Source organism: Prinia subflava, chromosome 1, assembly GCF_021018805.1.
Source record: "Prinia subflava isolate CZ2003 ecotype Zambia chromosome 1, Cam_Psub_1.2, whole genome shotgun sequence".
Lineage (NCBI taxonomy): Eukaryota > Metazoa > Chordata > Aves > Passeriformes > Cisticolidae > Prinia > Prinia subflava.
In genome coordinates, this window is record NC_086247.1 from 143483892 (window position 1) to 143601750 (window position 117859).

The 117859-nt window shown below is 41.3% G+C and overlaps 3 protein-coding genes and 1 long non-coding RNA gene across 7 annotated transcripts; 2 read left to right on the top strand and 2 right to left on the bottom strand.

Annotated features, from left to right (window-relative positions):
- Window positions 1–4225: 4225 nt before the first annotated feature.
- WDR37 (WD repeat domain 37) lies at window positions 4226–47509 on the bottom strand. Of its 3 annotated transcripts, none has more exons than XM_063415462.1 (15): window positions 47342–47508; window positions 42180–42211; window positions 38175–38352; window positions 35425–35521; window positions 33624–33719; window positions 33397–33461; window positions 28437–28572; window positions 26980–27051; window positions 25057–25101; window positions 23366–23442; window positions 21516–21753; window positions 20871–21012; window positions 9723–9857; window positions 8937–9051; window positions 4226–7361 (listed from the first exon to the last, which is right to left on the bottom strand). In XM_063415462.1, exons 3-15 carry the CDS (start codon window positions 38310–38312, stop codon window positions 7230–7232), a joined length of 1488 nt encoding a protein of 495 aa, XP_063271532.1. In that variant the 5' UTR covers window positions 38313–38352; window positions 42180–42211; window positions 47342–47508; the 3' UTR covers window positions 4226–7229. The 3 variants fall into 3 exon arrangements, with proteins under 3 accessions (XP_063271532.1, XP_063271547.1, XP_063271538.1); XM_063415477.1 differs by lacking the exon at window positions 47342–47508 and adding an exon at window positions 43015–43193; XM_063415468.1 differs by lacking the exon at window positions 42180–42211 and having other exon boundaries at window positions 47342–47509.
- Window positions 47510–53434: 5925 nt separating this feature from the next.
- IDI1 (isopentenyl-diphosphate delta isomerase 1) lies at window positions 53435–59695 on the top strand. Of its 2 annotated transcripts, none has more exons than XM_063415486.1 (5): window positions 53435–53571; window positions 54700–54863; window positions 55868–55960; window positions 57237–57367; window positions 57900–59695. In XM_063415486.1, exons 1-5 carry the CDS (start codon window positions 53477–53479, stop codon window positions 58215–58217), a joined length of 801 nt encoding a protein of 266 aa, XP_063271556.1. In that variant the 5' UTR covers window positions 53435–53476; the 3' UTR covers window positions 58218–59695. The 2 variants fall into 2 exon arrangements, with proteins under 2 accessions (XP_063271556.1, XP_063271564.1); XM_063415494.1 differs by having other exon boundaries at window positions 53442–53571; window positions 54703–54863.
- Window positions 59696–60729: 1034 nt separating this feature from the next.
- Window positions 60730–71449, bottom strand: GTPBP4 (GTP binding protein 4). The gene is made up of 17 exons (XM_063415506.1): window positions 71300–71449; window positions 70493–70663; window positions 69243–69346; window positions 69033–69169; window positions 68352–68452; window positions 67884–67976; window positions 67188–67379; window positions 67038–67103; window positions 66270–66359; window positions 65762–65872; window positions 65426–65503; window positions 65266–65317; window positions 64608–64708; window positions 63565–63762; window positions 62646–62711; window positions 61453–61587; window positions 60730–60957 (listed from the first exon to the last, which is right to left on the bottom strand). The coding sequence occupies exons 1-17, from the start codon at window positions 71345–71347 to the stop codon at window positions 60805–60807; spliced, it is 1896 nt and encodes a 631-aa protein (XP_063271576.1). The 5' UTR covers window positions 71348–71449; the 3' UTR covers window positions 60730–60804.
- A 16804-nt stretch (window positions 71450–88253) lies between these two features.
- LOC134563236 (uncharacterized) lies at window positions 88254–95070 on the top strand. Its single transcript, XR_010083344.1, has 3 exons — window positions 88254–88467; window positions 91168–91396; window positions 94036–95070. It is a non-coding gene; the product is annotated as an uncharacterized LOC134563236 (long non-coding RNA).
- Window positions 95071–117859: the final 22789 nt, after the last annotated feature.

The following is a 117859-nucleotide window of genomic DNA, read 5'->3' on the forward strand; positions in this document are numbered from 1 at the left end:
GCACCTAAAATGAAGTTTCTAGATCCATATTTAGGCTCATGAATCTGATTTTCCGAGCTAGCAACCACCTGCCAGACTGTGCAGAGCACTGACAGGAGCTCAGCACCTCTGAAGGTGGCACCACTCAACAACAGCATCCAACATTCTGACAGCCTTCTGGCAGAGACAGTTTTCACAAGCTTCATAAAACACAAGAGGCCAAAACAACGTCCTGCAATTACCCACACTGAAAAACAATCTTAATTAATAATGATATCATCACTACGCCCTCTACTCTTTAAAGTGCTGATGAAAAGTTTTGCCTTTCCTTCATCTCTCTCCCTTTTAATGCTTAATCCTGTCTGTCAAGTTTTTATCATACCATCAACCTGATTTCAGTGGTGTTTGTTGTGTGGTGTGTCAGATTTTACTCTTTGTTATCGTTAGGGTTACTCACCTTTCTATATGCTCAGACATCACAGCCTCAGAGGACACAGACTGCTCCACAAAATACTCAGGTTTAGGTTTGTGTCTGTACAAGGCTGATCTCAGTGACATGGCAAAGATTTAGATAAGGTTTAAAAAAAAAAAAAAAAAAAAATTGAGATTTCTGCCCTTATCCCAATTAAGCACGTTGAGAAGGAAGATACATTAAAACTATTAAATGCTAAACCCACATAAGTGTATGACATTAACTTGATGAAGTCAGCCAGTAACTCGTTCTCCTTTCTGTCAAAATGCCACCTCTGTATAAGACTGATCCTGTCTGTATTTGAGATTTATACTTTGACCAAAATCATTGGGGCCAACTGGAGTCAGAATTTTGATCACTGAAGCCAAAATCTATACATATTTTTATTTGGATTTGTGAACAAGACTGTCAAATTTTGACAGATCAACAAGGTGAAAATTTGAAGGAAAGGCCAGTTCTGCCTTTCCCAGAACTAAGGCACTACTGAAAACACATCAGTGTCTTCCTGATGGAATCTGTATGTTAGTTAGAGAGATTCCCTAGTCAATTCAGACCATTTGAGCCTAAAATACTGAACCTTCCAGTGCTTGAACGGACCTCTAAGGAAGTTGGAGACAAAATTTTTAGAAGAGCCTGTTGTGGTAGGGCAAGGTGTCAATTAAAAGAGGGTCAACTTAGACTAGATATAAGAAGCTTTTTATAAAACTTCACCTGTGCCAGTGTCTCACCACTGGCACAGGATGCCCAGGGAGGTGTTGGATGCCCCATCTCTGCAAACATTCAAGGTACTTTGGACAGGGCTCTCAGCAACCTGGACTAGCTGGAGATGTCCCTGCTCACTGCAGGATGGTTGGACCGGGTGGCCTTTAAAGGTCCCTTCCAACCAAAACCACTCTGATTCTTTCTGGACTGGCAAAAAATTTTCAAGGGGATTGTGCAAAACATAATCTTCTTCTTTCAAATCAATTATTCATTCAAGTAATTTCCAGTCCGGGCATGACTCCTAATAACCCACATGCCCTGCTGTCATACCTGGGGTTTGTATGCAACATCTGCACTTCTCTGCTAAGATTACAAATCCTTGTCTTTGGTAATCCTAGGAATGCATCAGCTGTTGAGTGATCTCTGCACCATTGCAACACTTGAAATGAAAATTCAATACATACAGTTAAATTTGTCTCTATATATGCTATCAGCTTTTCCCAAAAAATCAAGGACATAGAAACCAATAAGACTGTTTTTAAAAATGCACAGGAATCTTAACTTCCAGTTGTTTCCATTCCAGGCTCTAGCCATAAGCACATCCCAATATCCATGCTTCCCTCTGAGCTCAGTCCTGCTGTTTTCCCCTCTGCAGGCTGGCCCTGCCCTGTCCCATCTCTGCTTTCCTTTCTCCTCACTAAGTCAGGGGATTCACTAGACACTGACTTCCTGGCACTTTAGCCCCAACTGACCAATAAATTCCACCTTTTAGACATGCACTCCTCTGAACCACTTTGCATTTTCTTTCTGCCTGCCTCCCTCAGCTGTCTCAATTTTATTCCAGTTTCTCATTCTCCTTCATTATTCTTCCCCTGTGTTCCTCATCTGCTTTCACCACAGATGTGCCTCTACGTTTCTCAAATGATCTTTATTCCTTCAAAATGCTGGGTCACCACACTTGCATACAGCACAGAAGCTCCAAGCTAAGGAAAAGTCTCCATAACTCTTCTGCAGTACTTGAAATCACTTTAAGCTTCTTTGCAAAGCCTTAAGTCACCTACATCACTGTAAGTCTATTTTCTCTTGTCAGCTAAGGTGCATAGACTTGATTCAGTCTTCACTAACCTCAGACCATTAATGCATACAGCCCTCAGGTCATTTCTATTATTAAAATTTTTTATCAAAACAATTTAAAAAAATCATGAAGATGAAAAAGTGCACACTGAGATCAGTCAGTTCTCTCCTCCCAGCACAGGACTGCTGGATGGTCTTGTTCCATTGGTACAGGGCTTTGAAATAAAGATGTAAGTAAATTTATTCTGCCCTAGGGAGAAGAGAAAGATCACAAATACAAGTGAGAGAGGAACCACACAAAATTAATGTTAAACTCAAACAAATGCCAAGTATGACAAGTTTTGGTGGAAGGAGGCAGAACTGTACAGTAAACGGAAATGAAGCTTCAAGCAGAGTAAAGCAACACAATGAACATGCAGTGGTGTCATTCCACTGCACAGCAGTCACCAGCCAGGCTGAAGCTTCCATTTTCAAAACAACTCAGGCAGAGGCAGAACTGGGTTTCTTTTCTACATTAACTCATTCCATTGTACATCCCACCACTGACACTTTGCACCATTCCCATTTTCCTAAAGTCTGAATGCTTGAATTCCAGCTTCCACATAGCATGCTGAACCGGGCCAGAAACTCCCCAAACCTGTACGAGGCATCCAAGCTGCTTACTCAGGAACTGAAGTTCAATGCTGCAAACCAGCCCCAGCCTGCACCTCTGAGAAACAGCCCCTCGTGGTAGCACTGAAGATTCTCACTTGGAGGACACTGACAAGCAGCACATCTACAAAATCCCACACTGCTCCAGTATAACACCTCTCCCAGTTAATGGTATGTTTTGACCAGGATTTATAGTCTGAATTAAACAGGATTTCCTCTGTAAGCTCCTGCAAATTACTTATGTTCAGAAAACTCTGACCTGTGGGAATTAGAAAAGGTAACAACACTCCTTAAAAATAAAATATCACAAGGCTGAGTAATTTTTCAGTGACATACTCAGGTCTCAACAGAGCATTAAATAAAATTTCTATGATGGCCTAAAGAGCAAACTATGGTGCATGACAGAGTGGTTCTTCTGCAGCTCATCTTCAGTTTAAACACAGACATACTCCTGAAACCACTAGTTGTGCATGATATTTACTCACAGGTTTAAAATAATACTAGAAACACTAAGTTAAGTCAATTGGCAGTACGGCCTGATTTGGAAGCCCTCAGCTAAAATCAACTAAAGCCCAGGGTTTGGCATTCTGTCTCAAGCCAGCCCTTATGTCAGTTGTGCTACCTTGGAACTCCAGTCTCTTATTTTTGGTCCATATCACCAATCTGATTAATTCCAAATGGGCAATGAGGGATCCTAAAGCACATTGAAAGAGAATAAGGTGCACATAAAGCAACATCCTGCACTCAGGTACCAGCCAGGGCTCTGCCTTGGCTTCTGAAACCCAAGGCTTTCTACAACACCAAGTTTGGGTTTTATACCAACACTACGCAGCTTTGGTTTGAACATGGGTGCAACAAACAACCAACCTTTAACCTACAGAAAAACTGAGGGTGTGTTTTCCTCATCAGAGTAGTTTTGCAATACTTTTGTTTAGAATACAAATACTTTTGTATTCTAAATGTAAAAAAATTGTTTAGATTTCATTTTAAAATGTCAGTTTTTAAAGTAGGGTGAAAAGTCACACGGAAACTTTTGCATTACCTGCATAAGAAGATGCAATTACAATTTTTTTCCATACAGAATAAGAGAAGACAATACAAATGGAGTCCTGAACACCCTTTCAATCTAGATACTTTACTGGCAGCGTGACCATTAGTTCTACAGAAGACTTACTGTAATAAACAGATTTGGCCTTCTCTTCCAAACTGTGTTCATCAATGCCTCAGAAACAAACCTTTTGAGTAGAAAAGAGTGGAAAGTGAATAGGAAGATCCTTTGACTACAAAAAATTGAAACATTAACATCATCAGCAACCTTAAGGCAACACAGAAGAACAGCAAATTGCAAAAAAAAAAATCGTTGAATGTTTTAATGCATTCTGAATTGTAATGAAGAAAAACAGTTTACATCTAAAAACAAATCAGCAGAATAATAAAAAGTGGTTCCACATAACTTACAAATTCTTTTCCCGAAAAGGTAGTTTTCACAGATTTAGGCAACAAATAAGATGTTTCATTCCAGATCTTTCTGATTGTAAAGTACACACAAACTTCGTGAAAATTGATGTGCATTGCTTGAGAGAAAGACACAGAAGCTTGGTTTTGCCCATTGATGAGTTTTCTGTGAAATTCTGCACAATACTGAAAATGTAACTGCAACTCTCCTCCATTTAATGAAATGCTGGACATTGTTCAGTGCTGAAAAAACACTCTCTAGAACATTTAGAGTCATGAAATGTTTCCCACATATTTAGTCAATGTAGCATTATTCATTACCCCTGCTCATATGTTTTGCTTCAAGGGGAATGGCAGTTTGGCTTACCCTTCATTACAGTATAGAAAACTAAACTAAGTGATAGCTGTGTTCAGCTGATTTAAGTATTAGCCTGCTCGTATAAGAACGTGGCTCTAGCACCTTGTTTGGTTGATTCTTTTCAAAATGAAACCATGTAATCACCCATCCCTGGTGCCAGAGGATGGCCCCTCTGGTGATATAAAAAGTTTGCAGCAATGATGATTAAACTGCATAGAGTCCAGTGGTTCTGTATTACATATGTATGAGAGAAGCTTAGACACTTTAGTTTAGCAGGACTAAAACCAGTGACCCTCTCCTCTGCCTCAGGTAATAAAGGAGAGCCATTGCTCCAGATCCTACATGCAGGCCATGCTGGAGAAACTGCTTGTACTGGCCAGACATTTTTCTTGTTTTTTAAAAACAGCATAAACCTTTGTAAAGTTACCAACTAAAAGAAAGTGAGTCTTGTTTTCTTAAGGAATAAAACCTGTAACCCAACATCAAATGGCTTTAACCCAGAGTAAAAAACCCAGGAGAAAAAAAAGTGAAAATAAACACTGTCACCATCATTTAACTCTTACCACCAGAAGACTTAAAACTGCAGCTGCTTTCTGCAACCTCATTAGTTCTAGTATTTAAGATTACTCCAGTTGTTCATCTTGTATCTCAAGAAAAAATCCTAAACCCCACAACAGAAAAAAACAAGGGATCAAACTACTCTGATGGCATGTACTATAAAGATACTACATATATTCTCCATTAAATATTTTGGGTTTCCCTAATGTTACAGTCCAAAACTATGTTTAGGAGCCCTGTTTTCCTTGCATTCCTCACTGATGCATTCATTATCCCACCCCATCCCACTGCACTCCCAAGCCACACAAATGTTAGTTAGCAGCAGAACCAGCTAACACATTTAATGTCATTATGGACAGTGCTGTAGAAGACATGAGCACAGCTGTAGTTGCACAGAGTCATGATGATGAGATAAACAGCTCCTAACACTTCTGCCAACAGAGCATGAACCCCCAGATTCCCACAGTCAGAGTGCACCTTCCTTACCCCCACCCTTCATCTTGTGATATGTCAGACAGTCAGGGGCAGCATCTCCCTTTAGCCAAAAACAAGTGTCTGTCTGAAACAGCCTTCCCATTCTTTCCAAGACACCAGCTGCCATCTGCACGTACTGATAGGAACAGCAACACCCCACTGCCAGTGCAAAACCAGCTAAACACAGTGAAGAGCAAAACCAGAGTAAGACCATTTGGGAGAAAGAGGGGACAGCTATGCTAATTACCCCCTTTTGGAACAGGACAGGGACTGCAGCACCCCGTCATGGCTGAGAACAGACTGGTGACATTGACTTAGATGATACTGACTTAGAGTATTGCTCCACTAGCTTTACACGTTAACTACCTAAAGGATCACATGTAGGATGATTGTCTTTCCTCTCCTTCAGAGATAGTACTTCAGCCAGAGACCAAAAGTGCTTTTTTCTAGGCTACAGACAGATTTGATGTATCTTGACCAACATTCATATTTGAGGTAGTACTCATTTACTTTGTATTGCTGGCTCAAAATAAAAATATGGGAAGTGAACACAATTAAAAGTATGCTCACTGTAGGTACATAAACAAAATCATCAACCCCCAAATAAACTATTTCCTTTCTGGGCAGATCACCAAAAGGAATTAATCTTTCTTACAAAGGTTAGCTCACATTCCCTGGTAAAGTCAAACTTTCATAAATGGTTTATAACAATAGCTATAAACTAAAGTGCTTCAGAATTTGCTTGACTAGATTTCAGTGATTAGAATTGTAATATTCTGGATTTTTGCTAATATGAAATGTGATGAGGTTTCAGAATCACTTTATATAAGGGCAGAATGAATATTTTTTTTTCTTCAAAATAAAAAGTACAAAAAAGATAACAAATAAACCTGGCAGTCTACACTCACTACAACTTACTTGCATTTTCCTTCTCAAATCTACTATTTCTCTAGTAACCAGAGTAAAAATGGAGTTGAAGTTGCACTGTATGGCAGCACTAAAAATGTATTCAAATCAGATGCAAACAGGAAAATGTTTACAATCATACAACTAGTGAAATTCACACTTCATTTCAAAGTTTTAGCCCTGCAGATTCCTTTTAACACAAGGCAGATATGTAGAGTCATGGAAAAACATAACAGACTGTATACACTCTCTACAGTAATTACATAAGTTTCACATTTATGTCACAAATGTAATGCCCTACTGTGTAACTATTAAATGCTAAATAACTTATGAACATTTATGTGCTCTACGCAACAGTGAACATATTGACCAGTGGATGCCAAAATATAAAAGTCCATACACAAGACAAACTAATTTTTAAAAAATCACATTTGTCTGTACAACCCATGCAAACTGTGCACAATGTGGTAACAAGAACAACATTTGCTCAAGTCTCCCCTCACGGAAGAGCTCTGACAGCGACAGCAGACCAGTGCTCAGAAAAGTCTGCCCAGGTGTATAAGTCCACAACAACACAAAGGCAGAAACTCCCTCAGCCTTTCACTTCTCCTGTAGCAAAGCAGGGATGTTGATGTTCCAGCCGATGGCCTGGCGGTCGAAGCCGCATGTGAAGAGGTTACAGATGGGGTGGTCCTCACACCAGGCAGTGCAGCAAACCATCCTCCTGTGCCCCTGCCACGAGCGAGAGAGAGAGAGAGAGACAGCAGCGTTACCCACACGGCCTTGGCAACTGCAACAGCTCGCTGCAACAGCTCGCTGCAACTCAAAATGCAACCCTGCAACCCTCAGCCTGCTCCTTGCAAAGAGCCCTTGAGGATCCTAAAGGTCATTGCTACCTGGAATGCAGCAATCCATAAGGACAGATCCTTATGCAATCCATAAGGACAGATGCACACAAAAAGATGCATCGAAACTTTCAAGTTGTCCAAGGTCTGTTTGCTATCTAGTTACATTTTCTTTACAAAAGCAAATCCAATTTTGATTTTAGCATTGTTATTTATAAAAGCAGTCTTAAAATAAGGAACTAGGTGCTAGCAACTACTTTGTAACAAGCCTGTGAGACTAAGTGTCTATATCTCTTATAATTCAGGAGGGATAATACTGCAGCAGGAAAAATGTTATATTGATGAAAATAGTTCAATAGTAACAAAAATGTCCAAAATAGGGTTCTGACCAACATTCGGGTTAAAAAAGAAAATAAAGTCATGATTTTAGTAGTGTCAGCCTGAATGAAACTACTAAAGAAAAAAAAACCACACACACACAAAAAAACCCCTTCAAGACGACAATAAATTAAAAAATCTACCTAAATTGAAAAAAATCTAAAAGAGATTAAGTAAGTCTTTGGACTCCTTCCTAAATTCCATCAAGAAGTGCTGAATCAACCAAAAAAGGCCTATTTATGTGACATAATGCAATTAATTTCACTTAGTCTGATTTGCTCCATTAGTGATGCTTGCCATGCCAAATAGTGCCATAAATGCACAAAACTTGATGGCTGTGGCAAGGATGGTTTATTATGTGGTAGGATGTATCTAGAATGTATCTGAATAAGCACAGAAGAAAAAAAATTTAAATTTATCACCAAATCATATAAAGTGAGCTCACAAAACTGACCCTCACTTTTTCCCTCTGTGTTTCTATGTCATAGAATCACAGAATGGTTTGAGTTGGAAGGGACCTTAAAGATCATCTGGTTCCAACCCTCCTGTCATGGGCAGGGACACTTTCCACTACACCAGGTTACTCAGAGCCCTGTGCAGCTTGGAATATATGTAAACCAATTAGACACTGTGTAATTAAAAACAAAAAACAAAAACCAAAAACAAACAAAAATAAACAAACAAAAAAATCCCCTACACCAACAACAAAAAACCAACAAAAAAAACCCCATGAGAAAATCACCAAATCACTATATTAAACCTCATAGTGACACATTTTTCTGACACAATTCACATCAAGACATTAAAACACATCTGAAATGCTCTTACACACTTCTTCAACGTCATAGAGAAGGCAGACACGTATTTCACTTCAGTAAGGGGAAAAATCATGATGAGATTCACTTGAAACACCATTTCCAACCCCACTAAAAGTTTCATATTGGCATGTTGGTTATTTTCAATAACTAACAGCATGTTTATTCAGACCAGAGCCGTTCAGCATTTGCTCAGCTTTAAGCTAGAGAGCCCAAAGGCCACTTTTATCCCTGCCTGAGGGAGGACAGGCACTCTGGAGGGGCAGTACCTGTCTGTTGCTGCGAGGGAGCCGCGCCAGCCGCACCCCGGACATGTCGAAGAGCCGAACCTGTCGGTTGTCGTGGGGAAGGGCGATGATTCTCTGGCCAACACACACACTGATCCTGCAGAGAGGGGACAAAGGGACGCTGTGTGAGCCTGGCAAATACAAACTGACAGCACAAATTTAAGCTCACGGGAAGGGAGGCAGCAGAATTTTTCCTGGCTAGAATTCACAAATGGAAAAAGAAAAAAATATTGAACCATTAAGGTATTTTCTGTCGTACTGGAGCCTCAAATAGCCTTAACAACTGCATTGTCTTATAGAAAATTTCTTAAAAGTAATGCATTACTAAAAATTAATGTTGATACACCTGCACTTTATAAAACCATTTCAGACCTTTTTCAAATTCTTATATATCTCAAGTTTAATTTCAGGGACAAAAAAATAAACATATATTCAGTAAATATACATTCATTCAGCAATAGAATGGACGATTTCAGTTGAAAGGTCCAACACTCATCCTGTCCAACTATCTGACCAATTCAGGCCTGACCAAACCTTAAAGCATGTTATTAAGGGCATTGTCCAAAAGCCTCTTAAATACTGTGAGGCTTGGGGTATCAACCACCTCTCTAGGAAACCTGTTCCAGGATTTGACCACCCTCTCAGGAAAGAAATGTCTAGTCTAAACCTCTGTGGCACAGCTTTAAACCATTCCCACATGTGAAAAAAATTAAGAATTCACTAAGAAAGCACAAATTAAGCAAAGCAGTAACTCAAAGATCTGCTTACCTGTTGACTGCAGAATCTGTGCGGATGGTGGCAATAGGAGACCTCATGTTTTTCAAATCCCAGACTTTTACTGTACGGTCATCACTACCAGAAACAACATTGTCTCCCACAGTGAAAACTGCAGATGTCACAGTGCTAAACAATCGGGAGTAAAGACAAAGATATCAAACTCTAAACTTCTTCATTAAACCAGCATCTGATTTAAAGTTTTACTTTCTGTTCCTGTGTTCCTTTAGCATATGTAGCTTGCCTTTTTTTTTTTTTTTTTAGCAGAGTAACCTGAAATTTAAAAATTCCCAGCAGTTATTTTTGAATAAAAAAATATTGTTACAAGAAGCTATGACACTTAAGGTGAACAGGGCTTGACTGGCCCAAGTGCTAAGAGAAGCAGCCCAGCAGTGGAGACTCACTTGGGAGGCATCTTCCATATTTCACTGATTCTGACACGATCTAAACAGGCCCTGTATTGAAACCTGTGTTCACTTTTGAAGTCCTGTACTAATGTCCAGCAGGTTTATCACACAATCCAAAATGAATTTGTAGCATGGAGCACAAATCTTCTTAAGTATTTGAGACCAGTAACCAAGCAAAAATTTCTGTAGAACTATCCCAGACATTTTCATTCACTGTACAGACACTGAAGAGATCCCAAACACCTGAGATGTAGCTAAAGCTGTATTTTATTTTCTGTAATTCTGTACACACACAAACGTGCTGTAATCCACACAGAGTCTCCAGTATAGCTCCACTGCCAATAGCTAGAGCAATGTATCAATCTCTAATTGTGATTTCTAGTCCTGTTTTACAAGCACCTAAAGTCTGAGAGTCAGATAAGAAATGGCAAGTAGTAGTAAGAAGCACAAGTATACAATATAAATTTTACCTACTGTGCCTAGAAATACACAAGGGCAGTCAGAGAATGACTCATGAGACTATTTCTAGCAATTGAAAGAGTAACATATTACTTCCAGAAGTTTTTATAAAGAATTTTATTTTAGAATTTTATTATCTTTGTATATCTATGTATAGCAATATATGTATTGCTTCAGATAACAGTATATCATCAATATACTAGGCTCAAACAAACAATTTTCATGATAATTCTATGATTATTTTAAAATATTTTAAAATATTTTACCTTTGTTTCATATTAACCAATTAAAAGCTTTTGTACTACAATTTTCATCATAATTGTGTGAATTCCCAACTCAAAGCCAGTTATTTTCCACCCACATAATGTACTAACAAAGTATTTTTGTCTCTCCTTATAATCATTAGGGAAGGCCTCTCAGTTCTGTTTCTACAGATTTGATTTAATGACCTATCTTGTAACTTGGGTCATGCACATCAATTTCTTAGAATTTAGTAATTTTAATTTAAGTTGTCAGTTGTTACTGTCACTTTAGTTGTTCTCCAGAAATTTGAATTCGTGTCCTATCCAAGCTGCTGATTAAGATTAGCACAAGCCAGGTCACAATGGACCAGTTTATGCAAGCCTCTTAATTTAAATTGACACCAAATTAAGTTTTAATTAGGATGAAGGCCCACTTTATTCATGATACCAAGTTTCCTAACACATTATTAGAGTGCAGCTAAGCCACCAGGGAGATGATTACAGAAAGAATCAAGAGGTCTTTGACTAAACTCCTGGACTTCATGAACAAAAAGTCAAAAAGTTCCAACATACATGAAGGCCACAAATGCTGAGTCTCTTTCATCAGGCACCTTCTTATTTGGGAAGAAAACTCACTCATGCAGTCAAGCTGCTGCACAATACAGCTGGCAGGTTCTTACCACCAAAGTTGTCTCCTACCAGCCCAAACTCCTTTTGATTTACCAATATCTGCACTTCTCACTATGTTCTTTACACAAAGAAGTTCAGAAAAAATTCAGGCTTTCACTAATCTCTATACTGCTGCAATACACTTGAAGCAATGTTTGTAAGTTTAAAATTCTCTATTCAATCTCCATAATTTTCCACACATAATGGGGGACTTCCTAGCACACAACAGCATAAAGAATTCAAGTCATAGAAAATCTGCAGGTGAGTGAATATACTGCTCTTTAGTATTCTGCTGCCAACAAACAAATCTGATCTGTTTTCCCGTCATACATTTTATTCTGAGTACGGCTGGAATACATTGTGAAACTGTCTTAAAATAACTCTCCACTTTTGGGTGCTTTTTTCAAAACTTTAAAGAGCTTTCCAGCTTCTTTGATCTCATATTGGTTTTGCTTTATCATTTATCACTTTCAAACATGGTTAAGTTTCTTTGACCACATAAGGTTCTCTAATCCTTAGATTTATCATTTTTAAATGAAAACATTCCAAACTATTGCCAGGAAAACAGAATACCAACCCCAGGTTAGCTCAATCCTTCCTGCTCCTCCAAAGACTCTCAAAAGATAACAAAATCCTTTCCAGCTTAACTTACTCTTTTCAGCTTAACCGTTCAGATATTACTGGATACACCAAGCAAAAGTTTTTAAAATAAAAATGCAATTAAATTCTACTGTAGCTCTCTGGAAATAGGGCAAGTGATAGAAAGGCAAAGGGAAAGCTGCTGGTCTGTTTTTAGTGACAACTTTAAAGGTGTTTAGTGGTCTTAGCCCTCCATTCACCCTCAGCTCAGCCCTGCAAGGCCCTGCAGGCTGGGATGTGCACTGTTTGCAAGTACATGGGACTATGAAAACAATATTTTACATTAGGAGCTTTGAATTTAATGGCTAAATATAAAAGCACTTCTTGCTGAACCCAGTGTTTATGAACAAGAATTTTGGTCCCACTTCCAAACCAAACAGTATATGGATGTCTGCATAACACTCCCTGTGCTTTTACGAAAATGAAGCATGACTCTTCTAAAGAGAAACACTCAATTCATTTCTCAAAAATACCTCATTTTCAAAATAGGATTGCAAGGCTTGAAGTTTTAAGTAACTTAAAAACAAGTCTAGGAAGGCCAAAACAGTATCATTCTCACAAACCTGACAACTCTGGGGAGGGTTATTAGCACTTCATTCATCTGAGTAAAGACAAAGGGGGGTTTGGGTTTGTTTTTTTTTATTGTAAAGTGGAACATAATGAGTTCATATTTTCAAAAAATCATATGCATCTAAATTCAGAAACATGCTCAACACTACTGACTAGAAACATGAACAAGTGCTGTGCTCACAGATCTTATGCAGTATAAATTACATTCTGTCTCCTCTGATACTCCGGCTGGGGCATCTCTTATTATGAAGACACATCTCAGCAATCTTTTCCTTGTTTTTGTGGGGTTTTTTTTGTCAAATTAAAACAAAATAGTAACAAGAAGAAAGGCCACTTCCTACTTATAAACTAAACCAGGATTTCAGCCCACCTAAAGGAGAATGGTGAGAGGAAAGAAAGGGATGCAAAGTCTGTGGGAAGAAAGAAGATAACAGAAGCAGCCAATAAACAAATAACCTTTCAAAAGCATTGCCTCCATAACCCCATCTATGTCACAAAAATTAAAAGCCTTTTTCCTCTATTTTCATGTAGCTAGACTTAATTTTTGCTTGAATTACTCTCCAGCTTTTTTAACCCAGATAAAACTCTGGTTAAAATCCCCTTGGCTAAATTAACAAAAACTGTCAACAAAAGATCATCAGCCCTCATGTTAATTGAATGCTAGAAGACATTAGATTTTTAATAACTCAAAAAGATGACAGGTATTGTAGCACATTAAAGAAAAGAAAAAAGAAACAAGCAAAGAGGAAGCACTCTTATGACACTTCAAACTGCGGATCCCACAGGGAGTTTGGTGTGCTACAACTATTCTCCAAAAAAGCCTCAGCCTCCGCCAAAGCCCAGCAAAGCTCATTTATCTTGTCACGGGGAGCAGCCGAGCGTGTGCATCCAGCTGACAGCGCGGCGCTTCCTCAGCACACACCGCTGCCCGGCCCGCAGCCCCCGCTCCCTCCGTGCGCCTCAATCACCGGCAAGGCGCGGGGCTCCACTCCTCATTAGGCCCAACAGCTGTCTCCCAGTCACACCGAGACACAGAACTGCTCTGCATAACAATCTGCTGAAATTTCACTCATACGGGAAACCGGGAAAGAAAAAGCCTTGAAAACGTTGGACCGTGAAATGCTGATGCAGAACTCTCTCACTGGCAATGCACCAAAAAAGTTAACGCTGCTCTTTCCTTTTTGATTTGCAATCTAAACTGGGATTTACCATCGAACTGGGAGGCAACACGTTTTCATGGCCTTGAACAGGCATCTACATGCATAAATCTGTGTGTGGGATGAAAATGGACTAAACCAGAGCTTTCAGATAAATTTATTCAAGCTAACTTGAATACATATAACTACCTACAGTTGTATGCAAGCAGGAAAATTTGAGGGCTCAAATTTGTGTCTCATTTTATGCAGTAAAATTGAGAAACAAAACCTAGTTTGGTATCACATTTTCTGCACAAGTTTCCTTTGTTTTAGGGGACAAAGCATATCCCCACATCAAGCAGTCTGGAGCCTGAGGGGAAGGCAGGAACTGTGTTTAAAACCTCCAGATGTGGACAACCCCACTGCCCATCTCAACAGGAGATGGCACCAGCCACAGGAGGCCCAGGTAAGGAGCAACCAGTACCTCCACATTTGAGTGCATTCAGGTTTCAGAATTGCTATTCAGAATTCACTTGATTCCAGGAAAAGCTAAACACAGAATCCCACATAATTCCCAGAGTCTGTCTGTGGATTTATCTCCAAATATCTGCAGAGCTTTTTTCTCCAACTTAAGAAATGGTAAGAACAAACCTTGAAGGAATTACAGAACCTTTAGGCTGGAAAAGACCTCTGAGGTCATCAAGTCCAACCTACGATTGAACACTGAGTGCCACGTCCAGTCTTCCCTTAAAAACCTCCAGGGACCGTGACTCCAGCACCTCCCAGGACAGCCCATTCCAATGTCTAATCACCCTTTCTGTGAAGAAATTCCTCCTAATGTCCAACCTAAACCTCCCCTAGCAGCTTGAGACCATTTCCTCTTGTCCTGTCACTGGCTGCCAGGGAGAAGAGACTGACCTGGCTACAACCTATTCCAGGGAGCTGCACAGAGTGGCACTTTGATAACTCCAGTATCAGGTTGGGGGAATGTTGGAAGAGAAAACTGGGAATTCAAGCTGTGCAGTGGAGCAAGAAGTGGTAACTCGGGTCACATGTAAAAGGTGCTGGCCCTATCTGTCCTGAAACAGATGTATGAAGAAGCACTCAGCATGGGAAGTGAGGCATATTCAAAGCTGGATCCCTGAGTACCAGTTATTAAGGCTGCTAACAAGTCTAAGAAAAGCACTGACTTCTTATCATGCTCTGTTGCATCTACATAGCAAATGTAAACCAAAAGGCTGTGTAAAAATGTTCAGAAGCACTAGAAGCATTTCAAAAAAGCTAACCTTAGAGCTTCAAGCCCAGGCTATAAACTTCATTTAAAGAATATTCAACATGCAAATGTAGGATCAGAACAGTGTGTGAAATGCAAGTTTGGAGCCTTTTTTCAATAAAATGCAAGAGGAAAAAAAGTCCCTCAGGAAACTAAACAAGGAAGGAATATTAACAGCAATATCAGAACCATCTAGTTAATCAGCGAGGTTTGGGGAGAAAACAGAATGTTTCATCACAAAAATTCTGCATTTCTTACAGAAGCTAGATTGAGATATCCACACATGGGGAATGCCTAAGGCATTCTTAGATGAGAAACAAAAGAAAAATGGTAGACAAAGCATCACTAAAGTCATTAATAACTGAAGCAAGAACAGGACTATCTTGAAAAGAATAGATGTGTTAGACTGATCAAACACCACTGATAGCATCCAAGTTGTCACATTTTGTTTGGCACATAAGGTTTTGACTACAGCCCAAGCACAGACTTAGTCAAAAGTGCAAAGCCTGCATTTTTAGGACTACATCTACACATGCTTTAACTTCACCAAGAAAGTGTGGTTGAATAAGAATATGTAGAAGTGACCTTGTAATACTGGGCATATCTAGAATAACACTGCTTCCCAACAGGACTGTCTAAAGACATCGTTGCCTGGAGAAAAGGCACTTCTCCCCCTGCCATGACTGGCTCTTTCAAGAACAATACATTCAAGACAGACACAAATAAGGTATGAGAATTAAATCCTGCAGACCCAACAATCTGAGAAAGCCAGCTGACCTTGGCAAACCCAAATGTCCACAAAAACTAAAGCAATTACTAGTCTCTTGAAACAAAATGCCATTTTGACATTAACTTTCAATTAACTAAATGTCAGAATTCAACCCAGCATCCTAATCAGCAGCTGCTTAGTAATTTCTATATTTTTAATGCAGATTCTTCAGAAAGCATAGGAGCTGGAAAACATAAATTTGAAACAAGACATATTTGAATTCTCTAATTTTGAAATTCTCAGGATGAAGCACAACTCACCATTCAGCTGCACATTCAGAGACATACAGGCAGCAAATGAACAGGAACTTTCCCTTCTGGTCTCTTAGAGCCACACAAGGAGAGTGAAAGGAGATGGAATATGCTGCAGTTCAAAAGAGCTATAAGCTCTTTGTAAGAAATAACATAAGATCCATGATCAGCAATTTTTTTCCTGAGTTTGCCCAGAAAGTAACATACAGATACAGATTCCACAGCTAACACATTCAGGCTTAATGCACTGGCCTAATCTAGCCACAAAGATCAGAAAGTTTGAAAAGTAGTAAACAAACTTCATAATTTTGGGGGGCTAGGACAAAAGTATCCACTCTAACTTATGGGGGTTTTTAAAGCCAAAAATGCATCGAATTGCCATGGCAAGGTGGTGCATAACTATATACTGAACAACCAAAAAACATTAACAAAGGATATTCACTTAAGGACAGCAACCCAAAGGTTCTTCTGAAGACATCACTTTATTCTTTCAAGGATGGTATTTGGAAGTACAGACTTGGAAGCTCTGCATATTTCCTTTCAAGCATTTCAAGAGCAATATCCCCGACCACTGTGTACCCCTGACAGTCACTACAGAAAACAAAACCCTTTATTATTCACCAAGTAATTTTTCAGCTGCATGGAAGTATCAATATACTTCAAATGTATAACAAAAGCTGTAGTTTAAACATTGTATACGAATCCACTAGCTAACAAACATTCTGTTGCCCATAGGGGATTAATTTATTTCCTGTGTTACTAAACTCTCAGAACAAATGCATAAAATCTGTAAAGTACTGGCTAGACCTGTATAGACTAAGATTTTTGGTTTTTAAAGCTACAAATGGTAAATGTTTCCAGCATTAACATTTTACAAGGCTCCACACATCAAGACACACCCCAGAACATACAGGGGGCTTAAAAGGGACAGAAAAACTCATCAAGCAGATATTCAAGAGCATGCCAACACCAGAGTTACCCAACCAGGCCACCACATTGGGGACAGCAAGGCCTTCCCAGCTGGGACAAGATGGGCTGTGCAGGTGTCAGCAAAGAAAGCACAAGTGAAGTGGAATGAACACTGCCAGAACCATTTTGCTCTGCAGAACAAAACCTTAGTTCAGCTTGAAGAGCTCTAATCAATAACCTCTAAATTGAATAATTTCTCAATAGGAGACCTGTTATTATCAGTCATGTATTTCAAAGCAGTAACTGCTGTAAAAAAAGATATTGGAATATGAGTCACCAGGAGGATTTTTGGAGGCTTTAAATCAGGAAATCAATTTCGTTTACAGGCCACAAGTTATAATATTACTATAACAAAATTATAACATACTTATAATTATTGGATCATAACATACATGTAATCTTTTCCCAGGGCTCTGTTAAACTTTTCTTATGGGGATGTTACTGGGGATTCACAGCACTAGTAAGACAAATTCCTATTAATGCACATACAGAACCAGAGAATTAAAAATATTTATATTTAAGCAAACATCAGTCTTATTTCCACATTATTTCATTTTTTTCATCAGTAAAGGATAAGTAAGTGAGATGAACTGGGGGCATGGCAAACTTAAAACAGTAAGTGACAAGATACTTTTACTGTTATGTGAGCAGGGCACAAGCAAATAAGTCATTTATTGAACTGAAACAGTCATATTTATACACACACAGATATATATATATGAAAAATGTAAACGAGCAATGTTTACAGAACTGGAAACTTCAATAGGAAGATACAACTTCAAAAAAGACCCCAGCTGAATGCAGGCTTGAAGGGCAAAAGTGCTATCAATGTACTATATTTAGTCTATAAATGTCTAAATATACTTAGAAACACACTCTGAGGCAAAATAGGTAACTTTTAAATAAGAACAGAAAATAAAGAAGAAAGTACAGGAAATTTCTATAATTAACATAGGGAACAAAGCCTTTGAAGATAAAAAAACAAAAGATGACTCTGAAGCTAGACAGACTAGGGAGGCACAAAAAGTTTAACAGGGAAGTTAATTAACCACTGCAACAAGAAACATCTAGAATTTGCCAAGAGATAAACTGAAACCTTTACCACTGGAACAAGCTAACATACAGTTGGCAATTCTAAAATTACCTCTTAATTCAAAACACTTATGTATGCAAGCAGCTTAAGACAGGTTGATCGCAATGATTCCTCCCAGCCTTACTGGAAGAGAATTTATTTTCCTAAACTGTCTTAGTACTAGATGATAAGAAACATTCTGCTTTTAATAAAACCATGTTCAGGACACCAAAGTGATAGGTGATTTCTCAGTCCACTTAAGATACAAATAATCTCTCACAGATGGTGATATACCATCACTATGACATACAGGACAATGCACTGCATCTCTTCGTTCTTTCACATCAACTAACTCTACAAAAGCTTTATATACTCTGTCTACAACAGGATTCCTTAGTCTCCACCACGCCAGTTTCAGGTTTTACACGCTAATAAGCCGTTCAGAGCACACTCTCGGTGTGGCTCATTAGGGCTAATTAAAGGAAGGCGATGGCTGCGCTGCCGCCGGGCCGGGCCGCGGCGCGGTGCTGCCACCTGCTGGCGAGCGGCGGTGAGCGGAGCGAGGATGGGCGGGAAAGGGATTTGGGGTATGTACGGAACTAACACGGAAAGCTGGCCCTGTGATCGAGATGTTTGGCATATTTGTAATATGCCATATTGTAAAATTGTATAATTGTATAATTATATTGGCACAGCGCTTTGGGAGTTGATCTGGTGAAAAAATAGCTGCTCTGTAAGCGCCAGACTCATCAGGTACTATTGAGGCACAAGGTGTTAAAACTTATGGTTGAGGACTTTAAATCACCAGTGTTAACAACTGGAACATCCAATTTACAGAACTGATGCCAAAGGCCTATCAAAGTATTAAATACTTGGCAAATTATTCAAACAGATATTCAGAAAAGCCAAAAAATCCCCATGGTTTCTTCTATGCTGCTTAATGTGAAGAGATTGTTGCAGTGTTGATGAGAGGGTAATTTAAAAATGTTTTGCCAGTAGGCAGTACAATAAAAGAGCAACAATAAAATTCCTCCAAGTATATCTCAACTGCAAAAATATCAACCCCTCCCATTTCTGTTCTGTCTGCACTCATCAATGAAACAACTGTAACAGAATTAACCCTTCCACAAATGAGAGACTTCGGCAGCCCTGGCCACTGGAAAGTAAAATCAGTTTTGAGACTGTCAGATTTGGTGCATTTGGTGCATTCGGTGCATTCCGTGAAAAAGTCTATGTCAATAGTAAAAACTCATACATTCAAAGTACAAAACACAGACAGTTGATACAGCAGACAAACACAAATATGAAGACCATTAAAAGCTAGAGTAAGAGCAACTGAAAGGTTGTACAAGGTCTATTTCCATTCCTAAAAAATAAACTCTCTGCTAGTTTATAGGTGTCAGCAAAACACCAGCTAACAGTTTTCACAGTATGCACCATCACCTGAGATCAACATCATTTAGTCTCAGCAAATATATGGGAAAACAGAAATGTCAGTCTTGGTCATGTCTCTAAAAAAACATCCTGAGACAAAGCAGTTAATCAGCTTGGGAAAAAGTGCAAGCACCAATGGAAACAAAACCTTCCAACTCTACACGACATTCTAGGAAAAGTGATAGAAGAATACAAAAGTATGATGAGATTAAACAATTCTAGGACGTAGGCCATAAAATCAAACTTACTGCTCTATCAGGAGAGGATGGCCACTTATACAGGATGATTGTGAAACATTAAGTAATTTATCAAGCTCAGGAGTCCAGGGCAGAGGGGGTTAAAGAGGTTTTAGTTTATATATAGGCTAGTCAATAGCTGAGAAAATGAAAAAGAAGGTGCTGAAACTCAGCCATAACGCCAATTGCACATTTGAATTATTAAAAAAAAAAAAAAAAAAGTGAATAAATACTTGGCATTTGTATTTTGAGAAAGGATTAAGAATCATCTTTTCTTCAGAAGAAAAGAGGTGAATTTTTTTCTGAAACAGTCAAGCTCAAATATTCACAAGTCAATGAAAGATTTGCTTCCTTGGGTAAAGTATTTCCAAGTTACACCTGCATTTTCCATGTATCAGAGCTCCAAAAATCAGAAAGTTAACTAAACATGAGAACACAGATTCTCAGGACTACAGTTGTCCATGTTCAATAGTAGTCAGTATAATAACATTAAGCCTAAATTGGTAACTAAAAAAGTTACATCAGAATCACTGTTTTGACAGAACATGGCAATCGGTGCCTGTACTTTTGTTTCTTATTTTATGTAAAAGTTAGAAGCTTTTAAGAGTAAAAATTAATCCTTTTTATCCACTGGTTTCAGAGGAGTAACCTTTACTTCACAGTGAGTATCAAGACAAGCAGAGGCAATCTGCTTGATCCACTGCATCACAGCAATAATCCCAAACTGCAAGCATAACCAATGCCAAAAAGAACCTCATACCTCAAATCACTTCTAATTGTAACAAATTTTATCAAGACTTACCATATGAGCAATAGCACACCAAGAGCCCTGGCTGCTGTTTTGGAAATTACGTACTGCTGTGCTACATTTGAAGGAGGACAACTGGGGGTTTCTGTGAAAATCAGTCTCACAAACCAGGATTGAACTCAGTACCTCAAAAAGCACACAGGAACAGTTCTGGGCAGATTTGCAACTTCTTGAACTTGTGAAAACCTGCGAAGGAGCTGTCACTTACTCTGTGTGGCCCTGGAAGACATTCACAGAATGGATAGAAGGATCTCTGAAGTCCCACAGGCGGAAGGTGGTGTCGCGGGACGACGTCACCACGAGGCGCTGGGTGGGATGCGTGCAGCAGTGCGTGAGCTCCTGGTCGTGCCCTGCAATCACACAGGACATGTGAGGCAAGGAAAATAAAACTTCTCACTTCCCCATACACTAGGAATGAAATGCTGATGGTTGTTTTCCCTTTTTCCCAAACAGAAAGGAGTAACAATCATTCTGAACTTTGTAAAAGTTTGGGAATGCATTTGAAGGCAAAACCCATGCTACTTATTTCACATTCAGTAGTGTAGGTTATTGCTGCTTAACACACCATGAACACAGCAAAAGCCTTTTGCAAGAACTAGAATTTGGATACATTCAATTTAAACAACTATTTTTTCATAGGTTAAATCATAAGCTTAAAAGAAAACAAATTCATGCTCAGGGGATTTACAAGACTGCAATTTTAAAAACTATTACAACACTGAGCAGCAGATGGTACACACTCACATCCTGCTCTAGAGAAACAACTTATTTTCTCAGTGTTTTAATACCTACAAATAAACCCTCATATAAAAACAAACCACCAATTTAATGATTTCTGTGAGTGGACAAATACCTGTAAGAGAATGGACAAGTTCAGAAGTCTCTACATCATAGAGATTTGCTGTCCTGTCCCACGATGCTGTCACAACTTGCTTGCCCCCAACAAGCCAGTCAGCTGCTATGACCACTCCTTGATGGCTTTTCAGTGAAGTTAACGGGGCTCTGACAGTGGGGCAATCACTGGAACCATCTCCATCTCCATCAGGTTCATCTTTATCTGAGATTTCGACTTCATCTTCTCCAGACACTTGCTGTAAAATGCAAGAGAAAAAAAAAAGATTTAGAATAAAAGGGAAGGAATGTCTCCAAGTTACATTTTGAAGTGTAAATGCTTCCCAATCCCCCTAATGTGAATGTGGGTAAATTAATTCTGCTGCACTCAGCCCATTCCAGTACCCACTATCACAAACTTAGTTGAAGGAATATAACCAGTAAGTTAAATGCAGTTTTAATAACTCCTTTTAACAACTTGCTGATGTGCAGCTGAGGGAACTGGAGTTGTTCAGCCTGGAGAAAAGGAGGCTCAGGGGAGACCTCATTGCTCTCTACAACTCCCTGAAAGGAGGGTACAGCCAGGGGGGTGTCAGTCTCTTCTCCCAAGGAACAAGTGATAGGACAAGAGCAAGTGTCCTCAAATTGCACCAGGGGATGTTTAGACTGGATATTAGGAAAAATTTCTTAACCGAAAGGGTTATCAAGCCTTGGAACAGACCACCAGGGAAAGTGGTGAAATGTTTCTACTTCATTTTAAAATCTCCTCCAAACTCCTTAGCTCTGAGTATCAGTCCCCTTCAGTATCTGGTAAGTATCCTACCCTAGAGTTTCATTGTAGCACACTATCAAGGGACTTTTCTCCTTTCAATTTTTAAAGGTAGGAAGCACCTAATAGGACACTGACTGTGTTAATCTTTGGGAAGACAATAATTTCCAGACATATTTTTATCCATTAAAAATCAAATCATTACAGCAATATTTGTCTGTTGGTCAATACACAGTCATCATGCAGTGCTGATGTAAACTGGAGACAAAATAAATTCTTTTGCTCATCATTAAACATCATTCTCTGAATTCCTTTTACACTTACACAAGACAAAAACATCTTTTATGTTACTTGGGATGGAAAAGATAACATTTGTATTTTCTTTCAAAATGGAAATGTCAAATCAAATAAACTGAATCAGACATTTTCCATTCAGAAATCTATCTTGTATTATACAGTCAACTCTTGCCCCTGCTTATCCTACTGAGAAGCTCATGCTATAAACTCTGTTTTCTTCACTATTTAGTAAGGGTGCTTTTAAGTAAAATAAGCATTTGACAGACTAGAGTAAATACTGACTAAATAAAGGCCTGGGGACAACAAAATCAGACAGTGTGATGTGTGCTGGCAAGGGTTGATTAGAAATCAATAGAGACTCAATTAAATAAATGTCAAAATTAGAAGTCTTTACCATCAGTTTTCAATCCACAGCAACTATAGCTAATACAGGTGCCTCAGTAAGTTACCCTACAAAAATTTAACTAGTTTAAAAAGAACTTCATTATTACAAAAAAGAAGTTATTCGACTGTTCATTTACAGTTCATTTACACATTTACTACCTTGAACAAAAAGTCAATTCATCTACTTGAAGCTCTAAATTCTATTCTGCACCAAAAGCCTTTGAAAAAATGAAGGGAGTCTATTTTCAAAGAAAAGTTGACATACAGTTGTTCAACTAAAATCTTAAAATCCCACCTTTGGCAGTCCTGAAATAATGTAATTCTTTAATTATGTGTGAATTTAACATTCAGGCTTATCATAAAACCTGTCTCTGATGAAATTGCTGTGCAATTAGTTTAGTTGCAGCAAGCTGATTGCTTACATTGCAGTCTGCAGTTGGCTGAGGTGTAGGCAACTGTACTATGTATCTCCAGATGTGAGCTGTCTGGTCTCCAGATGCTGCACAGGGGAAGAGAAGCAAAAAAAAAGAGAGAGAGAATAAATAAGAGTATTTCCATGGGCAATAAAAACAAGCTTTAATATTACATTTAGCAATACTAAGTTGCATCCTTTCCTAATAGACACCATGATGAACTTTATGGTAAGCAAGTCTCAACATCTCAAATGTAACTCATTATGCAAGATATAAGCAGCTACCAAATTAATCACTCCTACAGTGTAACATGCACTTGAATACCACACATTACAAGTCTCACCACTGCTCAATATGTAATATTTGAAGAAGGCATTTAATACATCACCAAATACTTGTTTATTTTTTCTTAAAATACTGGGGCTCTTTATTCAATGATTTCTTCCATTAAGTGTTTTTACCATAGTTTTAACGAGAAACCCAAAATAGGAAGTGTGAAGCTATTCCACTTCTGCCAACTCAGCTTAACTAGTAGCAGTTTACAGCTCAGAAGGTACCATGTGATTTTAACTCCATCTGCTTTAAAACAGATTATTCATTATTAACTAAGGACAAACTCAATACAGTCCTTGCTATGGTCAGAACAAACATGATCTAAACCTGCAGGGCTGCTCTCCAGCCACTCCTCTCCCAATTTATGCTCAGCATTACTCTGTTCTAGCTGCAGCATCTGGCATCAGAACTTGTTAAATTTCATCTCATTAAACATCACCCAGTGCTCTCACTTATTTGCATCCCTCTGAAAGGCCTCCTGTCCCTCATGAGAATCAGCAGCACCATCCTATTTGGTATCACCAACAAACTTGCTAATGATGCATCCAGGTCACTGATAAATCTACCGAACAGGGCTGGCCCTAGAATTTACCCAAGGAACACCACTGGTGATCCTTTGCTAGCCAGATGCAGCCCCATTTACTACAACCCTGAGCTCTGCCCTTCAGCCAGCTGCCCACACAGCACACCTTGAACTGGCTGGATAACTTGTCCACAACAACACTGTGAAGGACAGTACCAAAATCCTCACTAAAAACCAGAAAAATTTAATCCACCACATTCCCTTCATCCAGCAGACAGGTGACCTTATCCTAGAAGGATGTCAAGTTATTTAAGCAGGACCTCACCCTTTGTGAACCCATGTTGACAGTGCCTGATCACTGCACTATTCTTTAAATGCCTTTCAGCAGTACCCAGTATAATATTCATAATTTTTTCAGGAACTGAGATTGGATTAACAGGTCTGTAGTTCCATGGGTCTTTCCTCACACCCTTGTAATATTGGTGTAGCAATAGTCAGGAGGGACCTCTCCAGACTCCCAAGAACTTTGGTTGGTAATCAGGAGATATCCTGCCATAGCACCCACTAGTTCTTTGAGTATTCTGAGATGAATTCCAGAACATTAACCTGGTGCATGATTCCAAGTGTCTGGTTTGGAGCAGGCAAGCACAAATGACAACATGGCATGAAAAACACAGATGGCAAGATCTAGCTCTGATTTGTTATGCCTTCAAATATAAAAATAATTCAATCAACAAGGATGCTGACAAAGCAATAGGGAGAGAGGCAACCTGAACAAATTAGCACATTACACTTATTTTCCATCAAGATTAACATACCTAACATACAAAAAAACTTTACATACCTGTAAGAGCCACTTGCTCAGTGGGATGAAACTTTATGGAGTTTACTGTATCAAATAAAGTAAAGTTTTAAGTTAGTATACTAAAATAATTCTTTCACAATATTTTATCATGAAAAGCATTGAAAAATCAAGTTGTCTTAAGTTTTCAGCAATTTTTGGTAGTAATCTTTTAAGTGATATAAAAGTGTAGTATCAAGGAAAGCAGCTACAATTGATTATACAACACATTTTCTAGCAAGTTATTTCCTGAATCTAGTACAAGTGGTTCATGTTAGAGAGGATAAATAAACCACATTCAAATTGTATGTAAGCTGACAGGGAATAACACTCTGGACTTCCATAAGGAGAATTAGTAGCCATAATTATTTCTAACTTAATGAAAATTTGTTATATGTTACCATCAACATTCTGCTTATTACTTAGGATTGCAAGAACAAATGCCTGAAAACCTGATGGAAGTAACACGAATCAGATTTCAGTCCTGCAACCATATGTAATCAAAACATGATGTCCTGCAAGAATTCCATCAAGCAGCAAAGCTCTTCATTTCATTTCAGTGCACAAGATTCAATTCAAGACAGAACTTAGAACCCATTTCCATCCATTATACAAGTAAAATAGATGCATATGTTGTTGGCAGAGCATGGTGTAATGAGTCTAAAAAGATACTCCCTAAACTGAGCTAACTCTATGGGGCACCAGATGCTGGCACACAACACCTTTGCACCATTTCAAATCAACTGTCAAACAAAAAAAAGTTTTATTACATAAAAAATACATTATTTCTATTATAATTTATAGATGTATATAGTTATATAAAATTTATATACAATATAATTTTTGTTGTTGTTGTTATAAACACAGTTGTTTACAAATACAGGTTAGAATTTATTTTCATAGTTATTTAAATAGCAATTTTAAAAGAAAACTACTAGCATGAAGGTTCAAGTGAGTGAAGTTTTCAAACATGAGTTTACAGAACTTAGAGGTCCATGCAGCAAACAGCCTGAGATACCTGAACACATTAACATGTTACCACTTGTTTCTATCTTTGGGCTGTAGGAGCTAGAAGTCATGTAGCAGGAAGAAAAAGTACAAACTCAACAGCTGAAGCAGTTCTAGAGAACTTAATTCTATTTGTACCCTTGCCACAAAGTTTGTGTGACATGCTGAGTTATTTAACCAAACAATCCTGGTCAATAAGTGGATTCCTCACTTTCCCAGGGCATGATAACTAAAGTGCTCAGTTCACAACAGCAAATTAAAGCTATGGAAAACCTCTCCAGTTTTGGTCTAAAAAATCCTGTATTCTAAGTCATTAAGAGGCAGAAGGGGGTTAATCAAGTTCTTGTCAAATTGCACACTAAAAATTAAGATTAACTTGAAAAACACTCACTGCACTACACCTCCTCACCAGAAGAGGGGTTTAAAAAACAGTTTCCACAATATTCATGCTGGTATAAAGAAAAACAACTACATTTAACTGGCTTAATAACAAGATCTTTGTATTATGCAGCAAATTATATACGGGATCTTAAAGCATCTTTAGTTTCTAACTCAAACACAGATCCTGCAAGACAGCTAATTTCTCATTATACAAGCTTCTTTTGTTCTCCACATGCACGAGACCACAATGAGTTCTGACATTTAACTTCTGAGTGTCATGACTGTGCCTGTAAATTTCTTTATATGGATTTGTTTATTCATTTAGCATTTGCAAAACTGTCTTAATGTGCCTCTCCAATAAAGAATCATATTACAAAACGTTCTCTGTATGAAAATTAGTGGAACTTCACAATTGACTTGCTAATGATGTTGGCAAACCTGCAAGGTGAAACCACAATAAACATTTCTGTAGCTGGCCAAAGCACATTTCCCCCTCCCATCTCTGCTCCCAGTTTTCACAACATGCCCTTATCTTACCTGAGCCGACATGCCCTACGTACTTGACAAGGCACTTCCCTGTTTCTATGCTCCACAGCAAAGCAGTGTGATCTATAAAGATTAAAAAGCAGCTGTAAATAGTTAAAAACATATGTTTTTCATTTTTACCCTTTCAACAAACAAGTTATCTTCCACTGAGCACATACCATATGAAATAGATTTTAAATGTAGAACTCCTGACTACCACCTTATATACCAAACATAACATTTTCCTGTCATTGTACATCTCCCCCAAAAAGTAAAGGTGCTGTCCTAATCAGATTAATTTGCAGCAAGTATTGAAAGGCAAATTCTACTTTTGATATTTTTCCTAACTTGGCTATATGCTTCTGTATAAAGCTCCAGCTGTGCATCATGAGACTCAGATAAAAACAGAGAAAGCATTCCATGGTGAAAAAGGCAGTCAGCTACAAACAGGAATTCTAGGCACAATCTATTTACTTCCTGCATGGAAATCCCAAATGCATACAGGTCACTCCAGGGCACTAAAAAAATTAATTTTAAAAGGAAATCACTCCAAATGCCACTCCTTTATCCTCCCACACCCAAAATTAAACAATTAATTTAAGTATTTAAGTGGGTAGTACCTCAAAGCTCAATTGGAGAACAGCTGTTTCCTAGTTAAATCAGGACAAAGACAAGATGTCCCACACAAAGACAAAATGTGCCCCCTCAGCAGGCACATAAAAATTGTAACAGTTCAGTTCAAGAAGCAGAGATTTCTTGTCTGTAAATATTGAAGTCTAGTCAGTACCTTTGGATTCTGTACCAGCTTCAAAAGAATGTCACTTCAAATTGACTGATTCTATCTGGTTATGATTTATTTCCCTAATAATTTTCCAAAACTACACAAGTCTCGACATTGATTTTTGGATTATAATAAATTTAGTGTCTTACTAGTTCATTAGTACTTGTACCCCCTCAAGTGGAAGGAATAAATCTAATAAAGTAAAAAGGACTGAAAATTAAGATCTTTAGCTGTCCCTGTGTTCTGAGGCAAAAGACAGAATACAAGAATACAAGAAGATGCAAACTATAACCACATGTACAGCTCCTATAAACAAAGGGCTAAACAATGCTAGGATATAAAGCCTGCAGGGATCTCTGTACCCAGCCACATGGAATTCTGTGCCAGGGACCTCCCCAAGCAAGCAGCTTCCATCCCACCCAGCCCACCCAACATGCCAGAGCTGACTAAGGACACGGTGACCTGCATGGCAGTGACCTGGCACATACTCCAGAAAGACCAACCAGTATGCTTGAACCTTCGAAGGGAAAGGAAATTCCAATTTTAAGGATTTTTCAGCTACAGAACTTCTTTGAAAGGACTCTTCCAGTGTGGAGCTCAGTTTTCAAGTATGCTTTGTATCTGTATTTGCTATAGCTCAGGGACTTAACCAGAATTTTCTAAATATTCAAGCAACACAAAACTTTACCAGCAGATGCAGTTCCCAACACCACTGGCTGAGTTTTCGCGACACTGACATCCCAAATACCATCCCTGTGGCCAACATATTCCTTTACCAGTTGACAGATTGCCCTTGATGTTGTAGTTTTAAAACTGGATACAATCTGAAATAGCAGAGACACCAACATTTTTTTCCACATCGATCCAAGATTAAGTAATTATCTCACAAATAAAAATAGATATTAACTTTTCCATGATTATTTAATGTTCTGACAAATCATTATTGTCAAAAATTTGACATTTGATGGTGGGAAAGTGAGTTTGGATGCAAATGTACCTCTCATTTCCTTTTTTTTTTCCTTTTTTAATAGCAGGCCTTTTACAGAATGCAAGACAAACTATTCCGTACTACAGTAATGCAATCTTATTGGAGTAATGAGTTGTACAAGTGCAGAGTGCATTTCTCATTCAGTCTGGGTAAGGATTTTAATGGGAAAAAAATATAAAAATAAAAATACCAAACCCAGCAAAAGACCTTAAAACTTTCCTTGCCTATTCCCAAACACGTACATCTGGTAACTTAGTCCCTGCTAGCCAGTGTAATGTGTTTGAAAAAAATGTACTTTTTATATCATTCTAGTAAAACCCAGAAACATTCCAATTTAAAATACTCACTGCTGCTTTTCTTTAAAGCTGCATGAAGCTAATCAAATCAAACATCAACCTGAGAGCATATGCCTGTTTATTTGTGTAATGAAGCTTTTAAAAAAATATGTCAAACTCATTTAAACATTGATAAGCATGCTCCCTCAAAATGAAGCTATTAGGGGAAAAACAGAGAAGACTCATTAAATCCAAATTACTATGTGCATAAGTAATATCAAATTAAAGGAAGGAAAATCTGGTAAAACAGTAAACTACAAGTCACTATAGTGTAGAAATGCTAAAAACACTCAGCAACTACAAAAAGGAAGCAAATTGCAGAAATTCTACATTTTCAGATAAAGTGGAGTACAATATTAAAAAAAAAATGTTTCTCTTGCTGAACACTTCCAGAGACAATTGAAACCAAGAGTCATGAAAGATGGCTTAAGAAAGGAAAGACCACTATTACAAATACCCTATTTTTATCCCACAAGTCTTGAAGCTCATAATTGTTCTTCGAGAAAGACTACCTCAAAAGCTTTGTTAAACTGAAACAAAAAGACAACTTCAATTTATCAGTGTTTTCCTCAGCATGAAATTACGGGCAGGTATCTGACCAGTTAAATCAAAACCTTTAAATACTTCAACACTAATCACATTAAGACTTATCTACAGCTTAGTAAAAGTTAGAAAGTTAATTAAGTCTACATTTCAGATACAATAAACTAAAGTTAAAATCCCATTAGTTTCTGGTATTAAAATAGAAGGTCTTAAGTATGTCATTAAAGCAAATTACTTCAAAAAAGGTTTTTAAAGCTAAAAGAAAATCTGTAAGAGCATTCCAAATCCTGAGCATGTCAGCTCTCCAATGATGAAATGATAATGCCCTATTTGAATTCCAAATTACCAGCAAATATGCATTTTGATTTCACAGCAGCAGAAGGAACATTACAGATGTACTGATAAGAAAATGGGCTCATGGTAAAGATTATTAGTGCAATCATACTGCAGTGTCCTAAATTCTGAACACAATCCTACAGATGCAACTTTCACATTGAATATAGTCCTTAAATTAAATGGACTCGTGTATGAGAAGTAGAACAACTGAATTAAATAGTATCAGGAAAGGACTAAAACAGCACTCAGCTCAAACTCCAAACTTGGTATTTTCCAACTCAGTCTGTGCTTGCATTCTGTCTTTCTAATGTTGAGTCAAACCCTCATGCAAAAGTTTTCTAGGAGAAACTGTCCCTTATCCATCAACAAACACAGAATTTCCAAAACTGTTGGACAGTGGTTTCACTGATCATTTAATGGCAAACTCCTTTTAGGTATTAGCAGTCTTTAATCAACACAAAGAAGACCAGACTTGAAGAACACTATCCAACAGTAAATGTCCTGATTCAGATATTTACTCAACATACATTTTCCACTCTATTTTCCTTTCTTTTTTTGATGCCCTTCACTTCACATACCAGTAATTGAATAAACTAGACAGGCCCTGGACTAGTTCCTGCTTGCTAAACACATATAAACAATGTCCCAAGCCAGGAAAGGAAATATTTACAGAACATGCAACTTGCTAAAAAGACGTCCCTGTATTGCAGAAAATTTCTGTAGTAATTTCTGTAGATCATCATAAACAAATAAATAACCAACCACATCCTGAGTGTTTCACCTTTGTCCGAACTCTCTCCTAAATTGATATAGTTTCATGTATCTCCACAAAATTATTTAATAGGGACACAATTGTTTCCTATGTAAACAAGTCAGAGTGAGGCACCCTGTAACAAAGTTTCTTACACAGACAGGGCACATTGGAAATAAGAATGAAAACTTGATTAACTCAGGCCCAGCTCAGCAGCATTACACCTGTGACCTGTGCCTGATGGACAGAATGTCCTGGGAAACAACTTAAAGCAGTGAGGGTAAAACTACATAGTCCAAAAAGTTTTATTCCTTTTAACTAGTGGATGAATAAATACATTCTTTTAAGAGTCTTTATCCTGATCTAGTTAAATCAGAGATCCTGGAATTTAGTTTGGATGGAGCAAGTTACATCATTGCAGTTTATTTTAGGACTCTGCATAAACAATTGATGCTTCCCTGATGTTGTAACAACTTTCACAAGCCAGGAACCATTAACAGCAGCCATTACATTTTGTTAATATCAAAACATGGATCTCATGTAGTGATCCCTGCATCTAAAACCAACTGCAGTTAACTTACAGAATCTTGTCCATTAACAAAAAAATTAGTTTAAAGAGTACCAAGTCTACCTCTTCAGGATTTAAATACTCGTGGATAACCCTTGCTGCTAAAACCATGCTTTTCTGAAATGAGTTTTGCCAACTTCATAGATAGCTAAGTGATGAAAAGTATTCCAGTATGGAAATTTCATATGAAGGGCTGAAATTAAGAATGTTCACTTCAGCATTTTCCCCAAGAGAATGAACAGATTGCTTTAGTATTTTTGGCCAAGTCCTAGTATTTTTTACCAATATTAAAGCAGTCAAGGATCAGTCTTCTCATTAGATTAAGTAAATAGTGAAAGGTCTTTTCAGGAAAAAAAATTCATTCTATATGCACTGCCAATCTGAAAAAATGTAATGGTGTGCAATTACACCAAACAATTGGTTTGTAAAACTTAAGTCTCTTCTAATTTTCCACAGGCAAAGAAAAATGGTTTGTTAGAAAGTTATACACTTTCCTAACTCTTTGCTATAGTCTCTCTGTGAGTCAAGAGACAAAAGGTTACAGCTTTGACTCTTTGGTGTAGGAAGGAAGGAGAGGTCATAATAAAGCATCTCTGTGAAGTTCATTAAGGTTTCAAAGAACACACTGGACAGAGATGCTCTCAGTGTTGTAACTTCCCTCAGCTCCTGGCTACTGCCCAGTAAATTCTGACTCAAAGCTGTAAAAAGAAATATATCAGCACATGCAGACATCTGTTGGCTACCAATTGATACAAGAGATGTGCATAATGTTCAGGTATTAAATTCTTCACGCTCCACTACTCCTGGCTGCTTTGCTGTGCATGCACATCAGTTCCCCAGGAGTCTCCACCTCATACTTCCCAGCTTCCCATGCTGAAGCTGGGAGCTCTGCCTGTCTCGCCCAGGAAAAAATATGACTGCTACACTGCAAGAAAGTAAAAGAAGACAAGGATTTAACATCTGCCTTAAAAACCCAAACAAACAAACAAAAAAAAGAACCCCACAAACAAAAAAAAAATAAACAAAACCAAACAAAAAAACCCCCACAAAACACAATACTACACTAGAGGGTACTAATTTATAACTATATATAAGTGTATCAAAACTATACATCCCATATTAATATTATGTTGGCACTAAGTTTAAGTGGTCTCATTAAACATTTGTAAGCCATTAAGTCTTAAAAGAGACATCTATATGCATCAAACTGGTAAGAATAAAAGTTTGAAAAACAACAAAATAAAAAGGAGATCAAATAAACAAAAGTAGCTTCAGTCTATTTCACTATCTTATTCTTACTCTCAAACTTTTATACTTAAGAGAATTTATTTCCAAGACACCTACACCACATATCAGCCTGCATTACAGGTCACCACAGAGCTTCCTATACAGCTGGTTCACATACCAGATTCCACTGTGGTTTCCTCACATTTTATTTAACATTTTATTTAATCGTGTATTAATAAATGACTGATATAGAGAAAAAAGAGCAGCAGGTAAACTCTCTGCAAAAAATTGAAAAAGGGGAAAGAGCGAGGAAAACAAAAATATCAGGCTGATGCACATGTACAAAATGAAAAGCATCAGAAAGGTTAACTGGGCCAAAACACCAAACCAAAAAAGATCACTAGCTACTGATAAGCAAGGCTTGCAACCTTGTTGTTCTAATTAATTGTTCTAGTCTAATAGCTAAAAACAAAAATTATTTAAAAAAAGAAATTTGTAAGACTACATATAGAGGCGCCTACTTAAATCCCTATTTTAACTGCAATACCCAAATCCTTATTCAGAAATCCACTAGCAAATTCTCTATTTCCCTCATGAAACAGAATTATTTTTTAGTTTTATTTATAAAACAGCATTCCCACATACACGTGTGCACACCCTCTCCCCTCCAATGTCCCTTCTTCAAAAAAGTGAGCACTTATTGTAACAGTATCAGACAGTATGGTGAAGTAATGGGTCATTGATGAATCCAAGATAAACATTATTAAACATTAAACACTGCTTAGGAGGCAGAGTTACTTACACTACCCAGCTTAAAGAAACCACAATTTACAACTTAAAGACTGTCATGTTAGTCTCACGAGTACACATGGATTAGTAGAGATTTAATTTGTCTCATACCTTGCTAGTAGATGCCTTGTAAGTTGTCTTTAATTTCTGAGAAAGCTGACTGGTACTATGACTGGCTGTTGAAATAAATTCAAAGGGAGATATTTCAAATACAGCATTAGCTTGTTTGTAGAAGTAACTGGAATTAATTCCCTTCAGTAACATTCTAAGTTTTGGTCAATGAAGTATAAAAATTGAATTCAAAAATACTGGTTTAGGATTCTTTGTGGCTCTCTTACCTTTTGTTTTCAGTTGTCCTTTGCTCAGTTCAGCACCATCAATTGTCTGTCCTTCACCCGCTAAGCGCTCGTTCAGTGTATCAATCTCCCTACGCACTAACAAATCCAGAAACTCACATTACCACAAAAAATTACTATTATTAATAACAGCATTAACATACTATTTAAGAACTATTATGGTTAGTAAGTATGCTATTTCATGCTAAGGAGAGGAAAGGAGATCAAGTGGGATTTTATAAAAGCAGGACTCACCAAGACACAAAGCAAGACTCATGCTGAATTTTCCAGAGATCAACCTTGACCCAGATCCCACACAAAGAATTGGTGGCTTCTAATTACTCTTACTAATAAATGAGGCTAAGATTTAACAAAACCATTTCTATGAAATACATGGCCCATCTGCATTGAATTAAAAACAGCAGAAGACAGAAAACTTGTGGCATCATAAATATTTTAGCCACACAATTAGCATATTCCTTCTTAACACAGATTTTATTAACCATAAAACAACATTCTCCCTGAATACGTCTCTACTACTAGAGTCTCACAGGAAAGATAGTGCTGCAAATAACTATATTTTATACTTTAGGATTTTTTTTAAAAAAAAAATCTGCATACAGTAACTCCAGCAATAGTGTAGGAATTAGGCCAAGAACAAAAAATATTAGACTGAGCATGAGAAGAGAAAATTTAGAAATTTTCAAGGGAGTGAAAAAAGACCACAATCATAACCAGAGCTGTGAGGTGAAGAAAGTAGATAAAGAAATGGAAAGGAAGGAAAATAATCATACTCTGGAGGGTACAAATCCACCACTTGTTTTCTGACAAGCATAAGGCTGGGAAGGGAAATTCTACTTTTCTTGCTGCCAGCCAAATTCTCAGCAGGAAGCTGAGAATTCAGTTGTGCAAATTGTCACTAAAAATGCGTACGTTTGATGACAGCCTTCAGCCAACACAATCGCAGGTTTTAAGAGAATAAAACATCCAGAACATGTTAAAAAAGCAGGCTAGGGGTTTGTTTTGGTTTTTGTAACATGACTGTCTGGTTTAACTGTGGGAACTGATTAGGTGTAAGAAAAAAATTGACTTGGACCCAAATCAGATTCCACAATTCAGAATCCAAGCCCATGTAACACAGCTTAAAATTCCAGCAAGGGAGGCTTTACTGTGTTACTGCACAGGCCTGTGTTACTGAACTTTGGGTCCTCTAACATCACCTTGGATCACTTACATTATCAGACAATTGCAGTGTCATCAAACAAATATCTTTTTCAGGACAACACCTGGAATTTTTATCTGAGTGCTTGACTTCAAAACTCCTGAACAGCTGCAGGTACTGGTTATGCAATGTGTAAGATGTTTGATGCAAACCCACCCCATTTTATACTTTTTCAGGCAAGTTGCCTTTCCAATTTTATTTACTAATTTACATAATTAAAATTAAGCCTGTAAATATAAAACAAAGCAAAAAACTTCAAAGGCTGGATGGAGTTTCTGGAGATTAACATAACCAGAGCCTACAATGATAAGGAGACAGCCCCTTCACTGGCTTTGCCTGAGAGTCAAGGGGGGGTGACAGACATCAGCTCTCCCTGCTTGCATCAAAGAGCTGAGAAAGTGCTTTTTCTGAAAAGGTACCAACTCCATCTTTGGCTACAAGTTCAGAACAACTCCTAAACTGCTCACAGAAAAGCTACACTAATTATACCACATTATCCAGTATAAGCATTTTAATCAGTGTTACTGTAACCTAAATATATATGAACAATTCATAAGTTGCCAGAAAAAAATAGACACTCACATTCCAAATTTTCAATATAGAGGTTTTCAAATTCCCGTTCTATTTGTCCAAAAAGTTCAAGGAGTGTATTCCGGACAGCAGATGGTAACTTAGAATCCTAGGAGGCAAAAATTATATTTTTCTTTACATATATTTGATAAAGTCACTCTTCAATCTTGAACTGATTTTAACAGTTATCTCAATGTCCCAGCAAAGAGGGAAATTAAAACTAGTGCTAGTGTAGAACACAAAACAATAGCTCTGCGCATCATAAAGTTATTAATTTTTATATATTCTTTCTCTTTCAGGGGACAGAATTCAAATCAATTATGATATTTGTTTTGGTTTTCTTCAGTAGAGAAAAATTATAAAAATCAAGATACAATTCATTGACAAAACAGAAAGTGAGAAAAAATTTCTTTTTCATATCAATGTTTCCAGTTCAAGAAAAAAGAATATTTTGTTTGATAAAGTAATTCAAAAGTTGACAATGCAATGGGTTAGAAAGTTGTGAACACAATGCATCTGATTACCAAAGCTTAAGACAAACTAAAATTTTAAATGCATTTTTAACATTTACCTACTTTTGTCACTAAGTGTGAAGAAAACTACAGTTTCTAATCCTTCCCTCCCCAGATATTACTTGAGCATTCTATTCTTCAGTTGCTGGTAGACCACAATATGTAAATTGGCCTACTACACTCACTATTTACCTAGGTAGCCAGCTATAAACTGCTTTTTTAAACAGTTTTCACTTAACTGAGTCACCTTCCACCACAGCCCCAGGAATTGTGTGCAGGGACAGCAGGAAAGGGCAGCTGTGACCCTGGCTGTGTAAGTTATTCCCAAAGTTTTAAAGAGAGCAAGAGAAACCACTCATGGCCATGACACAGCACACCTGCTTTGTGCAGTTTTACACAGGTTCACAGCTAGCTTAGGCTGTGGCACTGTGCTGGAAGGAGTGGGACTGTGCTCCTTATCATCATTTCTTTCTTCATCTGCCTCTCCCCTGATGGGATGCTTTGGTTCAGGCATTCACAGACAACCAGAAGCAAAACAGACCCTAATTAAAACCAACCTGAAACAAAACTGATTAAACAAAAATGCTAAATACATTAAACACTATTAAGAGAAACACTGAAGTTAGAAGAATTATTTCTAATTCAACTACCCAAAAATTTCATACAGCAAGTTATGAAAGAAACAAACTTAACCTACAACTTTTGCAACTAAAATGGAGATGTAGAAAAGTTTTTCAAGTAACTTCTCAAAGCCTGAAAGGATAAACAAATCTAAACTTGTAATGAAGTAATCAACATAGTAAAATGCAGTCACTTCCTTTCCTCTCTTTAAACTTGGCATTATTTAAAATAGCTTATTAAAGAAGCATGTAATAATGTTATCTCCTTATCTGCAAAAGTCCTTAGCTAGATGTCATGTGGTTTACAGCTCCACTGTGAAGGGGCATTAACACTCTCTACTTGATAGATTCTGCCACCTAGCTGGTCAAGGTCAACAAAATCAAACAAGATGATAGCTAAAACATTTTAAACATCTATGTATCACAACATAATACACTTAGAGTTTGCTAAGAAATACTAAAACAGCTTAACATTTTGGTTTACTATGCAGGAGTGACAGCATATCTTGACATCTCAGCTGCCCTTCATGCCTTTCCTGAAGGAATGCTGCAGTACTTCCAAATGCATGAAGTTTTCTATCCAAGTACTTGCATTCTCCAACTTCTAGATGACTAGAAACAACAACCTAGGCCCTGTTAGTTCCCAGAAAACTAATGCTTTATTGAAAAATTAGATTAAATTAAAAATTTACTGAAAAAAAGATTAAATTAAAAAAAAAAAAAAAAACCAAAGTCACAACACTGAGAAAACACCAGATTTTCCCTTCAGAGTATCTGTACACTTTGGTGTGAGGTTTCTTGTAGCCAAACTCCATTTGTATTTCAAAACAATTGTCTGATAAAAATCAAGTTTTGCATCATCTTTCCCAGTCCCACACTAACACTGTGTAGTCAATTTGACAATAAATACTTTTTTTAAAACTGGTATTTGCTTATCTTTGCCAATACTGCTTCTGACAGAAGCCTTACCTACAGGTAATCTCAGAATTTTTAGGTGCAACACTCCAAGTGCAGATTGCACCCACTACACTGACGTGATTAAGAAAGCTACAGAAGGAGTGGCTGCTGTTCCTTCCCTTAAATCTAATCCCAGAAGAGCACACCAAACATAAAAAAAACCCACACAAACAAAAATCTGAGTTAGCTCACACTTCTGTCAGGCAGGCAGGCAGTATTTGTTTACTTTACAGGAAGGAATGCAGAACAATGTTCCAACTAATATTTCCCCTATCAGAGTCATCATAAGAAGTATTTGGTTTATTAATTTCTGGGTTGCTACTGTTCCAAATGCAAACTTTTGAAAGCAAGAATCAACTCTGATCTTTTTCTTTTGCAGGCTGTGGGGAGAGGTTGCAGTGAACAAGCAGGCTGGGGTTTACACTGTTTTAGGGCTTTATCATTCATGTAAGACTACACAGAAGTTGATAAACTCCACAGGTCTCAACACAACCTGAACCACTGTCAACATCCACATCAATGATCTCCAAAGGCACTGAGCACTTACAAGCAACAAAATCTGTTGTTTCTGCAGCTTTACTGGACATATTTCAACATTTCAATATTTGTTTACCTTCTCCCCATAGAAAACACACTAAAAAAAGGGGATGCAAGCCCCCAAGCATCACCTTACCTGCCCCTCCAACATGTCTCTCTGCAGCCCCGCCCGCTCCTGCTCGGAGCTGTTGGTTCTTCGAATGGAAAGGCTGTGTGATTTACGTTTCTGCTTTGCCTGGCGAGCAGATGCACAACTTCCACTTTCTATTGGCATTACTTCAAAAAAACAGCTTCACAGAGGCTCCTATGATAAACTAAGGACAAGCGTTACACATTAAAAATTGCTTCACCAAACGAACCACGATTTAAATATTTTTCTCAAAATGGAAGTATTTAGTTCTACTAAACTTTGGAGTTGTTTGGGTTGTCATTAAAAAGAAGAGATCCTTCTTACTTACAGCTGTTCTTCAAACAACATTAATTCAAAACCATATGCATATATGTAAATAGAGTGGAATTGCTTCTGCATTATTTATTCATTAGGTAACAAACCTCCACAAAAGGAAAATAAATTCCACTTCCTTGCTCATTTTGGAGAACACCAGCAGAGACAGCCCCAAAATGCTTCCAGGAAACAACTATTATGCATACTATAGTTCACTGAAATGCATGCAAAATTAAAACCCAGCTGGAAAATGAAAGCAAACATGGTAATTTAGGGACACTGTCAGGTTAAAAATGTATTATTCAACTTTAAGCGTTACTATACAATATTTAACAGATGTCCTGGTTCAGATACAAGCAGAAATTAATTTTCATGACAGAAGTTCTGAAAACTACCTTCCACCATTTTTGGCAGCTCATGGTTTCACTTCCCTTAATAATGAAAGTGCCCATGAACTTATGAGAGTAGTGAAAGTGCAACTGACTTAACAGGCTGGTGGTGATGTGGTTCATTTCTGTCACCTTGATAAAGCCAAATATATGCATTTCAATATGCCTAAAAACCCCTGACAGTATCTCCAAAAAGTATTACCATGTATGAGCTACTGCTTCCCCTGTTTAAAAAATTATGTCTGATTTATTGCATAAATGTGGAGAATATATATGAAAAATCAAATTATGTTTGATTGCATAAATATGGAGAATATGTTCTTCATTGTCAAAATCTTATTTTTACAAACATTTAATTACAGGATTTTTAAAATTTAAACCCGACATTCAACACAAATTATTTTTTGTTTCATGGGGTACCAGTTGTTAAACATTTCAAATGTTTCAGGATTGATTACCCAAAATTTTTCAATCATGCACGACAACAAAATAAAAATTCATTCTCCAGCATAAATCATTTCTGAAACAACAATTACAACTTAAAATAGGTGCAATAGCCTGCAGAGAAATAGGAGAGCAGAGTTGGCAAAGCTAACCAGGCAACTGAGCTTCCTTTTAAATAAGTTGATCAGAGAAAATTTAAACCAAACCCAGGGCCACTTCCAATTTAAGATCCGCCAACACACTGGATCTCACGCTAGGAATGAGCACCATCGCTATTAACAAGATCAGGCATTAACCACTTCAGGGGTTTGACATGGTGTTTTCAGCTCTTTAACAGGTCATAAAGCCAAGGAAAAGCATACCTTACTAAAACCACAGTATGCACCGTGAATAACAAGAGCTCGAAATCTCCTTCAGGTTTTATATCACAAAATGAAAATGAATAAAGATACAGAAATTTGTATCAAAAATGAGACTAGATTTAGTTAAGATTTTAATGACTGTCCATCCCTATTAAAAAAATTGGTATTTTAATTAGCTTTTGGAACAACCGAGTTCCAGTAACCTGACACCAATTCCTTAGTGAATCAAAAATAAAATTTAGGTTGCACCTGTGACCTGTACTGCACTAAAAATTTTTTTTCATATCCTCTGGATTCCACTGAGTCCGCTCCTGCACCTAATCCCACCAGAGCTTTTTATGTGTGATTAATCAGTAGTAACTAAATAGCTATATTCACAAATTAAAGAAGAGACTAGAAAAAAACTGCCATTGGGTAGTTCCTTATTTGCCTAAATTCTGCTATTCACTGTGGCTAGATTCCTCTAAAAATTTTTTTAGAAGTCCATCCCATAAACAGTTATTGTCAATTTTCTGGGCCTTATAAGTATCTTCCTGTTCATGGACATATGGTCAAGAATGAGGAACAGGTTTTCTGTGCTCATCACATTTCTATTTCTTTTCAAAAGAGGATCAGATCCCAAGCACACATATATATATTCTCCCCTCTTCCACCCTGCTTCCTATCTTCCTTGGGAACTACTCGTTCAATGGCTTTCAGTTACCATATTCTGCAGTTTGGGATTACATTTTAAGGCCAGAAGCATCAGTGTGCACACAGGCAGATTTGTTAAGACAGTTTTATTCATACACATAACTACATATAATCCCATAAACCCATTAACATTTCACTTAAGATCAAGGGGCAGAAGGGGGTAAAAAAAAAAAAACAAGAGGCAATTTCTAATCCCTGCCAAATGTGGTTCTTGAACTGTTATACACAAAGCTGTTAATGCAGCTTATGCCTTACCAGCCAATGTTTTAACTATTTCCACTTGCCTTTTCTGCCATGCTACTTCATTTTGGAGGATGTTACTGAGCAATATCCTTTTTTTGAGTGCTTAATAAAATCATAGAATGATTTGCATTGGAAGGGACCTTTAAAGGTCATCTAGTTGCTCCTCTGCAATGGACAGGGACATCTTTATCTGCATCAGGTTGCTCAGAGCCCTGTCCAACCTGACCTTGGATGTTTCCATGGGTGGGGCCATCCTTTGCCTCTCTGGCAACCTGTGCCCACCCTCACTGTAAAAAATTTCACCACCCTCACTGTAAAAAATTCTTCCTTCTATTTAATCTCAATCTATGCTCTTTTAGGTTAAAATCATTATCCTTGTCACATCACTGTAGGCCCTGGTGAAAAGTCTGTCTTTCTCTAAAATGCCCTTTAAGTATTGAAAGACTCTGACAAGGTCTCCCCAGAGAATCCTCTTGGGTTAAAAACCCCATCTATGTCAGCTTTTTTTTTACAGAAGAGGTTCGCAGCACTCTGATAACTTTGTGGTTCTAACAGGTCCACATCTTCTTGTGCCATTCATTGCCTGTCACTGCCTGCATGCACACTTTTCTGCCTCACATCTGTATTTTCATGCCCCAGTACCCCCAGCTCTCTGCTGGACTGCTCTAATCCATTCACCCTCCAGCCTGCACTGATATCAGGGACTGCTCCAGCCCAAGGCACAGGACCTTGCAGTTGGCCCTGTTGAACTTCATGAGGTTTGCATGGCGCCACTCCTGAAGCCTGTCATGGGCTCTCTGGGTGCTATCCCTCCCCTCAAAGGATCACCTGCAGCACTCAGCATCAGTACACACAGATTTGGCAGCTATACACTCTAGCACACAGAATTTAAAGGGACACAGTCAATATGCACGAGATCACATCTTTGCAGAGTGAAATTCTCACGTTCACTACATAGAAGTTTCTACTTTGGCAGCTCGTGAGCAAAGGGAGCAGACTGGGTAGGAAAGTGTCTCTGTTTGGCAGCAGCACTTCACCTGCAGCCAGTGTCACTGCCAGGGACTGCCCTCTCCTCATGCAGCAGCATGACACACCACTCATGCACGTTCTGGAGAGGGCAAACATGCAGCTGTTCCCAGGCTCGGCAGGAGGGTGCACACAGCCACAGCAAAGCTGAAACCAAAAGGCCACAAGCAGGCATGTGCATACAGAGGATGGGAAGGAGAAGCTAAGGGGAATAGCTTCACTGCCTTTAATATTATTGTTCTGAATCCCACCAAACAGCCTTGCAAACTTTGAGTAAGGGAGCGATAATCAGAGTTTTTTCAGATCAAGGATTTAAATTCAGTTTTAAAATAGTGACAGTGTCCCTTTAAATATTAACTTCACTTTGACAATTTCAGAACTCTTCTGATTCTAATTGCAGCACTAAGAAGCTACAGGTTTTTCAAGAGCAGATTTCAAAACAGATCCTTGGCAATATGATGCTAAAAAAATAAGGTGCTCATTTCTAGCAGTTACCTGATTCCCCTTATTATGTAAGGTTTTCAAACAATGAAAATTACCTGTCCAGAATATCAGTGTCATGTTACATATCCTATGAAAACCATATTAAATATTGATTAGTGAAACAGTCAGTAGTACACAAACCACTCAAAGTCTTAAATTTTTGAAACTTTTGTAGTTAGAACACACCAGACAACAGGAAAGGGGTGATGAGGGAAAACATAAACACAAGTCAAGGCTAGGCACCAAATCCCAGTCAAACCAATTAAGAAAAAAGTACTTCAAAACAATCCATTATATATTCTTAGCCAGATACATTTAGTCTTAACTTTCAAGTGTTCCAAATGGGTTCTGAAAAGAAAAACTCACTAAGGTCACTTTCCTTCTAGCCAGTAATGTCCCAAGTAGGATGGAAAAACCACCAAGTATTGGAATCTTGCTTCCTCAATCAAATGAAGCTAAATTCACAGAAGCCAAAAATTAGAAATCAAGCATAAAAAAGGCTGAACAAAAGTACTTTCTGCGAAAAAAGGGAAAGGAGGAGAAGGAGGAAGTGTATTGCATTACTAAACTATTTTCACTAAGGGTGGCAGTTCACAAGTACTGCATTACTAAAAAGTGAGATTAAGAGACATACTGAGCTATTCTGCTCAGTCGTTTTGGAAAACACTAATTTGCATAGACTTCCCACAAAGATCTGTCAAAGCCTCGAGAGAACCTTTCTAACAATGTAAATCTGCAGAAGTAGGGGAGGAAAAGATGTCCCAGAAAACATCTATACCACAGGTGGTTACTACTTGCTGAATGCAAAGATAATCTGGTATTCCATATATGCTGTTTAATTAAACTCGCAGGATATTTTACAGTGTGTTAAATTAAAGTTCTGCCACCTACCTTTCTGTAACAGATGTACTCAGTCACAGGAAATATTTCATCAGAGTTAACAGTAAAGAGCAGATGTGTAACCAATTACTGTTTCAGTAAGCTACAACAGAGAACCAGCACCAACAAAGAGTGCACACTCTGGCCTTACCAGACTTAAAAACTCACTGCAGCAATAACTGGCCGTACTTGCCTACTTCTGCTCTTGAATACAGAACAAGAAGGCTGCTGAAAGCAGAGAATTCCTGGGGTATGCATGTTGCTGAAGCCAGGGAGAAAAGCTGTTTTAAAATGTGTCAGAGCACAGACAGAACGGCTACAGTATTGCATTTCCTTTTTTGTTCATTCAAGACAACACACAAGTCTGTAAAGGGAAAGCATCAGGAAGATTCAGCAATATCTTCCCCAACATCTCCCTGCTCCATTTTCTTTTAGAGTTCAGAAATAGTAAGAGTTACTATTTAAATGATTGTGTCAAATGAAAAAAAAAAAAGTGTATTTGTGTGTACTTAAATCTCTTCATCTCATATCTCCCATTTTCAAACATGGCTTAGTAGAAAAATTCCGTGTATATTACACAAAACACAAAGGCATTTTACAATAGTAATTATTGTCTAGTGCAGCATTAAAACCTTACAATACAAAGATGCCCGTTAATGTAGGGGAGTGTGTGGGTTTGGGGTTTTTTTTCCACAAAGCAGGGAGGGAAAGCAGACAGAGAGGAGAATGATTACAGTTATTAAGTTCTTAATTACATGGAACTCAGTTTGACAGCATTATTCATGAGTTAAGGGAATTTAAGTATCAACATATGCCACTACACTCTTTATTAATATGCAAAGAAATTAAATTTAAAGGAGTAAAACTTCCATTTTGAGGTCTTCAGTGAACAATTTGCTTCAGTGATGCTATACATTCAAGTGCCATTAATTCAATGCAAGCCTCAAGACTACAGCACACCTGAGAAAGATCAGACTACCAAGACTGCTTTGTAAGACTAGTTGTTTTGCCAAAGGTAAATATTTAGGAAACAAAACCATTCCTGATCATCATAGATGATGCTAGAAACATTAATGTGTGCTCAAAATGTGAAATCTACTCAAGCATTACAACATTGATTTTTCTTTTCTAAATTTAGTGTGGCTTTCTTTCAAATGAAACTGGATGTTCCTCGAAATGTAAAAGGGTAAAGCAGGCATCCACCACTGAGAGTGACAACCTCCTTTCAACAGAAAGCAGGGTAAAGAAGCTGCACCAATAAATTTTAAGTATGTTCTACAGCTGAAATCAAGGATAAAACTTTAACACATTAGTGAGTACCTAATATAAGCAAGCTTCTAACACCAACATCCAAATGTAAGCCAGCCCAGTTTTGCTGCTAGCAAGCTTTGATCTTGCTAGTTCTACTGTGTCAGCAAATGCTGCAGTCACACCAAAATGCAGGGCTGACCCAGCCTGCCATACACTCTGCTAAAGCAGGGAATGCTACTCTCACCATACAAGCTTATTTTATCTAATACTAAACAACAATAATTAGCAGACTCAGATTTTTTTTTTTTACTATAGTAGAAACCTTCCTGGGTCCACTAATAATCATCAGACTAAGACCTATTCAGTGAAATTGCTGATGTCCTGAAAGCTTCCCTTTGAGACCAGTGCCACCTGTGCTCACTGAGGATGCTCCTTGTTTCCACTAGTTCAAACGGTGCAAGGTACAATATAATCTTAGGTTATACTAAATTACTAGTTACTAACCTATCAGTATATATTGTAGCTTTTATTTATAGGTATCGATGAACTGATTTTATTGAAGAGTCCAGCAGACAGCATCAGGTCCTGCTAAATTACTAACAGCTGGTTAACTCCTAAAATATGTTTGAAGGGAACTTTATTTCCTCAGCTGTTTTGCAGACACTGCAGCTCCCATTTCTGTATTAGCAAAGCCCTAGCAGCCTAGAGGTAGCCTACAAGCAGGCACAGGAATGCAAATATAAGACCTGAGGGTGAGGAATTCTAAGGAAGTTCAAGAGCAAAGGCCAATTTAACCAGGTGTTTGTTCAAGGAAGTACTGTACCACACTCAGAAGCCAGAATCTTATTCTGCTAGTCTCTAAACAAATAATACTCATGTACTTGTTTTGGATGTATTAGATGAATTGCTATTATGGTCTTATTCAAGCACAGTGGCCACAGTATCACTGCTCTTCATCTGGGAATATATTACTTGCCAGTAATTTAGAATCTTTTAGTTCTTAAGACTTGAGCAGAACCAAGTAATTTTGACTCTAACTGTAATACATCTAGCAAGCTCTTCAGAAGCACCAACAAATAATCTCAGCACATTCTTGAAGCATTACCTCATATGGTGTAGCACAGAGAACGACAGAACCTACCAACAGTCCGTGTATGAGCACTGTGAGCACCCAGCCTGCCACCTTGAACAGCAGGCTTAAAAATACTCAGTGCATATTGCCTTAGGATCAGAAAACACAAATCTGGCTTGCAGGGAGACTATCTGATTCCTATACATTCCTCAGTGGTCATTCACAGAGCAGTGACCAACTCTCCTCAGAGGGCTTTGAAGTGTTTGCCTCCAGAAAAAGCCCCTCACCCTGGCTTTCACCTCACTAGACAACCTACTAGTCTTAGCTCCAAGACTTAAAATTCCATGACATAAAATGATCCTAATCTCATCTCAAATTTATAGAATCCAATACCACTTAATTCCTCCTTACTTGGCACATACTAGTTCTGGCTTGCAATTTCAGGATTTCATAGAGGTAAGATCTTGTAAGACATTATCACCACACTCACAATATTTGTCTTGTGACTGTACCAACAAACTTAAGCATGTCAGTCCATATTAAAGACTGCATGTTTCAAACAAGTCCTAAATTAAATAAATAGATGATGGAAAGGCCTGTCTATATTAAAGAGGCAGCCTCATCTTAGAATCTTTAGATTTAGCATGATAAACCTAGTTCAGGGACATACATACACATAAACAACTGGCATTAAAAAGACAATCAACATTACAGCTGGCCTCTGCCTTGAATTCTAATGTTTGGTGCCAGCACCTTTTCTTAAAATAATTGCCCCAGTCCACAACACACAAAGCTACTAAAGTTATTACAAGACAGGTTAGATCTGACACCATGCACAAAGATTACCTAATCTAAACTACTCATTAGAAAACATTGGGGGTACTTGGGGTTACCAATTCTGTTTCAAATCATCAAGAAACGCCAACAGCAGTCTTGCTAGGAAAGCAGTTTCAGAAATTTGCTTAAGGAGAATGATGCAGTTGTAACATTGTAAAATGGGTGCCTAAACAATAGACATTTGTATCATGTCAAGATGTACTCAATGACACTGAACCACTTCAAAGAAGCTGTTCCACCAGTACCTAACATAAACCTTCCATGACATTACTGTTACAGAAAGCACACTTTAACTGCAATAACAAAATAAATCCGACAAGCTGGACAAGAGAGACAAAAACACACGTACGAAGTTTCTCTTTTCTCACAAACACCAAGATGTCCTTGAGCCACAGATCAACACTTAACTTGAAACAAGTTTTCCTCATCTTTGCATAAGGAATGGAACCTAACATCCACTCAACCTCTGAATACATTAAGCATATCTAGTCTTCCCTCAAACTTATTTTCACAGGGATTTAGCTCAGAAAAAGAGAGAACTACTGAAGATGGCTCTTTACAGACAACTTTTATCCATCCTGGACACTTCCATGTCATCCTCCCACTGCTGAAGGCCAGATTCGCCCCGTGCCACCACAAACGGTGCTCCCCTCATCATTTAGCTGTGCCTCACATCAGAAATTTGGGCGTTTCATTGTTCACTCCGTTTGCACAGATGTCAGAGGACCTGAACTCCACCTGTAAACTACTGGGGCTCTACGCCTGGCCTGTCCTTAGGATACGCAGCAGCACACGAACAAAGTTAGCGCCAGGAGCTCCTCAGCAGCACCCTCGGCTTCCCCACCCGCAGACTGGAACCATCGCTACAGCCGCGGGCTGCAAGCGCTCAGAAACCGCGACACACAGAAGAGGAAGGAGAGCTTATTTTCGGTTATTTCGGGTTTTTATAAGAGAACGTGCAAGTCATTTCACGCGAAAATAAAGCGGAACAGGACGGGCAAGGGAGGGGGTGCCCGGGCAGGAGCCCCGGGTTGCGCCGCGGGCCTGGGCGGCGGCGGCGGCACCGCGCAGGGAGCACGGTGATGGTGCCGCCGCCGCTGCCCGGCCCCGCCCGGAGCCCCCCGCCCGGGCGGCCGCGAACATGGCGGAGGGTCCGCGCCCCGCTGCCCCCGCACTCACCTGTCAGCCACAGCCGCGGCGGCGGGCGGGGAGGGGCAGGGCCGCGGGCGGCGCGGAGAAAGAGGAGGGGAAGGATGAGGACAACGAGGAGGAGGAGAAGGCGGGAGGGGCAGCAGCGGAGGCAGCAGCAGCAGCGACGATCGCGGCGCCGCTCGGGCAGGACGCGCCTCCCCGGTGCCGAGCCCTCACGGCGACATCCGGCGGAAGCGGCGCGGCCCCCGCTCCGAGCCGCGATGGCGACGGCTGGCACCGGGACAGCCTCACGGGCGGCACGGCCCCGGGCTGGGCAATGCCCCGGCCCCCGGGACAGCCTCCCTGCCGGCACGGCCCCGGGCTGGGCAATGCCCCGGCCCCCGGGACAGCCTCCCTGCCGGCACGGCCCCAGGCTGGGCAATGCCCCGGCCCCCGGGACAGCCCGCGGGCTCGGCAAGGCCCCGGGACAGCCCTCCCGGCCCCCGGGACAGCCTCCCGGCCGGCACGGCCCCGGGCTCGGCAGTGCCCCTGCCTTCGGGACAGCCCCGCGGGCTCGGCAGTGCCCCCGCCCCGGGACAGCCTCTCTGCCGGCACGGCCCCGGGCTCGGCAATGCCCCGGCCTTCGGGACAGCCTCCCGGCCGGCACGACCCCGGGCTCGGCAGTGCCCCGGCCCCCGGGACAGCCTCCCGGCCGGCACGGCCCCGGGCTCGGCAGTGCCCCGACCCCCGGGACAGCCCGCGGACTCGGCAGTGCCCTGGCCCCTGGACAGCCCTCCCGGCCACCGGGACAGCCCCGCGGGCTCGGCAATGCCCCGGCCCCGGGACAGCCCTCCCGGTCACCGGGACAGGCCGAGGGCTCGGCGGTGCCGCCGGGCCGGGCAGGAGCTGCCCTCCCACCACCCCACTTCTCGGCCCCGGCGCTCCCCGGGTCACCGTAGTGCCACAGGTTAAACAGCGGAGCTGTGTGTCGGTCCCAGCCATGGGGTAACTGTGTTCCTTTGCCGTTACTGTTACCGAATTAAAACTGCTGCTGCCGTAGTTAGTCAGGTACCTCCAGTACCACTGGGTCAGGTGGAGTGACAGGGGAGATGAAATTTTCCTGAAACACCACTGGAATTCGGTATACTTTTAATACAGAAGGGCTGGGAGATACCGAATGTAGAGTTTTTGTACTGTGACTGCAGAGTGACAGAGGCAGAGGATCAAAGCTAACCACGACGTTCTGCAAGTAGGCTGTTCACTCTGAAGCCTACAACACGTAATTGAAATGTGATTAATTCCTCTGCTGATTAACACTTTGAATAAACCTCCACCTAAAATTCTTATTCATTGTAGCAGATAGTGAAAGTCAAAAGAGGCCTTGACCTAATTATTTTCTCTCTTCCAGCAGATTATCTTAACTGCCTTAGAAGAGGTCTGTAAAAAGGCCAGAAGAACATGTGCCAGTGAGAGCTGGAAAAATTACATTTTCTTTTAATGTGCTTCCCAACTACAAGTCTGCCTGCAGTTCTCATTTGTCTTTTTTCCTTTCTACTCACTTCTGTGCGTGTCTTAAAGCTGTATTAAACAGCAACAAAAATAGTGGTTTACCTATTTACTAGCATATTTCCCATTACTGGAAGTCATTCTCCAAAATCACCAGCCTAACTGGTTGAGAACATTCCATAATTTTAACCTATTCTCTTCTTCAAAGCCACTAATAAGGGGTAAACTAAATAGCTAAATGGCTTTAAGGAGTGGAAAAGAGAGAAGACTGCACAGGCAAAAGGAGAGGGACAAGAGATGGAAGAGAGGTGCCCAGGAGGAAGCCTGAACACAACCTGACCAAATGCCCCAGTTTGAAGCTTTGAATTCTCTGCAGAGTTGGTGCAGTTGTGGGTGGCTCAGCAATCTTAGCAAGTGACAATTCAAGTTCTCAGCTGTTCAGAAAGCTTCATAACTAGAAAGCTTCATAATCCCTACCAAAATTACTTTACCCTAAGATAAAATTTCTGTACTGTAACAATTTTACCTAGATATATATATATAGGAAAAAAAATGTCCAGCAGGAGTACAAAGATCTACATTAGAGATTTCCTGGGGAGAACACCTGGCAGCTTTCTTCTCTGGAGCAGCATACTCCCTCAGAGCAGGGGGCATTACAGATGAACTTTTTTTTTACCTGAAGAAATGCAAAATACTGAAATGAGGAAAAATGGGCTTAAACAACATTTTTCTTGGTACAGGGTGCCTCACCTGAAAATTAACAGGCCCTGTATGGATGCAATTGCTTTTTCATGAGAAGAGAATGACAAATGGCCTGTTGTCACTCTAACTCTGCTACTGGTTTGGTTTTGTCACAGCACTACAAGAGTAGCAGGCACTGTGTAATGTACAGGAGCAAGTACAGAACAAAAGACTGACCTGCTTTTCACAAACTACCTGATACAAAACAAGAGACATAGATAGTAATACAGGAGCCTAGGGAAACAGGTCAGTACCAGTCAGCACCTTTTCAACAGCTAAGATTTTTTTAATAAGCATACAGTAAATAAAGTGGCAAAAGTTAAGTTGTCCTGGACAAATCTACTTCTGCACCCAGGGCTGGACTTGAAAGACAAAATAGAAGGCTTGGGAAATCAGCAACAAAACAGAGTAATAGCTGAACCTCTGAAATCAGCATTTTTCAAACCTGTAAATGTAGCAGGAAAAGGCAAAGCCTTCTGTCCAGAGCTCAAACCAAAAGAAATAAAAACAAAATCAAACCAACCAAAAAAATCTAAGGGAGAAAAGAACTCAAGGATTATTTCTCTATTCATATATGAAACCTCCTAATAACTCCTTCCTAGAAGAGTGGTTTCCTGTACCATTATTCATTCACCTTATGTTGTATAAAAACATTTGGAAGCCATCCATCATAGCACTCTTTCCATCAGCTTGAGATAGCAGAATGAAATGCAAATACAACATCCTACTTATACATTTAGCATATATGTATTACACTCTTACTACAAAGACATCTGTCTTCTCTGAAGCAAGCTGAAGCCAACCCACTTCCCTGAAAGAGGCCTTTTAAGCAGAGTCAAGGGAACAGCAGATTAGTTAAGACTGGGAAGTATTTACCTCTCATTTCAGATAAAACCCAGGTTGTTTTTTACTCAGCACATGAGTGGATCATTTAGACAAATATTTTCTGAAGAGCTATGACTCCAGGCAGGAAAGGACTCACAAGAGGAATTCTCTAGGGAGACCAGGAACAAGGACAGCTCTGTAGCTGAGAAGGGTGAAGTGGAAATCTCACACATCAGAGCAAATTAACAGGAAGCTGAAAAAGAAGAGGTTTGGATGTTAAGGGGGAAGGAGAAGTCCATTAATTTTCCTTGGCAAATCTGAAAACTGAGGACAAGCATTTTTCAGGAGTTTATGCATTCTAGGCTGGGGTCAAATCCCAGGTTCATTCAGCATTTATTTCATCTTGTAGCTTGTCATCATCTTGTTTAACTTGCTGGATAATTAAAAGGTTTTCCTTCAGTTTGGTGGGGGTTGCACTTCATTTGCTCTTAGGAGAGATCAAAAGTCTGTCAGTGGTTTGCAGCTGGTTGGATTTTCAGGTGAATGAAAGACCTTCCAGTCATTACAGGAAACTGTTTTTCCCTTGTTAGCTGAGTGAAAACAGCAGACTTCAGGAGATACAAAAATTAAGACTCAAAAGCATCTGTATGTCACTTCAGGCATTCTGTTTATGCAGGGCGGAGTAGAAGTTCTGAGGTTACAGTGAAGTGCATACCACTACAAAAATTAGCATGCTTTATTTTCAACACAGAGAGCTTTGAAGGTGCAGAGCAAGTCTGGAGGGGAGCAAAAGAAAAGATGATACAGATGACATAAAACACCTGATCCTGAAAGTATCTGATTAAAGGCTTGGGAAGTGTTTCCCTTGTCTGTTTTGTGAAAATTGTTTTTTCTCTGTCATCCTTCATCCCTGCTTCTTTGCCTCTTATTACCCACCCAGACTTGTTGTCACTTCTTGCTGCTCACCAGCGTTGACTCAGGTGAAGTGCTTAGTTTGTCTGTGCAAGACAGGAACTGTAATTCTTTCTGACTTTCAGGTTCTAAAGTGCCTGTATAGAAGTTTTCAGTAGTTATTACTAGGAAGAAAAGCCTCTTTTCTCTGTCATCTATAAGGACATTTTTCCTGGTTTCCCTCTGCTGTGTAGCCTGAAGATCACTGTGTACAGCTGCTAATGTCCCATGCCAGTTGTGCCCCAGGCACAGACACATCTCTGTCTCCCAGAGGAGTAGTTTCTGTTCTAAAAGAGCTTCACTCGCAGCAGAGCTGCTTGTTTAATGCTGATGTCATCATATGGTTTGTATGTCCATCTCAGCAGGGGTTTTTTTGATAGATCTGTCTAACTTGTTAAGTTACTTTAGGAAAATGAAAGAAAAAAAATGGCAGTTTGGGGTTTTTTTTATCTGGAACAATGAAACGAGGAAGTGATCAGTGTGGTGAAGGATGTTCTCAGTATTTCTTCAAAGCTCAGTCTCCAGTTACTGTGGTTTTGTGCCAGTGACTCAGCAATAAGTAATCTGTAAAGTAATGAAAAGTAAACTCAAGGTTCAATAAAAAGCAATCTGTGTACATTTCTGTCCTTTCTGAGTACATATTTATTATCAACATTCTTGTGATAACATTAGATTTGTAGTTTATTAATGAACAACCCAATATTAGCATTAGTTCTAATGTTTTTATGTTATGTTTTATGTAGTTAAAAGGATATGTAGCAGCCAACATATTGCTACAGTAATTTTTTTTCCCCCACTTTTGATGCTCTGCTGGTTTCAAGTGGCTTTCACTCAAATCACCTCCACTTTTCTTTCTTTCTTTAGTAAGCTCTGCTCAGGGGAATGCTGTAAGTAACCCCCCTCCCTGCCCCCATTGTAAAATATTAACTGTCCATTAGAACATTTGTGCTATTTATGATATCTAAGTGACAGGCCATATGTCCTGTTCACAGGAAAAATCAAGCAAACCAGACTGAAATGCTGGAACTTGAACTGAGAGAGAATCAGAGAGAGCCATGCCTCCAAGAGATGTTAAATATCATTTCTAAGCTTTTTATGACATCCAGTCATAAACCCAAATCTGTGGACGAGCAATAAACCAGCAAAAGTCTTGCTGAGAAGGTATTTCACTATGGTGTGAAGTTTCTAGAGGCTGGTATTGAAGTTTTTCTAGTTTATTCTCTGTGCATATCCAAACTCCCCTATGTGACCAGTTCACCTTGCCATCCTGCCTGTGCTCCATTCCTACCCAGAAAGTGTTTCTTTCTCTGCCCCTCAAGAGCTCACTGAGTCAGGCAATTTCAGAGCTTGAGTAGCCCAGAACTGCCTCCCACAGCTGTAGCTGTCAGTGCAGGAGGGGAACCAGCATTCCCCCTCTCCCGGTGCCACAGGCTGAACCGCTTTAGCTCGAAGGATGCTACTGCGGATCAAAGAAAAGCATCCAGGATTAAACGTGCCCAAAGCACACTGCGGTCCCGGGCCTATGGCCCCCATCTGAAACACTCCCAGAAAGGAGCAGAAATTCGGTGCTGGAACTGTTTGCCACAAACATTGGCACACAGTCCTTCGGTTTTCGTGGGTGCGTGAAAAGACAATGAGCAGCGCTGAATGTTAGAAATGTCCAATCTTTAGACATCGGAATGGGCTGCCCAGAGAGGTGGGGGAGTCACAGGCCCTGGAGGGGGTTTAAGCAAAGACTGGACGTGGCACTCAGTGCCATGGTCTGGTTGGCCTGGTGGTGCTCGACTGCAGGTTGGACTCGATGACCTCAGAGGCTTTTTACAGCCTCATTGATTCTGTGATTGCCCGCTACCCTCAGAAGCCAAAGGCTTCTACCTGCTGAGGGAGCCCGACCCCGCTCCGACCCTCCCCTGTGCCGGCTGTGGGCACCGCTGCACGCCCCGCCCGCCGGCCCGCCCCGCTCCCATTGGCCAGCTGGCCGCCGTTCTCTGTCTCTATTGGCCAGCGCCGCTGGGGGCTGTGTCGCGATTGGCCGCGCTCTCCGCCTCTCCCCACCTGTCACTGCTGGCACCGCCCCCCGCGCCGCAGTGGGGCGATCGGGCGATGCGGTGACGTCAGCGCCGGGCGGCGGCGCCATTGGCGGGCGGGGTGTGACGAAGGATGTGGCGCGCGCTGCTCCGGGCCGCGAGCGCGGCCCCTCGGAGCGGCCCCGACGTGAGGGGAGAGCGGCGGGCGCCGAGCGCACGGACAGCGAGGTGAGCGCGGAACGGGCACAGGCACTGCTGCCGAGCGGGCCCAGCGCCGTCACCCTGCCCCCAGCCCTGCCGAGGCGCGGCCGAAGCTCCGTGTCCAGTTCTGGACTCCTCTGTTCCAGAGAGACGCGGAGCTCCTGGAGCGCGTCTGTCGGAAGGCAATGAAGGCGCGTCTCTTAGAAGTAAAGGCTGAGGGAGCTGGGTCTGTTCAGCCTCGAGGAGAGAGAGCATGAGAGGAGACATCATTAATATCTATAAATATCTGTGGGAGGGTGCCAAGGGAATGGTCCTCATTGCTGAGCAATAAGATGAGAGGCAACGGGCAGAAACTGATGTACAGAGATTTGCACCTGAGCGTGAGGATGAGCTCCTTCCGGTGAGGGTGGGCTCCTCTCCCGGTGAGGGTGGGCTCCTGTCCCGGTGAGGGTGGGCTCCTCTCCCGGTGAGGGTGGGCTCCTCTCCCGGTGAGGGTGACCGGGCTCTGGCAGGAAAAGGTGCCCGGAGTCCGTGCGGAGCCTCCCTCCCCGGGATGCTCCAGAATCTGAATGCAGTCTTGTGCCGTGTGCTCTGGCATGACCCAGACAGAGCAGGGAGGGTCTCCCTGTCACCCCTGTGGCCGCTTCCAGCTTGACCCATTCGGGGATTCCTTGGGCAGCCGGGAGCACGCCCGCGGCAGCGGAGGCTCGGGGCAGGGCGGGTGTTGCTTTGGAGGTGCCTCGGGTTGAAACGCTGTTACCGAGCCTTTACAGACGTGTGGAGAGGAGAAATCCTCGTGCACAGGATGCCCGCTGTAAGTGTAGCCAGAGTTAGTGGTGCACAGCTTGAAGTTTGGAACTGGAATTCCAGCCACTGACAGCTGTTAGGCTCGGCATGGCTGTCCTGCAGCATCTGCTGCAAGGGCTTCCTGAGAACTAAAAATGTTACAAGCACCTGCCAAGTGTTGCTGTATTTGTCTTGTATTTTTATTGTGGATAAGAAATTTCAGGAAGCTAAGAACATCTAAACCCTTTAAAAATAAAATTGGTGTGCAATTTACACTATGTCAGAGAAACAAGCCATTGGGTTATTTCTCACACTCTGCCCAGAACCTTGTGGATGCTGTTTTTAGTGAATGATTCTTATTGTCTTCAGTAGAACTTGTGCTACCATCACGATGCCTGAGGTAAACACAGATCACCTGGATGAGCAGCAGGTGCAGCTCTTGGCAGAGATGTGCATCCTTATCGATGAAAATGACAATAAGATTGGAGCAGAGACCAAGAAAAACTGTCACTTGAATGAAAACATCGACAAAGGTACGGCTTGCTTATCTTCTAATTGAACCATTAAGTTGATTAAATATTTTCAGAAGCGTAGTCAGAATGAAATTAAAGCCTTAACCTCAGGTGAGTGTTGGATCAAATGAGAGCAAGCACCCCCCTAGGCCCCTCCTCCTCAGCATAAAATATTTAATGTTAAAATTCTACAGAATGGAGGAACACTCAATTGCCAAGGAGAGAAATGTGTGGTTGCACGTACAAGCTTGATAAATGTTTTTAATCACATTTTGAAGATAAAGTAGTATTTTTTCCTGTTATGGATACCTGATTATATGTAGCTTTTTCTAAAGAATGCTTTTTGCTTCTTTGCTGAGTTCTTTTCAAATAGAAAAGGATTTCATTTTGAAGTAGTTCACCCAGAGTTCTACTTCAAACCCTGCTAATAGGAAATCAGGTTTAACTGATTTGGGGTTTACTTGAGGTTGGTCAGATTCAACAGTCTCTCATGGTGGTATGTGAGAAAAGGTGGTCTCTTTTTATGTACTTGGGGAAAGCATCTTCCTGAAGAGTGAGGAATAACAGACTCAAAAGGTGAAGAAAACAGCAATTATACTGTTTTAAATGGAGCCTGTTTTCCTTCTGCTTTTGCAATTTTTGAAGAGTGATGAAATTCCATACAGTTTTTATGGCATTTTTGAGTAATCTCTTTTTGATTGTAAATTTATGGATGCCAGGCTGTCCTTAGAAGCTTGCCCAAATGTGCACATTCAGAATGCTGAGCTGAATGAGTTTAGAAGAACTCCTCTGTTGCATTTTTGTTCTAGGAACTGTTCTAATCTCATGTTTTGCATAAGCTGTCATAGAAACCTGAATAATAGCTCTTGAGTTACTTATCAAATCCCTGGGGTTTAACATATATTAATTTTAAATTGGACTGTGTAAAAATGAGGCTGCTATATGGCCTTAACTGTCTTCATATGATTTTTTCTCTTCTATTAAATATCTCAGTTTTGTTGATTGTTTGTTTGTTTTATTTTTAGGTTTACTGCACCGAGCTTTCAGTGTTTTCTTATTTAATACGGAAAATAAACTGTTGCTGCAGCAGAGGTCAAATGCAAAAATTACTTTTCCAGGTTAGTACTGAAACGTTGTATTTATATAAATATTTTATTTAGATCAATATTTTTAAAAATGTATCAATCCAATCCTGCAGTGTAACTCATTCTGAGGTTTTAGAATTTAATCCTTTGGAGAGGACATGCTTCCAATACTTCTAAAAGTTCCAGATATCTTGTGGATGAAGTAAGATAATGGGAACACTCATATATTGTTTTATATATATATTTATTTATTGGGAAACAGGTGTTTCCTGACATGTTTGATCCTGTCCATGCAAGGACATGCAAGAGGGTGTGGTGTTTAGCCCCTCTGCTGCCAGACATTTACTGGAGCTGAAGGAATGGCTCTGGTGGCTGTGGAGAGTGTCCCATTGCATGGGTAAAAGCTGATGTGCAGCACAGCCCTGGTGCCTGGGAGATCTGTGCACCTTTGTCTGTGTCTCCACAAACACTTCTTTAACTCTGCCAGGAGTGAGACTGTGTGGCCAAACCGTGCAGTGTGTGACTTTTGAACACTCCTGAACTATTGCTGTCAAATGCAAATGGAGAGGCAGAAAAATAAGGAGTGGAATCAAACAGAAATCGCTTACATGAAACATGCTGGGGAGAGCATGAAGCTGTATGTTGCAGAGTTTTCAATGGAAAACAAAATCAGGTGTTTCTAACTTGAGGAAGGACATCCTTTTTCCTTTTTTCCAAGGCAATCTTTGCTTTAGAGATTGTTTTTAATTTTTTCTTTTTCTGCTAACCAGTCAAAATGCTCAAATGTGGTTTGTAGATATTCTAACTCTATTTTAGATGCTTTTGAGCTTGACTTTTATAGATAAAAGGTTGAAACAGAGTATGGATCAATTGTCCTTTAAACACAGGTATAAACTTGGTATTTAATTCTACTTACTGCCAGCTGTTCTTGAAGCTCTGAGAGTATTTTTCATTATCCTGTTATGTATAAACTCTCAAAAGTAATTTTAATTAGCATTTGAGAGGTAAACAAGGTCTTAGAGACACTGGCTCTCTAAGTAGATGTGTTTGGGATATGAATGCCTGTCCTCATGTGTATCAAAACATCAGCCTGCAAAGCAGAGGCAAATCCCAGTGCAAAATATATAAAGGAAAATAAGAGGTGTTAATATCTCCTTTTGTGACCCTTCTCTGCAGAAGAGAAATGAAACTGTGATGTATTGAATAACTGGTCTTTGTCTCTGGGGGATTTTGGTGTTGTGGATTTTGGGTGGTTTTTTTCCCAGGTTTTTATATGTGTCAAAAATGGACTGATCCAAACTTGTTGCAGATTGTTTTACCAACACTTGCTGCAGCCATCCTCTGAGCCACGCACAAGAACTGGAAGAGAATGATGCCATTGGTGTTCGGAGAGCAGCTCAGAGACGGCTGAAGGCAGAGCTGGGAATTCCCATGGAGCAGGTAAAGGAAGGAGGGAGAAACAGGAGTTCTGGCCAGCATTTGCCAGTTTACAGACTGTGTCTGGCAGACAGAGTCAGCCTCAAACCTCAAAATGAACTTCTCTTTGGAGGTGCAGAGAACTGAGTGAACGTCAGAGATCCCTGAAGGGCAGGGTTAGGTTCTGACCTTGGCTTCAAATCATTGTCAAGTCTTGTCCTTGGGAGGTGAGGGGTAGGTGCAGGTGTTTGTGTTCACCACTGCTCAGTGAGTGTGCAGTAAAGCCTGGTAAACATTATTTAAAACAGACCATATGGGAGAAATACACTCCAAATATTACAGGGTGAGTCTGGCTAGAGAAATGCTGTGCAATTCATGCCATCAAACTGCTTTAAATTATTTTTTCCCTAGTAATTCTTTGTGAAAAAGTGCATTGCAGTTGTACACTTGGGAACAAATGATTTCTAAGGAAGAGGATAATAGCTGATAAATTGTGCTGCAGTGCTCAGCAGTGCAATTCCCCTGGCAGCACTTCTGACAAGTATTTTGGTTGTAGGTAACTCCAGAAGAAATCTTGTACCTGACACGAATTCACTACAAGGCCAAGTCGGATGGGATCTGGGGAGAACATGAGATAGACTATATCCTATTTGTGCAGAAGGATGTGACACTGAACCCCGACCCCAACGAGATCCAGAGCTACTGCTACGTGACACAGAGAGAACTGAAACAGCTCTTGGACAAAGCTGCCAGGAATGAAGTGAAGATTACTCCATGGTTCAAGCTGATAGCAGAGACCTTTCTTTTTAAGTGGTGGGATAACTTGAATAACTTGAACAAATTTGTTGAGCATGAAAAAATACACCGAATGTGAATAGCTGGGATAAAAGGTGCTAAAGGCTAGCAATGATGTGTTGTCTCATTAACACTGATAAATCATGACTTAAGTGCAGAGAATTGGTCCACATGGAGCATGTTTGGTTTATACAGATGTTGTTTTTTCTTCTGTCTCTGTCACCTCGTCTCCCTCATCCTTGGTTCTCTTGGGCTGTTAAGATCTCCTGTAGAATGGGTAACAGCAGCAGCAAACCCCGGGTTCCTCTTCCTCCCTTGGCAGTGAAGGATCCTCAGCCCTGCACCCCTGGGAGGGAGCCCGGGCGCCTCCTGCCCAGCTCAGGCAGGACTGGGGCGTTCCCAGTGACCTTAACCGTGCCTCAGTGATTACACATGGCTGTGGGCTCTGCTGTGATGCTGAGAAGACCAATTGCCAGAAGAGAAAAACAATTCAGAGTAATCAGGATTATTTTTAATTGCAGAAAGCAAATCTCTTCAGCTACTGTACTCTATAATTAACCAAACCCATAAAAGCTTAAGTAATTGGATTGCCTGTGTGGAGTAAGTTTGACTTTGAAGTGCTGACTTATGTGTTAAAGCTTTAGATAATGAACAGTGTTTGGGGTTTTTTGCCCCACAAGGCTTTTTGATTAGTTGATGGCTGAGTACTGCACATCTGGAATTTTTAAAAAGGGTTAATTACAGCAAATGTAAATGGTACCTTCTAATGTCAGTAGTCTGTCTTTGGAGACAGGATGTGCACTAAATGGCTCTTCTCCATTTTCCAGAAAAGAAAGGCATCGTGATACAAGGGCTTTCTTTTCCTGTAATAGTCATTCCCAGATAACTCAAACCCACTCAACCCCAAAATTCAAGACTGACCATTTGTGGGCTTACACTGGGTCTTGATGTCAGTTAATTAGAAATTGTACCAGAGTACCAGAGCCAATCCCTTTTGATCTTGCAGTCAATTGCTAGTAACTTAGGAGGCTTTTTAAATAAGACAAATACTCAAGGGTGCTTCAATTTTAATTATAGACTAGCAGGGAGGGAGGGTCCTCAAAAAAGTTTGTGATTTCTTCTGTTAGCACACTACTCAAACTAGATTTTTTAAATACTCCCAGAGCCTGATGAAATAGGACGTTTGTCATACCACTAATCATTACAAGCAAACATGATTCTGTGTCTGGATTCAGGGTAAAATAAACTTTTTCCAGTGGTCAAGGTTTCTCTTTTTCATCCGTGTGGTGACTGCAGCACTGAAGCTTCCATGTACCAGCATCTCCTGTGGCTCAACACTTTAAGGTTTTAGAGCCAAGTTTGTTGTGTATGGGCCAGAACAGATGTATTGTTTCAAAGCAAATAATACCAGGTGAGGGAACAGTGATGTGATGTAGCAGCTCCCTTAATTCAGTGCAGCCATGTTATCCAGCTGTAGGCTTTGGAAAAGTTCTCAAATATTTTTTAAATCTAACTTTATAAATAAAACGCCTGAACCCTTGGACTGTTGTTTTCTTTTCAGACATGAAGCCACGTGGAGAATAATCTCTGTCATTGCCACACTGCAAGCACCACCCTGCCCATTAAACACCCCTGAAGCAACATGGTGTGGGCAGGGCAGCAGGGCACTCTGTTCTACTGGAAAAAAGTTCTGTTGTTCTAGTTCAGCTTGCAGCAAAAGCTGGCAAAGCAGATCAGGAAGAAATCCTGTGCATACTGAAAGAAAGGTTTTGCTTAACAGTTCCTCAAAGTCCCTTGGAAGTTTTTCTTGACATTGCTGTTCTTTACAGCATTACAGAATGCTTTAATTCTGAATTTATTACACAAAGGAGATGTGAGGAACTCTGTAGATTTACACATGATGCAGAAGCTGACATCTCAACAGTTACTGCTTGTATTTCGAAATGTAGCAATTTGAGGGTTCTTTCTTCCCCCTTATTTTTTAGGGGGGGTGTGTTAGTTTTTGATACAGATTTGAAGTGTGCTGTTCAAGCAACACATTTACAATGCATCATTTCACAAACCTCTATGTAACCATTGACCAAGTAGGGACAAAAAGGAAATATTTCACATTTGACAATATATCTTGTCTTGAGCAGATGCAGAATTTTGTCTATCAGGTCCTGAAGAGAAAATGTCTTGTTAGGCCAAGGAGGACAGTAGCATGTGTTTGGCACAAAATTTCAGTCTGACCCTCATTCTCTACGGATCTGAAATATTAATCTGAAGTATTCCAGGTTGTAAGGTTTTTATTTAATGGGAGTTTAACAAAGTGTTCACATTTCTAGATTTAACCGCATTTAAAGTAAGTTTTGTATAGAAATATAAACACTTTACTGACACATGAAAGTCAGGAGTAAGAATAGGGAAGAAAGTATTTTTTATGTCTGTTTATGAATGGTTTCTGCCACTAGAACTGAGAAATTTCTGATGGTATTGCTTAGAACTGCAACATCAAGGTATTGAAATACTGAACTTGAAGTATCTTAACCACTGACCTAAAACACACACTTAAAGACCAAGTAATATCAAAAGAATGACAGGACTAGAAATTAGTTTTAATAAATTTAATTTTGATTTCAAATTTCATTTTTTGATTAGTTTTTAATTTTGATTCAGAAGACTGCTTATCTTCTCTGTGTTTTACCAGATTTTCTCTTCCCAGCCAGCAGATGTTTTGGCTTCAAGTTAAATATGTGCCTGTCTGCCTCTCCTTTCCTGCCCAGGCGATTCATTTTCTTTTGAGCTTTCTTTGCCATTATCTTGACCTTCTTCACCATCTATTTGAAAACAAACAAACAAACAAACATGCAGAGTGACTCCCTCAGTAACTCAGGTAACAAACTTTACCTCTGAAAAAACCCACTAAGCTGGATGGTTTTATCAAGGACATTAACACCAACTCTGGAGCGGTATCACTGTGACACGATTGAAGTGACAGTGACCCTCCTTGGCAAAACTTTCCAGTACCCTAACGTGGGATCAAGCTATCCCTGGAATTCCTCACTTACTAAAGGTGCAAATCCAGTTTGCAGAATTCTTCCTTCAGACTTGCATTTACAGACAAGAATTAAAATGTACTTCCTTGGTCTGTTAGTTTTAAGAAGGAAGTAGAGAACCACAGAGTCCAAATGAAAAGATGATGAAGCTGCAGGGAGACCAAACAGCAGCTCTGGACAAACGTCCCCAGCCTGCTCTGAGGTTTCCCAGGAGCTGCCCCGGGTACAATGGTGCTGCTTTGGTGCCACAGAGGGAAACTGAGATAAATGACAAACCTTCTCATCCCGGAGGCCGGACACGTCCCGGGGCGTGCGGGAGCAGCTGCGGCTGCGCGACACCGACCTGGGCGGCTCCGACTCGTCCCGCTTGCGTTTCCTCGTGGTGCTGCGCGACCTTCTCACGTAATGAGCCTGGAAATGGAAACAGCATTTAACCTTCAGAGCCAGAAACAACCAGCTCGTTTCTAATCACAGTAATAGGAAACACAGGATTGCTGTGATAAATTGGTTATTCCATAGTAGGTAAAGATCTTGGCAGCTGCTGGTCACTGCCTCTCTGTCCCACAGGAACACTCAAATTTCAGTGAATACCAGCATTTTTTACCCCACAATTACTGACTGGCTTTTTCTTTTTCCTTTGGGTGGAGTAGACTCATATGTAATCAATAAAAAGATACAAATTAATGGATAGCAACACTTGGCAATTTTGCAACAGCAAAATAGTAATGATGAAACCTACCCTGGTTAGTGTCCTGTGTACTAGGCAAAGCCCTACAGAATTTCAGACATGAAGACTGATCATGTTATAGCATAAGTATTGTGTTCCTTCATTGCTCCTATAGCAACACAGCATGGCAGCTCTGAGAACCATCAATGCTTGCTTCACATGTGTAATGCTGACAGTTCTTAACTCCTTGTTTAGCTAAAGAATTGCAGATCTCAAGATCCAGGGAGCTGTAATGCTGCTGGATTTGCTGTACAAAATGTTTTGGCGCTTTTTAATTTCTGTTAAAATAAAATGTCTCCCGAAGGCCAGTCTCTGATGAAGTACTTTATCTGTCTTACATTTAAAGATGCCAGCTGCCCTCAAAAACTTCAATTACAGCTCATGGAATTAATGAACTATAAAAAGATAGGCCTGATCTGTCACTATTACTATTTCTGACATTTCTCATCCAACAAAGCAGACTCGAAAATTAAAAAGTATGCTTAGCCAAGCCTGTTCTTGAATCCTACACAAATCCCAAGAAAGCAGTGCACATGTATATACGATTCTTGATAAATGTTAGTTTTTCAGCTTATCCAACCTGTTTTGATCACATTGCTCAAAACATTCCAGTATCAACTGCCTCATCTGCAGTTCCTAATTCATCTTTAATAGATCCCACCTCTCTCTTGTGACAACTACAATAAGCATTTCAACTATATCTCCTTTAGGTAAGTATTATATTTAATTAGCAAAAACTTACATCATCTTTATTAGTCATGTCAAGTCCAAGATCAGTCATTTCTTTCTCTAACACCTTCCTCTGGACCTGTAAAAACACAGTTAGGAAAACAAATTTCTTTCAAAAAAATCCTTCCACCTGACTTTTTGTCTCAATACACCACCACAAGTCCATTATATTCACTATTATTTCTGGCTTTATCACATCCACAAGCAGGTCATTGACATCCTACCTTCACATTTCACTTTTTGCAACTTATTTTTTGCACCCATAAATTCTGCTTCACAGGACAGCAATGGCCCAGCATTTCCTAAAGATCTGATAATTAGTTTGCCTTTTTGGGGGGAAGCTGATAAGGAGAGGTAATTTTGTCAAAAATGTTTCCTTTTCTCCCAAAAGGCACACACTCTGGAGAAAGTAAGAGATCTTGGGGACAACAGCAGCTAGATTCATTTTATCAAAATGTCTAGTTATCAGTTTATTACTTTGCAATTGTCCTGAACTGGTCAGAAGAGACTCTGCCATCAGAAAGAGTGATACCTGGCTACCAAAAAGACACATCACCTTTTCCAGAATCCATAATAAATTCTACCTGATTATAATTTTAAGTAATTATCTAATTCTTATAATTATTTGAATTTTAAGCAAACAGATTTTAAGAAACAACCCAGTTAAACAAACTGATTTACATTATTAAAAAGCTTTTCTGCAATAAATATGGAGTTTTACATAAGATGCACTTATGTGATACACAAGAAAAGAAGGGCTACTATCCCTCCTCAGCTAAGCAGTGACCAGAACTCCTGGGAGAACAGAAGGAAGCAGTGGAAGAGCCAAGTCTGAGCAAAGGCCATCAGTTCCACTACCTGACAGTGATACATGCTTTCATGATGTTGTTACATAGCAGCAAGATTTTTTACAGAACATGTTCTACACTCACCTTTTTGGCTGTTCTAGGCATCCTTGGACCATGAACGTCTTTTTCCTTCGACTGCAGGATTTTCAGTTTCTTCTTTTCTCGGATCTTTCTTGCCAATCGTCTGATTTCCATCATTTCTTCATCTTCACTTTCTGGTTCACTGTCATATTCTCCAGCAGCTTCTCTCAGCTCCTCTTCCTTCTCCAATTCTTCCAGTTTCTTAGGTTTTGGAGAGGTAAAATGGAGATCAGATCCTTGACTTAGGATCCTCAGCATCACCTTTGTACATGGTCCTGGGCCATGACAGCATTTAGGCCCTTCAAAGAAGGAACTACATTACCTGATAACCCCACTGAGCCACGCCTGATGGAGCTGGTGATACAAGTTACTGTCACCCATGGACACTCTGCTGTGCAGACCAACTCCATCACTGCACATTGGCTAAATCTGTGTGGCTGCCCAAAGCTGCCCAGTGTGTGACAGCAGCTGAACTGTCCTGTGAGCTGTGATTGCTGTGCCATTTCTGGAAACAGACTGAAAACCCTTCTATTCTGACATTCAGCATGAGTCCAGAAGACCAGCAATTCACAGGAGCCCAACTGCATAACTGGCAGGCTCCGTGGGCTGCACTCCTTAACAACCATCAGGAAATCCTAACAGTGATTGTTATTAAATAAAAATGTTATAAATTGAGCATTCAGTCCATATCCTCCATAGACATAAATCTGATTGATGAATTTCATATTATTAAAAATACATAAAGCTTGATGGCTACATTCCTGTAGCTGTAGTCAAAGAATGAAGAAATGTAACTTCTAATGCAAACCTCATATTTTAGAATGGAACAGCTAAGATCACCATCATTCTGACAAGGTGAAGCCATTTTCTATTCCTCTGAAATTCTGTCCTTGATCATTCAAAAAATACTACCTTTTACCATGACAAGTATAGACAATGCAAAAAAGAACAGGTTCTCATGATACACTGTTTTTAATCAACAAATAGTACATTAAACAAGAGGTATAGAGGAAAGGAAAGTGTAAAGCAAAAAATGGAAAACTCACTCTCATTATATCAGGATCAATGTAGTCAAGTATATTATGGCCTTCCCATATCTCTGGAATCTTATCATATTTCTCAGATGAATTCATTAAGTCCCAGTATTCTTAAAAATACAACAAAAGTTGATAGAGACAAAACTTAATTTCAAAGAATGTTCCATGACAAAAGCAACATTCAGAACACACACACAAAAGAAGAGCCCTATCCCTAAGAATTTGGCAGCACCTCTGCTATAATCACCATTTCTGATTTCCATCCCACAGTCAGGGCATGACCCACTGCCCCAAGACACGCCAGGCAACAAATACCCAGCTGAAACACAATATATGCTGTTCTCTCTCATACTGACACTTTCTTAACAAAGAGAACATCAGAAATTAATGAAGTACTACAATACAGAATGGAAAGAAAAAATCACTTGAATCATCAGACCAGCTGTTTCATGTCTGTGACTCCAAAATGGGAAACAACTGAGTGACATCACAAAACACATCAGTAAAGATCACCAGCTCTGGAACAGAAGATAGCATGCAATGAAATGGTGGCCCTGGCAATTAGTTGGAAGGAGTCAGGTTTAGGTATTGCCCCTTAAGGCTGAAATAGCCACACTTTACTGTTTAGTAAGAATAATGGTAATATCAATTCTTATCTAATACTTACTCTGCAGATCCAAAATATAATCATCTCCCATTTCAAGTTCAATATCTCTCTCCTGCAAAGACATACATGGCTTTAGATACCATCTAATTTAGAAGCTATGGACTAACACATCAAATTTAAAATCCAGCTACTGATTTCTTGATTTAGAGATGCCACTTACCAATTTCCTCTTGGGAGTGTCTACCTCCATGCGTTTCTTACGAGCTACTACTCCATCAGGTATAAAAGGCAGTCGCTCCTGGAATAAATACACCCCAGTAAAAAAGGGAAAAGAAGTTCCTATCAATTTTTTTTACAGTGCTATAAATCACCAGCTGCACTGTAATGTATTTCTGCAGAATACAAAATCCCAAGGTCCCACCAGGAAAGGCACTTACAGATAATAAATTAGAAAACTCCATCATATTAATCTGTTCACAGATTAACAATGACAAAATTTTTATCCTGCTTAAGGAGTACTGGGAAATACATTAGATAGTATAAACATGCAGCCTACCTTGTTATCTCTTTTGGTTGGCATGGCCAAATGTAATCTATTCAGCACTTCATTCACTTTGTTTCCTTTCATTTTAGTATCAACACGATGGGCCAACAGCCTGTCACAGGCCTGAAAGGGCACATGGCAATGTGAGGTGAGGAACAAAGATACAGCCAATGACACTGCAGGCACTCAATCCCAAATACCTGGCTTCACAGCTTATTCTCTTTTTATCTTATACCTCTAACTCTCCAGAAAGCGTAAAATTATTTTATATTAAAAGCATCATGGGAAGATGCATATGCAGATATGTATTTTTTAACAGGACTCATTAAAAAAAAAATCACAACTTAAAACCAAAAATATTATGACTTTATTTTCCATTTTCACCCAAGCTCATTGAGGTGCAACAAGGAAAATGTTTTTGAAGTTTATCACTATAATGCAGCATAACTGAGATTAAACTCATAAAAATGAAGCAAAATGTTAGCTGTTCATTTGGGATGGAACTAAGAAACGCACCTACCTCTGTTTTAACTTGGATTACACCTTCTTCAGTCAGCGTACTTGTCTCTATTACAGAAAATCCTTCTGCTTCAAAAGCTTCAAATATTTTCTGAAATTTAAAAATTATCCCAAATAATGACATCCTGTGCATTTCTTAATATACCAATCCATTAAGACCAGAAATCTTAATCCAATACAAATACATACAACGCATTACTATTTTATTAAAAGGTGTTTCTAAAAGGATGACAGAAAGTTTACAATTATAGTTCTATTTGATCTCTTTCTTCTTTTATAAGCAAATAACCACTTTCTAAAAGGAACCTAAAAATTACCCATAAGGGGAAAAAAGAGTGAGAGAAACACAAATTCTATGTGCTTTAACCTGTAGATACAATTGAATTAAGCCTGCAGGACCTTTTATTGCAACTGTTCAGTGACACATCTCAATCTAGTGGTCACAGTGTCTGTCAATGAAAGGATTATTGAGTGAAGCTACTGTCTAACTTCCAATCACAGCAGTAATTGAAAGCTCTCACACCATCAGAGACTTCTGGAGCCATTATGAACCTGCTTTCTGTGTGGCATTTACAATATTCAGGCAAGGACTACACTGATAGTACTAAAGAAAGATGGGGTTGAGGCTGCAAAGCTACCTTCCACTGCAGTTCAATAAAGAAATGATCATGTACAAGTTTTTACCCAATAAAAATTATTACCACCCACAACACACACACAGTATTTTTGTAAACACCAGAAGACAAAGAGGTGAGAGAAGTATCCTAACCTGACTCTCTTCAGGAAGTTCTGAAATCCTCTTCACATCACATTTGTTTGCAACGATTATAAGTGGCTGATAAAAAGACAAAAAAAATCTTAATTCAAGTTATCATTCTGTAAATCCCTGGGGTTTGTTAATAATGCGAACCAAACTCACCTTGTTAGCAAACAATGGCTTAATATTTTTGAAGAGTTCCACCTGCTCCTCCAGGCTGTGGCCACACTGCTCAGACACATCCATCACGTAGAGCACAGCAGCGCGCAAATGTGCCAGGGCAGTGATGGCCTGCATCTCAATGGTGTTCCTGTCCTCCAGGGGGTGATCCAAAATACCAGGAGTGTCTACGACCTAAAATTAAGGTAATTAAGCCAGGTGTTACTGATCAGCCACTGCAGAACTCGTGTTTGATCATCCATATTGTCTTTTTTAAGACAGTGACAGTTTTTCCTTTCAGTCACAAACAGGACTGTGAGCTCTGCCAAAATGAGAATGTGAAAATGCAGAAATGGGAGACAAAATGAGGTTTCATAACCAACACTCCAAGTATTGCAGACAAAGGGAAAATGCTGCTCCAACCTGGCCCAGAATTTGAGAGTGATAAAAAGTGATCTGGCTTTAGTCCATAATTCCATTTCCCATCTTCCTTCCAACTGGAAACAGACCCATGCATGTGCATTTTTAGAAGTGGTTTTGACTGCTGCCCTCACTTGGCACACTGCATCTTGCACAGCAGCTGTCAGACACAGCATGTCTCATTAAGACACAAAAATGCAACTCCCGTGGCAAAAAGGCAAACCAGGCTACAACCAGCTCACTCTTTCAAGAAAATGCAAAATAGTGACAAAATCTTACCTGCCAACGGAGATACTTATAATCCATATGTCCCACAAAGAGAGATTTCGTGGTAAAGGCATAAGGCTGCACTTCTACATCTGCTCTTGTAACCTTAAAACAAGATTTAGTCACACACATTTATTTAATATTTCTTGAAGTTGCAAGCAGTATATCCTAATTATAATACAGTTCCTTTGCTACAGGGGGAAAATTAAAGCTAAAAATTGATTATTCTCTGCAAGTATTTGTCCATCACAAAATATGCTAATGGGATGCTATTTTGGAAAAGATAAAGATTTTTAAGAGTGAAATCTATCATAATTTCCCATTTATTCCTCCAGGAATTTCATTCAACCTCTACTCACACACTTGAACTTGCTACTGCTCACATCAGACACCGCCACAACTATATCAAATTGTTTAGAATTCACCTTATTTTAATTAAATTGTACCTTGATATTATTTATGGAAATACCACTCACATACCTTATTTATAAAGCTGGATTTCCCAACATTTGGGTAGCCACACAGCAGAAGAGTTCGTGTATTGGGATCAATGGTTGGCAAACGAGACAAATGCTGGCGCACTGAAATGTGAAAAAGATTGGTTAAGTATCTGTGATAATTTAAGTTTTATTGAGATGGAATAACAATACATACGCTGAATGGTTTACATAAAAATTAGTAATATTTCTGATACAATATGATAATTTATAAATGTATGTAATAGTTTGCAGACTCCACAAGTCCACAACAAAAATAAAATTTCATAAATATTTAAGAAATGAAGACCACTGTCTTACAGCTAGAATGACTCCACCAAATCATGTGATGTAACCTGAAGGACTAGTAGGTCCAAAGTAAGGAGTAATGTCTGCAAAATCTTAGGCAACATTTTTCACATATGTGTTAGTGAAAAGAATGCCTGTGACTTTGAAACAAAGAGAAAAGTTTTATCATTGTTAGTAACACCATAAAATTTCATATATATTCAAAGAGAAAACCATTTTGTTGGAAAATAAACACTAAGTATCTGGGGATTTTATAACCGTTCCTGCGTTTCCTGGATCTGCAACCTGCACTAAACTCATTCCTCTAACTGCCACTAAGCTTAACAAACTTTCTATCCAATTCACGTGCCTTTTCTAGCCCACATGTGACACCCACCTTGCTCCAGATACTCCAGGCTCTGTTTCTGCCTCTTGATGATGGTGCACATGCGGCCCAGGGCGGCGCGTTTGAGCTGCTTGCAGCGGTACAGGGAGTCCCCGTACTTCATCAGGCGCACGTAGTCCTTGGCAACACTGCGGGCACAGAAAGCAGAGCTCAGCAACAGCCCCAGGCACGGGCACAGCCACAGGAATCAGCAGCCCTTACTTGTCAACCAGATTCTTGGCGATGTTGATCTGCCCCAGAGCCAGCTTGTAGTGATCTTTGTCGTACAGAACGTTCATCAGATCCGCGTAAAACGGGTGAATGTCCTGAAACAGAAGCATACGGTTAAGTCTCGTATTTTCTTACCCTAAGATGATTGTTTCTTGCACACAGTGTAAGTTCTTTCTGTTTTGCTCCAATACAGCAACACAAATGACACTAAAAGCCAAACAATCTCCATTACTATCTAATGTAAGAAAAATAATCTGCTCGGTCATGAAATGCATGAATCTGAATTGCTCTGAATTTCTTCTGCAAACACATCTTTGACTTATTCATACAGAGTTTCCATTTGATCTTTTGCTTTCTAAAATAGTTCAGATTACAACTTCAAAGTCTCCTTTTTTCAAGTAAAAAAACTACAAGAAACCAACAGAAATAGTCTCTAAAAGGAAACTTATATTATAGGAGAAACATAGCAATACTATTAATTGTTTTTTTCTTTCTATGTGTTGCATTAAATTCTATACAAGATTGGACAAAAAGGGTTTTTTTAATGCCCAGATAAATCCTTACCTTTTCAAGGAAGTGGCATCTCTGATACAAACCTTTTAAGCAGAGTATTTCAGCTAGTTATGTATTTACCTGAAGTTATGTATTTATGTCATGTTAAAAAAAACCCCAAAAGATATTTCTGGGAATTCTGGAGCAACACCCACTGGATACGAAATTATCAAGAAAAACAATTTAATAGGTGAATCATTTCAGTCTGAGCAGAAAACTGCCCATAAAAAAGTCTCAATGGCCACATGGATCCAGTTGCAGTTGTTGGAAGTTAATATTGAGTTTCTAATGGAACTCTTTATGGGGCCAAGGACTTTATTGTTGCCAAATTAACTTCTGAGGATGGAAAGCAATATGATGTATTGTATTTCCTGGTATTTCCTAGGGAAGGCTAACCATAAGCAGTTTCCATATGCACACACAAAGAAGAAATAGGAAGACAAAACATACTTTAAAAACCCCGCATTTTGTCTTTATTTAAATGCAGCTTCTGGCAAACATATCTAAGCAGCTAAAAGCTTATAAAATCCAGCCTTTAATGACATTCCATGGGCACAACTAAGACTTCTGTTCTTCATAGAAACATACTACTTTTGCAGTACAGTTTTTGCAAAATACTCACAGTAAAATCTACTTGAAATCAGCAAAATTGTCTACACAGAGAAATCAGCAAATGAGAAAACACTTACATCTAATTTCGGGAAATCTGTTAAGATCTGAGTGAGCCTGTCATGGTAATTTTGTTGAGTATATTTGACTTTTCGCATATAAAAATGTCGAATCCGATGGATTTGATAATGTTTATGAATGACAGTCGGGGTCTTTCGCTGAGTCTTTGACAATGTCAAATCTATGAAGTCCTGCAATCGAGGAAACATGATTAATTACACAAAATGTCAAGTTCTGGTAAAGGCAGCAATTTTCATTCGGTGGAGGAGCATGCTGAGTTAAGTGCACCCACGGTTTGACGGGGATGTTCTAGGGCCGGCAAGAATAAGCAGTTTGTACATTCCCTGCCCAGTTTCTATTTCAATGGGCTGAGGGCTGCCCCTCAGCCGCCCCAGCCAGTCCGAGCCCTGCGGGGAGTTCCCCTCACCCTTAATTAAAACCCCTCCGACTGGCAGAGGGCTTTATCTTGAAACAAGACGCTGCGATGAGTTTCGGTATGACGCAGGTTTGGAAAACAGGAGGGATTTTTTGGGGGCCACCTGGATACCCCCGCAGGGAAAAGCGCGGCCTCAGGATCCTCTCTGACAGCACCCCCCGACTCTGTACATGGTACGGGCCGCCGGGCGCAGCAGCGCCAGTACAGGGCGAGTCCACGGCTCCCGCGGGAGGGGGAGGAGGCGAAGGCCAACACCACGCCGGCACCGCGGAAGGGGCAGGAGGGCAGCGCGGCCCTCGCAAGCCGCCGCTCGGGAGGGACAGGAGGGACAGCCCGGTGCGGAGGGCACGAGGGCAGGGGCCGGGACAGGAACGGGGGAGCGCGGCCGTACCTTGGCGGACGGAACCACCGTGATCTTCTTGAAGTTGTAGAGCGCCATGGCCACCGCCACTGCCGCGCCACGCGCCGGAAAGGGAGAGGAGCCGGGGCTCTCGCGAGAGCTCCGCGCGTCCGGCCCGGGAAGGCGGGGACGGAGGGAGGGAGAGAGGGAGGGAGGGAGAGAGGGAGGGAGAGAGACAGGGAGGGAGAGAGACAGGGAGGGAGACAGGGAGGGAGACAGGGAGGGAGAGAGACAGGGAGGGAGACCGGGGAGACGGAAGGGAGGCAGGCGCTTGGAGTTGAGTCTGGGTCTTGCCAGAGAAGCACCTGACCGCGAGCAGGGTTCTGGCAATGGCTCCCTGATGTGATGATTCGGGGCAGACGTGGCTTGTGTCCCGTAGGGCCGAGAAGGCAAAATACACCGTCACCGTGTTGACCGATGAGTAAAGGCTGATTTCCATTCGCACGAAGGAGCAGAGAATAAGGATGGGGGAAAGGACCCCGAAAGCCTTACCGGGGCCAAGGGGCCCGCGAGGGGCTTCGTGCCCAGGCTGTCACAGCTGGCAGTCAGTGCTGTGGGCCAGGAGAGGAGCGGCTCTGGGTAACCCATGGGATACCTGGAAGAACATCTTGGGATTCTGCAAGAATCACGGAATCACAGAATCAGTTAGGTTGGAAAACACCTCTGAGGTTATTGAGTCCATACACCACCATGTCAACTAAATGCCACTTTGCCACATCCTTCAGTTTTTCCTTAAACACTTCCAGAGACAGAGACTCCACCACCGCACTGTGCAGACTGTTCTACTGTCTGATCATCCTTTCTCTGAAGAAATTCTTCTTAATGTCCAACCTGAACTTCCTCTGGTGCAGATTGAGGCTGTGTCCTGTTGTCCTTTTATTTGTTGCCTGGGATAAGAGGCCGAGCCCCACCTGGCTGCAGCCTCCTTTCAGGGAGTTGTGGAGAGCAATAAGGTCCCCCCACAGAGCCTCCTGTTCTCCAAGCTAAACCCCCAGTTCCCTCAGCTGTTCTTCATGTAACCTGTGCTCCAGACCCTGCCCCAACTCCATAGCCCTTCTCTGGAAACAATTCAGCACCTCAGTGTCTTTACAGAAGGATGTCATGTCTCAGAGAATGTCTTGAAAGACATATGGGGTGTGTAGAGGAAGGATCAAAGCTGTGAAGGGCAAAGGATTAATGTGGATGAGGGAAGGGAAAGTGTGGGGAAATGGAGAGAAAAGGGGATAAAAGAGACTAGTAACACACCACGGTCAGTACAAATATCTGATCATACCCTGCACATCCCATCACTACTGCCTGCCCTTTTTACTCCATTCCTGACCATTTTCCAGATTAAAGGGGGCTTTCTGTTCTGCTCCTTTGAGTCTGAAAGCCAAGTGCCTGCCATAGGAAAAGAAGCAGAGATCCATGGTGGCTGTGTTTCTGGGGTGCCAAGAACTGGAGGGGCCGTGGTGCATGCACACTGTGTGTCAGTGTACGTGTACATGAATAGACACATACTCAACAGGCTGAGAAACTTGGGGCTGTTCAGAGAAGGTTGTGTGGAAACCTCTTAGCAAATTTACAGTGTCTGAAGGGGGCCTACGGCAAAGCCAGAGGGGGACTCTGTCAATGAGTGATATGACAAGGAGAAAAAGGGCACAAACAGAAAGAAGGGGAAATTTAGGTTATAGAGTAGGAAGAAATTGCTCACTGTGAGGGCAATGAGGCTCCAGAATGGATTATCCAGAGAGGCTGTGGATGCCCCATCCCTGGCAGTGTTCAAGGCCAGGTTGGATGGGTCTTTGAACAACCTGGTCTAGTGGAAGGTGTCTCTGCCCATGGCAGGGGTTTGGAACAAGGTGATCTTTGAGGTCCCTTCCAGCCCAAACCACTCCCTATAACTGTGTGAGTGCAACTGGAAGAGCAGGGCCTCCAAGGGGCCAGAATGATCCAAGTCAAGGGTCTGTGCGGGTGGACACATGCACAGGAGTATCTGGACTGGGAGTGTGTGTGCCCACTGCAGGTGCACCCTCAGTCTTCCTTTCAGCTGGGCCTGAGGTCATGGGGCTGCAGCAGCTTCACCTCCATCAGGCTGATGAATTCCTAACCGCAAACACACACTCTCACTTCCCTCTTTATTTTTTTTCCTTAATTTTTTTCATAGTAACTTCCAGTGACTTGTCTCATACTTGATGGTAATCCTTTCAGATAAAGACAAAGCACAAGTGAATTCTGGAGCAGTTTATGAACTTGACTGTACCTTGTGCTCTAGGTTTTTTTTGTTCATTTCAGCAAATAAGAGATACAGATATCTAAGCTACCTGAATGTAGGCACATCCTGCAGTCCGTGTGTCTATCCCTGTTTTCCACTTGACAGTATTAGTAAACTGGCATGCACATCAGTTTTAAATAAATTACAAATTACTTGATACACTTTGGCAGGCAAATTAGATTAAAAATTAGGAATTCCCTTTGCTTCCACACTGGTTTGGGTTTTTTTTTTTTCTCTCCACACAAAACAGAGACATTTTTCACTTGAGAGAATTTAGTTATGTGTTAATCTATGATTACACATTTTGCTGAAGTACTAGAAATTTAAATGCATAACTCCTTTTATACTTCCCTTATTTAACTGTGCTTCTGGTTTTGCCGAAATGCTCCAAACAGCTGTCCAGTGCAGTGGAAATTTGTAAGGTATTTGAAAAGTAAGAATTCATTTTATCAGTCAGATGTTTGTTAATCCTTTCCAGCAATTAACCTCAGTAATGACTGTATGAGCACTATTGGATCATAAACATGCTGTTGGAGCCATTCCTGTCTCCAGTCTCACAGTGGGGCTGCAGCTGCAGCTGAAGGGACGTGCAGCTTCCTAAACATTTTGGTGTGACCATTTCGGTCTGCCTTCTTGAAGCATTCTTGAGCAGTGTGATTTGATTCACACTTTATTTATATTGTTTTTGCCTGCAAATACATCATTTTATGGATCAGAAGGAGCTTTTCTCTAAGTATATTCCCACATTTCCCCAGTTTCTGGAAAGATCCTTCCAGGAGGTGGCCTGGGACACTCAGGCTGCCCAGCAGCTGGGACCAGCAGACCCAGCCTTCCCCAGCATGGCACTTTTGGGTGTGAGCCCCTGAGGCTCATGTGGCCATTGCAGGTACTCCAAACTCACATGCAGACATGCCCTGTGCAACCCCCATGAAACTGATCCTAACATTCAGATTATCCAGGAGCAAGCCTGGCATCCCTGCTCTCACACTGCTTGTGTATTGCTACTTTCTTGGAGAGTTTTCAACAGAACAAGTTCCAAGACAAAATTTGGGTACAGTTCTAGGTATTGTGTGCTCTTGTTTTCAGAAGTCAGGAGAAGTAAAACCATGTCAAGTTATGTTTCTTTTGGACCAGACAATTCCTTATCCCAACTGGTTTTCTACACTCAGACATTCTCACTTGTATTTGTGATAAATTTCTGGCATGTAACCTTATTCTCCATTTCATGTATAAACCACCATTCTAGTAGGCTGTAATTCATATCAATTTGAAATTGAAAGACAGAAAAATATTCTTGTACTTTGTACAGGAGTAACTAATGGCACCAGCAAGGCTCAGACCATGTGCCGTGCCAATCAGCCAGAGAGGAACTTGCAAAAACAGGCACAAGAATGGACAAGGTTCAGGGAGCCAACCTGCATTCCTCTGTAAGAAATGCTTCTGCAGAACACATGCAGGAATTTGTATATGACTAGATGTGGCATTACAGAATCACAGAATCAGGTTGGAAAAGACCTCTGAGACCACTGAGACAAACCTGTGATCCAACATCACCATGTCAACCACACCACTGCACTGAGTGCCACGTCCAGTCTTCCCTTAAACACCTCCAGGGACAGTGACTCCACCACATCCCTGAGCAGCCCATCCCAATGTCTAATCACCCTTTCTGTGAACAAATTCCACCTAATGTCCAGCCAAAACCTCAACGGGCACAGCTTGTGACCATGCCCTCCTCCTCCTGTTACTGATTGTCCGGGATAAGAGTTGCCTACAGCCCACTTTCAGGCAGTTGTAGAGAGTGAGAAGGTCACCCCTGAGTCTCCTTTTGTTCAGGCTGAACACCCCCAGCTCCCTCAGCTGTTCCTCATATGACTTGTGCTCCAGACCCTTCTCCAGCTTCCTTGTTCTCCTTCTCCCATAAGAGAGGAAAGCTTTTCAGAGGGGTTATTTTGATAGCCTGTTGGTCTGGCAGCAATACACAGTCCATTTCACCTTTTGATTTCAGTAGCTTAAAAGCCAACTAATAGGTTAGTCAGAAAATGGTATTCCTGGAAGCGATTTTGCTTCAGTTTAATTTCTTAGTTTTGAAAATCTCCTCCATGTCAGTAGCCAAGTTGGAGAAAAATATCAGTCCCACTCTGGTCATCACAATGAAGAAGCATGGCCCCAAATAGACCTGGCAGCTTCTCTTACCTTTTGCTCTATAAATTGGATGCAAGAGGTCAGGGCCAAGGGTCACTGATAGATGGCAGGTACAAAAAGCTACTGCTTCTTCTCTAGCAACTCCTCCAGGTTTCATCAGAAAACATCAATCTCTGAACTACCAACCCAGAAGTATCACATTAAGTACAGAGAATAAAGCTATAAACAGGCAATGGTGCTTACACTTATCTGCAGTATCTGAAATACCAAGAGCACGATTTTATTTTGAAACGATGCCATTTCATATCAGCACACAAAAGGCACATCACACACAAAGGGGAAGTTCCAAAATTGAATTATTAAGTATCAGACTCTCGTACTAAATTATCAGTACAAAGGGCATGCATGGTGATGGATCAAAGAGCTTTGGAGAGTGACAACACTGCCCCAGAAGAGTAATGCCATCTAATGCCTCTCAGGAACACAGATGAGACACACTGAGGAACACACTCAGGAATGCAATATTAGTAGTTGTAGTTACTGTGTATTGGGAAAACTTTGAAGTTGTTGAATGAAGTACAATAAAGACACACCATGTTTTGTCTTTCCCAGCTGCTCCTTTTTATGGTTGTTGGGGGAGGAGACAGCTTTACCAAAACGGAGATGGGGGAGCATGTCCTTTTGTTCCACGATTTGCCGTGGCAGCATTACAGAGAACAGGAATGGCGAGTGAGAACTTGCTCTGTGTGTGGCAGCCCCTGCTGGAGTCTGCCGGGGGTGGCCTTGTGGAGGCAGCCCCTCATCCCCAGCATTAAACAGGGGCACATGGTGCTGCTGGGTAGGGTCAGAGTCGTGGGCAGCAAAGGGCTCATGGACTGCTGCCTTCTCCTGTGTCCTCCGTGGGCATTCACCCAAGAACACAGGCTGTGAGAGCCCTCTGAAAGCCTTAAAGAGGCCCAGGTGGAGCTTCTGAAGAGTCTTGTCTCACCCTCCCTTCCCTGAGAAGTTGACAGCCAGACTGAAAGTGTGGAGAGCCTCAGCAGATCGTACTGACAGCTGCTACACTATACATTCCTGATGCTAAAAAAAAAATCTCCTGGAACCATCTGAAGTTTGGTGGTTCTTATGGTGGTCAGGAAAGGGTTGCTTTGCTAATCTTTCTGAATATGGACACAGTCTTTGAGCTGGCAGGGTTTTGTCATGCTTTAAGGAATAGGTAATTCTTCTGCAAAAATAGTGCCTCATGTCAGCCTTGTCGATGCTCTGGCCCCGCCACAGTGGCGCCAGTGGGTTACATTTTCAAAATGAGCCATGTCCAGGCTTCCTTTACTGGAAGAAAGTGCTCACAGTGCACAGTGCACCAGTGTGCCCTGGGCAGCTCCCCACAACCCTTGAGGGGAATGGTGGGCTATTGCCTGGCTCTCAGGTGCAAGAGAGTTATTTCTGTGTTCCACTAGGTCACTTTCTAATTTTTAATTGTCACCCTCATTTTAAATTATTTTACATCCTAAGTTGCTGACCCATTCATGACTCATGGTAGCTCCACAGACAAAGGAGTGTTGGCAGAGAACTCACTGAGACTCCTTGTGGTCAGAGGCTCTTGACATAGAGGCCCAAGGTGAGGGATCCATTGGCACTAAGGGTTAAAGTGCACTCACAAAAAGCTAACCACCAATAGTGACAGGAGGAATCAGGCAGGCAACGTTTACCATGTGAGAGAGAGAGGAAAGGAAGAAAAAAACGAAGTAAAAAGAGCAAACAATAACAGCAATGTTGGAAAGTAACACAGATTAGGACCACATTAAGATTTTATTTCGTTATTATGTTATTTATCTTGTTTAAGGCTTAAAAAACTTTAAGATTCAGAAATGTAAAAATCAGAAGGATTCAAGATTACTGAGTGGATATTTCTCCAGGGGCAGAAACAGGATTTGCATTGTACTCACAGTAGACATTCATGTTCCACTTTCTTCAAACTTCACATGCTTGGAAATGATTTCAAGTGTTCTTAGATGTTTGCACTTGACAACATCTGCAGGTGTCATTTTTGCTGGCACATATAATTGCAGGCACATTTTATTGTACTTAGATGCCCATTTTGTTTTGTCTGGCAAATGAGCAGTTTGACATCTAAATGTGCCTGCAATCAGCTATGACATAAACTCTATCTACAGATGTATTTTTGACATAAAATTGGAAATGAAGCTGATGTCCTTTCCAAAAGTAATGCCTTCATCCTCACTTTGCTACACTGAAAATAGGTTTCAGGTTTTATAATAATACTAAATCTTTGTCAGCGTGTAGTTAAAATGTATTAGCAATGACATTTTAAAAAGATCATCCTGATTTTGCTAAACCCATTGAAAAAGCCAAGGAGCTGCAAGTAGATAAACAGTATTTGATGAAGGTGGCAGCTGGAAAAGCTCTGTAAGGTGTGGGCTCAGCAGGTGGGGCTTTGGAGTCACAGCATGGTCACGCTGCCAAATGCAACTCTGCAATTCTCTGGGTAGTTTCAGAGAAGATTTATGACATTGTGCTGGATCTATTGGTTTCAGTGTAAGGCACACTAATGATATTTTTGCCAAGTGCTGTATTTTGAGCTACTGATATTGTTATGATTTGCCTTAATGACTCATTTTTTATGGACTTAACTTCTGTGGGTGGTCCCAGGACCTCATGTGCCTGTCACCTCACGTTTCTTGTTGCAATTGCTGGTTATCCAAATACTGGAACAAAAGTCAGTTGTGTTCCCTGGTGCAGATCACAGCAAAGGATCACCAGTCTGCCAGCATCACTGGTTTTGGCTCTGCAAGTCACTCTATATTGTCAGGCCACCAGTGGTCTGAAGACTCATCTGCCCTAAACTAGAGCATGCAAGGCTGGTTGCAGGCTCTTTTTAGCCAGCCAGCAGTAGTTTTGCAGTTCCCTATTCTTGCAGCCACAGAGGTGAGAGAAAAGACAGAACATTTCTCTTGATTCAAAACAGAAACTCCCTTGCATGGCAAGAGCTTCCCTCCTCTGAACACAGGGCCACCAAACAAGTCTACGTTCCACTATTTTAATCTGGTATTTTCATTACTTTCTAGTCACTGACCTCCCTCTCCCACAGCCCTTCAGCTGCCAGTCTCCACACCCATCACAAACCCTTTCTTTTCATATCTTTCAGTCCTGCCTATACAGATCCATACGTCATTCACACCAGCATTGTCCTTGTCAATCACATGAATGCTGCCTGGCATTCTGTCTGAAGAAAAACTAATTACATGGCTGTAGAACCACTCATTATTTTCAGAATTAATTTATTTTTTGATTTTTTAAAACCTTTCATTGATTCTTGCTCAATGAGAATGTCCTTGCTGTATTTTTTCTTAGCCATTAAATCAGCAAAATTCCCTGAGATGTAAATGTGATTTGGTACTGATCATTTTGGGCTTTCCTTCACTGTCACTTCTCCTGTATTTACACATGGCACACAAACACACTGTACTGTGAAAAGATGCCATTTGTATCAGTGTGACAGAGGAAATTAAAACCCTTTCCTTACCAGTTTCTGACTGGATCTTTATAAGGTCACCTTGTCACTGTGCTGATAGAGAACCCTTCAGCAGTACCTGTATGTCTTCCCAGTTCTTGAAATAATAGTGAGCTAAATCTAGGAGAGCCTTTGACAGCAAATTATCATAGTAACTAATTTAATGTGTATAATTTACTGTATAATCTTATATTTGCTATTAATCATTGATCCTAAGGCAGTGTCAGAAACACAGACGTCATGAACTTAAAGGGACCTGCGTCTTATTTCTCAGGGGTACGTTATCACAGCATCATCTGTGAATAATTACTATTTATCATATAATAATTTATCATATTGTCCCTATGCATGCATACATATATACATACACACACCTGTTTGTGATGTATACATATGTGATAATGTATATTTCTTACATGTTATATAACAAATGACATATTAAAATATACATAGTTTTATAATGGCAAAACATTCCTAGTCTTTAGAATTTATTTCTCATATGTTTTGAGAATTATCATTTGATGCATGGTCTACTGAACTAGTACTGGTAATTGAAGCTTGTGTGGTACCAAGATAGGAAGTTAAAGCTGCTAACAAATACCTGGAAAAAACCTGAGGTTGTGAACCATTGTTCTATAATACGTGATAATTCTTAGGAACACTTACACAGCACTTTTCTTTTTCCCAGCTTTTAAAAAAACCTAATTAATTAACCTTTGCAACATAGTAAGTGCTCAAATGGTTCTCAAATAATAGCACATATCCAAATGGCCCAACAGGAGCTACAACAGAGGGCTCCAGAGACAAGGGGATTGTGATGGAGCTGTAGGGGATGCAGTGCTCCTGTTTGCCTGTGGTCTGACCCAGAGCACGAGCGCCCACAGACAACAGTGTGCAGACAGGACAGTGGCTGGTGTTCAGTCACTCCTGTTTTCACTGTATAAACACCAAGGATCATGAAGGATCCAGTGCATGTGATGCAGAGAGCTGATCCTGAGACATCCAGTCACGGGCATTTTGTGGGAAGTGAGACAACTATAGTGCAAGTTACTGACAGAGAGGGGCTCTTCCATGTAGTCTGGAGATGAGTCCCACATACACCACATGCTTCACCTACAGAGTTACACTGCAAAAAGCCACATCTGGCTGGCTAGGAAGCAGCTGTGCCTGTGGACAACATCTGCAAGGACCACGCTTGTACCCACTGCTTCTTTGACAAGAAGATTTGTCAGCAGCAGTATGAAGAAATAGCAGACACATAAAGTACAGACCGCTTTTTACAACTGAGCAGTGCTGTTTTGCATTAAAAGTGTTGGAAGCTGTATGCAGACATGGAAATTCAGAAACCAATCCTTGGCTGCAGCCAGAAATGCCAGCTTTTGTGACAAACTGCACGTAGTACTTGGGAGACCTTGTTGGTACCTCACATGATCTGCAACTTTTTGCAGTTAGGGCTGCATGCCAGCCCTTTACTAATGACAGAGTAGTAATAGTTATCTGCCATTTCTGACTCTTCACTCACTGTGGCAGCTGGAGAAGAGATGGGGGAAGGGAGAGAGAGGACCAGGCAGATCCTATCCTCCTCCTCCCCAGCATCCTTGGAAGCAGACTTGGAAATATTGGTTAAGAGCACATGTCCAGCTCAAGCACATGTCCAGCAGAAGCTCTGGGGTTGGGAGAAGATTGTCTAACCACATCTAAAGCCATGCTTTGGGCCATCAATCAGAAATTATGCAGGTACAGCCCTGGGCACGTTTCCTGGCACTATTCTGTGTACCAGCACAGATGTGCCCAACATGTGCCACTCTCAGACCTCGGGAGCTCACAGCCACAGCCAGGTCCACACATGGTCCAGCACGTGGTGTGGGCACTGCAGGGTGCCTGGCAAGGTGGGCACAGCCAAGAGATTCCTCCTGTCAGCCCAGACTGGGTGTAAGTGCACACGTGGAAACCAGGACACTGATTTGAACCCACAAAACCCTGCTGGCTTTTTGTGTGGTTACCTGTGACATGCCCCCCTGTGTGTAGGTGGAACTACTGTGCAAGGAGGGCACTGCTGATGGGCTGTGCTGTCCTAGGGGCTGGGACACAATGGCACACTGTATTCATCTCCTCGGAGTTACCAGAGTCCAGCTGTGTCATTCCAGATGCTTCAGTGCTTCTTCCTTTACCCCTTCAAGCTAGGGAGTGCCTTCTTTGTGACAGCCAGCACAGAAAATGCGCTTGAGAAAACCAAGCTCTCTTGCTAACCCCAGAGTCCATTTATTTGTCTGCACTCTTCCCTCCCTTCCTAAGAAGCTGCTGGGCAGGAGGTGTTTCTGTGCCAGCTGCTGCCAAGCTCAGCTTGGCCAGGCCTTGAGCTGCTGCAGGAGCAGCTGAGAGAAGAGCTCCTGGCTGTGCCCAGGGTTAGGTGCCAGCTGCAGTGTCTGGGGACATAAATACAATAATGCCACCTTAGGAAATCGCAGGCCACCCACCCCCCTGGAGCTGGTGATGGATCAGAGTGAGTTCCCAAGGTCTGCAGGGATGCCATTCATCCCACAGGCAGCAGCAGCCCCAGGCAGGCAGTCATGGGTCTGTCCCCGAGGGATGAGGAGCTCTGTTGTGTGACACCTAAGATGGGCTTTGGAGAGGTACTCTAGCAAACTGTGTGTGATTTTATTTTCTTTTAAATGAAGGCACTTCAGAATTGCGCAAGTGCAAAGGAAACATCCGATGTTAATTCTTTCTTTGTATCGTCAAAATTGAGAAAGGAAATTAAGCTTTGCTAGCAAATAACTGAAATACAGTCAGGATTATTGTATGTTAAATTACAACTTGCAGTAATCCTTCATCTCCACATTATGAATTCATAAAAGGAACTGCAGCATGTTTTTAATTATTAACTACCACATAATGGAGTGGGCAATACCATATCCTAGAGGTTTTCTTTTGTTTTGTTTTCCATATGGGAGATCTCAATTTAAATTCCAGATATGGCTACAAGTTAGAACAAATTCTCAAATTTCAGTCTCACTTTTCACCATTCTCACAACAAAAACGCAATTAAAGTGAGTTCCACCAGGAACAATCATGACAGTGCTGATTTTGTCCATTTTTAAGTGCAGATCAACATATCCCTATGAAGGGATCTTGCACAATGGGTGCATATTAGTGTCAGGAATACCACATCCTTCATCCAGAAAAAAAAATAAAAGGAATTCTGATGACATCATTCATCTTCCCTGTCAAGTGACCTGAAATGCCTAAATAAATGGATATTTCACAACACATATTTGTAATTAGAAACAGCTGGAGGATGAGTACAATATTTTCCAGTCAACAACACTGGATTCTAGATGCTGTTTGCTTTAAATTCTGTACGTCTTGAATACATCCCCTGCTCAATTACCTCTAAGTGAGATGGACACTGGATGAGTGTATCAGTTAAACTTAAGAGCTTTTTATGACTTGATTAGTCTGAAGGAATCTGGAAGTGAATGGAAATGATGCTTTGCTCCAAGGAGAAGTTTCTGGGCTATAGGTGTGTGCCTAGGATGAGACAGGATGAGATCAGCTGTATGGACCATGACACCTTGAGTGGAATTCTCTGAACACATATAGCCTGTTCCAGAAGGTTGTCTTCCACAGAAATGAAATAGTGACAAAACAACCTATGCTGAAAACTAGATGGATCTCAGAAATATATCAGGGCCCGCCCCCACAGCAATCTGACAGACCCTAGATGTTAACCAGCACCATTTGCTTTGTTTATCCACACTAGAAATAGATTTTAGGAGGACATTGCCTGGAGCTTCCCTACCCCATGGCCCTGACAAAAACAGCATGGTTAGGTGCTAAATTTTTTTGTAGATTTAAAATTTAGGTAAAACATATATCAAGAGGAACTCAGAGAGCAGTACAAGTTAAAGGGAAATCCTGGTTTTAATGTGATTTCTGTTTGCTATTTCTGAGGAGGGTATCTGCATACACTAAACTCTGTATTAGCTTTTCAGAGAACTGATGAATCTCAAGGGCACAGGTGAGAATCCCTCCAGTCATTTTCACTGTAGTTTACCAAGAAAGAGTTTTCCTTAATGAATTTTTGCTTGTGAACTTGTTCTGCTCTGATATAGCTAGGGAATTATTATCCCTCTTAATGCTAATTCCTGAGGTTAAGTTTTAAGAAATTAGAGAAATTAGAGTTTATGCCCAGGATCAATTTTTTGAAAGGTGCTTTGGTATTACAGTGTGTTGCTATCTCTTTATTCCTATTTTCTTGTACAAACTGTTTTTAGATGATTTCTGAAGCACTGGGACATGTTGTACAGTTTTAAACCTGCCCAAAGGTGTGCTCTAGTGCATAGGCAAGTCATTGGGGCTTTTTATACAGAAAATGTATTTGTTATCTAAACAGCAGAAATCTTACCCCATGCTTTAGAATTTAGCTAGATGGGAAAAGAAACCTCTCTATACTCAACCTGAGCTCCTCAGACTTTCCTCAATATGGTATTATCATGCTGCAAAGAGCACCATGGTAGGACCTAAGCTTGTGTACAATGGAAGATGTGGGATTATAGACTTCTTTCCCCTCCATGTGTGATGAAATCCACCCAGCACACTGTTGTTTCAAAACAGAAACACATCCCAGTCATTTCAGTATGAGGAATGTCTTGTATTCCCCTTGAAGGGACCAGTAGGATTTGCAGCTCTCATCACTAGGGCAGAGGTTAAAGGAAGAATGTGCTTCCTTTAAAATAGAGTGCTGTTAAAACTCAAAATTGAATGCTAAAAACTAACACTGGGACAAGAGAAAATGTGGCATAGTGGCACTCCTGTGCTCATTCAGAAGAACCATCTACTGGGAAGGGCAAAACGAAAGGGAGGCTCTTTCATGGCACCTTTGCTTGGCAGGAAAAGAGGAACAAGTGACTGTGTCCCCCTTTGTCCTTTTTCTACGTTACATGCTGCTTCATTTCAGTAGAGCAGGAACATTTCAGTACACCTCCGCTTCTGTCAGAGAAAAACCCATCCAGCCTGGCAGCTGAGAGCAACTTCTACAGGAAATACAAATTGGTGCTTTCCTGATAGAAAACATTCAAAGAAAGGAAGATATGCACAGTGCAGGGCTTATCAGTGAAGGCTGCTGTGCTTCACAGCACCAGCCACTGCTGCCAAGCTCAGAGAGGAGCAGAATTAATTATAAAGAGTCTTCAGAGAGGTGAGATCCTTGGGAAAAAGAGGGTTTCTCCTCTTCAACCTGAATGAATCAGCTGGGAGATGCTGCTCACTGAGAGGAGACACCAGGTTCCTCTCCTGTCTCAGAAGAAGCTGGGCTCACCAGGAGGAGAGCTCACTGCAAAGGGAAAGGACTGGGGAAGAACTCACTGTGGGGCTTTCACTTTCCCACCTGGGAAGTGAGAAGGCCATTCCATTTTCCCTGAGGTGGTGAAAACCAGAGATCAGAAGAATCAGAGTTCCTTTTCTTCTAAACTAAGCATTGTTTTAAGTTAGAGGGAGTGAGAGGTTCTGCTGCATTGCTGCAGGGAGGGAGGATCTCTGAGCAGACTGAGCAGTGGAGCTTGGTTTGATCTCTCAGGGTGCCCAGACCTTTTGTTAACTGCCTTGATCATCTTGTGATGGGAGAGGGTGTTTCTCCTGACACTGCTCTACAGCCTCTTGTCTCTACTTCTGTTTGTTCCACATCCCCTCCACTGCAACCCCTTCATGAAGGGTGTGCTGAGAGCTTGCCCAGCCAGGAGAATCCAACAAGGAGTAGCTGCTACAAGGAGTTTTACACAGAGAGAAGCCATGGTAACTTCACCAGCTGAAAGGTGCAATGCTGCTTACATGGACTGCTGTTGGCAGCCTGAGCCACACACCACAGACCCTGGCACAAAACCTAAATATCTTCACTCTGAGTCCAGTCTGATGAAGTCAATAGAAGTATTTAATCTTTCCAGTTTAGTACAAAATTCAACTTACTTTGCCTTGGCTTCTGATTGATGTTGTAGGATGATACTAAGAGTAGACAGAGCACTATACTTCACCAGAGGAGCACCATGGCTGAGCTCAGCTGTGTACAAGTGAGTACAGCTCCAGTGAGGTTGATAATTACACAAATCACATCAGCAGCTGCATCCCTGTGTGCCTCCAAGGAATGTCACCCCTCACGTGCCTCAGCAGTGGGCTATTAAAACTCAGCAGTGGGCTATTAAAAGGGTTGGTCAGCAGGAAGACTCAAAAGGCAGGGCCAGGAGCTTTCCTCTGCCAGGCAATGTGAAGTGAAACTTCTGCTCGTCAAGGATTTGAGCAGCTGGATTCCCACAGTGGCTCTGAGTGTTGGAATACTGCAAAGCACTGCAGATGGGCAAGTCTGTCTCAGTTTACACCCTGGTTTCTTTAACTCAGTGCCTAGACACAACTGTGACAGAGAAGGAAATGATCTTCAGCATGAACCAAAAGTTAGGAGTGAGAAGTAATTACCCCATGGCAGACAGGGGCATCCCTCTCTAAGGCTGATCTCCCTCCATTGACACTATTAAATAAATCACTGCCTCAATTCCTCTCAGCTGTCCTTACTCTGTGGCACTCAGGGTTATGACCAGAACTTCACCAAGCTGAAATGTCTCCCTAGTTTGAGGGGTTTTATATTTAAAAGCTGTTTTTTCCATCTCAGTTTGGCACCCAGCAGTGATAAATTCAGAAACGTTTCTGGGAAAGCAGCCAGTGCTGTCGAAACCCAAGAAAAATCAATCTTCAACAAAGAAATAAATTAAACTTTGTCACTATCTATCAATATTTGCCTCTGACTCCACACAACAATTATATGAAAAAGGACCATTTGCTTTAAATATGGAGAAGACAGGAACTACATACAGGTATGTTTTGGAAAAAAAGAGATCTTTTACAGCACAGAGCTATTCCCAACATACTATATGATCTCCTCATAATGGGCACTGCAGGAACAAACACAAAGTCAGTCTTAAAGAAATATAGTACTGTCACCCTCAAAGTCTTTCCACCTATAGAAATAATCCTTTTTTTTCTGTGCTGTATTTTATACAAATTTCACCCTGACTTTATAGCCTAGATAAAGGGAAAATATAGCACATGCCACTTATCTAGGACAGTGGCACCAGTGGGGCATTGCTTGGTGAGCTGGCACAGCTGCACACCCGTGGATTCATGCTGTGGGAGAACAGACTCAGCCAAGTGTCCATGCACAACTGCTGAACATAAAGACACTACCTCTGCCTCAGGAAGTCCCTGAGCTGCTCATAGCTGGAGGCTGGGCCGCAGTACATTCAGCTCAGGAAGGCAAAGCTGCACATTATCTTGTTCTCACAAGTTCTTCTGGAAATCTGCTTTGAAACTGTAAAAGAGGCAGTGTGCAAGGCTGGACAGAGCTTTAGTCCAACCCAGGCTGCCCACGCTCATGTTCCTCACAGAGATACTGCACCTGAAGAGGTGTTCACTGCTGTACCATCCATGGGATGCTGTGCTTTACATATGAACCCGGCTCCTGAGGGCCACCCACTGCCTATTCACGTTTGCATGTTTAAATTACATTTACCCCATTAAAAATATATATACAAATTATTTCAAACCTTCTTTCTTTCAGGCATTTTGATGATTGCCAACCTGAGAAAAATACAGGAGAAGATGTGTCATGACATCTATACATTCTTCTATTTTTTTTCCCCCTTCACCTGGATCTTTTTCTCATTCTTGATGGAAGAGGGGAGCCTTGTCTGCGGTTTTTTGTTGCGGTTGTTGTTGTTTGGTTTTTTTACTTGTTGAAAACTCTGATGTCCTCTGGCGTCTCTTGCATCACTGTGCTCCTCAGCTGTGTCTGTCCATTGGGATGATAAAGCATTGGGGGTCAAAGATGCCCATAAATTCGTGTTTATTGGAACTTAACAGAAGAGGGGTGAGTCTGAAGCCCAGATGTGAGCTGTGTATAAGATCTGCCTCTATAGCCCTTACACTGGAGCTGCAGATGAACATACAGAGGAAATGGGGAGCACAGATCCTCCTGTTTAAGTCTAAACCAAATAACTTATCCTATTCCTGGAACAAATATAAATGCACCACTGGGCTTTTATATGCTTTCTTCTTAGGAATCAGATATTCTTTTGATACCATTCAACACTTCAGCTGTCAGGAAAGACAGGGATGAAGAGGGAGCTGGTAGAGGTCTTGTAGCTCACACCTGTAAAAGGGTCTGGCTTGTGTGAATTTCTTCCACACAAAATATCTGACAATACACAACCTGAGGTAATCCTCATCCTCTTCTGTATTTTGTGGCACCAGCATTTTCAGTATGATGGATTTCTGTAACACCAGTCAGCATTACATCCAGGGTTGCTCCCTGTTGAGTTGTACAGACAAGGTGAGAGAGCAGAGCCAGGTGTATTACTGCTGTTCCTCCCAGCCTGTTTACTGTATTGTCATGGTTAAGTGGGAAGCCTGTATATAAAAACAAATAATTCCTCACTGTCCAAAAATAGGTCAAGAAAACCACTGGGCGTGCATAAGAGAGAGGCAGCTTTAAAGCACTGACTAAAAGTGATGAGGCTCCAAATTCGTGTGGTTGTAATTCTTGATGCAAGTAATGGTGACAGTAATTATAGCCACAGTCCTTCAAACGCAGCCAGGTCTCCAGGCTAGCCTGCCAGCACGCTCAGTCACTGGGCCTGTTTCCATACAGAACATTTATTCAGATTTTACCATGGAAGTGCAGAGTGTCCTGTGACCTGCCCACGCCCTCTCCTGAGGCGAGCCTCCCCGGGGGGAGGACGCTGCTTCCTCCGTGCCGCAGGGAGGAATCGTTCCGTTCAGAGAATGAACGCGGGGCAGGCTGAGCGAACACGAACTGGCTCAGTTCCCAATCCAGCTGCTTCCCTTTATTATTGGACCGTGTGTGTTACCCCCTGCATCAGCGAGCTTTTCAGCTGTGTTATTCCAGTTCTTCTGGAGCTCAATGGGCAGGGCTCAGTCCCAGCTGGTCACAGCAGGAGCGGCCCCTTAAGGAGCAGCACCGCCCATAGCCCACAGCCCATAGCCCCATAGCCCACAGCCCACGGTCCCCCCTCCCGCGGGGCTGAGGAACACGGTGGCCACCAGCAGCAAAACCCTCAGGACGGGCTGAGGTGGCCGCGAGTGCTGGTGCCGGACACGGCAGGAGGCTGAGGGGTTCTCTGGGGGGCTCCGGGTTCCACCCCAGAGCACACAAACCCCGAGAAGGTGAGTGCTCATTCCCAGCCGTGCGTGCTGGGCTTGGCGGGCTCAGCCACCAGGAGGAGCCAGTGTAATTTATTTCTGGGCTAATTAAGGCATGAGCTTTCAGGTCACATCATTAGTGCGAAGGGGGTGGAGCAGGGGGAGATGCGGTTTCTGCCTCCTTTTCCCCGCGAGCACCTTGCAGACAGGTTTTGTTTCAGCAGTCGCTGATAGTTTGGTTTAGGACCTACGTTCTCTGACGCTTCCCGGCCGGCAGAGCGGGGCGCCTCGGTCCGGGGGACAGGCTGTGCTCCGGGCGTTCCGCAGGGTTTGTCACGCAGTGGTGACCGAGCACAGCCAGCTCAGAGCTCGTGCTGCGGGAGGAATCAAAGCCACCTCAGTGAAGGTGTCTCAGCCTTGTCCTTTGTGTAGTCAGAGAAAAATTGCGTGCCTAAATCCAGGGCTTGGCTAAACCTCTTTTCCTTCATACAGTCCCAAATAAAATTAATATGAAATTGTAGTGTATAAGAAAAGGATACTGTTATTTTTAAAAATTTGAGCCTTTTGGAGATGAATCTTGTCATTTTAGGGGTTACCGGAAACCACTTGAGCAGCGGAATATGAACAACAGGGGCTTGCCTATTTGTAGATTCCCTCAACAGAGTATTTGGGGTCCAGTCACTCCTCTGTGTCTCCTTTAAACTGTTGGTTGAAGAGGGAAGAACTGCGTAGCACTGGTGAAGATAATTTCCCTGCCTCCTGCTCACTGCCAGCTAGAGTAAGTTTTCTTGGCTGCGGGTGCCTCGTTACAGCAGGGATGGCTCTGGTCCCCCAGCAGCACCTCTGGTGTTTGCTCTGAGCTCTGTGCTGGAGCACTGCTCCTCTGCTAGCACACATGGGACTCCTAGCACAGATCTCAGCTTTGGAGAATGATCAGGTTTTTAGCAGTTTAATTGTTTTCAGGTTTTGAGCTCATGTGGGAAAACAACTGTGAGTAAGAGCTTCATGCAGGCTGTGTTGCACGCAAGCTGGTGGGGTGCCCACAGCTCTGGTCATATGTGGCCTCTTGGCACCAAAGAGTGGCCAGAACTTCCTCATCCAGAGCCTTCAGCACTTTCTGAAACAACATGACTTAGGTATGTGCTTCACAGAGTGAGAGATTGTGTTTATTTTTAAGTATTTTGCTCTAGGAAATTTTTGGATATTTTTCATTCTCAAAATGTGTTTTTTGACACTGTGGAGTCAGCTGCAGTGATTCAAATGCTGAGGAACAAGAGGATGTATGACTCCATGGGATTATTTTTAGATGCTGTGTTACATTAATTTTTTTAAGACAAATATGCCACTTGTGGTTTAAGGAGGCCTAAACTTCAGACAGATAAAGCTGGGATACTGTGTGGAAATGCTGCTGTTGGGAAGCTCTTCCATATGCCTGTTACTGGAAAGCTTTCTTCTGTATGTCTTCTATTGGCTACTCTTAGGAAGGATACCAAAAAGCCAGTAGTTACTATTTATGTGCATTTGTGTATCAAGAAAATAATCCTTTAAGGAACCTCATGAATGACTGGACAGGCTGGTCCCCTAAAGCCTATTTTTATTGTGCTCCAATTCTCTTTAATGAGAGCTCTGCATTGGGAAATCACACAGAACCTGAATTCAAACCAGAAGTGACCAGCCACAGATCTCAAATGAGATGGCTTCCAGTGCCTGGGTGGAATGGTCACACCCTGGCTCACCACAGGGACGGAGGGCTTGCAGAGCAGAGAAGCCTCTGACCAGAAATCTGCCTAAAGCCAGCATTGAATCTTAAACTGTTTTCCTGGGTCTTGATTTGTGAGGAGGTGGAAAAAGAAGTTCTGTGATTAAATGCAAGCAGAAGACAGATTTTGCAGAAATTGCACGTTCAGCTCTTGCTGTGTGTGGTGCCTCAGATCCCTGGGAGGGGAGCAGGAACTGCCCCAGCCCTGGGCACTGGACACCTCCCTAGGATGGGGTCAGGACATCAGCCCTAGCACCTGCAGGCCTCACTGCTGCTGCTGTGGCACAGGCTGGCATCCCTCATCTTTTCATAGCTGCCAGGATTTTATTAATAAAGTTGGTACATCTACTTTATTTCACAGTGTCAATTAACATTAAAATATATATACATGTATATCACTATTCGTACAAATGCAATTAGATGCCTTCTGAAGCACAGCAGAGGCAAGCTGAGTTATCAATATTATATCCCTTTAAAGTACTACTCTGGGGACATGAAGGTAAAGAGCTGTGGTCATTCTGTGCAGTGCAAGGCTTATCCCCAAAGCATCACCTTGCAGAGTGCCCAAGAGGCAGGGAAACCTGGTGCCTGGAGCTCCATCCTGACCCAGCCAGGAGAACCAGCACCGCTGTCTTTGAAGGAAAGAACAAGATTCCCTCAACTCTCAGCTGAGAGGAACTCCTGCCCTGCCCTGATCATGCTATCTTAATCATATTGCCCTCTTCACCTTCTCCAATGCTGCAGAGGTTTTAATGAACTAAAGTGGTGTCAAGTGAATAGTAAATTAAATGTTTAGCTTGCTCAGGTTTAAAATATGTTAGTGCTTATTGTTTGAAAGCTTTGTGCAGGAGTAATCATTAAATGAAACACAGTGTGGTTTTGGTCTATTGTGCTGAGTTGCATAAGTAGGTTTGTCCCTCTGCAAACAGTGTGTCACTCACTCTGGGTCACTTCCTTGTATTAAGGACACCCTTATGGTGCACCTACAGGATAAGAGAGAAATCCTCCTGACTTTACAGTGAATGGGAAAAGGAGTCCATTACACTGAGTCATCTTTACAAGGCTGCCGATGGCCCTGATAGGAATCTCTGCAGAGAAGGAGGAGGATGCACTGTGGGATACAAAGGGGCACCATTGGCTTCAGCACCAGCAGTGCTCCTGTGTGACTGTGCCTGCACTGCACAGACTCGCCAGGTAGGAAGTCCCTGTTGCTGGAGATATTCTGCACATATTCCCCTGGGAATGCAGGGTGCTCCAGCACAGCTGGATGCCAGCTTTGGATATTCCTGGCAAACATTGTGGGCATGGTGGTGGCCCCTGGCCCAAAGCAGCCTACAGTGTGCAGCTGTCAGGATCAGTGCTGGGCTCCACACACTGCCCCAGCAGAGATTCCCATGATCTGCCTCCTCCCATGTGGATACCACGATGTCCAATCCTTGGCTGGGCTTGGTCGTGCAAAGGCTGGGCAGGTGTCCAGTGCCTGGCTGAGTTGTGCTTTACTGGGAACCACTCTGTTTTCTCTTAGACCACAGCTTTAAAACAAAGGCCCTTATTTGGATAATGTTTTATTTGTGACCCAAGAGGTTTTGGTGATGGAGTATGACCACCAGGGTCTTCCTGATCCCAGCACAGAGGGGACACAGTGTGGGACCGCTGTGTCTCTGACCCAGACACCTCCTTCTCTACGGTCCATCACTCAGGTTCCCTCAGAATTCTCATATTTATGGATATTTTTGGCATTCATCTACCAGCTAATAGAGAAACCTCATCTGCCTGGTCTTAACACCCACTGCCTTTGAGAAAGTGATACACAGCTTTGAGAGCTCTGCTGCAGAAGTTCTGACATTCTTAAAAATAGAATAAAGATGATATAATAATTAAAATACAATAATTTAAAATAGTCCTCTTTAACAAATTAACATTCTTTTGTCAATGGAAGATACTTATCTTAAGTAATTACCGTGTTATCCTAGTGACAGGCTATTGGTGACCTTTATACTGCAAGTGAATTATGCAAATTGGTATTTTCATGAAACATTAAATAACTCCCTTGGGAGAAAAAAATGTTACTTGCTGTATATTGGCTATTAAAGTCTAATGATATGATTTACCACAACTTTGTTTTCTACCTCCAAGGGCTCCAGAGGAGAAGGGATTAAGTCATGGTTTGGAATTTGAGGCTTAGACATGTGTAGACAAGATAAATGAAGTAAAAACACAAAAGCAAACCAGCAAAACAAAAACCAGTTACTTCATCTTGTGCTCCAACTTTATGTTGTTCTCTCTAGCAGAGCATCAGTGTGACAGTGAAATAAATGCCTCCAGTCCCACACTTTGCAGCTCCCTGTGCCCCTTGGAACCACCAGGTAGCCCTCCCATTAACACAGCCTACTTCTCCTCATCAATCCATGCTCCAAACCAACACATCAGCATCCCTCAAACTCAAACTTTGCCTTGTTGTCCTGCTTTCAGCCTTTCACCAGGACCACACGTGCTCCCAAAGCCAGCCTTGTGCCTCGGGCTGCACCAGGCCCAGGGACAACCAAATGTGTGTGAGTGAAATCTACAGGAAAATCAGATTCACCTGATGCAGAGGTGATTGCAATGCTGCAGAATGTGCAGTTCCTGCACAGTGGAAGTGACAAAAGTTTATTACATTATGTCCAAAGTCATTAGGAATGAGGCCACCAAGACAGGCTTTCTGAATAAGAATTACTCTGTTTCAGTGATACAAAATGGCCCTTGGTAACAGCACAAGCTATGCAGAGAGTGAATGAAGCACTTTGTTAGCGGCACAGTAGAAAGGTTTAGTCCTTAAGCATTGCAACTCCCACAGATTTCTACAGCTTAAATGTCTTTTTGGAAACTTCCACCATTGCATTAAAAGTGATCTCAGTAGGAGTGCACTTTATTAGAGATAACATCCATTCTAAGAAAAGCAAGAATGTGCAGGCTTCTGGGGAGCGCCATGAACCACACACAGCAAGGGAGGTACATCCTGCTACAGCTGGCTTACTCCTCTCAGCACCAATCTTGGAATGAGTGGGACTGTACTGCAGTGCTTCATGTGAAAAAAATCAAAATATTAGCTCCTTATTATTTGGTGTTTTGTGCTGACGATAAACCAGCAGTTTTCTCTGAAATGTTTCTGTTTATACAGTCATAGCCTCATCCAAAATTAGCAAATTGGGGTGCCCATGTATGTGTGCAATGTACATTAACACTGGAAAGTTAATTTAACTTGCTTTTCAAAATATCAAAGTATTAACAGTCTGAACAGCAGATGCCAGTGCAACAGCTTTAGAAAGCATATTCAACAATTATGTGCTTTTATTTTGAAACAGCAAAGTTTGCTGGTCCATTAAACTACAATTAATGTGTCCTTTATAAATAAATAAACCAACACACCACACATTATTTTAATGACTTAACACTTCTCTAGTGGGCTGTAGGAAAATGTAATTTTTAAAATTCTGTGACAGTTACAACAACCTACCAATAACAAAGTTTATATTAAATGTACCAGGCTGCCAATCCAGAGACACTGTTATGTGCAGCCCCTCTGGAAGACTGAGCGAAGCTGAATTCAAGGGAGAGATACTGAAGCCTTGGTCATGAAGAAGAGAGTTTATATCACAGTGGGATCCAGTCTGCTAAATTTAGGAAAACCCTTGTCCACTCTACATCTCTGAAAAGTCATTAACCATTTAAGTTACTCTACATTATCATTTGTTTTTCTTTTAGAGCAAATGGAAAGGGATAATTGCTCAAGGGTGATTAGGGAATTGTATTAGGAGAAGAGGAAAATTTAATGTTCTGGTCTTTTCCCCCAGGACAGGTTTTGTCAGATCTCCCTCAGTCTCACAGAGTGGTCGAGAGACAAGACTATTGCAGAAGAGCTCACCATCACCTTGACATTCAAGTGCCTGTTTAAAGAGAAAAACTAATGGAGAATAAGACACCATTTTCGCTGGGTAATCTGTTGTCATCTCATCTGCATGTGTTGTTAAAATAGTATTCATTGCTAATAAAGCTTTAAGTCTTAATTTTTTTTCTGTGTTGCTCTTGTCTGTTAAACAGCTCTTAGTTTACAGTGTTTTGTGCCTCTGATAACACTTATGTGCTATAATCAAACTTAATTTCAAAGCAAGGATAAACTAAATAGATCCCTGTAAATCTCAGTATACTGAAGTAGCTTGTAAGACAGCATCAAATGATGCATCAGAATCTTGTGTACATGTCATAAAAAAAGACAAAATGTGAAACTGAGTTTTTCCACATTTTGAGTTTATTCAGAATTAAGTTGGGTTTGTTATATTATTATCACTAGCACTATTATTGCTGTTGTTTTCCTTCTTCTTGTTGTTAAACATACATAGCCAATTTCTTGATTAATTCTATCATTCAAACCTGCAAAAGCTCATTCCAGAATAAATATATTCTAGAAAATATTATTCAGTCTGGAAATGCTAAATAGTAGTTGTGAAATTTAAAAAAAAAAAAAAAGCATTTTCGAGATAAATGTTAATTCATTGTATTTTCATATAATGACATAGTATTTCAAAGAAATAGGATTGCTTTTTCCTAAATAACCTCATTTAAATTCTACTTTCAAGCAAAGCTATATTAATCCTTTGTTGTTATTATGTGTCCAAAATTCTTACTAGAGACAGAAGGTTCCCATCAGTGCTTGGCACTTTGTCACAACACAGAGTTGGTGTAAATTTAAATATGCAGAGAGGACCTTGGCAGTGGCTGCAGTGTTCTGATAGCACAGCCAAGTTTCAGGTGGTTTGATTTCCAGGGAAACAGGCTGGCTCTACCTACAGTATTCCCTCCATCTCCATTATGTGCTGTACATCTCTATTCTTCCACGTCATGTTGTGGGAAGCTCTCTTTAGAATTTTTTTTCCAAGATCAGGGCAATTGATTGCTCAGATTCAAAATAGAGAATCAATTTTAAATTTAAGAAATATTGACTTAAATTTCTACAGTTCAAACATCTTTCTGGAAACTTCTGACATTGCATAAAAAGAAATGTCAATAAGAATATATTTTATTTAAGATATTCCACTGTCTATACTGAGAAAAGCAAGGGCATTCAGGCTTCTGGGAAATACCACAAGGAAGCTACAGCAATTGCACTTGAGTGACAATTGATTTAAGTAATTTTAACTTTAGAGACCACCTTACTGTCCCTAGGGCTCATCCTTGTGTGCTTGGCCTTGTGACAGATGCTTTTCAGCACTGGGGTCCCTTTGGTGTCCATGGATCAGGCGGTGTCACCCCTGTCCTGCCACCGTGGGAACTGCTGAAGGGTGGCTTTTCCCGAAAAGCCATCAGGCCCCTGCCCACGCCCAGCCCCGCTTTGAGTGACGGTGGAAAGAACGAGGCAAAGCCCAAACAACGTGCGAATGAGCTGCCCTGAACATGAGCCTGACCTGTGCCCTGGTGAGACAACTGTAGCTGCTGAACAAATGTGATCTGACAGCAGGGCTTTATCCCAGATCATCATTTGTGCACTGGAGCGCTCGTGTGGTTTTTTGACCCAGTGCTGGGATTCTGCAAGCTAAAGCTACCAGCCACAGCCTTGCAGAGAATGATTATTTAAGGTGAACAGGCCATTGAGGATATCCTGACACCTTCTGTGCTGCAGATGAAAAAGCAAAATTGCTTCTCTTCACCCCAGGAGACAGCCAGGGCTTGATTCAGTTTCCTGAAGACAAGCGTGTCCTGTCATTGGAGACAGATCTGGACACAGGAGATACCCATAGAATGATAAGGGTTTGAAATGGACCTTAAAGACCATCTAGTCCCCAGCTCCTCTGCCATGGGCTGGGACACCTCCCACTAAACCAGGCTGCTCAAGGCCTTATCCAACCCTGCCTTGAGCACTGGGGCTGGGACACCCACAAACCCCCTGGGCAACCCATTCATTCCATTGTCTAACCACATTTAATATCTAACCTAAATTTCTGCTCTTTCAATTTGTACCCATTACTCTGTGTCCCATCACTGCAGTTCCTGATCAGGAGCCCCTCTCCAGCCTCCCAGTAGATCCCCTGTAGACACTGGAAGGTTGCTCTGAGGTCTTCACACAGCCTTGTCTTTTCCAGCTGAACCTTTGTTGGCCTGTCTCCACAGGGGAGGTGCTCCAGTCCTCTTATCAACTCCATGACCTCCCTCTGGATTTATTCCAACACTTCCATGTCCTTCTCATGTTGGAGACACCAGAACTGCTCACAATACTGCAGTGGGATCTCACAAAAGCAGAGCAGAAGGGGCAGAATCACCTCCTTCCAAATGATACAGAATCTATAATAGACACAGGTCCTTCTGAAGTGACATCTGAAGAGCAGGTCAGATATGCCAGGTTATCCCAAAGGGTGTGGATTATGTCCACCTGCTTGATTGGTGAATTGTCAAACAGCCAGTTCAGCTGCATCACTCTCAGTTCATTTTGCTGATGAGGGAATGCAGCTGCCATCACATAAATGTGTGAAGCCATTTGAGATGCTCTGGCATAGCTGCCTTGAGTTACTGATTTGGGTGAGTGTTGGCATCTATGGACTCCAGAAATGTTGATTGGAAGGGATCTCAGGAGGTGACACAGTCCAATCTGAATATCCCAAGCCACACCTCACAGTCACTGTCTCCTGTTTCATTAGATGCCAGTGAAGCTGAGAGGAAGAGCAAAGAACCTCCTCCAGAATCTCCACCACTTCTCCCTGGAGCAATGGCATGACAGCACAAGCTCCAGCAGACAGACTGTGAAGTGCTATCTCCCCCTTTTAGAACAAAGAACATTTTATGTTGTCTAAACTTCTTTTCTGATGTGGTAAAAGACACTTAGCTGAGGCATAACACATACAACTATTTAGGTTGTGTTTAAAAACACCTACAGTAACCATAAACCTCACAAACTGCTGCCCTCCCTTCAGCATTGCCAGAAAGATTAAAGATTTATTCTGTGATATTTTCCTTCTGTACCTATTACTACCCCCTGGAGACCAATGTCATCAACTCCCCATGCTGCTGGAAATCACATAGACTTCACAAAGAGTCAGTGCTGCACAGGTCTAAGAACATAAAACTGGCCACAGAGACCAGGTCAAGATCCATCTGGTGCAGTATTTCACCTCTGATATGTGGCCAAAAGTGGATGCCTAGGGAAAAATTTGGTGAATGCATAAAAATAATAAATAGTAGTATTTTCTCAGAATAAGCACTCAGTCTGCCATCACTCGTGGCCCAGGAACTCCCTGAGCCAGAGGAGATAATTTTGGATTTAACATTAGCACATTATTCTCTCTGGACATTTACACTTAAATCCATGCATGTGTAAATACCTTTGATGCAGGCTGGTCTGAGCTGAAAAGTGTGATCTTGCAAGTCCCTGCCACACCACTCTGAGTAATCTCTCGATCATTTCAGATGAACATTGAACCAGGGAGCACACACAGATGTTACAGTTCAAAGCTCTAGGAAAAATGCAACCAGTAGCACATTCTTTGAACCCTGCCTCATATCTACTCAATGTACATTTGTAGATATTGAGGCCAGAATTAATCTGTAGATCTGACTTGCACTATAAAAGATAGCTGTGTCCAATTATTGCCCCCATTATTTGAAGTGTGGAGTCAGCTTGCAGATAGGAAGCCTTTAACACAGGTTTTTATACCCGAGCCCAGTACCTAAATGTGTGCCCCAGTCATTTCCAGTGTCACCAGTGCACACTGCCAGGAGTGTGGCAGCTCTTCTGGCTCGCTTTGATAGAGAGACCAACCTCTACATGGATGGCAGTGCCAGTGCCAGGAACCTGGAAAACCAGCCCAGTTTTGGGGTCTTGAGCTGCAGGGTGAGTTCTGTGAGGCTGATACAATCAGCTCCCACAGTGACATCTGACACTCCTGAAGTTCATGTGTTTTTATGACTGGGTATTACGTCAGCCTGAAGTTTCAAACTCTACGGTTATTAACTTTTGAAAGGCTTGCTTTCCAAAGGGTTAATGAGTCATATCACTAGCTGATAGAAATGCCAATTAACAGGGATCAGCTGTAGAATAATTAGATGCAGAATGTGAGCATTAGGTATGCACAGAAGTTGCAAAACCCAAGAGGATAGTGTAAAATTGCAGTTTCTAGGGAGCTGAATCTCTAGAAACCCTTAGTCAAATTTCCCAAATTTGGATCCCTTTCCTCTACTTACACAACAAATAACAGTTTTCAATATAATTCAGATTACGTTATATATTTCAAAATATTTAGGTCCTTAATAAGGCAGTCAATTTCATTGTATCACAGAATCACTCAACAGAAAATTATTTAATGAATACATCTGGAAAATGCATGTATTTTAGTGCCTGATAACATCTGCAGTCACCTAGCAACATATTTGTGACAGTGACCTGGCAAATTGTTGAATGACATTTTTAACTGCTTAGCCACTCTGCTGAATAGGTTTTTCTCATTTTAATCAGATTTTGTATTGGATTGCACATATGAGGAAAAAAGATTTGGGTATATAAATGTACTGAGAGTGAATTTTAGAAAAGGCATTGTGATTTTGGGAAAGTGTTCTTGTGATTCCAGCAAAGCAATGCTGAGAAGCTTTTCACACTTTCCTTCACCTTGGTTGCTTAAACTGTGTCAGATATGTAGATTATCTAACTTTAAGTCTATCAAGGACACAAGAAATCTATTAAAACATAGACTAGCTTTGAATGTATTTGCTGTGCTTTTGAGAGCAGTATTTATTGCTTGTATTTTAGCTAAATAATATTAGCATCAAGCATATTTGCAAGTAACATGATCTATTAATAGATAACTATTAATATATCTGGATAGAGACTGTGGCTTTTTGCATGCCTTTATGCTGCATCTCTTTAACCTCTTCATATCACATATAGAATAAATTAAGTGATGCACTAGTCCTGGAAGTAAGCATATGAAAAATTCACAAGTTACCATTCCTACCAAGAATTAGCTATAGCAGGACTGTGACTTTCATCCCAAACAGAGGCAAATGGCCTTTCATTTACATCCAACATAATTTTCAGCTTTTTATGGCCTGTGAGTTTGTTTTTTCATAGCCTCTCTACAGTGAGCTCAGCAGCAGAGATAAAACTTCCATAAGCACATTGTTTCTCTGACCTGCTGACAATACACAACATCGAATGCACAGTTCCAGTTCAGCTCCCAGGCAGCTGTGTCACTGGACATGTATGTCCACCAGCTCACTGGGGAGGGGGGATTCAGCTGCCCCCAGACCAGACAGCAGCACTGGTCACCCAACATTTGCTTTGAGATCTACTGCCTGTAGTGATTGAAATTCCTTTGACTAGAGTGAGTTCACACAGTTGTGCAGACTTTAGCAAAGGGGAAAGAATAATAAGTGCTAAATAATGCATGAATAATGAATTCATATCCCTCCCTTGGTCTCTTTAAGTTTTATACAACATACAGAAGGCAAATGTCCCTTCCTTAGAAGGTTAATGTCTTAAGGGATTATTAAACCACAAGTTCCAGGTTGGCTCAATGCATGTTTCAACCCACTGCCATTTGTGCATGAGCATTCCTTCCTTACTGGAAAAAACCTCACCCTTGGAAAATTATCTATGAACATGGAGAGACTGCAAAGTGAAAAACAACTCACAGGACCTACTCACTGCTTAGTGGCAGTGAATGTAGAGCAGAGGTGAGTGGCTGGATGTTCTAGCTCCCATTGTGAGAAATTTGGATGGACTCCCCCTCAGAAGGATTTGGATTAAAAAAAAAGTTGTTTGTGAATAGAAGGTAATACCATTTGTTAGAATTCTCCTCTAGCAATATAATTGATTCTGTGCTTGTGTTTTCTGGACTCAGAAAGACCAAATTTTGGTTCACTTTTGTACTGCATGTAGAAAAGGTGTAAATGGGGATAATTATACTGAATGTGTGCACAGGAATCAGGGCCTTAATAAGGCACTAAGTGTTCATTAGATGGGAGATTGCAGCACTCAATAAAACACATATTTCAGGTATATCCCAATTAATTGCTGTCACTCTACACTTTATTTCATAAACCTGCATTCATGAGTGGAAAAAGCCTGTCCTGAAAGTAGTCACTGCTTAATACCTCTATCATTTCTCTTTACAACCATGCTCTTGCTGCAATGCCCATAAAATGACCTGACAATGGCTAGGCAGCTGGTGTCATCTGATTGATCCTCATTAGACTAATTATAAGTGTCTCACCAGTGCCTTCTACTTCTCCGTCATCAGCTGGGCCACAGTCTTCTTTTGTCTCTGGGACTTCTTCAGGGCAAGAACTAACTTCTGGGAAAAATATCCTGCCTTGCACAACAGGACCTTGACCCTTGACTGAAATCTCTGGATATTGCAGCTTATTGTCTGAGAATACAGACGGCCTGGGTAAGCCTGGACAAAACCTTCTGCTAAGAGAAGAAAACGTAGAAATGAGGTCCTTCCTATGTATCTGAAACCAGCCATGATAAAAACAAACTGTAAAGGATCTATGAACATGCAAGACTGTGCTGCTTCTGTTCACTGATATTTTTGGCTGAATTTATCAAAAAGACAGGAAATCTTTATCCAATAAAGTTAAAATTCACCTAGAAGACAGGCTTATTGTCCTTCTACAAAATGAAGAAATTGATGAGGAGGATATTCCAGACAACTCCTCTCCAATTTTGGTGTTTTCCATCCACATATCTTGACCTCTCTAGCAACACCCTTGCCTACCTCCCCCTCCATGCCACCCTTTTCCCCTCCAGCACTGTTCAAACACTTTTAGGTGTAGATTCGCCATGGCAGCTTTCAACCCTCCACGTACAGAAATCACCATGAGGATTCCTTGGCGTCCTCTTGCAACAACTCAGTGGCTTCCAGCATTCCATGTCCCATGGGAGGCCTGGGCTACAGCTCCTCAGGAGATCAATATCCCAGTATGATCCTCAAAGGATGCTGTGGTGTGCTGCCATGAGCAAGGCAGTGTGGAGGAGCAGGCAGCTGCCACGCCGTGCAGCAGGGCACAACCTGCCTGCACATCAGAGCACAACCTGCCTGTACATCAGAGCTCTGCAGAAGTGACAGGTGACATCCTGCAGGGCCATGACTGACAGGACACAGTACCAAGCAACACCACAGCTGAGAGGCACTAATAGCTCCTGTAGCAGCAGCAGCACTACCTGTAATACCAGTCACACGTCCCAGGCAGCAGTGCTGAGCGTGGCTGCGCTCTGAGCCACCGTGAGGGCATGGTTCTGGTTCTTCCCTCCTGCACTCCTCTGGGGGAACACAAACTGGCCTTCCCTCCAACCCTTCCTGCTTCCTTACCAGCAGCATCCCTCCCTTTCTTTAACACACAGGAGCCCAAAATAGTCCTGGGTCAGGATGACTGACAGGTTTGAGTCCCCACTCGAGGAAGTGGAGGGGGACAAATGGTGAGTGGTTCCTCCTGCCCCCATGGCACCCTCTAGTGTGGCTTTCCAGGGTGAAGCCTCCAAGAAATAAACTGTGTGTCCCAGCAAGATGATATTAGCTGGTGAGTGCAGGGTTTGGTGATGAAAGAGCTTTCTCTCTATGCCCCCAGCCCCAAAAGCTTACTAGCCTTCATTGTGATTAGTAGCCCTTTGGTCATAAATGAACACACACCTGCAATGCTAGAAGCAACTGTGTGGTGCTACCACATTTAACTAAAAGCAGGATGAGTACAGGCACAGAGACAATGGAACAATGTCCTGGCTCTTCAGACCTGGTGCATGACAACATAAAATACATGTGCCCCAAATCTGCTCTTGATTCTGTTCTGCAGAGGATTTTACACACCTGTCTAGGTCTGGAGCAAAACCTGAAACAAAAAAACCACAAAGAACTAAATATTACCGAATTCTGAGAGATCCAGATGAATTTGCTCAGCCCAGAAAAACTCAGATCCAATCTTTTGTGAATTTTGGATCTGGAGATCAAGTCAGAGCTGTACTTCATGTCTTGGTCCCTCCTTTAATATAGAGAAAAATATTTCAGCCCTTAAAGCAATTCTTTTTTGTCTTGCATGACCGCCTTTCTGATTTCAGGATTTCAGTGATGACTAAAGACGTGGTTGTTACAGACTTGACCTCTCCCAGCGGAGGCATCTTCTTACCTACGTGTTTCTTTGGGAGGCAATTATTTTCTTCCTGCTTGTAAGGTTTGCAATTTTGGAGCTAGTGCTTTTTTTCAAGCTCCCACAACCCTCTCAGGAACCTCTCCAGGTAAAAGCAAATGTTATCTCAAAGGGGTACTGAGGCTTTTATTGCATCCTGACTTCACTTCTGTAATTCGTTATTTGCTGATCTGCCTGCCATTTCCCTGAGGCATTTGCAGCTCACGTTGAACATCACTGTTGAAACCTGGATTTTGGAGCATTTTGCTTATTTCCTGAGAGAACTTCTCTGATTTCATCCTGGTAAAGTGGCAGTTTCAGGTTGAAATTAATTTTCTACTTGCCAGCTTTCAGAGGTGCTTTCCTCTTCTCATCATTTTATTTTCCTATTACTTCATTTGAAGCTTTGTCCCTTTGAGTTGCTTTTCATCTCCTTCTGCCAGACTCAGTTTCACTGGCAAACCACCAGAAAACTGCCAAAGCCCCACACTCTGTGCAGGCCTCAGAGAGAAGTGGCCTCACTTGCCAGTTCAAGTCACCCAAAATGGGACTTTGTAAAGGGGGACTTACCAGGACTGGCTCCAGCTTCCCCTTCAGTTCTTCTGACAGGTTCTTCTTACCTTTTACCTTCTTTCCTTTTGTCTGTGATGGACACCTGCACAAAAGCCAAGCACAGGGTTTAGTTGCCACATGGCTAGTAAGATAGACAAATTCAGCTTCCGTTGTCTCCAAAGATACACATACTACACAATGAAAGATATAAATGCTAAATCCACCTGGCAACAGCTGGGGAACCTAAGAAGGCTCACTTGAGAAGACAGTATTTGCCTAAGGACACCTCTGTGGTTGCACAGTGAGATTTGCTACAAGCTAATGAGCAGAGTTGAAAAATCCCTTTAACACTGTGGGTTTCTGTGTAAGCTACATGCATAATAAGGTCAAACCCTGCTTCCAATTCCACTTCCTCCATACAGGTCCTCTCAAACTCCAAAGGGAAAAAAGCATATATTTTGGCTTCTCTAGAGGAATAGTCAGGTGCCACAAAACTTGTGTTGCTTGTCTCAGCCCTCAGCCGTGCTGGGGGGGTGGATGCATTTGGTGGTGACCCTTGGCTGGGAGATCCTCCCAGTCAGTGACCAAGGCTGTTCTGAAACCTCTTCTCTCTGCTGCTATTAGTGAATGGTGATGGAAAATCAGCTGTGCCCTACTTTTTGTGCTTGCTGAGCTCACTTCAGCAGTGCTCACGGATGATTTATCTTCTGGAAGGCATTCAAACAGTCCAGCTATGTCTGCTCTCACAGTCACCACCTGAGAAGCAGAGTAACTCCTCTGCCTTGGAGCCACACCCACCCTACCCCTGCCAGTGCAGCTCAGGGGGCTGTCCCAGACTGTGGCACCAGCACTGGGCCTGTGTTCCAGAGTGCTGAGCATGCCAAAAACCTAGACAGAGACAGTGGAAAGGGGCAGGAAATCCCTGGATGCCATTCCTTGAGCAGGCATACCCACACCATTCTTCAAAGAGGTTTGAAGGGTTTGCAGCCACTGCCCAGAAATGGGGCCCGGGACAGTCAGAGCTGTCATCTGCTCCAGCTTGCTAGAATGCTATATATGAGAATTTGGAAACCACAAGAGTTTGCTTTTGACTTTACAGGCATCTGCTTCCCTAGCCCAGATCAAAACCAGCAGGCCAATATTGCCTGTGCCTCCCCAGTGCTGCCCCATCCCACAGCGGGTTCTCTCTGGGTTTGCTGTCACACCCAGCCCTCCTCAGCACTGCTCCAGCATCCACCTCTGCCTGCTCTGCTTTGCCTCCACCTCCAATAAACCTTGCCCGCCTCTCCCTTGCCGAAGCCCAGACATGTGATTCTGTTCCTCCTGTCTGCTCCTTGTTGCCAGCACTGCTGAGTTCTGCCTTTTCCCATACTTGCTACACAAATACAAGGGCAGCCTGTCCATGGAGACCACAGAGAGCACAGAGCCAAAGAGCAGTGAGGACCATGGCACACCACAAACACCTACCTGGCATGCCCTGACAGACAAGGGAGAAGCTATGCAAGATAATCATTCTGCACCAGCAGGATTCCTTAGCTGCTTTTCCAGGTTTTGTAACATTTGGTTGGTTTAGGGTAGAGAGTGAAAGCCTGATTTCAAAAGCTGGCTGGATTTCACAGGAAAATACTTTCAAAATTAAGTCTTTTGAACCATGCTTTCACATTTCAATGTCTGCTGTATTGGTAGCAACTGGAGTTAGCACCTAACTCTTGACTTGGTTTGAGTAAACCAAATGCTTACTGATGAGTCTGCTTCCAGGCTTGACATGGAAGAAAAATAGGGCAATGAATGGTAAAAGGTATATACAAAAGCTTTGGGGGCTTTGCCTGGATGACAGCAAAGAGAGATCCCATTTTTATTAATATTTTCCATTTTTAGCACTTAGGCTTAACCTTTTAAAATGTATAGGTAAGATCTGTGTCTCACTTAACATCAGGAACAACTTGTCTACTGGTTTTGATGGAATTCAAGTTCAGTGTATTAACTCTGGTGTATCAATCTCTTACAATTTGTATCAGCATTAGCATTGCTAATAATTTTACAGTGAATGTCATGACCTAGATGAGGATTTTATATTCAACTTACTCGAATATAACACTTTTAAATGATACATGACACTTTCTAGCTGATAAGATCTGAAAAGTGTGAACCCTCAGTATTTTAATGCAGAATACAAATAACAGCCCAAGGGCAGTATTTTTGTATTTAACTCCTTAACACAATTTTGGCTCATTTTGGAGTTACAAGGTATGTCGATGCCATACCAGTAGTATCTTGAATTTTAGGCAGGTCTGCCATTCTCCCCAGAAAATAAGTGGTTCAAGAAGTCCAGCAGTCTTGTCCCAGCTCCTCTTTTCCTTTTGCTGCTAGAGGCCACTTGCACAGCAGATGTCTGCACTGTCCCTACAGCACCAGGTCATCCTGGTGTGTTCCGAGCTGGGCAAGACCCTGGAGAGGTCTGGTCCAGGCTTGGCTCTGATAGAACAGATCACTACTCCCTACTACCAACACTGCAATAAGACAGCAAACAAGAAATGCAGCCTGGCAAGGAAGTTCCTTGTGATGCTGCAGTTTTTACACCTATTTATGTACCATCTGTTGGTCAGGGCTGTGCCTGCAAGCACGGAATACATTTAATTGGAATGGGCCTGGAGGAGCAGTGTGAAGGGACAGTAAAGCAGTGGTGGAGAACACACGCATCATGTGGTGCAGCAGACACTTGATATCTTGTTGCATTTCTTCATTCATTCATTGCAAGGGGAATTTTTCAGATGCCTTTTCCTCCCTGCCTGCAGTGTGAACCACAGCACCACTCCACAGCCGTGTACTGAGAGCAAGGCAGATCTCACCATGGATACCCATTTAAATAGAGAAGTCACAGGACAGTTGCTATTTGTGTGCCTGAATGGAACTCTATTGTGCTATTTTTTTTGCTCCAGTGAAGCAGAACAAACCCTTCTTTTTCTTTGTTTGTATGAGGTGAAAAAACATACTGGTACTGCCTTTCAGATAAAAAAACTCTTAGTTGTAGTCAGTTCCTTCTCTCTTTAAGAACATCTGGGGATACAGAGACAGTCCATCTGTCCTGCTCCAACACTGAGACAAAATACCTGTGATCTTAAATGCCCTTATCATTTCCTGTCTGATAACACCTCATGCAGTAGTCCTTTGTGGTCAAGGACTTTCTTTTCTCCATATACCCATATCTAGAAACACCAACAACTTTCAGGCACCAGCCAAATACAAGTTTTTGATACTATGCATGGAATTGGTTTGATTTTTTTGTGTGTGTGCGGTGTTTTTTTTTTGTGTGTTTTTTCTTTTTTTTTTTTTTTTGAGGTATTGAGTCAAACCTCAGAAGACCTTCTACTTGTCTCAGAGGGCCATTGCCATCCTTGGCGTAATAACCTCTCTCTCTGCACTCTGGCTTTCTGTCTCTATTTTTAATTTGTTTTGCCACAGCGTCCCTGGCAGACACTAGGGGCTCCTTGTGCTTCTCTTGTACAAACATGTAAGCAAACACTAGTTATTGCTGCAGTAAATTCACATACTGGGAAGGAAATTATTTCTGACGAAAAAAAATTAAGGCAAAGGAAAGAAAAAAAAGATGTGTAATGCATTTTCAGCAACATCTGAGATGTGTTCTCTGCACAGCCCTGTGCAAATCCAGTGGTTGCCAGGCCAGTGGTTGTCTCCTCTGCCCGGAGCTCCCGCGGTGTGAGCAGCCCGGGGCCCAGCCATGTCTGCTGTGCCAGCTCTGCACAGCCACCAGCTCCCTCAGAGCAGGGCTGAAGCTCACACTCTCACATGCAACCCCAGCTCCACCTTAACACCCCTCATCTTTAAAAAGAGGTTAAAGACCTTTTACGATGTTAGCATCAATCAGTTTTAATGTGTTCTCTTAAAGGACACTACGCAAAGCCTTGTCTTGGGGCACATCTTAAAGGACAATAATATTCCCCTTGCAGGTTAGGAGACCCACGAGGTGTCCACATGTGGATTGGATGTCCAGGCTTCTGTCACAGTCACTGAAGTCCAGAGACCTGCCCACTTCTCCCCAAAGCAGACCTCTTGGCACACCAACTAGCTGGCTAAACTCAGATGTCTAGTGCCAGCTTTGCCTCTGGTATCCAAGATATTTACACAGAATTGCCAAATATTAAACATGACCTTTCTCCCTCCCAAGTGGCAGCTGGAAGTTGGGGCCTATTACAGGATATCTCAAATGGCTCCAAATAAATAAATGTGGACAAGTGAAGCAGTCAGCAGGATAGCTCTTCAGGTTTCCTGCCTATGAGAGGAGTTTGGATCTATCTCATAAAGAGACATTTCATCCTTCCTGAATGTCACAAAAGAAGACAACTGTCAATTTTTTTTCCTTCCCAAAGGATTGGAAGCTTGGCTCCAAGCTCCAAATCAGCTCCTCCCAGAGCATTTTTCCTCCCAGAGGACATCATGGGGCTCACCCGGCTCTTCATGACTTTCCACACCTCCAAGCAGTATCCAGCCTGCCTTTAGCTGAGGCACTGACATGGTTTTGTGCACTGTTTGAATTAATTCCACTATAATGCAAGTTGCTGAAAAGGAATGGTGTTTATCCAGGACTCGGCACCTCTCAGACTTTCTCATTACTTACATAGTGTTTATATTGCTCAGTGGTGCCAATCAGGGTAAGTATTTATTGCTGCAGGCTGTTTACTGCTCCATATCTGAATATAGCTGCTGCCCTGAAGAACTCACAATTTAATTATAAAACAAGATGCTGGGAGTTTAAAACATGAGAGAAAATTGATGAGCAGAAGAGGTAAGAGTGACAAAGTCAGGAGAAGCAAAATATGTTTTATTCTACTCTGTTCATTTTTTACAATTATATGCTTTTCAATTAAAATTTTTTTTCAATGAAAAAACCCCAAACAGCTAAGCAAACAACATGTTTCATTTCTATTTTCCCCTTCCTGTTTCTTCTTGCAATTTGTATTTCTCAGTGGAAAGGTTGGACTTCACATAATTTGATGTTTCCATTTAATCCTATTTAAGATTCTCTTTCATGTTCATAACTTCCATCTGCTTATGTACCATTGATTCAGGTGTCTCTCCCAAGCTTGGTGCTGGATTATCAGCAGAGACATACAAGGCCTTCCTTTCCCTGGTGGTCTATGAAGCAAGGCAGGACTCCTTCATCCCTTTTGCCTCCATTCCTCTTGGCTGATCTGCCTCCAGGCTGCACCCTGTGCCAGCAGGTAGGGTTCCTGCTGGATTTCCTGGGACATCAGTCCTGCTGTGAGTCTTGAGACATCACCCACTATTATTCTATCCATTTCATGCCAATGAATTCCAGCTCACCTCTATCTGCCATCCAACTCACTTCACAGAATCCATGGACACAGTTTCTCAGATACAAGATCACATTCATTTATAATTTATGTTATCTCTACAGGATACCCCCCACTTATAACTCAATTTGATAAAAATCAGAAACGTATGACTGCAAGTATTACCTATATTATAGCAGACACCACAACCCTTCTGCTGCTGTGCCACATGCAGGAGAAGAAGCACAGGCAACATTTAAAAGAAAAATTGTTGTGTATTGAAAATCAGGGGTTTGTATGGAAAATCAGTACACACATTTGCACTGTCACCTCCTGTTCAGATTCCACAGCTGTACTCTCAGAGCTCTCCTCTCTCAAAACACAGAAGAGACACAGGAGGCTGGAGGGAAATACTCTTCTTCTGTGCCACAAAGTTGTTGCTAAGAAAACATCTCTTGGATGCGTAGGTCAGGCTGCATTGGCCTCTTCAGGGCTCATCTTTGTGTCACCAGGCATTGGCCTGTCCCAGGCAGCCTGGCTGTGATGCAGAGAACCTCCTGATGTATTTGTCCAGTGCACACTGAGCCACCTGCACAAGTCACAGAGGCCACCAGACATGCTCCCAGCCCCAGCTCAGAACTGACCTCACTGGATCGAGAGAAAAACAGTATAAACATGTATTTTTCTCATGTTCTCATGGTGATTTTATCCATCTGTAGTAATACCAGAAGGATGAATATTGTGTCCAAACCCTGTGTTAGCTGACCATGCCAGTAACAACAAGCATGGCTGCCTGCCACCAGCAGAGAAAGCTCTGTTATTTCCCTGACACTGAACTTTCCATGTTGCACTTAGCTTAGTGAATCAGTCAGCTGGAGCTTGCTATTCAGACTTCCTATGGCACAAACTGCTTTTTTCTTTTACCTTTTAAAACAGCTATTTTCTCTCTTACACACAAGGGGAAGTTAGAACTGAGATTGCACAAAACCTCTGCATAAATGATACAGTTCTTACGTGTACCTTGAGGTGCACAGGATTTCCCCATACTTAGGTAAGTATGCTCAGTTTAAATGTCTAACATATGTGTCAGTAGGTCACAATGAGACTTCTCTAGTCACCATTCATGTGGGTTTCCTCCACTCCCTTTACAGGTCATTCCACTCCCAAAATCCAGCACACAGGATCCACTCAGGGGTGGCCACAGCTCTCAGTCTGGCACACTCAGCTGTGCTTTCATCTCGTCCTTGTTTCATGGGCAACAACCACTGTTGGAGCAGCCTGGGTACTCTGGAGCTTCAGCTCCAGACTTAATCCAGTGCCACCAAGTGCTTGACCTTGCTCAGCCTGTGGATGACTTAAAAACCTGCATTTCTCCTTCTGAGTGATTTCATTAATGGGGCAGGAGCTACAAGTACTAATCAAACAGCAAACACTCCTTTCTGCCTGCTTGGAGCCATGGATAAAGACTTAGCAGGGAGAAGTAAGGCATGGACTAAAGATAAGACCCATCAATATGATGGAAAAGATACACAACATCCTAAGAAGGGGAAAACTTCACTGGAAGAAAGATAGAAAGTTTCAAGCAAACCAGCTGCCTGAAATTAGGTGTTACCATCATAATTTGGAAGAGGAGAGAGTTGGTGTTGATGCCAGCCTCGCAGGTGAGTCAAGGAAGCACTGGGAAGGCAGGAGGAATAAACTCTATTCCCCTGCCTCCTCTGAGGTAATTGCTTCAGCAGGAGCTCTCTTTGTGTCTTGAAGCAACCCCAGCCTCCACAGAAGCTCTGTGGTAGATGAGGAAACAGATCAATCACAAGTTTTCATGAGAGTAACAGTAGCTTATACAGGAAAATGCTTGCCCTGAAAAACATCCTGAGGATCAAGGCCCTCTGGTACGTTTGAGATGCCAAGATCACTGCTTGAAGCATGAAATGAGAAGAAAGCATTGTGACTTCTCAATCAAGATCTAATTGGGTTATCTTTCTGAGTATTAGAAAATAACAGGTGTGAAAACTCTCCCTCTTACCGGAATCCTTCTGCTGGCTGAAAACCAGAAATGAATCCTCATGTCATGGAAAAGGGCTCTGCCAGAGGGAAGAGGATTCATAGGGCTGTATTGAATAAATCATCTTGACAATTTCTGGGATTCAGCAGCATGGAGTAATTTTTTACAGGCCTCCAAAGACTAGTTGTCTTTGACTGAGGGAAGAGGTGCAAAGAACAATCAGACATGACTACAGAATATCAGCACCTGATGGTCTTTTCTTGTGGAAATCTTGCTTTGTTCCCTGAGGGCCTGCCTGCTTTTACAGAGCACAAGAGATACATCAAAACACCCGAGAGGGTCCGTATGTGTTACACTGTATCTGTAAATTATGGACATAAAATAACTGGAGACAGGACAGCAGAGTTTCTTTAACACAGATAACTCCCCACTAGCTATGATGTACAGCAATTTCCAAGTATTTATAAGCCCAGCTTGCTAAATGCAAGACTTGAAGCCACTCTGCCCCTCTGCCACAGCTGGCAAGGGTAGGGGTCTTCTTAAAGCAGCTCAGACACAACCAGCTCTTCTCTGTCCCTGTTCTGCTCCTTTACTTTGAATTACAGGGAACTTGGTGTCAGTTTATCAGAGAGCAGACAGAGGCAAGTGGGCATCTCTGAAATGCCCCACAAAAATCTAACTTGAAATATATGTGCAAGTATAGGTAAAATTCACCATAAAATTATTTAATTGTTTTAAAATATTCAAGAATTATCTGAGATTTTCAGGACTGGATGTTATCAAGTCTCAGTGACTATAGATCATGTTTTCATATGATTCTTATTTGTAATGCATAAGCTTTCAGTTTTTTATTTATATAGCAGAATAGAGGAGATCTACAAGAGAATTATCCTTTAAACTTTGCAGCATGGGAAAAATGACACCCTTTTTTTTGACTTATCTAATAATCACCTTGAGCCCTGCGGCTTTAGAAGCAGTAAGCCCATAATTCAAAAGGATATGTGAAAAGAAACAAACCAAGCACTCCTTCAGTCCTCACTGATGAATACAACAACCAGAGTTTTCCTGCCACCTTTGCTGCTATCCTCCCTAATCACACCTTCCGGCAAAAGTACTTCTTGCATCCCTAAGAAAGATGTAACCTCCTAATGCAGCTGTAAGTGTAAAACTCTCAAAAGATCCCTTTTGTTGGGGATGTTTCATTATAAGCAGTAGGTTAGCTCAGTTCTCAAAGCTGTGTTAAAAAACCAATCAAGGCCAGGAGCAATCATCTTGGGGGACACAGAAATGAAGTGTCAGGCACTGCACATCCAGTGCTTGGCAAGAGGATACATGGCTCTCCCTGCTTGCACTGAGCAGCTGCAGTGCATCTGAAGAAGTGTTGCACTGCTACCAGAGACAATTTGCAACTCCACTGTTCTTGGCATGGCCTGGGAAGTCCTTTCCCAGCTACCCCAGCTGCTGGTGGTCCCAAAGGACTAGAGAATCACTGGGAATCACAGCACTGGAAGGGATTTTGGATAGACTCCTTTCTATCCTGAGCCACACTGACCCTAAAAAGCAACAAGTGTTAAATTACTGCAGCCAACTATGCCCTTAGGAAGTCCTGGCAAAAAACACCATCCAGCATTTTGACATAAAGGCATCTCTCAGACTCTACAACTAGACCACATTGGTTCAAATTATTTTCTAAACAAATAATAGTCACTGTTTTATGGCATTTGAAACACAAAAATGGGCCTGAATTTCATCTGTTTACCAGACTCATCAAGTTCTTTATGATAAATCTGAACCCTTAGCCACTTCCCTTTACATAACCTGTATTGTATCCAACACACAGATGAAATAGCAGCCTGCAGCAGTTTTCTTTTGTGGTGTCAGGATAAACTTATGCCCTCAGTGTCCCACTGTTGAACATATTTTGTAGTGAAAGAGAGGAAAGAGAACCTGAGGCTTCCCAGTTGAAGCAGCATCACTCTATACAGGCTACAGAAATTTGGAGAGCATTTCTGTGTCACAGAGAGATATTGGATGCAGGGTTAAAGCAGAAAACCACATTTCTCCAAGTACATTAAAAAATTAGGACAGTTCTGTGATTTACATTGTATTCTATGTTAGTGCCATTATATTATATTATATATCAGTCATATCACTGATACTAGATTTAGGGAAAAGTGTTGCTTTAGAAACAATTCTTTGTAATTAATATTTCACTTGGCCTGAATATTAACTTTGAAAAACAGACACTTGAATTCAAGTCTTGAGTATTTAAGTTACTACCTTTCAACATTTTATCCCAGCTCATTATTATGCCTCATCCAATATATTCCTTCTATAACTAGAAACATTTCATAGCTATTCATAGCTTTGCAACTCATTCATTAAGGGCATGACAATTTCATGTAATTTTCTCCCAGATGTCCAACATAATTGAGAACCAGAGAATTAAAATTGCATCCAAACACACACACAGATAAGATATAGAAACAGCAAATCTTAAAATCTTTGAGAATGTGAGCAGGAAATAAAATTAAAGATGCTCTCATGTTCGAAATTTGAAGTTTAGGTAATAAAAATTTATGTATTTATGATCCTACAGAATCTCAGTATACTGCTTAAGATGGCAGAGATACAAAATTATAATCATTTTTCAGATCATGTGCAACTTTTGCATGGTTCCTGTTACAATACAGAGCTCAAACATCTTCATGCTTTAGTTTGCTACCTGTTGATAGGGGATAAATGCATTCATATTTCACACAGGAGCTATAATGATATTTAAAGACTGTTGTGAAGTGTTCAGAAACAGTAGTGACAGAATGATGAAACAGGTACAAAGGCAGAAAATTCCTAACATCCTTACTGCTAATGAAATCTTAGATTCCATACTGTTAAAAAATTTTTTTAATGTGCCAGAAAATGTATAAATTATACAATTTTTCATTAAGGTTTAATTAGTTTTTAAAATGGGCCCAAGCTAAAGAACTGTGTATGTCACAGATTAACAACAACTAAATCAAAGACAGAATATTGCTCAAACCCAGAATATGCAAGATCTGATTTCAAGTCCTGACTCTGCTACAGATCTGCTACCTACAGAGAGAGTCAGGCCTGTGCGCCAGTCAGTTTTATGGTAGTGCAAAGTCCATGAAACAGACTGGCAATTTTCAGATTGGTGATTATGCTCACTTAACAGTAATTATTACTGTTAAACCACCTCCTGAAAGTTTGCAATCAGCTGCTGTTAACAACAGTTTTAATATTTATGGAACCATCTACAGCTTAGACTTTTTTTACAGGGTGCTCATGAAACCCCAGGTTTAACGACGGCTTGCACCCTCACTGCAGATTAATTTAAAAAGGTCTCTGTGTCTTAAAGAAATCAGACTTAAGATTAGGATAAGGCCAGAGGGAAAATCTGCTGTGTGTGGGATTGTTTGAACTGGTTCTACAGCAGCACTTTGGAAGGGTTGGTATCAAGCAGCAGCTGATCCAAGAAGGACACAAAGTGCACGTGTTGGTGTTGGCAGCCACGTGTGGGCACTCAGCACTGCTGTCTTGGCACTGGGATTCCACTGCAGTACAGCTGGATTTTGGAACTGGATATAATTAACAAATTGTCTCATGATAGCCTCGCCACAGTGTTAAAAATGATTGTTCAACTAGAAAAGAAACAGATCCAAATTATCACCTGCTTTTATCAAGATTGAATACTCTGTGTTACACATCTGCACTTAGTTGAGAAAGTGAAGAGTATGCCATTAAACATCAAACAAGAAAAGTTATATGGAACATATCTCTGTCTACCTCATCTGAACCTGGATCATTCCTCCAGTTAGAGATGCACGGGATAACAGGGATCATAAATCTATCTAATCAATAATGGACTTTCATCAGTTTACTTGATAATTAGTTTTCACTTAACTGCATAGGAAGCCTGAACATTTCACTAAACTATAGGATACCACATGGAGCTGAAACTTAGATATGCCTATCTTGTATAATCTTTAGGCAGGTCACTTAATCTCTCTTAGTTCCCCCTCTCTTTGGAAGGATTATTTAGTGTCTCCTCAACTCCTCCATGCTGACAGTTGAGATGGTCTAGTTGGAACAAGAACTGTCTTTGACACAGTCATATAGTTACTTGTGACTTACAAAGATACTGACATAGAAGTAACATATATTTAAAATGCCACCCATCAAATCCATGCAATAGAGACCGGTTACAGGATTCTATTAAGGTTTTATGACAGAAATAGCCCATTGTGTACCATCATTTGGTATCTCAGGTTTCCAAATACCTCTCCTCCTGCAAAAGTGGGTAATAGCTTCAGGAATCGTAAAATAATGCTTGGCTCATAAGGCCTCACAAAACTGCAGAGCTCTAAGTGGTCTGTGACTTTTGGCAAGTGTTCCAGGTCAGCAATTCTTAAATACTGGTGATTCATGAAGCCATATCCTATAGGTCTGAAGGGTAAAGTATTTTATGAGAGCGTGTTTCAAAGGAGTAAAAAGAAATAAACATAAAAGAACAAAAACCACAAACTCACAAACAAACAAATGAGGTAGTCCAAACCAGGAACTTCCTTACAGAACAGAAATCTAGTTCTGTGTTAGTGGAAGTTTTTATCATACCACCTAAGTGCTTCACAAACTTCAATGAATTAATCTTCTGTGTTCTTGTGAGGAAGGAAATATTATCCTTTTTATTATATTGACAGGAAATCATAAAGACTGTAAAGCCCGAGTGTTTCAGTACATCCAGTGATTTTTGAGAGTTTGATTTTCTGACTGCTCAGTTCTAGATTTAGCTTCATGGAATATTACATTATTTGCAGTTCCTCTTTGTATGGAGTTTTCTTCTTACGTAAACCAAAGACTGTTTCCCCCCCCAAACTATGAATCCTAATTTAAAACCTTACAGAATCACAGAATGAAAGATTCATCGAGGTTGGAAGAGACCTTCAAGATCATCTAGTCCAGCCATCAACTCAGCACTTCCATAACCATTCCTATACCACATCCCCACGTGCCACATCCAAGCACCTCTTGAACACTTCCAAGGACTCCACCGCCTCTCTGGCAGCTCATTCCAATGCCTGACCACTCTTCCAGTGAAGTTTTTTTTTCTGGTATCTAAGCTGAACTTCCCCTGGCACAACTAAAGGCCATTCCCTCTCATCCTTTCACTTGAATTTTGACAGAAGAGACTGGCCTCGACTTGGCTACAACCTCCTGTTCAGGGAGTTTTAGACAGAAATGTGGGTCCCCCTGAGACCCCTCTTCTCCAGATTAAAATATAATTTTAATATATTGAGAAGTAACTTATATAGTTCTTTCTGTATCTGATTGACCACAGATCAAGGAAAAAACAAACAGCTAGCCTAATCTTGCTTGATTTTTCTGGATTAATGGTCCAATCATTCATGGACACTGCTCCTTCAGAGGTGCACTCTCCCTCCTGACTGCTGAGTACGAGATGTAGAAGAATCAGGAGTAGTTTCTACCACACACAGCATCCATGGTCAATCTGTAATATTTCACTCCTCAGCCACCAGGGTACCAAGGAAACCATCAAACCTCTTTGTTCTCAGCAGTGTGCCATTAAAAAAAAATGGAAGCATATTTCGAGATTAAGTTTTACAGCCCCCACAGTGAGAATCAGAAGGGGCCTGGGCAAGTAGAAAACTCATATTACTTTCCAGAAAAAGTGTTTCACCAAGTGTTGCATGGAAATACAGCTTGGGGAGACATGAAGACTGCATGCTTAAAGGGGTAAAGAATTTTGAGCCCCTCAAGAACAAGGATATAATGGGGCTTATGATGTTTGAGAGTTTACAATCAGACTTTTCTTATTTTTCTTTTCTTGACAAGATCTGCAGTCTGCTGAAAAATGGTCTGGAATTAAAGAGCAAAATTATATCAAACTCCTTTATAAAATAGATTTTTAAAAAACATTAGGAATGGCAATTTTTTCACTGCTTTAGACTTCTAAGCAATCGTTTATGCAGCAGCTGTGTGGTGACCACCTGATGGATCTGTGACACTCCCTGCACTGCTTGAGGTACTGTCTGTCCTTCTGAACACTCAAAAGCTGGTTTATTCCTTTTCCTGGTCAAACTCTATCCTGTCTTCCTCTGCTCAGGGTTTTTCCTTCATGACAATTCTGCAAAATGAAACAAATTACTATGGAAAACATGCCCTTGTTTGCCCAAGAGTGAGTGCTGAGATGCACTTCCCTGAATGAACAGCAAAGCTGGGACTAGTGGGGTCTGAGCTCATTCCAGGCACTGGGATGTTCTTTATTGCCCCTACTAGCAAGGGACTTTTAACAATAGAGTAACATCAAGAACATTAAAACTGTCACAAAAACTGTTCCAAAGGGTGCTTGGGTGTCCTTAAAATAGGTCTTCTAATTGCTGTATTGTCTCTATGGGAATTTCTAGCAGATACCTGGAAGGCAGGCATATGAATCTTATTAATAAGGATTCAAAGCTGGATTATCCTATCTGGATTAACTTCTGAGATGCAGATAGGGAGCAATGCATGGTGCAGATAACTATTGACAACTGGTTGTAAAGTGATGTAGTTTTGCCACACCTGAAGTAGAAGACAAGCTGAGGACTGGGAGCAGTCCTGGAAGATAATCCTTTGTAGACTTTTCTTTTTTTCCCCAAAGTCCCAAGAGGAAACCACAGGTTTTCCTTTTGCCTAATTAACTGTACTTAAAAATAGATGATGATCTGTACTAAATAACTAGAACTCTTTGAGAAGAGTTGTTTGTTCTTTGGTCGAACAAAAGAACTCCTGGATCTTGTGGGGCTCACTGCAGTTTTATATAATTGAAGACTTACTCTATTCCCCAGTTTGGGAAGAGCAAGAGAGCTGGAGGCTGAGAAGCTGGGAGAGTCCTACAGAGACCTTACCTCTGGCAAAGGTCCCTCATGTTCCAAGCAGAATGTCCTGTGCTTGCACCTGGTGTGCCTGTCTGTATTCCCTTTTCTTCCCATGCACTATGTTCAATCCAGCCTGACATTCTCCACCCTAGGAGGAAGCAAGCACCTTAAAACAAAATGCATTTGTACTTCCCAGCAGCTTCATTGCTTGTCAAGCCTTGGCAGTGGGAGATAGGAGCCATCCTGTGGGGACTGGGACTCGCTGTTGGAGGGAAGCACTCCATGGATCCTGCTTAACAAAACAATCCTGCCCTCCTGCTGCAGCCCTTGTCTTCCCGGATTGTTCCTCACCCCCCTCTTCCTCCGTGCAATGAGCAGTGTGAGGCTGGTCAGGCACTGGAACATATTTCCTAGAGAAGCTGTGAATGCTCAGTCTCTGGAAGCACTAAAGCCCAGGGAGAACGGGGCTGGGAGCAACCGGGACTGGTGGGAGGTGTCCCTGCCCATGGCAGGGGCTGGAACTTGATGATCCTTAAGGTGTCTTCCGAGCCAAATCATTCTGTGATTCTATGAGACAACACCAGCCAGCCTTCATAACCCACATGAAAGACAAAGCTCTGTCATTAAATACTCTTCTCTTAAAACTCTCTGATTTAAGTTTATCACTTCCCTTTGAGTCACCACTGCTCAGTTTTGCTCCACAGGAGCCGCTGTACCAGGACCTGGGACGCTGCGGTAGGTGATTTTG

What these genes read in the sequence shown, in the direction of transcription:
- WDR37 (XM_063415468.1), bottom strand. Translation starts at nt 38,312, where the DNA reads ATGCCAATAGAAAGTGGAAGTTGTGCATCTGCTCGCCAGGCAAAGCAG. An exon ending in ACTTGTCCATTCTCTTACAG is followed by an intron (nt 21,013 to 21,515) that starts GTATTTGTCCAC and finishes GTGTGATTGCAG; the next exon opens with GGCACGACCAGGAGCTCACG. An exon ending in ACAGATTCTGCAGTCAACAG is followed by an intron (nt 9,052 to 9,722) that starts GTAAGCAGATCT and finishes CCCTCTCTGCAG; the next exon opens with GATCAGTGTGTGTGTTGGCC.
- IDI1 (XM_063415486.1), top strand. Translation starts at nt 53,477, where the DNA reads ATGTGGCGCGCGCTGCTCCGGGCCGCGAGCGCGGCCCCTCGGAGCGGC. An exon ending in CCGAGCGCACGGACAGCGAG is followed by an intron (nt 53,572 to 54,699) that starts GTGAGCGCGGAA and finishes TATTGTCTTCAG; the next exon opens with TAGAACTTGTGCTACCATCA. An exon ending in TGCAAAAATTACTTTTCCAG is followed by an intron (nt 55,961 to 57,236) that starts GTTAGTACTGAA and finishes AACTTGTTGCAG; the next exon opens with ATTGTTTTACCAACACTTGC.
- GTPBP4 (XM_063415506.1), bottom strand. Translation starts at nt 71,347, where the DNA reads ATGGCGCTCTACAACTTCAAGAAGATCACGGTGGTTCCGTCCGCCAAG. An exon ending in AATCCAGCTTTATAAATAAG is followed by an intron (nt 67,977 to 68,351) that starts GTATGTGAGTGG and finishes TCTTGTTTTAAG; the next exon opens with GTTACAAGAGCAGATGTAGA. An exon ending in CCGGCCTCCGGGATGAGAAG is followed by an intron (nt 60,958 to 61,452) that starts GTTTGTCATTTA and finishes GTTTTCAAATAG; the next exon opens with ATGGTGAAGAAGGTCAAGAT.